At 29.5% G+C, this 144179-nt stretch overlaps 4 protein-coding genes across 7 annotated transcripts; 2 read left to right on the plus strand and 2 right to left on the minus strand.

Annotated features, from left to right (window-relative positions):
• The first annotated feature begins 579 nt into the window (after nt 1-579).
• On the plus strand, nt 580-65114 carry LOC129958362 (uncharacterized). Of its 2 annotated transcripts, none has more exons than XM_056070794.1 (12): nt 580-790; nt 27766-27825; nt 30798-30986; nt 43660-43866; nt 49433-49618; nt 51088-51177; nt 52423-52617; nt 55711-57441; nt 60073-60255; nt 60341-60451; nt 62665-63021; nt 64702-65114. In XM_056070794.1, the coding sequence occupies exons 1-12, from the start codon at nt 595-597 to the stop codon at nt 64815-64817; spliced, it is 3621 nt and encodes a 1206-aa protein (XP_055926769.1). In that variant the 5' UTR covers nt 580-594; the 3' UTR covers nt 64818-65114. The 2 variants fall into 2 exon arrangements, with proteins under 2 accessions (XP_055926769.1, XP_055926771.1); XM_056070796.1 differs by having other exon boundaries at nt 62680-63021.
• A 2519-nt stretch (nt 65115-67633) lies between these two features.
• LOC129959448 (DNA oxidative demethylase ALKBH2-like) lies at nt 67634-81350 on the minus strand. Its single transcript, XM_056072279.1, has 3 exons — nt 80786-81350; nt 73604-73748; nt 67634-69259 (listed from the first exon to the last, which is right to left on the minus strand). Exons 1-3 carry the CDS (start codon nt 81222-81224, stop codon nt 68959-68961), a joined length of 885 nt encoding a protein of 294 aa, XP_055928254.1. The 5' UTR covers nt 81225-81350; the 3' UTR covers nt 67634-68958.
• A 3414-nt stretch (nt 81351-84764) lies between these two features.
• Nucleotides 84765-100353, plus strand: LOC129958886 (uncharacterized). The gene is made up of 3 exons (XM_056071609.1): nt 84765-84871; nt 93133-93238; nt 99627-100353. Exons 1-3 carry the CDS (start codon nt 84768-84770, stop codon nt 99774-99776), a joined length of 360 nt encoding a protein of 119 aa, XP_055927584.1. The 5' UTR covers nt 84765-84767; the 3' UTR covers nt 99777-100353.
• A 27691-nt stretch (nt 100354-128044) lies between these two features.
• On the minus strand, nt 128045-135612 carry LOC129959484 (cytokine-like nuclear factor N-PAC). Of its 3 annotated transcripts, none has more exons than XM_056072337.1 (3): nt 135361-135612; nt 130090-130152; nt 128045-129547 (listed from the first exon to the last, which is right to left on the minus strand). In XM_056072337.1, exon 3 carries the CDS (start codon nt 129517-129519, stop codon nt 128092-128094), a length of 1428 nt encoding a protein of 475 aa, XP_055928312.1. In that variant the 5' UTR covers nt 129520-129547; nt 130090-130152; nt 135361-135612; the 3' UTR covers nt 128045-128091. The 3 variants fall into 3 exon arrangements, with proteins under 3 accessions (XP_055928312.1, XP_055928311.1, XP_055928313.1); XM_056072336.1 differs by lacking the exon at nt 135361-135612 and adding an exon at nt 132603-132979; XM_056072338.1 differs by lacking the exon at nt 135361-135612 and adding an exon at nt 132011-132078.
• Nucleotides 135613-144179: the final 8567 nt, after the last annotated feature.

The following is a 144179-nucleotide window of genomic DNA, read 5'->3' on the forward strand; positions in this document are numbered from 1 at the left end:
CTATATTGAAATGTATAGTAATTAATATGCAATTCAACAGTATAAACAATAAAATATTTTTCTAATACACTATTTCTTATTGCTGAATAAAAATTAATATTATGTTTTTCATTTTTCTAAGTTTCAAAATTTCATCAAAAAGGATTCTTTAAGGTTCATTCATCAAACGTGTTTTTTTGCATGTTTTCATATTATCGGTATTTCTCTTAATATCTAGAAAAAAGTGAAGTTAGAAGGAAAATTTATAGCGATTACGTATTCATTCAACTTAACAGGAAGAACTGCAGGAAAAATAACTTGCAATTCCCCATAAATTTCTTATTGCATATTTTAGAATGCATTCACATAGCGAACGAATCATTCGGTTACGTAATTGACAAATTCCATCATGAACTCTCAATGTTACATTCACACCAGAAATAATAATAGTCCTCGAGAAAAAAAAAATGTAGGAGAGACATTTGAGTCCCCTCTTGTTTCTTCACCTTTGAAAGAGGACTATCACCTCTATCGACAAGTGATAGAATTCTCTCATTCTTTTTCGTAAAATCATCTTTTATTGACAGGAAGCAGAGTGCTGCCCTCCAAAGAAATATGACCTCGCGGTTAGAAAGTGGAAGAAAAACTTTTTCCAAAACTTTGGCAAAAGGTTTACCTGGGACGCAATCGAAGCGCCCTCTGGACCACACTTATCCGGTGACTCTTCATTTCGGCAGAAGATTGCCACCAAGCATGCATCGACTCACATTGCTCTTCCTCATCTTGGGATTCCTACCTACAATATATGCCGGTAAGTCTTCATCATCTTCCATTTCATTTCTCCCCTCATCATGATTCTTCTTTCATTAGGATGAAGAATTTCATAGATAAATCGTCTACTTTTCTAATAATATAAAATATATTATTTAAGTTGCATAATTCTTTTTCAATATTTTTTTTTAATTTTCAACGGATACTTTTTTTAATTTATTATTGTAAGTTTCTCAAAGAAATCGATGATTTTTTTTATAAAATTCCTCTCGAAAATTGATTTTATTTAAAACTTTGTTACATTTTTGTTACAACCGCCAAATTTTGACAATACAATTCTTCTCTAAAAAGACATGTGACATAACAGTGTCATAACATATTTTAGTTTACAGTTGCAATTTAAAAGGTATCAGACCTGATTCTCTCATAAGAATATAAATATTTTTATAACAACTGGTATTTTTTTATAAATATAAAACATTTCAACGTAAGAAGTTGCAAAAGTATGTTAAGCATTGGAAATTTTTCTTTGTCTTTTTGTCTCTTGAATTTTTACTTTTCCAAAGCCTATCAGAACTTGACAACTTTAACCCAAATATAATAATCTGAATTTTCTTTTAAACTTTTTAATGCACTTATCAGTGCGTAAGCAGATTTTTTTGAGTAGAGATCTTCATTTTTTGTGTGTGTGTGTCAAAATAGATTGTTTTTTTTTTTTTTTAGACAAGGCATTAATTTTTGCATTCTAGAATTTTTATTTGCACCACTTCATTAGGGCAATAATTCATTACAACAGAGTACATTATTTATAACCCTCTATTCAACAACAACAAAAAAATAATTAATGCAGCCTTGTAACATATTTTCTTTTCCATATCTTTCAACTTTTCAGAAAAATGCTGCTTTTTCTTTTCTCTAATTATAATGATTTATTAAATTCATGTTTGTTTTCTATTTTTTAGAAATAAATATAAATTTTTTTGAAGTCGTAGTTTGTTTATAACCGAGTTTTCTAGTTAAATTTGTTTGATGTTAACTCGTGATCTACATATCTGCCAGAAAAAACAAAAACAGAACTATTCTTTATCTATACATTTACTCCATTACTGCATCAAACTCCGATTCTTCATTATCAAATTTGTCACGTTTCAATAAGCACTCAGCCAGCAAAACGAAAAAAGTTCCGATATATTTTCATCTCCTTTATCGGTTTTTGATTGCATAGCATAGTGATGTTGGTCGAATGCATACGAAGCAAGCACATCTATTGATCAACCAGTCTAGACAAAGCTGTAACACAAGTCAATTATGAGCATTCGAAGTTTTTCCTCTTGAACGAACGAGCACGTGTATTTTTTGTCTTTTCAATACTACGTTTATTTTATCAATGGCTGTATGAGCAGTAAAACTTTTCCGTTAAAGAAACGTACACAGTTGGTTCGTAATGCATCATAGAGCATTTTAATAATTTGACTGCCCCTGTTCGGATGACTACAATGTGTTTTATGAATACAATAAATTTATCTTGTTGTTGTAACGGGTTGTTGTAATCGGAAAGTCGATTATTTTTATTTGGTATGTGAATACAAATCTATTTTTGCTATTCTTTTCAATCGTATTAAAGGAAGAAGTGTTTTAACGGAAGAGTGAATGTATAGCTTCAATTTACTTTTTGTAAAAGATTTACTCGATACATTTTCAAAGAAGAAAAATTTTAAAATCTTGTGAAGTTTTTTAAAGGCCAAACATTCTTCAATAATAATCCTAATTACAAATTTCGTAAAGCACTAGCATCGCTTTCTGGATCTTCAAGGAGTATATTTTAAAGAACCATTTGTGATATTGGAATAAAAGTACATATTCTATGCGCAGCCAAACGCCATAACACATGTGACCATGGCAGTTTTTGTTCTGCATTCTTACAGATATATAAAGCAGCTGTCAAGGATAACTGTTGTGGGATTTTTTTCTCTTTGCCGCAATTAAAATACACAAAACTTAACGTCATCCTGTGCCTATAACACTGAGTTATCTAACAATTGGATGAGCGCGAGATGGAAGGAAAAGATGACGAAAAAAACTGAAAAAAGGTCAGAATTGATAATTAATATTAGGATATTACAGTTACGATGGAAAAATTTAAACTGAAGTTAATTTATACAGTGGAATTGAAATTCATCGTGAGATGAATATTTTTTTTTTTTAATTTCCAATTTATATTTTAATTTACCATGGGAGTTATATAGAAGATTTTAAAAATTCTGAGTAGCTCAAAAGGGAAAAGAAGATCACAATACTTTAAGTATCCTTCTCATTGAATAGGCGAGAAAGATTGCTTGAATTAAGTAGCATACGAAAGACATAGAGTAATGTTGCAAATTGTTTACTAACTATTCGAATTCGTGGTTAGTTGTTGATAAAGAAAACAAAATAAACAAGATATATATTGTAGTTATTACCAAAAATTTCAGAAGATAGGCAATTTTCTCAGTCTTGCACAAGTGTTATAAGCGCAAAAGAAATCAATAGTAACTATTCAATATGAAATTGAACCATTATTTTTAAAAGAATAGCATGGTTCATTAATATGGCAAAACAGCAAGTAATATAATTTCTTCAAACAAATCATGTAATTTTATGGTGTCACTGTAACTAACGAGTAGTATTTGAATACCTACATTGGAACCGAAGAATACCAGTTATCCTGTATTTAATATCTAGACTATTTCTATTTTGAAATACATTTTATAATTTGTGAAAAACGAAAGAGCACTGAAAAAGGAATTTCTATAGAGTTTCCGAACTCATCTGCGCTAATTATTAGAAATCGCATCGAAAACAACATTTGAGACAAATAATTGGTGAAAAACATCTGCTCCACTCGTCACAGCTGCTCCAAAGTTCTTCTCGTATTCTCCATCTATTATCACTGAAAAGTTTTGGCTATATTCTGATACTGAAACCACTGAAAAACACGCAGGTTACCATCTTCATAGTTTTATATCTTTTCAACCGTAGATGGAAAATGATTAATTTGTTTGGTTATCCAATCCATATAGACACTTTATTTAACTAATAATAATGCTAATAATCAATCTAACTATTAATAAAATACTAATAATGCTTATTACTTCATTAAAAATATTTAGCTGTAAATGTGATAATGAAATGCAGAAAAAAATCTACAGCAAACTATAATCTTTTTATATTCAGTTTTGGCACTATGTTTTAATTCCAATGGGCCTCAATTATTCCGACGTTGTTTATTGATTTCTTATTATTTGCATTTAAGTTAATGTGATTTGCAGAAGATTTTATTCTGATATGATTTAAGAAATAAACCATGCAGTTTATTTTAAAACAACAGTATTGTCAAACTGTAAAACAATGGGGGGGAGAAATGATAAAAGAAGGAAAAATTATTTTAAACATGGGCAATATCTAAATGTCTTTATTATTTTTTTTACTCGAATTTATTCGTTTGATTTTTTTTTCTTTTTCTTTTTGCTATGATTTTATCTCTCTGTTTGGCGCAGCAAAGTCAACATTTTAACTTTTGCGCCATAAAAAAACCAAACCAAACCAAGTCGATTTATAACATAATAGACTTCTAGGTCAAGAGCCGGCTATGCCAGGATTCAAATGTGTAGACTGGTGCTTTAAATATTTCAATCAATCATCAACATGAAGCCCACTAAACCAATTCTTCAAATTTATTTCTTAATATTTTCCTCTTTTTCAACAGAAAAATAATTGTAGTGTTGTAACAGAACAAGGCATTATCAATATAATTCATGTGTTTAAATTGTGGAATACAGAAAATCACACCCTTTATTTAGCGAAAAATGAGCCGATAATTTGGAGATATGGCTGGGAACAATATATTTTAAGCATTAAGTTTGTTCGGTGAACCCACAGAACAGCATTTTCTTATTCAAATTTCAAGCTTTATAGTTTTTGAAACTGATTTCAAAGAAATTTTGTTTATCGGAAAAGATTGCAATAAAAAATTTTTTTAAACCCGACTAAATCTTAATTTTAAAAGTTTTTATCATGGTATGTCTTCCTGTAAACATTACAGGAAGAACTGATATTAACATAGGTAAATAAAAAGCAAAACTTTTCATTGTGATGAGAATACACTATGAATACTTAAAACATTATAAAGAATATCTGCTACAACATCACAGAAAGCTTAAAGATATATTTTTCCTTAAGGAAAAAGAAACTCCTTAATGCAGATAGCTGCACGTCGTCTATAAGTATAGCTAAAAATTAAAATTCAGCAATTTCTTGGTATTTAAAAAGAATTCTATGTATTATCAACTTCACTTTTTCTAGGAATATTGCAATGCTTTATTCTTGTTTACTATAAAAGTAGAACATTATTGTTCTTTGTAACTAATGCTTATTAACATTTAAAAATAATTATACAGGTTCACTGTTTATCCTATTGTCTCTGAAATGCAGAGACGGAATTTCGTATTTAAATACTTCTAAAACTTTCTTTTAAATTATACTCATATTGAATCTATATTAGCATTGATAAAGGATTACAAAGTATTTATAAAACAATTAGAACGTTTATTCCTGATAATTTTTCCATCATTTAATGCTTTATGTTATCTTGATGCTCTTAATTTGGTTTTTTGGCACACTCACTAAAAAGTTCTGACTAAAATTGTATTTAAAAAAATACTTAAAAGGAGAAAATGAGTGAAAGAGTGACAGACATTAACTTGGTCACATTGACTAATTCAGTAATGTATTAACATTATTGATTCCTCTCATTTTGAAAGAACTATGCTGATTGATACAGAATTTTGTTTTGGTTGTGACTGATTTTTCTCTAGATATGTAGATTCCGTAAACACGCTTTATTCATTTTTTTATTTTATTTATTTATTTATTTTGCACTTTAATTTACTTTTTTCAATTTCACTTTTATTATTTACTTTTGTACTTCACTGTACTAAGCGCAATAATCCTGGAAAAATCGCTGGAAGATATTTTCCATTTCAGAGACAAGCACATTAAATCTAAAACTATAAAATGACAAATAAAATTTTTAATTTGATACATTTCGTAATCTAGACCACAATACGAAATATTTTGCTCAATGAAAATGTACTCTTGCCTTTTTAATTTTCGTAGAACTTGAGCAAGAAATTTTTTGAGTAATTTTAAGAAATGATGCTTACCACATTCTAATATACATACGGTCAATTCTTCTTGAACCAAACTCATAGAATACGACTTCTGGCTCAAATAACATCTTTTTAATTTAAAAATTTCAAAAAAATGCTTCTGAAAACTCAGGAAATACGAAGGGCATATTATTTTCTTCTGTAGACTTTTGAAATTTTTTTCGTTTGAAATGTAATGACAAATATGCAGCTTTCAACTTAACGCATGAATAAATTCGGCGTTCTGTTACTTGATAACCTATTCATCTAAAAGTCATTAATGTGTAATAGTATGCAAAGTAACTCAAATAGTAAGTCTGTCAAAGTCATCATAATTGTCGCAATTTTTTCAAGCACAAAAATAAAACTGTCGTTTCTTGTGACCTTATGTCTGATGATAAGTAAAAAAAGAACCAGAGCAAATAATCTGTCTTAACTAATAACTTTATTTCATGCATGACCTTCCATTTTCTCACATTTTTTTAACATAATCATAAGTTCTTGGGTTAATAGCGGAGTTATTATACTATTGCATATGTGCAAATATAAAATTTACTTGCAGTAGTTTTCCTTTTAACACATTCATCGCTGCAGATGAGGTATCTCGTCTATTAGGAATATTCATTAAGAGCTTGGAACAAATTATGTTTTTTTCTTTGTTATAGCATCATTATTTTCATTTATATTCATAACCTTCTTATTATAACTTTTTATACTATGCGGCGCATAAATAATAATAATATGCTAAGTGCATATAATGAAACAACGGACAGCCAAATGATGCGACATAGCTGCAATTAATGTGCTCAATATTTGTCTGTGCATAATTAAACTAATTTTAATTTTCCAGTTTAAAACTAATATATATATCATGAATTGAACATATTAATCTACTAAAGGTGAAACATATTAGTACTTGCCAATGGAATTGCCAATTCGTGGAACCAATGAAATCGATTTACTTGATGTCACAGTCACATAACAAAAGTGTTTTCATCTATCATCTAATAACTAACAGTAAAATCTTTGGCTTTTCTTTCTGGAAAGAGCTTGATGAAATTCAAAATATAATTTATGGTATTCATTTGACGTGTCTAGCATAAATATGAATGCAGACTTGTTATAAGAATTCGAATAGGAACGTTAAGATTAAAATAAAAAAAAATCCAAACAAAACTCCAATAATTTCATATGAAAATTAGTCTAACCACTTTTGTTGGCTTTTTGAAGAAAGAAAAAAATATGAAATGAAGAAGTGTTTTCGTGTAGTCAAGATGGTTTTCCATTTGATTCTTGCCCAAATGACTTTCTAATGCATAACTTATCTATTCTAATTTTCAAATATTCCCCAAATAATTACTAATTTATTCTCAAACTGACAGAAGAAAAAAAATATATTCACAAAAGAAAAATCCTGATTAAAGGCTCAGTTCGAGATTGAAAAAAGCCCTCGTTGAATAAATGCGCGAGTATCGACCACATGTCTTATCATCAAATGATGCTAATAAGATTTCTTCGCGTGTAGTCTTTCGCTTAACTACCGGATATCATGCGGTTATGTATATATTCAAAATCCTTTGAACTATGCTTTCCGTTAGATTAAACGATGTGTGTAACCGCCTATCACGAAGAACTTTTACTCTCCTCGGAGCTGTTTATTGTAAGTGATTCTCTATTATCAAAGTTCAGTGAAAAAGAAATTCTTAAAGCGTCTTTCAGTTCATTATGGAAATAAATATAAATAATTAGTTTAGTTATAGTTTACCAACATGCGTAAAAGAATCTAAATAAATAATTTTTTCACTTAAATTTTACTAATTAATTTAAGAACTGTGAAACTTTACGATGCAACTTATCCCCCTTGTTGTTTTCAGATTGTCTATTTATATGGATATTTCTGCTTTTGTCGAAGATAAAAAAAGGATTGTTAAATTTGGAGGCATATCTCACTTTTTTTTATTTCATATTTTGTTCCTATGAATATTGATATGCTTTCGGTATTGTAATCGCATCTGAATATTTAAATTTTTTATGAAAGAAGGATTTATTTTCGACCATTAAGATAAATTCTTCATTATAGGTTATATTTTTACTGGCCCAACATTTCATCCTATGTTAATACTGCACTTTCGAAATTTCACTGACTTTCGTATTCATTTGGAATAGCAAAGACAGACTGATGTCTGTCTGCTAAGATAAAGAAAATACTTTTAGAAGGTGAAGGACAAAGGGTCATTAAAGGTAATAACGTCGAGATAATAAAGATCAAGCAAGATCAAATAAAGTAAGCGATTATAACCAACCAACTTGTGAGCCTAAAAAAGCTTCATTTCAAGGTCGCAAACCTATCTTTATTTTTTTAAAAAAAATGACTGATATTTGATGAACTGAAATTGTTTACGCATCATGTTTTGATGAATTAACTTTAGTGATATTGGAATTCTACGAATATGCTTTTTACGATGAATTTAAAGTAAAGTTTCTGGAGGAAGAAAGAATTTAAAGAGAAGTTAGTTTCGCTGAAAAAGCTTATAATTTCAGAGATTCGTAAAATTCAATGCAAGTGTTTTTCTTATTTCGATTTCTTTCTGATTCTGATAATTCGAAGTCATTAGATTTATTCTACTTATTTCTAAGAGATAATGTGTTTATGTCAATTTATCTACCCATTGAAAATGGTGATGGTGATCTGAAAAGAAATAAATAGATTATTTATTCAATATAAATTTCGATATTCTTTCAAACACTATCTTAATTTTGACGACTGATAAACTGGTTAGCATTGATCACTAATTGGAACACAAAACGTAAATTAAAAAAAAAGAAGGAAAAAAAAGGTGAATATATTGCATTGATCACTAATTGGAACACAAAGCGTAAATAAAATTTAAAAAAATGGTGAATTCATTGCATTGATCACTAATTGGAACACAAAGCGTAAATAAAATAGTTCGGTGAATCTATTTTGTATGCAGTTTGATTCTGAACACATTAATTTATCTGAAGGTTCTGGAATGTTATAACATAATAACAACGTTATAAATGACAATCTCACTCTCGATGTTAAAGCCTTTCGTTTTCTTATATATGTATTATTGAAAATTTTAGAAAATGCTGTAAATGGAGAAGAATTCATAGAATTAAATAATAAGCATCTTTATAATTCAATAAAAACCTAAACTTACTTAATTATTATTTTAATATATAATTGAGCATATCAGATTCTTAATTCTTTTTCCTGAATTTTTAAAAATAAATTAATTTGTTTGCCTTATCTTTCAAAACGAAAGTTATCGACGCAGTTAGAAATAAAAGCATTTTTTTTCCAAGTTAAACTTTAAGAACAATGAAATAATTGCTGAGATTATAGTTTAAGTAAGCTTAACTATTTTTAAAAGCATAATATTATGATTAAAGATTTTAAACAGTTTTAAGATTCGAATTTTTAATTGGTAAAACTCAAAAAAAATATTTATATTATATAACATATCTTTTAGAAAAGAACCAACTGCAAAACTTGTTAGCAAAATCAAATGCTTTCCTATTCAAGCCGCGAACTTGACCTTTGGAAGTGGCATACCCGCTAGACCAAGAGTAGCGTCTCGTCCACCTTCAAGGTGAATAGTGGAGTGAAACTATTTTACTCAATCTAACCCAGCCACTCTTTTGTTATTGCTGAACTTGATTTTCCGCTAAAAATTGAAGCGGCGAATCATTTTCTTTTCATTTGCATATCGAACACTCGACCTCTGCGAGTTACCGATGACAGCTGATGCCCTGATGCTTCTTTCACTATAATCTTTTTGTTCTGAACATATTTGCGTTGCTTCTGAAGATTCCTGCGTCCTTTTGAACCTTGCTAATCCTCTCTGGACCTTATTTTTATCACGATCTTTCATGCTTTGTGAGGGAACTTTTCAATCACAATTGAAATTAAATATAGTTCATTCTCCCTTTAATCATTTTTTGGAATTAATTTTTTATTAGAATTTTTTACAGTATGTGCCTAAAAACCAAATTAAAAACATCTAAATAACATCAAGCATTAAATGATGGAAAAATTATTTCATGAATAAACGTTCTAATATAGAAATTTTCTTGCATCTTTCATAGTTTATAAAGCATGAATGTAAGAGTTAATATTTTTGGATTAAAATTTGTGAAAAAAAATTCATTGTTTCTTGAAAATTCATTGTTGCAATGGTTCTCAAATTAATATTAAAAGGAAATAGTAAATTATTAAATTAGTAATATATAATTATCAAATTATCCTTAAATGAATTACTAAAGAGGCTAAAGAGGGTGAAGGGAACTTAAAGCCAGTGGCATTTAAACAAGGAATAGTGGGGCTATAAATGATCCAGGAGCCAATCTTAGAGGCTCTGTTAAGACAAATTATGTGCATTATGTGATTTTTTAAAATTTAATATGATCAGGGAAGAGCAAAAAATAATTATGTGTTTTAGGCACCACTTATTAAAACATAAAAACAGGACAAAAACAATTTAAATTAAAGTAAAAAAAAATGTGCACTTAATAAGACAAAAGAATTATCAAATTCAATTATAAGTTGTAGTCAGTTCTTAAATACATGTAGGAAACATGAAAATAATTTATGTTAATTAATCAAAAACTCGAAATTCAATTAAGAAAGACAAAATACAATAAAAATATTTCCAAGGAATGGGTTGTTAAAATTCCATCAGAAAATTTATTCAAAACATTCAGAACCGCTGTCTGGAAGGGAACATTTAGCGAAGAATTGATTCCTGCTTTTGAATTTTCTTCTGAAATTTATCACAAAAAAGATATTAAAGATAGAATTTGGTAAACCTATTTCTTTTCATGATGAAAATTTATTTGAGAAATATTTATTTGAGCTACTTGTTTAATATTTTAAAGAGTAATTACAAATTATTTTTGCAACTTTATAATTGTTATAGAAATCATTTGAGGTATCAATTTTTGGTTCATGATTACTCGCAAAAAGCAATATTAGACCATACTTTTGAGAAGGTTAGAAATTTTAAAGTATCATACATTATCAATGCCATAATACTACATGTTAAATTCAATAACTTTTAAAATGAATTCAGTCCCTTGTCTTAAAAAAATCTCTTAAAATTTGACCGAAAACTGTAAAGACATTTTAATTTTTTAAAGTATTTCTGAAGCTTTATATATTAAACCATTCATTTCTATTGTGAATTGTGTCTAAGACCAGCTATCCATTCTAAAAAAATAATAATAATAAATAAATAAAACTAACTAACAATTTGCTGTTGGTCTCATATTTAAATGTTAGTCTGCCACTATGATTTTTGTGATTATGCGAATGCTTTATATTTAGCGATGATGTCCTTTGTATTTAATCATCATCATTCCCAGCCTCTGATATAACAACAATGAGTAACTCAAAATTAGCTCTGACTGATATACGTATATGAATACGAAAAGAGTATTTTCAGTTCTTTGTCAGAATTTTGAGACGAAAGAAAAAACAAGACTTAAGACGACAGAATAATAATAATAATAAAAAACAGCAATAAAAGAAAAAAAAATTATGAAACTGACAAGGACCATAGTTCCTGCTCGACCGTTTTATAGCTCTTTCCGGGTGCCACTTTCTATTTTCAAGGTCACTTCCCATACCTACCAGTTCGCATTTTTCCCCCTTTCTCCCTCTACAGACAGAAAGTGATTTTTCCTGTTGTTACCGCTTAACATGCTGAAAAAAGAAATAATAAAGAAAATAAAAACATAATAATAATAAACCCATATTATTTCGTTTCAACATTTGAGAAGGTAACAGAGGTGAGACAGAGACTGGACTTGATTCACATTTAATGCATATATCATAACAATTCGCGATTTTTTCTTTATGTTTTTTTCTGTGGAAATTGGACTGTATTTTGCGGAGAAACTTTGTGAGGAGTGAGACCGAGGTCCTTGCTCGAGTGAATTGTTCTTATTAGGGTGTTAAGCCCCCTGGGGGAATTTTCCCCCTCCTTTTCCCCTGCTTGGTGCAAAGACCTCGTGAGGCCTGACTGGTTTCGTGTACCACCCTGCTGACTTCTTCAACATCTAATGTGCCTCCATACCGGACGCCTCACAAAAAATGCACTCAACTGTGTAATCGAGCAACTACAGTTTAAACCGCAAATTTAATAGTTGCACGCGCTCACGCATTTAACTGCCGTTGCTCTGGGAAGGTGTCTAGCGGTATGATGGACTTTGAAGAAATGCTGGACTTGGACTTGGCATTATTAGAGATTTATCTGAAAGATTAATGGCAGGTGAACAGAAAACGGCTCACAAATTCATTAAATTATGCGCTTATTTACATTTCTCATTAAGGAAGAGAATTTGCTTGATGAAAGATCTATTTAATGCATGCTGTTAAGCATGGGAAATATACGAATGACGGAAATGCATGTTTAGCATCATAGAATACATGCTGAGGCATGCTTTCATTCGACTTAAATGATATGTTTATCCCAGCTTCAGAATTCATGCTAATTACAGTATCTTTTTCCTCTTTCATTCCTCTTCTCTTTTTTAAATGAAAATTAATTAACTATTTGATTAAGCAAATTTTTAAGTAAGGGTCTACAATATTAAACTTCAAGGATGTTTTCTTTTTATTTATTTCATAGTCGAAAACAGAGGACAAAAAATAATTTCATGTTAATATAATAATAATTTTTTTAATTAAATCCTATACAGTGCTGTTTAAGATTGAATGCAAATTAGAATTAACATATAAGCATTTCGCTTTAAAGTCTTCAGTGTCCGTTTTCGCTTTTCTTCCAGTAAGGGGAATATATTTTATGATAAATATATTATAATTTGTTGTTTCTTACTGAAAATTACAACTCTTACAGAAATACGAAATTCGTTCGTATAAATTTATAAATATAAATAGAATGTATTGATTTAAAGTAAAATGAAACCACTTGAAAGGCGTGAAGCTGTAAAACAATTCAAAAGCAATGCTACTTTATACGTTCTTCAATTTAATGTCAAACAACATTATCTCATTTTATTATTGTGAACAAAGCTGCTTGTCATTTAGCCGACGACGTATGCATAAACAGTGAAAGGATTTTCATTTATACTTATTTTTGTTGCATGAATCTATCAGCATTAATAATAGTAATAAGAAAATTAAAATTAAATGCAAATAATAAATTAATCTGTATAATCCAATTTAATATCTGTTTCCTCTTTATAACGAAGTTCAAAAATTTATGCCTTGAAAGTTAATCCTTTCTTCAATAAAACTTTAAGCCAATGTTTTATTTCATTCCTCTAATCCTCAGTTTAATTCCTTTCATCCTCAAGTTGTCATTCCTTTCATCCTCAAGTTTTTAGTTTGTTCGATTTATTATGAACGGAGAAATAAAAGTTGGAATGACGAAAATATAGTATTTATTATTCAATAGTTAGTGGTTGTGCGAAGTCTAATTAGAAAAGGCAGGTTTTTTTATGGACCTTCTAATAAGAGATAAAGAATGAATTGACAAAATAAAATTTTATTCAAATCCTACATACAATGCCTAACAATACTAAAAGAAATTTTTCACTTGCACTATATAATTTTTCACTATAATTTAAATTTCGTTGAGATGAAAATTCTATTTAATGTGTCATTGGCTTTCAAAGGACAGGAAGTGTTTACGTTTTAAACGACTTTGAAACCAGTTTTTTGAGAATTCTCGGTCATGTCATTTTCATTGAAGATATTTAATGAACCAAGTATCAAGAAAACTAGGGGGAGGGGCGAAAAAAAGTATGTGTTATAAAAAACATAGTGAAATGTAAGTTATTTCCTTTCTTAGGTAGATTTTCACCTCAAGAAATTTGTATTTTATTGCGGTTGCTGAACTTCATTAAACTATCGTTATTTTCTTCATTTAATCCAAAATATATCAAGGAACTAAATATTCGTATAATTGTTTAAATTTATTCCTTGTTTGTTGAGTTTCTAGCACTATATTGCGAAGGCTCTTATTTTTTTAAGAGAATTATTTAAAAAATATAATAAATTGACCAAAATAATAGTATTCATCTTTTCATTTATGCAAATGAGGTAATTTGAATAAAAAGTATAATAAGAAATGCATTAAATGAAGTGAATAATAAGTAGTAATAAAAAACCAAAATATAGAAAAAATCTTTTTTGTTTTTGTTTTATGAAATTTAACTCTTATTTATTTCTTTACATAACCTTCAAGTACAAATATTTCGTCTGACTTTCGATATTACCGATGAAGATTTCTATAAATCATAAACTACAGTTGAACCACATTATGTCGTCAATCAAGAAGTCCAAAATTTTTGACAACTTAAGTGAAGACCAAAATTTTCATGAACTGCTGAAGGATTCGGTGACAAAAGCAAAATTTTTAGAAATCGATACATGTAAATGAATGAATGGTAAATAATAATAATAATAATAATAAAAATTTAAAACGCTTTACAGTTGTTGCATTTTAATTTCTTTGGCACAGTAAAATAATCCAACAGCGTTGATTGAAAAAGGCGCAGATACTGTAATTAACTTTTTTTTATAATATACTTTAGATTTAAAATTCTTCATCTGTTGAACCTTGAAAGGATATTAAGTACTGTCGAGCTTTCTCCAGTGTTTCGATTGTTTCCATTCTTCATTCTCAACATCGCTATCCTCACTTGAACTGCTTTGTCTTACTTCCAAAAGTTCAGATGTCAAAGCTTTTACAGTCGCTTGTGAGCAGATTGTGATGTCGTTATCAATGTTGACAAACGCATCAACGTCATTGACGCTGCACCCTTTTTCATTTGCGATTTCAGCTAAGTCTCTAATGGTTCTGAGTCGACGATGAGTATTTCTTCTAATTCTGCGCTTGCTATAAACCCTACATGTCAAAAATAATTCGAAACAGTTTCTGACTGAATGGAAATCCAATCTTTGTGAGCTTAGTTAATCACATCTAAAACCGAAACCGTCGTTTCTATCCAATACTTTTATCAGATCCTTCGCAAGCATTTTTTTTTTTTTTTGTATTTTTTTAAAAATTCATGAATTATCCCTTGATCTAAATATTGAAGGAATGAACATTGGACAATTTACATGAAGAAAGACAATTCCTATTGTTTTTGAAGTTTCGGAATTGTGGGCGGTACAGTTATCGACAATCATGTCGACATTTCTTTTCTGATGCAAAAACTGAGAATCTAATTTACGAATATGTAGTTTTAAAATCGTTGTAGTCATCCATGCATTTGAATTTGCTTCATATTCAACTAGAAGGGATTTAGAATTTGTAAAGCAGTATGGATTTTTTTGCTTTTGCATATCATAAGCGGTTTTAGTTTCTCATTTCCACTCATATCAACACCAAGCAGAAGTGTGAGACATTATTGCTTACTTTCCCAGAAATGCACTTTTCAAACGCACATGATAGAGCTTTAACCGGAAAAAGATAATAAAATAATCCAGTTTTATCAAGATTAAAACATTTGATCATTAAATCTAGATAAAATTCTTTGAAAACACTGTTCTCCCAGTCTTTTGTAACACCACCGCCAACAACTGCTGCTTCTAGGATTAGAGATATTAGAATAATATAATCAGAAATATTAGAATAATGTTCCAATATTTAAACAATACATGATTTTTATTTAAATCAGCTCAAGTATTCGGCCCTTGTAGAATATGAAAGCACAAAATTAATGTATTCAGAAAATATCATGAAAAGTATGTTGAAATTTCTGAGGATCTTAGGCAGTTGTCTTCTTTGTTTATTTGATAACACGGCCTTGAAGACAACTGAAGAAGAAAATAATATTTGTCTTCAATATAAAAACAGAATTATACTGCTCTCGATTCAGCTGCTTGATTATTCAGCGAAGGTAACGGATGCAGGTGGAAATCAGAGTTCAAAACCGAAGCTTTCCACTGTTTCAGAACCTTTAAATTAAAACGAATTATGCATTCCTTTTTCTATGATCTATAATTTATTCTGGTATATAGATGAAAGAGGGAATGAAGAAAACTGTATTTTACATGCAAAAGATTTTATGCCTTTAATAATGTGTATAAACGTATTGTAGCATTTTTTTATAATATATTCTGAGATATTCTTATTGAAATTATATTCCTTCAGTTTCACGCATTTTCTTTTAATTGAATAATGTATTTTTTACAATGCCTCTTAGAAAAATGTGTTGAAAATAGGCAATTGCCATTTTTCTATCACCCTAAAAATACTACCTACAAATTTTTTTCTGAGAAGCGCTTTACAATCTATTTAAAACTTCAAAACCTACACTTTGTGCCATTATGATAATATAGGAAAGTCATTTGAAATATATAAATAAAGAAGCTCCATAGTTCAATTCAGGATTCAAAAAATAGCTAAAAAATCAAATCAAATGTTCTTATCTCTACCTTGACATTTCATTTCGCAGAAAGATAACTGATTTTACTTTCATACTCGTCCAGAAGACACAAAAAGTCAAATATCACTAATTTTTCGCATTGATCATATTATTCATATGGGTTATCTTATGGGTTCATATTATGTTATATTTGTCTATTATTTTCCAGTAAAATAACTTCGGAAAAATTCTCTTCGGTCAAAAGTTCGAGTCTAAATGTAGTCTGCTAATCCTATAATTTAAGCTCTTGTTATTTTCAACAAGATAATCAGGAGTTGCTTGTCGTCTTTTTGATGAGATTTGCAAATCAAATTGGCACAACTGTACCAAATTGTGCCTTTTACTGAATTCTGGATGTTTATCTAAAAGTGTTTTGAAATGCAAAGATAACAATAGTGTTGAATAAATGTGAGATAAATTTATATGATATTTTTCACCAAAAATGCTTTTTCTATCTCTAGGTATGAGAAATCAAAGAAGTGGTAATGAGTTTTTTTGAATTCTGACTGTTTATCTAAAAATGTTTTGAAATGAAAAATCAGTAATAGCAGTACTGAACAGATATATATGAGGTAAATCTGTATAATATTTTTCTCCAAAAATGTTTTTTTCCACCTCGAGGAATGTGAAAGCAAAGAAATTGGGATGAGTTTTATGTCTTTTATAAATATAAATAGATGCTCATACATGGGAAACAGATAAACATTTTCATGTAACTAACAACAAAAGACATTAAATAAATTTTCTTGGAAAATGTTTTTGAGATTATAAGAATATAGAAGCTAATCTAAATGTTAAAAGAATCAACAAAAACTCAAAATAATATTTCTTTCGTCGGAAACATTAAAACTATCTCTTCTATTTATCTCTCGTTATTTTTAGTTTGTATTATTAACCACACGAACTATTCTCTTATCTCTTTAAATCTAAATAGCTTTCTTATAGCTATATTTATTACAAAGAGTGCATTCTCTGTTATTTTGAGTATTTGTTATTTCTCAGGTTTTAAGCGAATAATATCTTCTTTTGAATCTGATTTATCAACACATCACATTTGCCACAGTAAATATTTTTGCAGCTTTATATTTTTAATCGGAAAATATTCGATTCCATATAAAATGGTGACGTTTATATGATGTAAATCTATATTAACTAGTTGCTGGAATTTTTTGAAAACATTCGTAACTATTGGGAAACCAGGCATTAAATTGTGAAATTAAATATTAATGTACCTTTCAAAGAGATCAACTATTAAGAATGGATTGTATTTTTAGTAATAATACTATTATTTTAACGCTCTTTGGTTTTTTAAATTTTACAGGAATACATAAAATCGTTTTTGAATATCAGCTGTGTTACAGAAACAATAAACAAACAGCCATGTGATTACATTTTTACAAGTCACATTTCGATTTTTTTTCCTTTTGCTTAATATTTTATATTTGACGGCTCATTTATTGAACGCAAACCATCTATACAAAAAGATACTTTTAAAATAACCACATTTTCTTGTTTTTCCTTTTAACATCAATCTTAGACCAACACCTTCTATTTGTGCATTTTTTAAAAATATTTTATAGGAAAATGAAGAATGAAAAAAAATTTCGTTAATGATAAGTCTTCATTTATTTTATAATTAGCACAATACTGAAAATTCATCGTAACTTTCTACTTGGTAGATGCTCGTTATTTTGAACGTAACAATAACATGATACAAAAAGCAAATCGAAACAAAGATTATCAAACAGTATTATTCAAAATGATACATCATTTCATTTATGTGAAAAATATACAAATGCAATAAAATTAATAGCAACATTAACAACATGTTTCTTAATTCTAAAAGCCAAAGTTTAAATAGATGATCTTTAATAAGAATTCTATGAAAGATTAACGAAAAGTAATAAAAGGTTCCTTTTTTCATTAAAACTTCTTCAAGTGAATCAAACCATATCGGATTTATTCGAAGCAGAAAATTTTCTATAATGACCCAATCACGACTTTTAGAATTAATCCTTCATTCTTTTTTTATTGTTGTCACTTAATTTCTTTATGTCAGAAAGGGATTTCTCTCCCAAGAAGCTTTTCAAGAAAAATATCCACTTCTTTACTTTCGATTTCTCTCTTACATCCTTGTCCGGCCCCTTGTTTTCCACTCCTAAAGCCGGTTTTATCACGATCACGTTTGTAGCATAGATAGAAAAATGTAACTACATGTTATCGTGGATGCTTCGGGGTTTTTAAAAAAAAGTAATTTGCCGTTCCTGGACCATTTTGACTAATCTTACGGTATGCGAGTTCTATGCTAAAAATATAAAAACATGGTCTGATGTTTTTAACATTAGTATTCAAAGCAAATTATGAAATATAATTAAGCTGATTAATAAGAAATATAACGTTATGTCAATTGCACTCCTATATTTATAGATTACTTTAGTATACTAAATTCATTATAGACATTCATAGATTTTATCTAATATTTTATCATCAGTATGAATGTTTCATCTTTCTTAATTATAGGTTATTACAATAAAAAACAGTGATGAACTGTAATAAACTTATTCATGAAACCAGTTTTTACGACTGGAGACCGAACTTAAACGGTAAATACAAAATAATAAGTAAGCAGTTTTCACGAAGAGAATCATCAAGGACGTTTCAAAGACATCTACGTATAACTGTTATTTAATCGTTACACAAAGACTCATGTAATAATATACATATGAAATTTGTTGAAATTATTTGTTCGTGTTGAATTTTAAAATTCTGTTGCAAGAGCCCTTGGAAGTCTAAACAGGTCATTTTTCAGTAATATATTTTATTCTGACCATATCATTTCTGTTCATTATTCGTTGAATTTATAAACTTTATATAAACATAATAATTTGTATTTTTAGTAATTTTTTTCCTTTTTATGTCTTCGTAGTCTTTTTAGGTGCATGGTCTCAGTGTAATAATAATTAAAGCCATGCAAAGAAGAAAAAAAAGACAATGAAATTTATAGAGAATTTTTGAAAAGAATAAAGAATATCAGTTTCTTTAACCGTCTTTCCTAAAGTATTTACTGAAAACTGAAAACCCATAGAGAATAAATCTTTTAAAATTAATTTTTAACTCTCTTGTTGGTGTGCTAGAGATTTGAAATTCTGTGCACATATTTATTGTCAATAACAATGCAATATTTTATTATTTTCATCCATTCAATTTTGATTCCGTTTTAACGACTTCACCTGTTAGTGAGTTTGAGAAACATTAGATCTTTCTTTTCAAAAAAAATTAGAAAATAGAATGAAGAAATTTCCACTGTTTAGTACACTAGCAAAATTGTGCTTCTAAAAACTTCTTTTAATTAAATTTTTCTAATGTACTACCTCTGTACTATTTTGTTTTCTGATACATTCATACTATTCTTAAAAATTGCCATGTATATTTTACTCCAAAATTCCTTTAGAAGGAATTCTAAAACATTTCACAGGTTTTTCCTGTTCAATTTATTACAAATTCATAATAAATCTATTCAATTCATTACGCCTAATGCCATTCTCTAACGATTGACTCATATTTCTTTGCGAGTTTAAAAATAAGAGTATTTTTCCTGAATGATACGATTACAACATACAGACTTCGACCGTCGAGTCAGCATAAATTGTGCGCCACTTTTTCTAGCTCTGGACCTATATTGTGCAAGCTTTAGCAGTGGTATCGCGAGCAAAATAATAAACTTCGCTTTACTGCCGATATTTCAAAAAATTTCAAGTTAATCATCTAATTTCTGAAAACTGATTTCAAATTGATATGTGATCAGTTTTGAAACATATACTTTTTTTTCTCTAATATATCAATCTCAAAGTGCCTGGCAGCAAAATTTTTATGGATTTAAAAAAAGTAATTTTTCAAATGATTATATCTGCCCTGCTACAAATGTAGTAAACCTCCATGAAATATTATTTGAACAAACGAATACCGATGTAAACCTGTAGAAAAAAATACAAATAGCAATACAAATAAAAATTTAAAAATTAACGCATGTTATATGGGTGCCAAATAAAAAGGAAAGTAAATTTCACCTATTTCTTATTTCATACTATGAATTTGCACACTTCGTCTTCTAGGATCTAACAAGTTTAAATGAAATGAAACAAAAATGTGCCATTTACCATTTTTAATCCCGTACGATATTTTATCTTCTATCGTATTTTAAATATACATTACATCGAAAAAACACTTGCGTACCTTGATCCTATATAGGTTTAAGCATATGTATCAATATATTATAGTTAAAGCGGAGAGTCACAATAATTTTGCACAAGACGCCAAACGTCTCTTTGAAAAAAAATATCAGACAGTAAAAATACTATATTTAAAGATTTTCAATTTTCAAAATGATTTATGCCTACTCTGCTACAAATAAAGTAATACTTTGAAAATTTTCAATTGATTCTCAACCCTAAAGAAAATCTAGAAATAGTGAAAAATATTTTCTGGCTTTAATTATTTTATAACGTTTTTTTTTTATATATATATTTTTTTATTATCGAAAAGCGAATTCCTAACTGACACAACAAAAATTTCTTCAAAATGATGTATATGATTAGTTTTGCCTTCTAATACATTGGTATTGAAGTGTCAGACAAGAAGATTTTTACAAATTTAAAACCTTACAATTTCCGAAATCATTTACGCCTACTCTTCTACAAAGGGGATAATCCTCCACGATACTTCTGATTAAATCAACCCCGAGGCAGATCTGGAAATCGTGGAAATAAAATGACGAGACGTCAATTATTTAATATCTTTCTTTAGCAAGAAAACGGATCTTCGTTGTCACCATAACCATGGATTTTTGACACATGATTGAACAGTTACGCACTGATTACTATCCATTCTTAGGCAACGAAAAATGCTTCTTCAACAAGTCTAGCGGTAGAAAGAGAATTCCGATAACTCTCTACAATTTTGCAGGAATTCTAATTCAAGCAAAACATCTGAGGAGCAGAAAATTACACCCAACGGAAGCACTTTTTTCCGACATATTGTATTCGAGACACGATAAAACATCATCATTGTCGAATGAAGGTCAACAGCATTGACACCTTCCTCAAGATCGCATGTAAAATCAGTTCTGTCAATGATTTAGATCTAGATTACCATTCTTTCCGGTAGGAGATGAAATAAAAGGTTTCAAAAACAGAAGGCTTAAGGCGTTGTAAGCAGCTAACCATGTGATTACATTTCCGATTTATGATCATGCACTGATGATTTCGGTTGATAAATGATGCGAACTTAAGAACTCTTTAACTAATGTCTGGAAGGAGAATTTTAAGTGTTTCTTTGCTCGAATAATTTTAAAAGAAATTGAACGAAGATTCACAGATTATGAACATTGTTAGTTGAACTTGAATGGTGTATTTTTTTCCTTTTAAAATCAGTAGTTTTAAATAGAAATAATAGAGGATTAATTTAGCAACTGACGAGGCTTAATCCCTTTCACTTTCAAAAGCTTATATCTTAGTTTATAATTATTTATAAAAGTACCTTGAAAAATAGTTTTAGTTTTCGAAGTAATGCAGTAATTTCACAAATTAAATAAAGGAAAGCAACGCGTGCAACTATTTTTTTTTCCTAATTAGAGCATTATTAAAAAACGTATTGAAGAATGCTTATTTTAGAATAAATAGTATAACATAATTGAATTACGATAGTATGCCAGATTGGAGGAGTCATTTGTGATTAAAATTTTGAACTTTCCGTGACTTGAAAAAGGATTCGTTTTAAAAAATTGAAAAAGTATTCTCCTCTATATGATGAGTTCTATTTATTTGTAATATTGCTTACTTCGTTCTTAAATTTCACTTCATTTTTGCTTAACTCGGAAAAACTGTATAACACCGAAGTGTATGTTTCTCAATTTAGAATTAACCCTTTTTCAAGTCATGGAAAGTTCATAATTTTAATCGTAAATAATTTCGCCACTTTTACAGATAATTCTATGAAACTTTTTCTTGTGTTTTTATTATGGTATAGCATGTATTTTTCTAATTGGATTTTTTGGTCGATCGCCTTCATTTTTTTAATTATTCTTCGTTTTTTCCTTGTTTTGCCGCAAGGGGCACTGTAACCTGTCTCAATAAAATCAGTTATAGCCGCTTTAATATAGGTACACATTGCTTCTTTGTCTATTGGATTCGCTGTTCTGAATTTAAAGGGTTTAAAAGGATTTTACTAATCACCTTGTATAACCATTCATTGTTTCGTAACTAAGCGTAGACCAGGAGAATGTATAATGCGTCAACGCTTTCCGCTCTGTATTAGTAAAATTTTTATAAATCCTGTCGTTATATCTTCATAAACAGGTCTCCGTAATGTTGTGTCTTAGCTATTTTAGAAAACGATGATGGAAGACATTTTTTAAAATATCAGTCTAAAGTGGGTTTATTCCTAGATGTTGATGCATCATATTTCAGTCACTTTAGTTGTGATAGTAAAAATGTTGTGATAGTAAAAATGTTGTGTAAAATTATTTCATTAATTGAAATCATTGTTAATAAAAATCAATAATTATCATTATTAAGTTAATGTAGCGCTAATTGCCTATGCAGTTAGCTTTACATAAATATTTTTAATGGATTTCCCATTTGAATACCACACTTCTTTCTCTAGAATTTTTATTTATAAATTTTATATTTATCTTATTTTGAAAAGTTTGTGCTGCATTTTTTTTTTTTTACTTTAGTGGGTGTAATTTGAGTTCTAGATTAAATAAATCATGTTTTCTTGTTCTTAAAGACAACAAAAGATATACTAAGGCAAAGAAATGTAAGGTTGAAAGAAAAACCTTGCAATGATTCTAACACCCTTTTCATTCTTCTATTTAACTTAGCTTTTACCAAGGTCATAATCAAAAAATATCTTTATTGTAAAGTTTTCTGTGTAATCTATTTACTTTTCACGATTTGGCTCTAAAACCTTTAGAGTAGGAAATCAGGAGTCTTTCCCACGGTTTTATTGCATGCTTGTAAACATGTAGTAAACCACGGAAATCACTTTTTTTTTTTTTTTTTTTTTTTTTTTTTTGCTGCTCTTTTCGTATGCTTTTGTTTCTCTGAAGGCATTTTTCGATTTATAAAATAGCGTAAACTAAAAGAAAGTTTATTCAAATACAAAAACAAACAAACAATTTACTTATTTAATATATTATTCAATGAAAGTATGATGAAAAATAAATTTAATAAACCATCTGTAGATTTCATAAGTAGATACTTATTTAAGCTCTAATTTCTTTGTGTTATTTCTTCATATAAAATGCTGAATTCTTGCATTAATACTTTTTCAAAAAAAAAAAAAATGCTAATGGTTTCTGAGTTCTTAAAATCTTATTTCATTTTTCGCCCTTTCCACCTTTTCTCCACTGTAGAACATTTCTCTAAAATATTTACATTAGTAAGAATCTAAAGTTGTAATTTTGTAACGATTTTGTTCTATTTTTGTAATTTTATCCATGTGTGTATCATTTTTTTTTCTTTCCCTTTAGAATCTTTCCTAATGCACTTTTTGAATGCACAAGCAGAATCGTAAAATTTCACTTGCTGAAATTAAATGTTTTACTTTTACATTTATAGATAAAAAATATTCAATACCATATTACGATAAGAACGAAGCCCACGATAAAAACAAGTGGTTCAATTGCTTGTTTGCCAGCTTACTTACCAGTGGATCCCACATATATGTCACGTATATTAAATACGTGATATACATATTAAATGTTAAGTGTTAAAAAATGCCAAAATGCTAAAAGAAAGAGAGAGACTGTCTTTTAAGTAAACAGAAAGAAAGAATCATTTTCTTCTTTATATATAATGAAAGAAAAGGGTCCTGTATAATAAAATCAACTATATATGTTCCTTACTTTCCTTTTCATAAGAAAAAAGGATTATAAAATTATGGAACTAAAGAACTACAATTGAACATTGCTTCATCAACCAAATTAACTTTTCATTGAAAAGAAGCTTAAAAAATCATAATATCCTGCATTTTCAAAGAGTATCTATTTTGTCTCATCGAAGGTCTATTATTTTGTTGATTAAAGAATGTAATTAAATAAAATAGTGTGATACATGTCTAAAAAAGATATTATTGATTAAATACAGTTATGCTACAGCTTGAGTCCACCAAAAAAGTATTATATTTAATTGTTTATTAGAAAGTGTTTATATGTCGGAAAGCGTAATTTACGTTATCTCTCGGAGTCAGAAAGCAACAATTTTGGATTTATGTTTATTTGTCCTTGTATATGTGGAGACAAATGCTCAAAATCATTATGAAACAAATGAATGAAATTAGGCATGAGATTTTATCATCATAATTGCAGAATTATATTAAATTATGAATCGAATCCGTCAAATAGTCTACAGTCTGTTGGTCTATCTATGTGCGTGTAAATGAACACGATAATTCTAAAGTGCAACAAGTTGCACAAATGAAATTCAGTTTGCTATCGAACTTGGATATCTGTATAAAATTTTGGTCAAGATCAATCCAAAGGAAGAAATTTAAAATTCAGAGTTGTTTTTCTTTTTTATATAACGAAGCGTAATATTTCATACTGCGAAAGTATATGAGAGAACATTCTCGCCGGGCAATGGAAGCTTTAGATGCAGTCATCATCGTTCTTCAGTAACTACATATTTAGTGATTTGTGATTGCAGTTGTTTGGAGTTGAAATCTGTAATAAATTCCAAACGAAATCTAATTATCAAAATCTGTAAGTGTGTGTGTGTGTGTGTGTGTGTGCGTGCGTGCGTGCGTGCGTGCGTGCGTGCGTGCGTGCGTGCGTGCGTGCGTGCGTGCGTATGTATGTATGTATGTATGTATGTATGTAAACATAATATTTGAATCATTGTCGTGGCCGGAGGCAGAGATGATACTTTGAATTTTTAACTTCGTTTTATTTCATCCCGTGCCGATTTTGATAAGGGAAACATAGGGATCTTTTAAAAGAATGTGCTTGCTAGACAGTTTTTTTTATCGCTTCACTCGGCGCGTGTAAAAGCGTAAATTTAAGCATTTTTACAAAGCTTCTCAATTTTATTAAATATAAAAAGTGGAATGGGATCAGGAAATAAGAAAATATTTTAGAATGAAGTTAATATGGGCTAAATTAAGACAAATTCTTTGGAAATTAATTAAATTTAAGTTAGATTTTAAAACACTTATATATATATATAATATGTGTGTGTATCGTGTTGGAGAGTAAAAAAGTTTTATTTTTTTATTGATTCAGTGCCTATTTAGATAAATGTTTCATTGCAATAAAGCAAAAGCGTATCCAGTCCTTTGAGATAATGTGTCTTTTCACAATGTGAATCCAGCCCACTGTGATAAATACATCATTTAAAAAAAACTATAATGGAACAAAGACATATTTTTTGAAATATTATGGTTCTGAAGCTTTTCAAAATTATTTGTTTAACATTAAAATTATATCATATAAGTGAAAAAAAAGGCTCGAGCTACGTTTTACTTACCTATTTTAAGAATTATTGGCGCAGTCAGTCTGTATTTTGATTTATATATGTTACATGTTTTACTTTCATTACTCGGGATAAAATCTCTAATAAAAAAAATTTCTACTAAAATCTTCTTGTGTCAATCGATAAAGAAAATTTTTGCCATGCATATCGAAGAAATTCAAGCGTATTAAAAGTCTACATTTTAGATCTTCGATAGATATTTATAATCCGAAAACCAATTCAGTCAGTTTTGGGAGCATTGTTCTAAATTCATTCTCAAAAGCCTAGAAACACAGTAGCAAGAACATTTAAGAACGCAATATTTTTTTTTCTATTAATTCTATTTCTATTTGTATTGTAAGAATTAATTTATATGGATGTTTGCTCCACCATAAAATGGGAAGAAGATTTCAATCTTTTCATCTTATACCTGTTCATAAATATTTAACATCACTTTAATAAAGTAATCATGGAAAAGAGAAATATTTCTCAAAGTAAGTTTACGGGAAAGTCTTTGCCTGGATGGGCTGAAATGTTGTTGACTTCTCTGTGAAATTTTTTCAGCAAAAAAAACATTATTTTCCAGTCATTCCTTATTCTTTACATCACCATCTTCTTACCTTCTGAAAAATTTCGTCAACCTCTTCGTTATCCGTAACGCGTCTAGCGCGTTCAAGTGACACTTCTGCAGGGCGGCTGTAATGCGTTTCAAGCGTTCTTCTACATTATAAAACTTTTAAACGTTTAAAACGCTTTGTAAATGTTTACTTGTATGAGTTTTTATTCTTGTTTGTTCTAATGCGGCGAAAGGCAGAGGAAAAACAGAAATTTTCGTGGACAATAGAGGACGGCGAGAGGGTAAAGTTAGGAATCATAATAATTGGCAGCAAAAATTTTAAATACTGACAATTTTTTTCTTCATTTTCAGACAATTTATGAAGACTTAGGATAATTTTGTTTAACCATATATTTGAATAGTTTGTAATGCTAATGAATTCATATATTTCATCCTAAGTTTTCATGAAGTTTACCTCAAGAAGATGATATTTCAGAACATATATGATGCTGCATCATATTCATGATAATATAAAATGAATATCATAGAATGCTATATTATCTCTAAGTCTTACGTCAAATTTGCTAAAACATTTTATTAATACAACACACTTTTATAGGGTAGCAATGCCTAGTTTAAAATCGTTGTATGTTGGTATAAAATAGCATATTAACTAATGGTTCCAGCTGTTACGTCAAAATTTTTCATGCTTTTTTACGTGTGGGTTTTTTATGTATGACATTTTGATTAACGGCTTATGAATGTTACATCTGTTTATGAATATAACATCTGGTATGAATATAATGCTGCTTATGAATATAACATCTGGTATGAATATAATGCTGCTTATGAATATAACATCTGGTACTATTTGAGCCCAGACAAATAGAAATTTTCTTTAAAAATTCCATATTCATTTGATCAATTGGAGATTTCGAAAAGGAAATGCTCACCATTTTTTTTTTTTTTTTTTTTTTTGTATTATCAACTTTTAAAATCAAAAAATTTCTATATATTATTTTTATCATGTAAAGAATTTATCCGTTTGGTTAGATATATTTATTTTTTAACCTTTTAAAGATATCGTTAACAATCCAAAACTATCAATCATTCCAATAACTAATCTCAGCCTTCATGGGAAAAAAATAACAATTGTTTAACAGGCTTCTTATCTTACAAATTCAATACAAAAAATAATATCTGTTAGTGAAGGTCCTTATGATTTTCCTTTCAAGTATTTAAGGCCAATTTGCACGTTTTTTTATTATTATTATTATTATATAAAACATGTATTCGTTCCACTCGGTATTTCATAGTAATATGTAACCTTCCCTTGCAGCGGCCGTCTTCGAGTTTCCCGACCTTACCCGTCGCCTTCCAGAAAGAACGACGACACCCGGTAAGTGTGCTTTCTTTTTCTTTCTTTTTTTTCTTACACAATGGTCTACATTGAAGTATGTTCCAGGCCACAGAGCCGCAACCTTTCCGTTCAAACAAAAGCGCAGAAACAAAAGCCAACTAAAAAAACATAACGGAGCAACAGTGGATCCATTAGTAAAAGTATAACGACATAGAAAAGACTTTTCATTGCTGCGGAAAACGAATTATCTAACCTTTAACTGCCCTTTTTTGTCAACTCAAGCTCGATTTCACCTTATTTTACAGTTTCTGAATTTCTTTCTTCACTATAAAGAAAATTAGAAGCAAAGGAATAGCCCAATCTGGGGAAAGGTATAACCCTTTTGTTACGACACTAAATCTGCTTCAAAATTCGAACATCTTACAGAAATGATAGTTAAGGGTAAAGATAATATTCAGTACTAAAATTATGTTTGACGGCTTCCATCGGTCGAAACTTCAAATATGAAAATCTAAATCTTGTCCCTGTGGAAGTGTCCCTTCTGATCCTTTCCTCAATTTTCCAATAATCTCAAGATATATACAGCGTTTCCATAAAATCTACTCCTAAAAATGATACAACAGAACCAAGGAATAAGAGTCACTCTCGACCTTCACAGATTAAAAAAAATTCGAAGGTCTCAAGAACCATAGCTGAGGGCCGCAGTGGCCTTGTGGCAAAATTTCAGATTCTAGACCATAGTTTCGACACCTGATTCTGTTGAAGACGCCCCTCAAAATTAGGCCTCGACTATGTTACATCTCTCCAAGTGAAATATCCGCTTTCTGACCCTGTGTGGAAATTTGGGGAAGAAAGGTGATGTCCTAAATACCATAAATAATTCATTATTATCCTTAGCATTTATCCAAAGGTGAATATAATGAGTTGGTCTCAAAAAAAACCCTTCGTAATTACTTTAAAATAGAGTGTTAAATTAAAATAATCAAATTCAAACAGATAAACCACTCACTTTCAATACCACTCAAGAGAGTGGTGAGATTCACCACTCAATATTCCTTCTCTATTGCACTTTTTAAGGGACGAAGTATATTTGTGCAAGATGGGAGAAGATGTGAATTGTAAGAAATCATTTACAATAATCGTCATTTAAACTTAAATTAAGAAATTAGTATTTTGCATAGAGTTATTATTTTGCATAGAATCATTATTATTTTTTAAGAATTATTATTTTGCATAGAATCATTATTATTTTTTAAGAATTATTATTTTACCTAGAATCATTATTATTTTTTAAGAATTATTATTTTGCATAGAATCATTATTATTTTTTAAGAATTATTATTTTGCATAGAATCATTATTATTTTTTAAGAATTATTATTTTGCATAGTGGGAACGTAAATGCTGTGTAATAGTTCTCTGAGACTGTAAAGTCTATCAGTAAAACACCACAATATAAAAACTAAAATAACATGAAAATTTAAAGGCTAAGTTGCATATACTTTTATTTTATTTTAGCACTGTTTTATTTTAGTTCCTCCTTTTGTTTTTATTGATTTATTTATTTTCTAAAGCCATTAATTGAAACATTTATGCAACAGAAGAATTGTTTTGATATAAATTCACTAGGAATATAAAATTGTACAAAAAAAACAGCGTTACAGTGAGAAATAGCAAGACTATTGCCAAACATATAATACTAAAATTGTTGCATAAAAAATGCTTTAAAAAAAACTCACGACTTTTATCAGACCACTTTAAACTCTTTTGCTTAACTCCAAGTTCTTCATATTCGTTAGGAAGGAATCTTATAACCGAATTTTCCCTTATTCCCTAAAGTTTTGAAATTTTACACCGTCATTAGTTCTCAAGACAATCGAGTATTTTAATAATTTTAGAGCTCTTAATTAGGAATTAATACATCAATTTAAATAAATAGTGATTTCATGGATATAGTGTTAACCATTTACCATGGTGTTATTAAATTGAAAATACTTAATTTTTAAATTCTATAATATTTATAATAACAAATTATGAAATATACCAGAATTCGTGTTTACTACAAGAGGAAAATTATAAAAATAAAAAATTTTAAACACCCTTTTATAAGTGAAGTGAAAAGAAAGATTTTTAAAAAATATATTAATATTATGAACTAATATTTTAATAAAATTAATAATAAAAATAAAAATAATTACTCATTATCATATTTTAAATCAGATTAAAATATTTAATCACATTTTTAATAAGTAATTAAGGGCACTTAGATTACTTCTATCAGAATTTCACTCTTCTACGGGGTTTTTTTTTCACATTTTGGATAAAAATATTAATTAAAAGATTAATTGAGAATATTACATGAAGCTATAAAGATTGAAATGTTATTCTTAAAATAAGATGGTTACGAATGCGAATTAAAATATTTAATATTCTAACAGAATATGAAATGCAGAAAACGCGTACGAATTAGAAAATTTATTCTTGGATAATAATTTTCTTCAAGACAAAATTTTATATAATTGTTGAGAAAACGAATGCAAATGTCCGAAAAAAGTGTCTTCCCGGTTCGATAAACTCGGATAGCGCAAGAGTTTTGAGCGTCGGGGTAATTGGGTTCGAATGCCAGCTAAGGTGTAAGTGCTCCCTAAACATCCAAATTCTGCCATTAGGCAGCTCGAAAAAGGAAAGTAGCCTCCAATTTGGTGAATATATTAAATGACTTAGAAAACAAAAAAATAACCTTTATATGTGTAGTACTTTATACCTTTATGCACTGATATAAAAATTTATATTTTAAAAACGTTTGTACATTAATTAATTCCATCATAATTTCCTTTAAGGAATGTATCTTATTTCATACATTACCTAAAATTGAAATATCACCTTACATTGGGGTATGTCTTATATTTCACGCTTATATTCATATTTTAAGAAATTCCATCGCCATATGCTGACTAAAAGAAGCATCTACGAAAGTAACATAATGAATAAATAAAAACGTTCCTTTTATAGGCTGTGCATATAAAGGCGAGCGTTATGCCCACGGCGAACAGGTGGCAACGACAGAGCCTTGTTTGAACTGTACTTGCATCCGTGCTGTAGTCGTCTGCTATTTGAGAGTGTGCCCTTCAGCATCAGCCCCACCCCCAGGATGTTTCTTAGCCAGGGAGCCTGGACAGTGCTGTCCAACCCTGGTGTGTGGTAAGTGCCATTTTTACCACTTTGGGATGTAAACACCATACAAAAAATTTTTCACTGATAAGGAACCGCATAAATCAACGGGATTTGACGGTCATTGAACTTTCAACTGGGGTCAAGATAAGTTTAACGGGATGATTAAGAGTTATGAGCGGAAGAACGCAGTGAAAAGTGTCTAATCCGTGCTGAGATGGATCCGCAGGTGACTGGGTTTTACCTGAAGAGAGCGACTTTAAATACTTTTCGCTTTCGGATAGAAAGTAAAAGAGTTTATGGACCAAGATACCACACAATTTAAAGTTAATAGGGAATTCCTGAAATGTCAGCATTTCAAGGATTTTAAGTAAATATTGGTATTCTATAAAAATGTAATAAATTATAAATATTTTGTTCAATAAACTCTATACGAATTTAAAATAAATATAAACACTTTTTTTAAGTGAATTGTGCAAGACTTTAAAATATAAAGTAAGTATATGTTTTTAAAGGGAGTTAGTTCTAAAAAGATTCAAGTATGGTGTTCCTTTAAAATGAATTCTATGAGAATTCCCAAATTAGTCCTATTATTTGCTTCAAAATGCAGCGTTAATATAACTGTATAATAATAAAAAAAAAATGTGAGTATTCTTTAATATGAATTTGATTTAGATTGGTATCAAATATTGATTTGTTATAACTTCAGGAAAATTAAAAGATATTATGATTTGCTTCAAAATATTATTTTTTTAAATTGCTAAGTAAATATGATTTTTCGTCTACTGTTTCAAAATTTTTCTTTAGTGTTTCAGGGAACTTCCTCGAAAAATACTTTCGCAGAATATTTACAAATTATTTTAATTCTTAAATCGATAATTGAATATAATGTGAATTTTAATTGCGATCAATCATCAAAATGATGGTTTGTAAAACTGCAAAATTTACATTCTTTTTTCTTATTCTTATTTCATATCACGATTCCTTTACCACCATGTTCAATCTACACTCTTTAAAACTAAAAAATGATAGACTCAACGATACTGATCGACTACACGTGTTTATTTCTTATCTTTAAACGATGATAAACAAATTTAATGATGACAGCTTTTTTAGAAGTATATTCGGTATATTTATTATATATAAGTATATTTATTATTACCAATAAAATTAATAATTATATTATTATAGTTATAAATATTAAAATTTTTAACTTTACAAATGTTTACTTCAGGATTCAAATAGAAATAATCGTATATTTAAACTATTGTGAATGTGAATATTTAAAACTTTTATCAGTTTAAAACCCAAATACATACGATTTGAATATTATAAACTATTAGCCTTCATGCTCCCAAAAATTGTTTTCATTAGCAATTATTAATATGATTGTTATTAACAATTATTTTTATAACACATAAATAATATTACATTTAGTGCACCTCATCATTATTTTAAATCTGGTAATAAGTAAATGCTCAAACAAAATAAATGGAATGCTCCTTTATTAAAGCTACCAATAAAATTAATAATTATATTATTATAGTTATAAATATTAAAATTTTAACAATATATTAATTATCCGAAGTAATTATAAACGCCTTTGGATTGATTTAATTTTTTTTAAAAAATGAGAACCAAGCACTATTATTTCAAGACAAAATACCAATTGCTTGAAGAAATAGTTCTTTAGTAGATGAAGTTGTATTATGTGGACTCGCATATATATTAATGCATGAAAAAAAAAAGACTTTAAATAACATAAAAATTACTTCAAACGAAAGCTATTATCTAAATATCTATAAATGCAAAGCTTTTAAATTACAGTTAATTTTTTTAAATTAATTATTACTGACTCTTTCAAGAACCTGCAGGAGGCACCATTAAGTTAATTTGACAAACGGAAAAATACGATTCAGTGCTTTCATATATTAGTAGAAATCTAGTGTTCACATTTCCACTTTTATGCTGCTTAATCTAGAATTCAATAAATTTTCATTTTGTATTTTAAGAGAGAAATGTTGAAGATGGCTATTTTTGGACATTAGATCGAAGTTGCGACAAAGAGTCTAAAAAGTGAAAAAAGTGAATTTATACTTTCAATTCTATTAAAATAAAAAATTAAAACCATTCATAGAAATGTCAAAAATTCTTTATATATATTTCATAACATATAAAACATATATTTTTGAGCAGTTTCGTGGCCAAAGAGAGAGAAGACAATTTGAATTTTTAAAATTCGCTTTATTCCATCCCGGGAGGCATAATTTATGTACAAGAAAATTTTTATCCCTTCACTTGGAGCTTGTGAAAGAGTTGATTAAAGCAACTTTACATAGCTCCTGTAACATTAATTAAATAAAGTAGAATTGTATCAGGAAATACGAAAATATTTTAGAATTAATTTAATATGGGTTAAATTAAGATAAAAATAAGAAAATTAATTAAGATTTAATATATATATATATATATATATATAGAGAGAGAGAGAGAGAGAGAGAGCGAGAGAACTTTATCAGTATTTAAATTCAGTGTTTAATTCTATATGCCGACATATAGAATTATTGATTTCTTTTAATATATCAAATAATATTTTGGCACATTGCCTTACAGTTTACGCTCTCAAATCTTTGAAATTAGCCGGTGTTGAGCTCAAACATTTGTTCACAGCTCTAAATTAAAAATTAAAGTATTGTCGAAATTATTAAAGTTTAAGGAACGACTATAGTAAAATTAATTCGAATTTTCTGGAAAACTGCAGCACTGCTTTCGATTTAACCACATAAAGAGACTCTCAGAAATTATTAATAGGCTTATCAAAACATTTCACGTATGAGTAAATGACTTAAGTAATCATTTAAGTGAGAAAAATATTTCGAAAATGAATTTAATTTTAAAAGAAATTTTTCCTGTTACTAGTTCAAGTAAAGTGAAGAAGCCTATTAAGCCAACAGTAAGGTATTAGTTTGAGAATAGTTTCATTACAAATATACAGGTGAAAAATCATTTGTAAATTTCTGTATTGAAAAATACATCTTTAAATACACATGAACACAGAGAAAGGTATTTAAAATCTTTTCAAAAAACTTAACAAAATCAAATGAGCCAACCTCATCCATGAAGGGAGCCTGTTTCTACTTGTAACGATAAAACAATCAAAAGAAAAATATCTCCATTTAGATTGTTCATTCATTTGATCATATTAATTGAAGATTATATATAAATTTCAGCGTTGTTATCGTATTTCACGATGAAATTCTTGAATTTATCAACAACTTCTTTAAATTACTCCTGAGTACAAATAACATCAATGGGTAAGTAATTTTAAATCAAATATAGGGATTTTATCAATAGTGATCATTCAATGCAAAGATTCTAGATTATTTTAATGTACATTTATGAAGCATTAAAAAATAACTGAAAGCTAATACTTATACCAACAAAGATAATTTTATTATCTTGCATTCATTTTATCCAAACTTTCTTTACATTCATATTCTTTACTGGTTTCATGTAATTATATCAATCTCCGTTAAGAAAATTTTGTTTTGTTTATCTAGATAAAAATATATGTTCAAGATAAATCAGCCGTAATTTCTTTAAAAAATAATTTTATTAAATTCATTTAATTTTTATATGAACTGCATAAAGACAAATAATTATTCTAAATCTGATAAACTAATAAATAAAAAGTGCATATGAAAAAGAATTCAAACACTATTGACATTCGATCATCCGTAAAATCCCTCTTGATAACACGTGAATTGAATGGACATTGAAAAGAAAACATCAAAGACTTTATTACACACATATTTTGACAAGATGTCCAGACTTTTTTAAATTGATCGTGTTCGGTTCACTTCTGTCGTTTTTTCTTCAATTCTTACTGTCACGCTGAAATATTTCAATCAGTGTCAAAAAAAAACCCCGGCTCTGTTTATTTTGCTGTCTGTTTATAACCCAAATTTCGATTCAATTTAGATGAGCTATTAAAAAAAACTTTTTTTTTGTCCATCCAATAGAGGTAAGGACGTCTGTCCGACAACCTTCAAAAGGTGGAATGAGGTCAAATGAGATTTAGCAAAAAAAAGATCATAGAAAGAAAGTGGACTCCTAACCTTGCCTAGCATATAGTTTGCGTGCAGCTGATTATGTAATGACTGACAAGTTAAATAAGTTGGGTTCACGATAACCAAGTGCGAGGTCAAGCTAATGTGGATCATTTCCCAAGACATCTTAATTATATAGTTTGCGAGTCTCCTTAAAAAAATTATTTTTCCAGTTCTATCAATTTACTTTCTTTTTTCCTTCTCGTGTGTGTGTGTTTTCACTTGTTTTTCTCTAACATGAACTTGTACTGCAAGGATGATTTCTCAGTTGATAAAGCAATTAATAGGATAGATTGTATAGCTTTTATTTCATTAAATCAAAGATGATCCATCCAAGTCAGCGCTGTTCTCGGACGAAGTGTCAGAGTCTTGAATGGATATTGTATAGTAATTTATGTAAATCAAAGTAGCGCGTTGTTTGCTCATTCTTTTTGTAACTATCAAAATTATACAGCCTCAGAATGTTTCACATACTAGTGAGATTTATTTTCAACTTTAGTACAGCAGATAGAACCGAATGTACGAGGAAGAATTCTTCCCTTTGACCGATTAGATAAAAAAAAATGATTTAGAGCTACTATTATTACTACTATTAACTATTTTCAATTCAGCTTTTCAGTATACAGCCTTTTGAAAGGGTAGTTCTAATAAAACACGGTTATAAAGTGATTGATTTCTACAGAATTTTCTACATATCATTGATCGAATAATCCTACAAAAATGTGACATTTTGACAGCATGATTTACACATAGTACTGCTTAGCACATTTAGACATTTCTCATACGGCGCATGTTTTTCCGCCACATAGATCTAAATGCTCCAACGTTTAATTTCACCGATGGTGATTCTGATATATCACGAGCGAATTACTATGTTATAGGAGTGCAATATGTAATAATATGATGATATTTATATTAAAATTTAAAATTATAGTTTGGGATGTGATTCCTTCGTATTATATTAATAAAACCAATTTTAGAGGGCTCATTTGAGAATATTAAAGATAATTATGATTTATGATACTACAATCATCAAAAGAGACTACTATCATTCTCTGAAAAAGGGAAAAAAGACGAACATTTATGCATGATATTTCAGATCTATGGGAACCTTTCAGTAGAATCTGGGAATGATTCCCTGATATAAATTGGAAACATGCCTCTCTTTTTGTAGATATATTTAAACAAGTGTGCTAACTGTCGCAGCTGACCGGTCATTCAACTCAATTCGCATGTCATAAGGCGAATCGCGATTTTAGAATGTGGTGACCTTCGTTGGGGGTAACACATTCTTTATATTCTTTAGCGGTCTTCAAGGACAGCACTAAAGCGAAACGTGATACTAAATGTCAATATCTGTAGCATAACAACGGAACGCGGTTTTTAACACGTTTCGGCAGCAACGTCAGCACCTGGAATTATACCTGTTTACGTTTGTTACCCAGTATAGGTTAAAATTATACCTTGAATAATATGATGCGTATGAACTTGGAATGATTGGATCGGTTGTGCTGATACCTACCGAAATGAGATATCTGAGGAAATTAATTATAATTTGCTAAATAACAGATGTTGTTTTATTTTTATTTTTGAAGTGAATTTAACTTTTCCTTTTAATTTCTATTTATAAGCTTCAACAATTCTGTTTAAACTCCTATACCATCATATTACAACTTTTTCATCCTATTCAGAAGATATTAGAAACAGTTTTATAATTCGATATTGTTAATTCGTCATTTCATCGATGTTAGTATGTATTGATCATATTCTTTGATAAAATTGAATTTTGGCTGTTACACAGGATGCATAGTAGAACCGGCTTACAATGCGTTAACAAAAATTGCCAGTTTAATTAGTCTTGGCTTTAGAATCTGCACAAAAGGCATTTTATATTCATGGGCAATTTCTAATTAAAATCCCTTATGTATAAGAGAAAAAAAATTAAGAATAATATTTTAAATAAAAATATTCAACCTCGGTAAATCTGAAAGAAATTTATATATTTTTTTCGAATATAATATATTTTATTCGAAAAGAAATAATGTTACTGTTCTGTCTGGTTATAAATAAAAGCTACTGATGATCAAACAAATTATAAAATATTGATATGTTTATTCGATTAAGATTAACTCATAATTTTTAATGGATGATAAAATTAAATATTGAAAAAAAATAAGAAATGTTGAATATTTTTTAATTTAATCTGTCATTTCTGTTTTAAAAACCAACAAACTTGAAGCATTTGGAAAAAAAAAATCTGCAATTGTGAATAATACATGTTTTGATGAAAGAAATCATATTTTTAATCAGAATCTTTATGCTGGGTACTTTAAATGAATACAATGTCGTTTAAAACAAAATCCATTGATAATCAGTCAAAGTATTAAACTGTGTTCGGCTAAGTGAATTAAGATTAAATAATCATTTTTAACAGTAAAGAAAATAAATTTACAGTGAGAATTCAAAGAAAAAATGAGATGTTGGATATTTTTCAGCTGGATGTCATTTCCTTTTTGTTTGTTGGTTTTGTTATGAACTGCTAATTCATGAAAATGCTTGAATCATGTCGCATATCCAAAAAGTTAAATAAAATAGATTTTAAAAAAACCGGTGATACATAAAATACACTAGTGAAAATGACGCCTCAAGATTTAGTTCTAACATAAAAAATGGAAGATATTTTTTTTTTCTTAGGCTAAAAGACATTTTTTTTTAAAGTTCCTTGAAATTAGAGTTTTAAACTTGATCTCCTATATATTAACAAAACAGACAAAATGTAGTTTTGAACTTTAATGAACACTGGAGATTTTGCCAATTTATAATTCTTATAAGCCATCAATTGAATTTTTTTGATTCATTCTGGTAAACTATTTATTTATTTTTAAATAATCTTTTACTTTTTGTTTATTCCCATTGCAACAATGCTGTAGCACAATTCATCGTATATTAATATATATATATATATATATTCCTACTCACAAAAATACTTATTTCATTATTCAACAGTAAAAACAACCTTACATCTTTCATCGTATTTTTATGACAAGATGCAACCATCACTTAATGCCACAATCTAGAAAAAAAAAATAATAATAATCTTTCAATCCAGCTGCACTACCAAAACACAATAATTAAAGTGTAATTAAAAATACATCAAGCTCATAAAAGTGAAAGCGCTCTCGTAAAAACATTGGAAGCTTACAAAAACACTACAATCAAAATCAAAATTGAAGTCGCATTCCATAAAAAATAAAAGCAGCAATTCCTAATTGCTTAAAAAAAATGATGATAGTTTCAAATTTACCACACGCGGTTTCCACACATTTTAATGGAGTATTCTATCCATTTCACTGACTTTCTAAAAAACACTATCATTCTAGTGACCGACAAATAACAAGAATAATAGCGATTATACAACCGTAAATTATACAACCCTAGCGATACTTTTTGAAGCGTAAATGCAAGCATGTTATCCCCGCTACATCCTCAATTTAATTTGAAATCGGCCAACCAGCCATTTGAACGCATTCGTGCAGATAGAATAAAAAGTAAACAAGGTTAAAAAAAAATTCTCCTGTATGAAACTATATGTACGTGATGACTGCAGTATGTCTTCGTGTATTGTTTAAGAAAAGGAAAATACGATCATCTTTCATTATTGCCTTAAGTGAGCCGCGTTATCGTCCTTTCAATCCTTATGTTTTACAAAACTTAACTTCCATAAAAGTACTCTCTATGAGCGAAAATAATAGCATTTAGAATACTTTAAGAATTGTTTTCGCAGCGGTATTTGATGGTTTGCCTATTCTGTACTACTGTTTTATATCTTTATTTTTTGTCTTTTTTGGAGGGTGGGGGAGCTCTATGGTGCATTTCAAATGATTTATAGGATTGCAAATTGGTAAAATCTCCAATATCAATTCAAATTCCAAACTACATTTTGCCTTTTCTATCGATATTTGGGAGAATAAAACGTTTTTTGTCTCAGGAAACTCGTCTTTCAGCTTAAGAAATTAGCCTTTTATATTAGAATTCAACCATGTGGTGTATAAGGCCGTAGGCCTTAAGGACATTTAATGTCCTACTAGTTTTTTTTCTCTGTTTTATTTGATTTGTTAGAACAGGAACATGTTTCAAGCGTTTTCATAAATGTAACAATAAGTAACAATAAAAAAAGGAAAAAAATGATGAGTTAAATTTGAAAACATTCAATATTTCCGGGTTTTTTTTAGATAAATTTGTTTCCTTATCTATTAAAAATGGCCATTATCTCCGCTTAGTCCACCATACATAGCCTATTCCAGAACTCAGGCTTTATGATAAAATAAAAGTGTATAACTTTTCATAGGTCAAACAAACTGAGATATATAGATTGAACTAAAGTGCAAATTTAATTTAGATCCTTAGTACAGGGATAAATTGACTTCCTGAAGAACTTTCACAGGAAACTGTCTCACATTTACGTTTTATTCGGAGGTAAACGAGGAAGAACTCCAACTCCAGGTACACAGTTGCTAAAATGTAAATAAGTCATTTAGTATTTGAATAAAGCTGGTTGACCAGGCCAAAGGATGCAATGCATAACCTTCTTCCTCCAATTGCTGCTCCTCGGCCATAACATTCCTTAGTCCGTTTGGACACTGCTGTGCATCGAAGTTTTGGTACTTTTTAAATATTCATTTTTGAATTAAAATCATGCTGCTTCAAAATAATTTTTTTTTTTTTTTTGAATTTTGTACATAAAGAGGATTAATTTTGTCTTATTTTAAGATGCATTCGAATGAAATTTTGAATGAATGATAATATACATAAATATTTTACATCTTATAGATAATTAAATCTTGCTATATTTTGAATACCTAGTCTTAATTATATATGAAGAGAATATATATGGCAGAATTATCATAGTATATATGCGTTTATACTTTTAATTGTCTCATACAAGTAAAGCGATGAATCTTACGAAGGTGCCATCCAAATTATAATATAATTTTCAGATTTTTAACATTTAAAATATAAACCAGCTTGAGTGGCCTCCTCAAAATTTTCGAGCATACTCTCTAACAAACATAATATTTCCTCTCCCCTTGCACATAAAATTATAGATTTTCGTCAAGGCTTATAAGCAACACAAGAATTCAGACTTTTATTTTCAGGTTTCCAGACACGAGAATTATTCCCTTCTTGACGTAATAAAGAAAACTGGTATTTGCGCATTATTTACCACCTTTAACGTCCAATCCTTAGCGATTCTTTTTTTTTTATGCGATTAATCACTGGGATGCCGTTAATATATAAGTACTAGAAAACCAAATATATACTTTGGACGTCTTTTCTTCTATCGATTAAAACCAAAATTTGACACAGATTTATATCTGAAGTTACAAAATCACATAGCAATTTTTATTTATTAAAATTCCTGCGTTTTTGAGTTATTGCATGTGAAGATACAGGCAGACAGATGATTGAGCCTTAAACGAATATGTTTTAAAATTTTATATGTAATTTTTTAATGTAAAATTTTATATTTAATTTTATATGTATACAAAATTTTATCTGAGATTATACATTTTTGAATTATCCCATGCATGCAAAATTACAGGCTGACAGACTGTAAACCCCTTGATGGATTTGGCTCTAAATTTGATACAAATGTACACTTTAGATGTTAAATTTTTACATGAAATTTTATCAAGCTAACTCTTTTCATTTTGTAATGATGTTAACGCCTATTTGGACTTCAAACAGAATTTCTAAGTGGATTTCTTTCGAAATTTGATAATAATCAACAAATTTGGAAACTATGAATTTCACCCGTCTAGTTCAAAGCTCTTTTTGAGTTGTCGTGTTCACAGTCAGACTAACGGATGGACAAGCAAACAGATATAATTTCAAAGATGTGTTTTACGAACTCGGGAAGTTCTGAAAACGTAAGTTTCATCAAAATATCGATTTTTTTTTATGATGATGATGATTACAATGCTCCCTCCCTAAAAACTACATCTCTTCTCTGAAATTTAAAACACATTTTTGACGTTTTGCTTTTAAATTTATGCTTTTACAGCAATTTACAAAAAGTTGTAGCTCAAACATTTATTGGTTTATTTGATTCTGTTAAAGAGAATAAAAATTGATTTTCAGCTTCTGAATATTCTTTGATGACTAAGTAAGGATCTCACTTTGCTTCAATCAGAAGAATATTTCTTTAGTAATCAAAAAAGGAAATGGATCAAATTCTCAAGTAAATTTCATTTTACATGAAATTCAAATACTATCCATAGAACTTTCCATTTGGGAATCTTGTAAAATACCAACACGCCAATCTAAACAAACTCCCTCAAAGTGGAATAAATTAGCAGTTTTTTACGTATCTGTTGCAAAATCATATACAAACATCTCAAATAGATTAATGTTGCACATTTTTTACTTTTTCTTGTAAAAAAATATCACATGAATATCCGCTTAGACGATGTCAGTACTGAAAGTAGGGTATCAGAAATGACTTTTGATCAAAAGATAAGCTCATCTATCACGATTGAAGTTTTCATTTATTGGGAAATCCTGGCATGCAGCATATTAAATATATTATGAATCCTCAGGTATTATGTAGAAATCTGGAGAAAAGAATGACGATTATGATTTTGTCTTCGCTATATAAATTTTGAGATCTATGCTCCACGGCCTTCATTCAGCCTCAAAATGGAAAACCAATAAAACAACGCATTTCTTTAAGACGAAAAGAAGCAAGCACTAATTATTAGCGAATATAATATTAGTACTGAATCCGCAATCAACTTCTGAATACTCTTGTAATTATTTCTACCATAATTATATAAATTATTTTCTAATTCAACGCATTAGTAAAATTTTTGTTTCTGTCCCAGTCATAAATTTATGCCCTCTTTCTGTTATTTTATTTTACTATCATTATTTTATACGATTTTAAAAAATTTCATAAGCTCCCTAGAGAAAGATCTGTCAATCAATGTGCAGCGTTTCCTCCAGAATGCCATTGATTGACATATAAAAATGAAATTCGAAGCTTTATTACTCTATCAATTTTGATCTCGGAAATGTAGATTTGACTGATAGGACCAGGGAACTGAGTAAATATTTAGATTGGCCATTGGAGATGGATAGATATATATATATATAATATGCGTATATCCAGCGGTTTAGAAATTATTTACTAGGCTATGAATGGAGGGGATACCTTGGCTATATATGCACTGAGTGACCAAATTATTATGACAACTTTACTCTTATACACAAATCGGCTATACATGTTGTTGCCGCTAGAGGATGAGATAGCTTTAAAAAGGGAATTCAGGACAAGTGAAGCATCGATTGCAATAAGTTGTTTATAAAGAAATGGTGGTTGGGGTAACTAAGTTTGAACACAGGATGTTGTATACCCTCGAAGCGCCGGAACTATAGTCTGTGTATTTTCTGTAGGCGGTTCAAGGTCACATTTTCTACCGCGTTACTGGTACCAGACAACCAATAACGAGATAGAAAATGTGACCTTGAACCGCCTATTGAAAATACGCAGACTATAGTATCAACAAAAGGGCTGCACTTGTGAAGTGGTTGAAAGCAGAAGTTATTAATGTTTACCGACAGTGAATTACCGATAAAAAAATCGGGTCTTAATGTCAGGCTAGTAATTGTTACAGGCTACTGAATGCTCGATATGAAAGGAAACTTACCAGAGTTGTCCAATCCAACAGAAGAGTTACGTACGTCAAATTGTAAGGAATCTTAATAAAGGAACAACTACGAAGGTCTCTGAACAAACTATTAACCGCACATTACATCTTGTAGGCATGGAAGACGACGACCTGTTTGAAAGTATCTTCTGTCTCAGAATCTTGAACAAAAGCAGACGTCTCCAGTTCGCAAAAGAGCACAAGGATTGGGCAGTAGATGACTAGAAAATGCTCATGTAGTTCGACGAATCACGTTTTGTTGCACCATGCATATGGCAGAGTATGAATATGGAGAAATCAACACGAAATTTTAGACCTCAATTGCATTGTTACAGCATTTCAAGCTGATGGAGGCAATATTGTGTTTGGGGGGGGGGTGCTTTCTTAATATTGTATGGGTCTTTTTATTATTGCAGAACCACGTTTGAATGTCCATGAGTATTTAAGTGCTATCACGGATATTAAAATCCTGTTATGTTAACATACACCCTGTCATGTATGGATAATTCTAGCAGGATAGTGCTCACTGTCATAAAGCTGCCATTGCCCACAGATGGTCTGACGAGATTTTATCTGACTTAGTTGATCGGCACAATCACCAGATCACAATTCAATTAAGAATATGTGGGATGATATCAAATGGGCCATCAGGCAGCTGGATCCAGTACCTTCAAATCTTAAACAAGTAGAAAGTAGTTCATCGGATATGGTAACAAATTCCTTATACTACCTATCAGAATCTCATAGTCCATTCCAAAAAGAATTCATGTAGTATTAAGTGATAAAAGGGTCCGAAATTGTATTTAGGGAGTATTCATAATAATTTGGACACTCAATTATATGCTGAAGTGCTTGTAGAAATATATTCATGTTATTTCTTTACAGGTGGTGATGAAAAGCCAAAACCAAATGAAGGAAGCTCTGCTCCTGATCTTAGACCTACATTCCAACCAGAATCTGCAAAAGACGAGGAAACGACTTCAGAATCGACAACAACAACTTCCAGGACGACAACGGAAGAGAATAGTTTGATGTTTGTCTCTTCGACCCAACCAGACGATGATATCCCATTTCTCAATGACATTCCTGGGGGTAATTTTTATCACTTTACACTTTTTAGATTATTCGCATAATGATCTCAAAATTTTCCTTGTTATCACTTAATTGGACTTATATTTATTATGCTTTGAAGATTTTTCAAGCCCCTGCCAATGCTGGTCATCTAACAAATTTATTAAATATACTTATTTCTCTTAGATGGCTTAGAAATATGCAAGTTCTGAATTTAAATCGTTAGCGAATAAATGGCTATCATTTTTAACACATTGAACTGTCGAGTGACTCACTTGTGACTCCCAACTACTACCTAATCATACCGAGTTTTCTATCTAGATATATGGGCTATAGTTTAAAGATAACAAAGAAAGGTCATTTAATTAATTAGATGGCCCGAATAGTAGGCATGAGTCATGTAGGCGAACATATTAAATGAATGAAATGAAGTGAATCCATGTGGTTTCGAATTTTTTACTTCGTCACTTATTGCATTGAAGAAAATTCCCGATTTTCAATTATATGAAAGAGTAAAAGTCAATAATAAACATTAGTAAAAAGTAAATCATCGCAACGTTGAACGGTATAGTATACTTGATTTGAATTAAAATTATATTCAAGTCTCAAAATTTTATTTGGTGATTTCTTTTAACTTGTAAATTGTTATGAATAATATCCAAAATTACATTATATTATTGTTTACATCCGAAAATATAATTCTTCTTTGTGTCGATAGTTCGAATTTCATTTCCATCAAAGATTTATGACATATATCTTCCACTTTTATGAATTTAAAATTAAGTGGTCTTTGAGTCAATTAAAAATGTATATTTATTTTAATTTTACGAAAAAGGCATCTAAACTGTAGAGCTATTTGATGGAACCTGGCAGAAAGTACAAATAAAAGTATATACCTGATGCAATATAAATTGTTAATAAATCCTTCATTTTATATTTTAATTACCTGTTTAATACTAATAATAAAATCAGATTTATATCTTTAAAATATTGTAAGGATTTATAAATACAGGATGTCTAGAAACGCAGTAACGGTTCTTAAACTGAAATAATAAATAAACTTTGACAATAATTAAAATTATTCTTGCCAGAGTTTAATGGGTGGGATTAGAAATTTTGTAACAGCGTCTTGACGTCAGATTCAAAATTCACCGACAAATGGTACTCTAATTTCAAAGAATGTCAATAAACAGAAAACGGGTAGATACCGCCAGATAATTATTTTACACAGAAAAATTTATTACGCGAGTTATTTATCCAATATTGACATTATTAGACCCATTTCTGCTAGGAATAATGTTAATTTAAATAGATAAGTTTCAGTTTTGCATGAGTTTGAGTTTATCCTTGGCATATTTATGCGAACAGTAAGTAATCAATAGTCTGGTCAAGTTTTTACTTTCTTGAAGGAATATCTTGATTATCTCGCGATGGTATTGAATTATATTTTCGCCGCTTGTATTTATTGACCATCGTATTCACTGAATCTTATTCTACATGATTCTTCTTAGACCATCTGAAAGATGCAGTATGCTGACAAATTCCAAAAGTCATTGGTGGAATAATGTAAATCCATTAGTCTTACAAGAATAAATGGCACGCAGGCCAACATATTATTCCCCCTCCCCACGCCAGTCATGTTTGGCTTCTAAAAAATAAAATGAATGTTGTATCACATTGTCTTTGAGAAGTTCCTCAAGATTGATAACTATACCCTCTACTCCAATCGTAGCACTGTCGCTTACAAATTCGTAAATTTGATGCAAAGAGAAACAATAAAATTCTTGAATTGAAGTATTATTTTCTATAAATTTAAATGATATTGATAGGTAAATCATAAATGTTATAAGAAAAGACAGTCCATCGCACTGTGATAAGTGGCAAGTCAGTTGCGCATTAAGTATGGATGAAACCAAATCAGAGAAGTGGCGAAAATTTCCCTTGAGGACCAGGGAGGGGATAAAACAGTAACAATGCCAACTCCAGTAATGAATGCTGCTGACTTAAAAGAAAAATATTTCCATGGTGTCTAATTTACAAATGTGCTTGCGTACTGTGTGGTATAATATCCTTTTTGATTAACTTTATTTCTAATTAAAAATTGGAATATTATATAACATAAAAAGACTATTGCTATAATCTATATAATTAAAATAATATTGAGAGTGATGAGAGAGAAGTGGTATGAAAAGTTTGAAAGGTATTCAGAAAAATTAATAACTTGAAAATAAAAAAACATTGAATAATAATCAATGCAAAAAATTCTATCAGGATATGAATTATATTTTATGAATAATAATAGTTCCTGTGGATTACTTCTTTAAAGCAGAAATTGGTTTACGGCTTTACTTTAAAGAATTTTAACTGATACCATTTTTTAAAAAACAACAAAAATGACAAATCTATCACTATACCTTTTTTAAAAAGACCGCGTTAATTAATCGAAATGTTTAAGTTCGTTTGAATATGGTTGATGACCAATTGCCGTCTACTAATTTATCTTTCATAAGTTTATAATTCTATAGCTGAAATTAGAAAAATAGGAAGAAACAGTCGCAAGTTAATTTTGTAACATCTACAAAATCTATGTATTTTTATATTATTTTGAAGCATTTTTAATTTCACAGGTAAATATACTTATTTCTATGTTTTTCTAGATGCATTACTTTAAAAATATTAATTAAATATCAATGAATTTCCTGAACACAACATTTCTCAGAGGTATTTACTCTAGTGGAGAAAAAAATAAAAAATAACTATTATAATTATATTCGTTGAACTTTTCGTGACATTCCTTTGTTTAAGAAATTTTTGAATTGCCTTTATACTTAGCCTCAAACAGATTAATTTCAATATTTAATTAAGCCACAGAATGATGTTTAATATCTATTATATAATGTTTTATAATCTTCAGTACGTTTTTAAAAAATTCCACTATTTTGTATGTTATTTTAAATTTTTTTTAATCAAAGCCTACATGTTTTTTAACATGTTGCCAATGAAACTTACCGAGGCCATAAGGGCAAAATTTCTCCACAAAAGTAGCTGAAAAGTCGTAACAAAAATCATTTATATTATTTTCAAAGATTGCCAAGAATTCCGGAGGTTTTATCATGGCCTTGCTGATCTAATGGCAAAATTCTTAACTGTAAAGTAGGAGGATCACGGTTTCAAACCCCTCCACAGAAATCTTTCATGAATATTTATGATGCCCAATTTGTCGTTGTGGTTCCCTCTGTGTCTTCTTAGTGCAGTGGGAAAGTGTAAAAAGAGTAGAATATATGCTATTCTCATCTGATAATGACTAAGAAATTACAAAACTAGTTCCAACAATCATCGTAAAGGGAAAGTGAATCTAACAATTAAAATAAATTTTAAAGGCTTTATATATCAAGATACTTTTGGAGAAGCACATCGTATTCAGACGTTTCTATATGCAATTTCTTATTATTATTCAATAATAAAATGTACCGTTAGGACATATTAGGGGGTGGTTATGTTCGCTACCATGCATCCCTCTACGAAGTCTTCAAATATATGGTGGATAAAGAATATAAAAATTATCAAACTAATACACTATAATCATCAGTTTTTCTTGTGAATTATCTGCTGATGCGCTCATTCAGTAGAAAAGTCAGTTTAACTTCATTTCTAATGTTAACTATAGCCAATATCAACATTGTGATCCATTGAGACAAAATTTGGTTATAGCTGGCGACAATCTAAAAACATTGAAATAAAATAAATGATATTCTTTCTAGGGTCTTTACCGTAAAATAATGTAATCTAATCACAAGTTGCCACCATAATTAGATCGAACTCCGTTTTTTCTTCATAATGAATCCCATAATTGAGCATCCAATATAGAAAGCCCTTCTTAATCGGAAACTACAACTGTCATCTTAATTAGCCATTATCTAGGCCTTTCTCTCTGTGTTGAAAATGAATCGATAATTCAGTTACTCAGTATTTTGATTTTCCATCCTTATTTGTGTGCCTTTGCTTCTGAATATAGGGTATTGTGAATTAGTAATAGAGTGTTAGCTTGATGGCACGAGGTCCAACAGGTTTCTTACCTCATTCAATCAAATTATACCATGAAGTAATCATTATTTCTTTTGGTATCAAATATCGTTTTGATCATGTCTTGTGGAAGTTTTGAAAAAGGGTACTGGCTTGGATCTCTTCCTCGTCATCTAATTATGGCGTACCGGTTATAACAGCAAAAATTTAATTAGATACTCTATGTATATTATATTTTCTCGATATAAGACTCCTAGAATAACAGGAATTATTCTAGAAAAGATAGGTTTCACAAGACGTTTTAACGTTATGGTCCCAAATATTCAGTATATAAATAAGATACATCGATATACGTCATATATCTTTAGATATTTGAGATGGATAAATAATGTATTATTGAAATACTTAAGAACTTTTTCCCTAGCTTCTAGCAATTGAAACCTACCTTTAAAACTTTCGTATATATAGAATAAAATTGAATTAACGTTTTAAAAAAGACTGAAAGTAGCATTTTGAAAATTTTAATTTAAAGCCTCGTCAATCTAATAAAAGATTAAAAACTAACTATTATAATACAAGCGAAAGAAAATTCAAATCAAAGCTTTTCACAAGGCTCGTATTCATCACCATATCCATAAGCGATAATAGAAAAACATCTTTAACCTCTTAACTATTTCATTTTCTTTGTTATCTAATTAGATAACTTCTTTTTTTAAAAAAGAAGGTATTGCCGTTTTGATTAATTGGGAAAAAATAGATCATTTAGACATTTATGGATTGCACTTAATTTTTAATCGAATGATAATGTCTAAAATGATTAATTCTAGTTAAAGATCTTGAAAATATGATTATTCGAAGCACTTATGACGAACATTCAAGTGATTAATCATGGACTGAAAATAAATAAGTAAATGTAGATAAGGAAAATTAATGTCCCATTTAAAAATAGAAACCAAAAATTCAAAATAACTTATTAAACGTTTTAATTAAACTACTTAATGTGTCGTAATTTAAAGAAACGTAACTAGACTCACTTATCCTATCTAACATAATTTAACATATTCGACAAAAAATTCTCTTCTTAACTAATTCACTTTTTGGGTCTTCTAAATCGTATGAATCGGAAGCCAAAAGCTGCATTTTAAAACTTGGTGCAGGCAATTATACGATTTGCAAATCCGTGATAGAATTAGGCTTTAGTTTAGCTATGAAACTTGTAAATTATTAGATATGAATGAAAATTTCTGTAACAAGCAAAATATTGCCTATCATGATTTGCTACATAACATCAGGCATAGATACCTACAATATTTAAGGAAATTGAACGCAATTTTCAAATTGATACTTCAAACAGATTCCTTCAATTAATGTCAATCTTTTATCTTCGCTATGCTCTCCGAGATTATTGCTATACATTTTTATTTAAATAGAAACTTTCATGCATATTTTTGATTTTATATAACACTTTTAAAAAAATTTATTAATAACATATATGACAAAGGTCCAGGTACATCTTGCAGAATATTTAAGTATTTCAATATGCATTTTTTTTTTCTTTTTTCAGGTTGCTTAGTGAATGGGACATTATACGGCGATGGATCAGCAATGCTGTCCAGTTCATTCTGCGAATATTGTTTTTGCATTAGAGGAAAATCTACATGTCTGAAGCCAAAATGTGATCTAGTCATTGAAGGATGCACTCCTCACTATGATTCGCACTTTTCCTGTTGTCCTTCCAGATATGACTGTTGTAAGTTTTTCAATGCATTAAATATTAAATGAAGTGATAAAGGGAATCAAGTTTATTTGAAAAGAACCAATCTGAAACATAGATTGCTCTGACTGTCATCAAGGGTACCGATTTACATGTTTTTGTAATTATGCCATAGGTCGACAGGAAGTCACAGAATTTAACATCCACCAGTGCCATTTCTAGCTTTCGTGTCGATTGCCTTGGCAGGACTGATTCTGAATAAATGACAGCCTTATATCGTAACTGAGTAATAAAATAGACCACATCTTCATGAATCTTATGATGAGAGCACAATAGTTAAGCGAGCACAAAGTCATACAGGATACCCATTATTTATTATTATCTTCTTATGTCGCTTATTGCATTGCTGAATTCTTTACTGAATGGTTGATATTCGATTTACTTATTCTTGGGTGTACCCAATGAAAAATGATTAAAAACCATCATGAAAATCATGTCATGATATAGTTTATGTTTCCATTTTCGGTGGTACTATGTCATCAGAAAGACATCCGATAACTAAGCCAAATAACTGAAAGCCAACACTGAACTTCTCATCAATATATTTAAGGCTGGTATTAGGCGGAAAATTAAATGGAGATAAGCAAGAGTTACATGCAATAAATCTCAGTGCGGAAGCCTTGAGTATTTGGTGGAGATGAAAATGCTATTTCTTAAGAAGTTCTATGAGAATATAGTAAGTAGCTCATAAAGTTTATTGCTGAATACGAATTATTAAAAATTTCGAGCAGAAATCTTTTTGTTGCAAAAATGCAATATGCTGTCGTAAAAGTAATCTGGGATAACTATAATCAGTCACTTCAACAGATAACCCAATTACTTACTCACCGATTTCCAACTCGCCAAGTTGAATCCTCACTAAATCGGGACTTTTTAAGAAACAAGACCGCCTATGCAAGTTTGACAAGATTTTTCAAACGTGAAAATAGTTCTACGACTTGGAAATGTGGATATAATGTTTCAGGTTACAAGTATTACATTTCCAAAACAATGCACACTTTGAGATGTTCCGTTTCGTTACAGTTTGTTCATCTTATTCTGGACTTTTAGTCGTATGGAGCATTTTTATCGCTTCAGAACTATTTATTAAAGCATTTCGGGCAAGTAAAATAAACTTTTGCTATCCAATCAAGTTTATATATACGAAACGCCACATTCAGTAATCACATCCCTTTTTCACTTGGAACAATTACGCATTTTAATTTTATCTATTTTGATATTGATAACAATTACAATTTTCATGGTTCCATTATTTATTAATTGTCGAACGTAAATATTCATAAAAACACACAGCATGCTTGTTATTCAGTGATTGTATATATGGAAGACCCTGAAAAAAAAATACAAGTAATGCAATTGTACAGAAAAAATACATCAAGAAGTTAAATTGTAGTAAAATGTATATAATTATTTTTTTTATGTTCATATATTTTTTTCCTTTACAGATCAAAAAACTACGGACAAGGACCTTAATGAAATTACTGAAGCAACATCTACAACAACGACTACTACTCTGGAAGTCACAAAATTTTCAGGTGTGTAGGATAGTTTCTACATTTTCGAATATAATAGACAAAATTTTGGAAATAACACAAAATATTTTGCTAGAAATTTTTGTAAATTTATCAATATTCATGATTACCATTTTGCATATAATTTTGAAAGCATTTTCTCTTCTAGCATCACACATGAAATCTCATGAGGCAATATAAGCATTTTAAAAATCAACACTTATCATACATTCTAACTTAAAAATAAATAAGTGTATAGAACAGACCATGGTAACTATGTACCTGCATCTTACATTTTTAAAGAATTATAATATTAAAAAGCAAATAATTTTTCTATAGCGCTGTTGTTAGATTACTAAAAATCACCATGTTTTGAAAATTCATATGAGTTAAAAAGCTAACAGAAAAATAGCGGTTATATTCTAAAAATAAACCTATGTGCATTGTTTCATTTCTATAATTAACAGAAATATATTTATTTGAAAAAATTTCACTAAAGATATAAAGTATTAAAATAAATAATTTCCTTCGTCCCTCTTTTTACCACTACAAGAGTGGATTTTTTTATACCTTTCACCCTCTAGACATTCCTCGTCGTTAGTTTGCTTTTGTATTTTCTTTTAATTAAAAAAAAAAAATCTACTGAGTTACTTCGCCTGCTTATAGCTGAAAGATCGAAATAAATTTCATTCCATAATGATAAACACTAGCGGAATTTTTTGAAAATTTGTGCTTCTTTGTGTGGAAGAATCCTTATTTGGGAAACGTATCTCCAATTATTCGGCTAAGTATAGAACTTTCTTAGAGCCATTTTATACATGTTTATTTAACATTAGTTAATGTTTTTACAGGTGGAGTGTTGAAACCGGGTTTTCACTCACTTGCTAATGTTCCAGAGTTTTGAATTTCGTACATCAATATGTTCTCTATGAAAAGGCGTGATTTTAATGCTTTTAGAATTTAATAATCAGAAAACTGATCAATTTTGATTCCAAACGAATGTCACTTCGAAGTAGAGAATTTGATTAAAGATAAAGAATTTGATAAAATATTACTTAAATATTTCATAATAATGAATTATAGATTTAAGATTAAAAATTTGAAGATAATTTTTAAAAATTACTTTTTAGTAGACTCCCAAACTGTTTCCATCCAATTTATATGAGTAAAATATAGAGTAAATTTATAATGAATTATTATAGCTTGTAGGTATACTTGAAATAACATTTTTGTATAAACAGTTCATTAACTTCAGATTTCATTATTTAGGTGATTATGGAACCTGTATAGTGGATGGACTCATTTATAATCAAGGTCAAGTTGTACCAAACTATCGATTGTGTCACAACTGTTACTGTTCGGATGGAGCAACCATTTGTGATAAAATTAAATGCGCTCCTGCATTAGCTGGCTGCCAACCCATTATACCAGAGGGTCATTGTTGCCCGGTTTCTTACAAATGTGGCAAGTATTCATACGCACAATACGAAAAGATTTCCTTTTCATCTAAAACTGTTATTTTAATTGTTATTTTATTTTATTTAATTTAACTTGTTTCAGGTTTGTAAAAAAAAAAATGTAATTCCTTTTATACTAAGATTTGTTAGGGCTTTGATATTTTATACATCTGTGTTTTTTTAATGAAAATACATTATTTTAATGCTTTAAAAATTTAATCATCAATCAAAAAATTAATTTTTTTCCATACCTTAAGGACCATTTAGTTGAGATTTTGAAAAATAATTTTTTTCAAGTTTCCATTACATTTAAAATGAGTTAATAGTCTTTAATCCATAATGAATTATAGATTAAAGACTATAAAAAAACAATTTAAATAAAAAAAAACTGTCTGCTTTTAATAGGCTTTCAAAAAAAATCTATTCTTATTTTGAATAAGAATATCCTCTTTAAAGAAAAAGTACTGCTTTGTTTTAAATCAGTATTGTAAATAATAAAGTTTAAATATGAACTGCATCAGTATAAATGCAAATTAATGTTAAAAATATAAATATTTTGAATGAAAATGGGCTAAATTCATATATAAAAAAGTTACTTATTTAGTTTTATTTTCCATACTAAAGATATCAGATATTAAAATTAATAAGAAATGTAAACAAAATGTTACATCATTACTGTCCTGAAACCATGCAACACGTTTGAAGGGTGGACTGGCGAAACGAAGTAACCAAAATAAAAATAATTATGTTGCATCAGTTTTGTGAATTTGAAATATGGTACAGATGATTTGTAAACAGAGAATATGTATGATGCGTAGGTAATTACGTAACATTTTCAGTTTATATGAAAATGTTTACCAAGATAACAACTTATTCGAAGAGGTTTAATATATTTGCTGAATTTTTCGAAAACATGGAAGAAAACATATCTTTTTCATAAAATATTTTTTCTATAATGTGAAATAAAGTTGGACGTTAGTTTAAAATTTCTTTTTTGATGATTTAAAGCTATTATGCATGCAGTTTTTTCAAAATATAAGAAATTGATAAAAACTTAAGAGCGGCAAGGTACACATGCAGTATCAATGAATGTACAGGATTTTTGAAGTTTGTAAATTAAAAACCACAGGTCAAAATGACGTAAATATACTTGAAACACTTAAGGGTATAAAATTATTTCAAGAATGGTAAAATGAAGATTTTCTGGGAAAAGTGTGGGTGTTTTTCTTTTGGGGGGGACGTTCTTTTTATGATGATATCCTGCATGTTAATGCTTTTCCATGTTGTAATGTTTCTTCTTAAAAATTATCAATTTCCTCAAGTATATTGTTTTCCTTCGGATAACTATATCCCATGTTTGGCGAGCTCAAATCAGCAAAATTCCCCCAAAATGATTTATTTTATTAACTTTCTTTATTAAGACTTAATTATCAGTAAATTTTTGAGATAGGTTAATTCCTTGAACAAAAAAAATTTCCATTGCTTCAAGCGTATTTGGAACAAATTTCAGGTCATTCTGATTAGAGATTCTTAATTTGTCACATCTTAAATTACAATTCTTATTCACACTGCATTTGACAACTTTTCAAATGGTTGAAAGAAGGCATAAATATTTCTATGATTTCAATCTTTACAAAGCATTGAACTTGTAGTAGTATTACTTATTGAAATGTCATAATCATGTAATTCACAATCATAAATCTGTATTTTTATCCAAATGCCTAAAAAATGTTGACATTTCATTAAAAAAAGTAGATCTGACTATTAACCCTTTGTACTCGAATGTCTTCTCTCAATCACTACTCAAAATGGTGCATCATTTTGATGTCTTATCTACTTTTTTAAATTTTGATTGTTAAAAATACCAGCAGAGTAGTAAGAAGATGTAGATTAACTTTTGGGGAAATGCAACTTAAAATAATCATATATTTATTTTTCGGGGCAATAAACGAGTCCTTGACTTAGGTGAATAATTATGTATCGTATTATTTTTCTAGTGCAAAGAGTTAAGAAAAAGGAGTGCTTAATTTATCAAATGAAATTGCGCTACTCTCTAGAGGATATAAACTTATTTAACTGTTAACTAATCAGCTATAAAAAAAGTAAATAACTGCCATTCGTTCAAATCCTAAAACCTATCCATGCATTAATCCTGCAGCTTCACGGATTTTTACTTCAATTCACGAAAACCGGTATTTATTAGCAATTAAATTTATACACATGTTTCTTTTTCTCATAATTTCCTTTAGATAGTTTTTCTTAGTCAACATTCATCTTCAAAATTGAAATTCCTGCATTTTGGCAATCTCTAAGAATAAGTTTACTTCTGTCAAAGAGGGATAGTTTTCTTTGTACTTAACAATGTGACAGATCACCACTCTCTTGATATGGCATAAACTGAATTATTAAATTCTCTAAAGTCAGCTCATATGAAATGAATTTAATTATAACTTTAGAAAACCTACTCCTCAAACTCTTACACATTGTTATGATATGTAATTGCAATCCAATCAGTCAGTGTAAATTTCTAAACGAAAGCAACTAATAATAAAATTCAAAAAGCAAGCAAGAGGAATGTTCATTTACAAATGATATAATTTCAAATAAGAAAAATAAACTTTATAAGCTTTCATTTCACTTTTTAAAAAAATTGGATTGAGTATACTCAAACATGTTGATTGCAATACTAAACATACATTTTAACATAATATTAATATATTCTAAACATAATGTTTATATATAAATAATTTCAGCTGATTAAATGCTATTTGAAAATTTAAAAATATATATAAAATTTCATTTTTCTTATTTTGTTTTAAATACTCACCTAAAAAATTATTTTATAAAAGCTGCTTACTCATTTTACTCAATTTGTATTCAAATGAAGCATAAAAGATCACATTATTATTTTATTTATTATTCTTAATCATAATAGCAAAATATATGAAAAGGAGACAATTTTATGCCTTCTAATTTTAAAAAAATAACATTTTGTCATGCATTTTGAGAATAAAAATTACTGAGACAAAAGAAATCAATGAATAATTAAATAGACAGCAAAGACTTTAATAAACAACATATGATTATTTTCTGCTTTCAGATTTCCAAGCGGATACAGGAAATTACAACATAAAAGTAGCAAAATTAAATGATAGTCATGCTGAAGTTGAGCCGAAAAAAACAGTAAAACAATCAGATTATTTTAAGAACAATCATGGTCCAAATCTAGAACCGAGACCAAAAAATCCACATCTTATCAACGATTTAACAGATTTCTTCCATAATTTTGTACCTGTGCATAGAAGATTAGAAGATGTTGCAGAACTGTACCATTCTCCAGAAGGAAGCTTTAATTCAACCGATATTTTTTCAAAGAACAACACAGAATATCAAATCGCAATAGGGGAAACTGCAACTTCATCTCCGAGGGAAAATGATAAAACATTAGTATTGGACATATTAAAATCGGAAACAGAAACGCCACTGAATGTTCAAAATGAAAATGATCTGAAAAACACTTCCATTTCATCTTCATCTCCCAGAGAAAATGATAAAACATTAGTATTGGACATATTAAAATCAGAAATAGAAACAACTCCACTGGATGCTCAGAATGAAAATGATCTGAAAAACACTTCCATTTCATCAACAGTAAGTAATACTGTATCAGTTGGTCCACCTGAAGTGCAAACCATATCAATTCAAGAACTATTTGAACATCGACTTTCAAGCATCGCCAATATTTCAAAGCAAACAACTGATTCTGATCTTGAACCACAAAGAAATAATTCCAAGCAATCAATAAGCATAGTTGATATATCAGATACTGAAACAACTCTAACACACTTTTATAATACAAAAGAAACAACTGATACGGCAATTAGAAATTTAGCCACAAATGCGACTGAAAATATGCCAGAATCTACCACACTAGCACCTCAAGACGCAGTTATACATCAAGAAACTACGGGAAATATTGCCGCGGTTACTTCTCCAGCGTATAAAAATTTAGATTCTACGCTGATACACACAACGCTTAATTTTGCCGAAGATGAAGAAATTTCTGATAAATACGGTTCTACGCCATTTATCATAACAGGAACAAAAAGAAATCGAACTTATACAAAAGCATCAAGTACTGATAGTCTTGACTGGTTTTCCTCAGACTATCACTCAACTAACTATGATAGTACTTTTTCTGAAGGAAATACTTTTTCCCAGACCAGCACAAGACAAACCACAAAATTACCTAGTCGCATCAACAGCAAGTTACCGTCTTCTTACAATGGCAATGATTCGGTCTTACATTCCAATACTCCTTTGGTTGAAGACTCACTAATTAATCTGTATCTACCAGCTGAAGGAAGAGATGGAGATTTGAATGATTTTACTAACGTTGGAACTATACATTTAGGAGCTCCTTTATCAGTTGAAGCTACGGAGTTACGAAGAGACTCCTCAAGTTTGAGAAATAAATTAACTGAAAGTGGAGGAGTAATTTTCATGGATCCAAAATATACAGATATTAATCCTAACTTACCTACAGAAATTCCCTCGAAATCTACAGAAATAAACTCAAAACAAGATGAATCCTCTTCCACATCCATTGAAAGAAGCCCTATAACACCAATCGAGAAATCAGATAATCATGTTAATGATCGAAAGAAGGGTCCAAGGATACAAGATGCATTTAATCAAACAAACCCAGGCCAAGATTACAAAATAATTCCTTTCGTAGCAGAAGATGCTATTCGTGGAAAATTTGGCAAAATTAATAATACATTCCATGTGCTTTCCGATACAACTCAATCAGCTCCAGATATGGTATCGGGTAAGTAAAAGAATAGTTTTTTTATATAGCAAATAAGTTTTCATTTTCTCTTTACAACATAATTGAAAAACCGAAGTTGAAATAAAATAAAAAACAACAGGATTCCTTTCAAAATGTTTTTACCTTCAACCAAATAAAACTAATGTAATTTGTAATAATTATAAAGCAGTATACTGTGCTTCAAATATTAAGGCACTTTTTTGTTCTGTTTCCCCCCCCCCCTTCTTATTTGACGTTCATCGTTATTTGAAGTCTCTCTCATTGTTGTTTCCGAGTCTTAAGTTTTTGATATCAAAATGTTGTTGGATACATTAAAATAATTTATTTTATTCGAATTGCTGGTGGACAACTGGATGCACCGAAATTTTTCTTTGTGACATCTGAAGTTGTTAGATAATATTTCTTGCAGTGTGGCATAAAAATTTTGGTACCTTCCGTTTTCTTTCTTTTTTTTAAAGGAAATTGTCCCAGATTTATCCCGAGTTATATCCCTTCTGAGGGCTGTTTTACCGATTTCTTTCGGGAGAGGAAGGAAATATTTTTACTTCTAGTTCATTACTGACGCTTCTGCCGTAACAGGTACTAGATTACCTGTAATTACGGTATGTATACATCTTCATAATGAAGGGCTATATTTAAGCAGTCTATTTTTTCTCCATAGAACATATACCAAAGAATTGCACTGCTTTGCTTACTAGAGAGTCCTCCACTGTGAACAATGAGGTTCTATACTCACAGAAGAGATGCGGTTGAGTTTCGAAAGTGTCAAGCCGAACTTTCACCGAATTCTGACAGCTGAAACATATCTACTATCATAATTGATAAATTCGTTTTAATGAAGAATGACATTGCCAACCCTCAACTAACTAGGTTTGTCGATAAATACCTTGAGATCAAGCTATAAAATGAAAGGACTGAGCACCTCAATTCCAATTCTTAATCCTATCAAACATCGTTAGAATTACTAAAGAAAATAGGTCACTCCAAGGAGAAACAAAAGTTGCTCCTTGTATGGTTCTTTGCTCCTCTTCTGATGTCCAATAACCTAATTTCCAGACAACCAATTTTATTTTATCCCGAATATTTTGAGCATATTAACTGATAAACTTATGCACAAAGAACTACTTGTTTTAATGAAAAAGACACCGGCCTAAAATAATAAATCATTCATTAATTTTAAACTGTACTAATTTATATATTTTTAAACTATAGAAATACATTTTGCTTTTTTATATAGAAGTATATATTCAGCTTTTGAAACTTAAAAACACTTAAATTAACTTCGAAAAAATTTTAAAATATTTTTAAGGTTATCAATTGAAATAAAAACGAACAATGTGCAACAACTTATTTCTTTCTTTAACAATGGGAAACCTATTAGGTTACTAAACGATGAGCTAAGTCCAAAAATTCGTAAGGATTCAAAAGAACTAAAATATGTGAGTTTTTAAAATGTTTGATTACTAGAAAAATTTAATGATTTTCTATGGAAATAAAAAAGCATCAAAAAGCTAGAGGACCAGGATTCAATTGCGTTTAAGACATTGAAAATCCAGTGAGGTCCTCTAATAAAAATAATAATAAATGATACGTAGGAACAACATTATTAGGTATAATCAAAATATCATATGTTCAAATTTTTAATAATCATTCCATGGTCATTGCTGAATCAAAATGTCGCATGTCAAATTAGTCAAAACATTTTATTTGTACAAAACGTGTAGAATAGCCACATCTGCTCTTAAATTGCTGCATATGATATGTGATTTTCGTATGCATCACAAAGTGTATTGCGTTGTTAGTAATTCTATCTCTCACATCAAAATTTTCATGTTTTACAGTATGTAGTTTTTAGAATACAACACTTCGACATAACAGAGATGGTATATATATCAGGGTTCTCATTACATGCTTATATCTATAGGTAGTATATCTGACCTAAACTTGCTTTTAGTTTCAAAAATTAAAGAATGTGCTACGATTTTGCCAAAAATAAATAATTCAAACATCGATAGCAAATTTAAATGAAAGGAAAATATAATTGTGGAAATTGGTTTTTGTCTTCCTGTTAATAATTGTTACATCCCTTTGTCTTTTCAATAACTGGAACCGAGTTCAGATAACAAATTTCGACTAATTTACATTCTTTAGAATCCTCTGTTTTTCTTTCCAAGAATTCCATGAGGTTTAAACTCATACAGACGGTAGGTAAGTAAATAGGGGGCTATCCGCATATCCGCTATGGATTTGTTGGGTTTCTTTACCTTGGTTTAATGTTTGGTTAATTATTGCTTTATTTTGCTCATATGTTGTTTAGTTTTCATTATATACTCCAGAACTAAATTGACATTTTTCAACAACATAAAAAGTACAACTGTATGTATAAATGATAATAGATGCCATTTCAAATCACTTTTGCTCACTTAGGATAATTAATACTAATTCAGAGTATTATTGTTAACCTCATATCACTTAAAGCAATAAAATTTCAATCCTTCAAGGTTACATTATTGCAAAAGTATGATTTTTGTGACAAACAGAAACTATTGTTGGAAACGTTTCCCTTTGCAATAACTTCTAGCGAAAAAAAAAAAAAAAAACTATATTACAGTTAAATTTATATGTTTTCAGACTTTTGCTTCATCAAAGGACGTATTTTCATGAATGGTGAAATGATTCCAAAAGTAGATCCTTGTGAGTTGTGCCGTTGCTTTTATGGTCAAGAGCTTTGTCAGTTACAAAGATGTCCAACGCCACCTCCTAACTGCGTGCCTGAAAAGTTACCAGCTTTTTGCTGTCCTCGTTATACTTGTGGTAAATCAGGTTCATTTTTTCTTAGTTCAAATAGCATCTCTAGATCAATATAGATAAAAGCTATAAATTTCTTAAATTTTTTCAGCTGGAAATAGTTCAACATTTAAAGAGCAATCTCCTCCGTCTCAAAGGATAACAATTAATGGACCAGGAAGTTCACAGTTTCTTCATCCACTTATAAACCGTGAGGCAATTGGCAAGTATCATTTTCCATTTATTAATATTAGAAATTATAATTTCAAACTGTCTATATTAACATTCTAAGTGATACATAGTTACAAGAATAAATATTGTAAAGGACCTGTGCATCAGCATAAAAATAAAAAGACAGGAAAAATGAAAAAAATGTTTATTAACTTATTCTCTGGAACTATTGAATATGATTCGTCTTAATTTGTGGAATTTTTCCTAGCAATATCCAGAGCACAATGGATACTTGCTAAAGTGTCAGTGTCTCAGGATAGTAATATAAAAATTTGCAAGCAGTAATTGCATAGTTTTAAAGGGTGTAAAGAGTGGAATTGTGGTCGGTGCAATCTGTTGGACTCTTGAATGCCTTATAAGACATTGATTAATACGATAATGTCTGCCCAGTGAAAATTAACATGCTTTAAGTGTAAAACAAATGTTTAATTCCATATATGTGGCAGAGCATTTCACGATCTCTTTCGTAACAGATTCAAAGGTACATTCAGAAGCCATTACTTTTCACCAGCTATTAAGCAAATGTCATTCATGGTTGCTGAAATATCGGGACTAGCGACGACTGTGCAGAAGAGCTCGGATCAGATGAATGACACTGCACCAACAGATTATCACATTCTATGAAGGGTGAACTAGATTGTTTCTGAGGTCCACGTTCAGAGGTGTAGCGACGAAAAAGAGTATACATATCCTGGGCGCCATGATGACAAAAAGTTAAGAGCATTTAAATCATCTTTTGAAGTTAAATACGATGCTGGGGCTAAAAATAATACTATAACCTGGGTGCCATTTACCCTTTTTAAACCACTGATGATGGTAGAGGGGGGATTTATCCTATAATGTCCCGGACGCAATTGTTAATGCAGTGGTACTTATCATTGAGATATAGAAGCAATAGAACGACTACAGTGCCTTTTCTCTGAGCAGATCATTGACGTCAATACCCCTCAGACCTGGCTAGTGATCACTTGCATTGAACCTTTGATGATTAGAAAAAGTTTAGTGAGCCATGCATGTTTCATGTTGCTACGAACTTAAAATGGAGTTCGTGAGCGGCACAACCTCAAGAATTTGTCAACAAGGCAATGTGCACGCTGCTGTGAAAAGGGATTTCTTAATTTGAGTCTGGATTATCTGATAAGATTGAACCAATCATTGACAAGAATATTTGTGGACCATTTGTTTCTCTTGATAGTTGGATCAAAGTTAAGATGGGAAGTTTCAGGGTGAAAATACTCTGTGTCAGAGAATGGTTTGCGAAGTGTAACTTCATCATATGATTGGGCCAATTAGATCATCAGGCGTGAAACGTGTAATATATCCAGAATAAAATCGAAAGAACAGTTTTTGAAAATATTAAAAAGGTGCCATATGACTTTTGGCATCTCACTCTACAGTTTAAGCCTCAAAAGTGGGAACATCCATTAATGGATAACTCATGATGACCGCATTGACATTTAAAAACATTTAAATTTATGCTTTGATTAAAGAAGTAATAAAAAAAAAGTCATTACATTGGGCTGGATTATTATTTCCTCTCTGTTACACCAAAATTTATCATGAAGTATGATAATACCTGTCTTATGAAGTGTACATAAAATATTTCTTTCATGTTTAACTTCGGTTCACTTGTTTTAAAAAGTTATTAATTTGTTAATTTTAAAATTAAGAATAGGTAAAGCATTTCAGAATGAAACATTGAACTCGCAAATTTTATTTTTATGCCATTAAATTTTTATTATAAAAAATTATTGCCGAAAAACACAAATAAAAATCATCCCAAACTGCAAATCATATCTTCTTTAAACATTAAATATTTTTTTAAAAATCATTTATATCCACTTCCAGCTTTCGTTACTTACATATCACATTTACTATTGACTCAACATGAAAGAGAAAAAGAGAGAGAGAGAAAAAAAAAAGAGTCGGTTTTGAAAATACCCGAGTTTTATAGCATATAATAAAAACATGTTTTATAGTACTTCAAATAATAAGATGCCTTATATTTGTCCATTTTAGTTTTATAAATTCTTTATAATGCTTCCTAATGTAAGATACATAAATAGTGGCTTTTTCATTTTATAAACTGCATTAAAAGTCTTCTCGCACATCCATAATTTTTTAAACAACTGCCAAGTTCGTTTCAGGCTGCATGTGCTTCTACTATGCTTATTCATTAAGTTTCACTTGTTTTATATATAATAGGAATTCTACCTTCAGACAAACCTAAAATGACCAGTCAAAAGACTGAGGAGACCAAATTTGGAATTCGTGTCCGTCTACGACCAACCACGCCGATTCCAATTGCATCGACCCATGAACCAACAGCAGCAACACAGCAGTCTACAACTCCAACTAAAAAGCCAGAGTTGATACGAACACCAACAAAACCTACAAGTGAAGTCAAAATAATTACAACAAGCAAGAGACCAGACCTTATAAGAACTCCTGCAGCCATTCAGCATAGCAGAATATCCACTACGAAAGAACCAGGAATAACTCAGTCAACACAAAAAGTTCCTAATGCTCCTTTTGACCCTTGGGGTTTATTAAAAGTTTCAGGTAATACTAGAAATCTTCTTAAAAATCTTCCTAATCCTTTAATTATTAAAATATTCTTACTTCTAATGACTTTATTAAGCATTTTATTATTATAGTAACTATGTACACTCAAAAGCACAACTAAAAGAAGAAAGGGAAAATTTTTTTTTATTCATTTGATTGAGTGTTACAATTTAAAAAGGCAAAACCGTAAAAATACTACAGGAAATAATAATAATAATAGATTTGTTACACATTAAAATACACATGTTTTTTTTTTTTAATGTTTGTTCAACACAATGTTTGATGCAACTATTCATGAATTACTGGCTAGAGGTGAGAAATATACAAAACCCTGAGCAGAATGTGGAAAGGAATATCATATATATTTCTATACAGAACAAATATTAATAAAGTTTTATTTTAAAAATATCATTATTCATACAACAAATGTCTCTGACTTCCATACAAATTATATCTTTGATATTTTAACGGCCTTAAGCAATAAATCTTTATTTACAAAATCCTCAAAAGATAGATAGTTTTCAAATCACTATATAGCTGTTAGAAGATATCCGAACACTATTTTTGAATCTAGCATCATTAACAAAAATATTTTTTCATTCTTTAACATATGCAAAAGCAAAAAAGTGCCTTTCAAAACTTTACTTAACCATATAAGCGTTCTATTATTTTAATTTAGTTTGTAAGGAAGTAAATATAATTTTTTGCATGTAAAGAGATCTCCGAAATTTAAGTATTTTAAAAAATTATACATATTAACATGAAGCATGGAACAAGTCAGTACGACTGCTGTAATATCTTTGCGATGCCTTAATGTAAATAGCGTTTTAAAAAGTCTATAAAATCAAACGTAATTTATATATACAGTTCTTCTTATTTACATTCTCTTGAATAATATAGGAACACTAGGCGTGCGCATTCCATTATTATCAAGGAAATCATTCTCAATGCCATCGACTTCGGAACCGGAGGTTTCCAAATTCAAGACCAGATTCTACCGACGGACCGTCAAGTAGTGGTGGGTTTGGTACACGTTAAATCCAAAAAATCACTGGTGTGGTGCGGAAGTGTGGAGAGGGAGTGCCAGTTTAGATGTAATCCTCGTCATCCGACCACGGTTCAAAATTACGAAAGCCCTTCCAGAGTAGCCCTGGTTTTGCTTTAAAACGGAACAGCAACATAACAAACTAAACTAAATTCAATGTCATTGAACCCTGCTTTTCCTCGATTTTTTTTTGGGGGGGGAGGAGGGGTTCATTTCACTCACCTTCTGTCCTCAAAGTCAGCATCCTTCTCTTATATTTCTTTTGTTTCACGAAGAAACATTGGGGGTGACCGAAAATTCATTTTCTCTGGCCAGCCACTTAAGAGAGAGTATTTTTTCATTATCTTATCCTTATAACAAGGCTATTTTTCGGTAACAGAAACAAGTATTGCATTGTTTTACAAATTATTTTAATAAATAAAGCTTTCAATTACAAAATACTTAAATTGAGACATGAAGAACAAAAAATAAGTTTTTAAAAAATATTAATTGCACACTGTTTTATTTTATAATTACATAACATCCTTCCAGATATAAGATGGATTACTGATTATATACTATTAAATGAAAATACTTTTGAAAATTTCCTTTAAAACTACAGGAATGAACTAATTTATACTTTTCTTTTGAAGGTTGTAACATTTATGGAAAGTTCTTCAACATCAATGATCAAGTTGAAATTTTGAGCGGCCCATGCAGCCACTGCATTTGTACTACTAATGGAGTGGAATGTAATGATATCTGTTGACTTTTCTGAAAATGAAGCAAGGCGGGGGGCAAACTATTGTTTGAACTGAACAATCATTACTCCTCAAAATGTTTAACTCGGACGATTATTGATAATGTCTACTCTCATTTGTAAATTCTTATCACTTTTTCTTATCACATAATATCACAAAATAGACAAAGAATTTACACTGGGTAATGATAATTTCATGCAGCTCTTTCATTTATATGAGATGAGCATAACTTATTCATCTTATAAATCATTGTGAATATTTTTATGTATTTTCACACATTTTATGTCCTCATATTGTATATAATTTAAAATGATATAATGGTAACAGAGAATAAAAAAATTACAAAACAAAATAGTTTTTTTTTTTTTTTTGTACACACATACTTATCAGTACCAATATATAATTTTAAAATTCGAATAATTTCTTGATAAAAATTTTCAATACACAGCATGAAACTACATATAAATGTGAACTATCAACATAGCAATACTTAAAAAAAAAAAAAAAAATCCAAATTCGTTACATAAATTTGCAAAAATAATCATCTACTTAATTCAGATAAGCAATCCACTATAGTCCGGGAAAGAGCAGGATGGCAATAAGCAGAACGTGACAGTATCCCTAGTAAAAATGTCTACACATCATAAGACTATAGAATGAATTCTACATAATGAAGAAACTTTCGTTTTAGAGATACAACATTCTATAGAAAGTAGTTAATAGAAGTTAAAGTGCTTTTTTTTTCAAGTTTACCAACTATTTATATTAGTATTATAATAGTAACAGAATAATTTTCCCTGCTCTGTAAACTTTAGTTGTCACTGACTACTACTGCATCTGCAGTATTTTTTGTTATTCATCCATAACATCAACATTTTAAGTGTATGAAAGACATGGGAAAAGAATTTTGTCACAGAAAAACTGATGGATCGGAGGTCATTTCAACCATCTTATTTCACAATAGACAAATAACTTTGAATTTATCAATGATTAACGAGCATGACAATGTTATACTGAGGCCTCGAAGATAACTTACATCGTTTGCTGGACTTCTAAGTAGCTCTCAGTAAGAATTTCAGCAGTAATTAACAATGCAAGCACCACAAAAATGTAAATCAATTCACGAGATAAAGTTTCTTGACTGATCAATATGTTATCCAATATGAACCAATTTGTAGTAAAAATTTTGTGGTACCATGCATCATAAATTATATGACTAAAAATCCGATAGAAAAAATGCTGTTCTGTAATCGAATTTAGATGTCTATTGTATGAAATCGAGCTCCAAATCATGAAAAATGGTTTCTTCGATGGAAATTTGTATTTATGATTTAATCAACAAAAACAAGATAATAAAACATTTTTATATTTATTTTACTTTTATAAATTCTTACCTAAACCTTTGAAACAGTCTTAACCATGTTTTGTTACCAAATAAATAGTTACCTGATAATCATTCTTTTTTTCTTGCTATAGATATAAAGAAAAGCATATGCAGAACACATAACACTGAAGGAGTGTTAGGGAAACTAATTAAATATACAACAAAATCAATATGAATTTGTTTTTATACTTAATTTTCTTCATCACAGTGTATCACATTTTGAACACATCACATTCACACTATAGTGAATCATTTTGTAGACGCACTTTTGGTCTTTTGAATTTGAATGAAGTAATTTTTTCAGAAAGGTTTGACTGCATGCGATTAAATATTTCTAAGCCAATACAATAGTTGAATTCTTATTTCTGATTCACTCATAAATTGATGCTTCTAATAATTTCTGTTCAGTGCATCAAACTGAATTTATAAATTTTGTCTTTGCATTTCAAAAACTCTTAAATCTATCATAATATAAATAAGTACAATTGCACCCTTTATGAAAGGAAGTTATTGCAAAAATACTCGTAAGATGCCTTAATAAAACAGTTTTTAGAAATCAAGTTTCACAAGATTTTCTACACTTCTTCGTTTATATATACATGTAGTGATATCTCTTAATCTAATTTAAATTATAATTAATTTCCTAATTTTTATCTTAATTTAGCTCATATTAACTTCACTCTAAAATGTTCTTATTTCCTAATCCAATTCCTACTTTTTATTTAAATTCTGCATGTGCTCTATAAAACAGCTAATCTTGGCATTTTCTCACTCTCCAAGTGAAGAGATAAAAATCCTTAAAGCTTACAACATTTTTTTCAAAGATACTTAAGATTTCCTAAATCTACTCGTGTCAAAGAAATCCCTATCAAAATCTCATAATAAAATCATCAAAGGGAAAAATTTTGGTATCTTCTACTTTTGGGTCGAAATGTAGACTGACATATTGATGCATTGTTTATTTGTATGAAAATTATGTCTCTCGTGATGAAACAAATCGAAATACAATTTCAATAGTTTCTTCTATTCAGCCACACAACTACTAAATTATGTTTACATACATATATATTCTGTAAATAAATGATAATTGTAAAATATTTTATATGTATTTTGCAACTGAATGACACTGAATTGGTTAACCAATAATCAATGTTATCACATTGAAAAACAATGTAGTAAATTTTCATTTCAACACTATAATTAATTTTTACCTTTACCATCTTAACTAGAAAAAAGAGGTTAATAGATATTTATGGAACATAGACTGTGTTCTTCATGAATATTTCAACATTTTACATGGAAAAGGAAATTAATAAAATAATTACTTTTTGATTTATTAAATCAAAAATATTACATACAAAAGAGGAAATTAAAATCAAAAACACTCGCTGGTTTTCATTATTTTCGATGTAAATAAGAAATAATTGCAAAAGGAAAACGAACTTTTCAAAAATCAATTTAATTAAAGCAAAAGTATGATTAGCAGAAAATGTTTCATGTACTTAGAACAACCAGAAACTAATAATAACTGTGATAAATGAATTTTAAACAACTTGATGAACCTTGGTTGTTAATATTACTTATAATTTGTAATAAAAAATATTGAGTATACAGTTTAAGCTCATTTTTGAATATATCTATTTTGAAAAATTTCAAATTCACTTTTTGAAGTTTAAAGTAAGAGGTGCAAAAATGTTTAATGCATTTTTAACTTAAAACTTATTACCACATCATTTGTAAATATATCATTAACCAATCTTTTCAACGACTTTAACATCATGAAGGGAAAAAAAAAAAAGATCCACTACATTGTTAAAAACCTTAACTAGAAAGATTCTTCATAAATTTGCAAATCTGTAGAATAAAGTTTTTCAAAAATCAAAACTCTAAAACAAGAAATTCACATGAATGTCAAATTTGAAAAGAGGAGGGGTAATGCTTACAATTTCTAAAAAGACTTGAGTAAGTTTGCAATAAGTCTGCAAAATAAAAAATATATAAAAATACAAACAATTTCAAATTAATTTAAATGGCAATCGTATTAATAATTATAAAAAATCTTTTAAAAAATTTAAAAACAGTTCTGAGTTTCCAGTAAACACTGCAAAACCTTAAAGTTCTAATGAAAAGAACAAGCACTTCCAAATGCTCTAAATTTACTGTTCTTTACAATAAAAGCTCTTTTTTATATTAGATATGTAAATTTTAGCACAATACTTTAAATTCAAAATTCTGATACATATCAAATTGCATTCTACAAAATAATGTTTCTGATTAATAATGATTTTAAAATCATGCACATTTATTAGATGATCTATATTTCTACTAGGCATGAGAAATTTTAAAAAACGCTTAGTAGTACAACAGTTTTAGAACCTTTGTTTTAACTTTAAAGAAAACATTTTTATTAGATCTCAATTTTTCACGGCTTGAAAAAAAGTTTGTGATCTGCAGTTGCCCAGAATTGCCACAATTTACTAAATCTATAAGACATATCACAAACACATTCAATTTATACAAAGTTTAATTAAATCATTAGTAAAAATATGAAAAAATAAAAATAAAAAATAACGAAATAAAAATAAAAGCACATTCAATTTCTTTCTCATTTTATAAAAACTTCCTTTACTTCATATAACAACCAATCTAATTTAATTATTTTTTGATAACTACAGATAAACATTTCAATCTCTCAACAGCTTCGCATAAAATGATTTTCTTGCAAAAATATATTGCCTCCAGTTTAAAAGTACATTTAATAATCACTATGATTTAATCATCTTTCTGAAAGTTAAATTGACACGCACACCAAACACATTTTTTCTAGATGGAAGACTGTGATACCAAAACCGATTAGTAGGGAATTCCATCAACAACAAGCTACCAGGGTGCAAATCTATTTTCTTTTTTTGAATATTCGATTTAGCGTTTTTTCCTCGGGTATCCATATGCCTAAAGATAAATTCTCTAACTGCTCCAAATGATAACGATGCAATTGGTGTATGAGGATCAAGTTCCTTCTCATCATCTCGATGCTCACCCATATGATCAGAACCATCTTTATACCTAAAATTATGCATAAATTTTTATGTAATAAATATTCATATAGGTTACAAAACTGAAAGAAAGCAATATTCAAAAATCAAATAAAAAATATTTAAATATAACATATTAAATTTCACTTCACGATTTTATATTTAATCACTTGCAAAAAGATTGAATACACAGAACATCAATTAAATGACTTCAATGTTGCATGCAGAAAATAGCTGCAGGAGATAGTTTTCAGATTGTTACTAACCCAAAAAAATCAGAACAAATGCTAAATTATAAAGAAATTTTATAAAACTAAGCATTCTGAATTCTGAATGTCCTGTAAACATTAACATTTTCATAGTGGAATTTTGAAGAAAAATAAACTTTCCTGGTTCTTATATATTATTTCATAAAAGCATTATGCAATATAACACTGCAAAGAAATACACAATTATTCATTTTATTTTTATTTAATTCATTTGAATACTCCCCACTAGACAAAAACAGTTATCAAGTGAAAAAAATACAAGTGTAAATTTTTGAAATACAAAAATTTTACTAAAAACATTTTCAAATTAAATGTAACAAATTATTAAAAAATGTATATATGTAAATAATATTTTCAATATTAAAAAAATTAAAATAATCTATTTCCCCATTGAAGAAGAAAAATTACGAGTTAAAAAAAGTACATGATTTTTAAAGTCTGTGCATTGGTATATAAGTCGAAAAACATTCCAAAATAGTTAAATGAACATAAAATATCAGTTTTTGCAAGAGGTTGGTTATATTCAGAGCTAAGTTATGTTAACTGCTAACAATAAACTGAAATAAATTAGATTGTAATATTTGAATATATACATTAGATGTTCTCTGATTGTGGAGAAGGTAATTTCAATAATGTATATACTCAAAAAACCCAACCAATTGCATAACTTCTTTTAACCTGAATAAATATGTACATTTCATAAATATCAATACAAGAATAATTATGGAAAAAAGGTAATTAAGACTACATTCCTTTTTACTAAATATGATAATCTGAAACATAAATGCAAATGAATAAAATGAAGTATCAAAAATAATGCAAACTTGTTTAAATATAATTTTGAGTAAATGAAAAATCAAATATAAGTTTCATACTTTGAAACTATGTATACCTGATACAGTTGAATGTGCTAAAAAGGAGTGCTTGTTTTAAAAATATTGAAAAAATGGAAGAAATGTTGTATAGAAAAAAGAAAACCTTAAAGAATATAAATGCTTTTATTCACTTTGGTTTGGACTGGTTTCAAATTAAAATAGTAGCAATGCAACAGGTGAAAAATTCATTTTATGTGCCCATATTATGTTAATAAACATAACCTCTTATATCCAGAATTTTTCCACATTTCTCTAATTTTAATTATTTAGTAATTTACAAGATGCAAAAAGTCTACAAAAATATCAGAGCTAAGCAAAGCATATAAGAATACTGAAGAATTTTTTTTAACTTCACTTTAATAAATATTAAATATTCAAAAAAAAAAAAAATCTGGAAGACAAAACAAGAAATACCATTTCCTATATTCCATCTAATATCTTATATAAAAATTCAAACAAAGAATTCTTTGAAAACTGATCATGATTTATTTACATGTTAATTATGCATGAACTTTACAATTATTTAAAACACTGACTACGTCAAAGTAATAGTAAATAGCTTTAAGGTGGAGCAAGCTTTTATTTATTTTTATTTTTTTATGTTTTTTTACTTCCTTCCAGTTACATTCTATTTTTATTAGCTCAAGTATATTTATTGCATTCAAAAACCTGCATATGAACAAAAAACAGTGTTTCAAGTTTCCTACTTAATTATAAATCGTCTCTTCATTTCCAGACTAATTTAACAAAATATATTATTGAGCTATCCTAAATCAATTCCACATTACAATCAAACAAGGTGAAATCATAGTCCTTTTTGCAATATATTTAGACATTCTAACATCACCAATCAAAAAGTTTTCTTTCCTCTTTGAATGTGTTGAAGAAAGATAATTCTCCAAAACAATGGTGATCAGCAAAGAAAGAAAATTCTTATGAAGCAAAAACGAAGGAAGTTCTAGATTTTGAAATATGTTGTAACAACTGATCCACTTTGACTGATCTGAGTGAGTCATGTCCGACTCATGACAGAATCCTTTATTTTCTTGAAAATTCTACACATGCATGTCTGCATAATCTTCCCCAACAATTGTAAAAAAACTTTACTTTTTATTTTTACTTCTTTCCTTGCAAGTGATTTTTTTTTATTTTTAAATTATTGATTACATGAGCTGAAAGAGAACTGCTAATTCCCTGAAATAACAATCACTCACTTTTAATAGGGTTGAATTACTCATTATTTTAATCAAGCAAAAGAACTATTTAAAAACTTTAAGCCCTTTTTGCAGAGTAGACCAAAAAAATTCTGAGATGTTCATGGTATCATGTAAGAAACTTAGATTTTCGTAATTTTCTGTAAAAAAAAAAAAAAAAGACAGAGCAATAATTTGATATAAAAAATTTGAACAATAGCCTGAAAAATAAAGCATGCATATTACTTTGATAGGTTAACTGAAGAACACCATGGAAGTTACTAATTTATTTTTCATATTACGTTAAATACTTCCATATTATGTTAATAGTTTCCATACTTTCAACTAAAACCTACATTACGGGAAAAATCCACACATCATCATAAAAAAACAATCGAAGATTTGAAATATAGCTTTATTCATAAACAACAAAATAAACAGTAAAAAGTAGGTTTAGAGAATCTTGTTTATTTTTGATGAACATATTGTGCTGTTACGGGGGAAAAAGGAGCCAGCCAACTTTAAACTGGCATCATTCATTATAATCATTAAAAATAATCATAAAAAAGGTGTCATTTGAAAAAGTTTAGAGTACTCTAAACGATTCTAAATTAAAAATTTCGTTAGGGGCCGTGTATATATTGAAATAGGTGCAAACTTCAGAATTTCCAATGGCATCATCAATTTTTCTCATCAGATTTTAAAACGATATCAAAACTTATTCCCAGAAACCAAGTTTTATTGTAGGCCAATTCATCTCGAAATTGTGAGCTAACAAAATTTTGACTTTCAAACATTAAAATTAAATTTTGAACTTTTATCCATATCTTAACAACTTATAAAGTTAATGACCTGAACTCTTTATTATGAAAATATAAGGTATTCTACACATTCAGAATACATATTTAACACAAAAAGTGATTTTTAATATAAGAAAAAAATTCCAAAATTAGAGTTAAAATTTTTTTAATTGCAACATACTTAAATTTTAGCATAAATTGAAGGACAAGACTATTTTATGGAGTCATGCAAAATTTTGGCTTGTTCCTAAGAATAGTTTACCTGTTATATTAAGTTTTCTCTATTGCTCCAAAAAGATGCATTTAGGGGCGCAATCACAAATTTCAAAATACCGACAGCTTTTTATTTGGCACTGAAATGCTGCTGATGATACATTCCTTGAAACAAACGTCATTTTCTGCATTGTTGTAATATAAAAATGTATTTAAAAAATCATCAGTGGCAAAAAAAAAAATATGAAATCAAAGTTTTAAAAAAATCCATTGCCATATTATTTTATAGACAGTCACCACTTTTAAAGGTGCAGAATAGTCTCTGTCCTTGTAGTAAGCAATAATGTTTACTCGTCCGCTCAAATAATGTGACTTACAGAATATAACAAATTCCAGAAAACTGAGAATTTTATTTTGTAATTATTACTTTGCATGATTTAACTATTTAATTTTACAAACATTTTATTATTATTTATTATTAACAATTATTTCTCATAAACTCCATATCTTCTAACAAGAAAAGGGCCATTAGTGTACAATTATTAAAGAACGTAATTTTATGGAAATTACAATTACAATTTTATGGAAAGATTCTGAATTTTCATAAGAATATTGATAAATGCTTTAAAGTCATTTGAGTAAATTCAAAAGAATATAAAAACGCCGAATTAGTTTTAATAACAACAAAATAATTTACACATTTACAGATATAACTGAAAATGCGATTTTTTTAATTCCTAAAAACAGAATAAATATTTCAGTTCAAGATACTTTAATTTAAAACTTTCAGAAGATGCCTATTAACTTTAAACAGTAAATTCTAACAAGATGAAATAGATTATTCAAATTAAATACAAATCAAAATTTTAAAGTTCAAAACTATTACATTTCTAACACCATGCAGAATATTTTTTTTAATTTTTAATTACGGCATCTTAAAGCAGAAAAATGAGAATATTTACAAATAATAATTTTATTTTTATTTTTAGAGGTAAAGTGAAAAAAGCATTTGAAATAAAACATACCTATTTACAAGCACAAAATTAAATGAATAACCAACAACAGATTCCACACATTTTTTTAATTCAAAAATAATGGGACAAGTTTCCCATGGTTTAGATGGAAGGCAATTGCCAGAAAATTTGTATGATAAACCATCATCTCCAAAAGCTACCTGAAAGAAGAAATTGGAAGATTTAATTAAAATCTGACAGAAGATAATACTAAAGGGACAAAAGTCATGGGACTTCCTTTTCCTAGGTTAAATGCAGCAACTACCTGTGGCATGGTCTCTAAAAGTCGTCTGGAAGTCCCCCTGCATAAATATTGAGCCATACTGCCTCTATAGTCCAGAATTGAGAAAGTACTGCTGGAGCAGAATTTTGTGCACGAACTGACCTCTCGATTATGTCCCATAAATGTACAATGAGATTCATGTCGGGCGATCTAGGTGACCAAATCATTCGTTGGAACTTTCCAGAATTTTCTTCACATCAATTACGAACTGTTGTGGCAAGGTGATATGATGCACTGTCCTCCGTAAAAATATCATCGTTGTTTGGGTACATAAAGTCCAGGAATGGCTGCAAGTGGTCTCCAAGTAACTGAGCATAACTATTTTCAACCAAAGATCGGTTGGGCTATTCCCAGTCCATTCTATGTAAAAACATTCCACACCATTGTGAGGCCAACATCAGCTTGCAAATTGCCTTGTTAACGACTTGGGTCCGTGGCTTCGTGGGACTGCGCCACGTGCCTGTTAACAATGACAATTCTACGCACATGTCGCTGGTCTCGTCATTAAGTGCAGGCAGTCGGCCACTGCATTGTCCATGGTGAGAGGTATGGCTAAAATTAGGTATTATCTGCACACTCTAAACACTGTAGATCTCAGAATGTTGAATTCCCTAATAATTTCCGAAATGGAATGCCCTCTACATTTAGCTTCAGCAAGCATTTCGCATTCAAGTCTGTTAATTCGTTGTGTGGCCATAATAACGTCAGAAACCTTTTCATATGAATACAAATGAAAGCCCTGCCAATGCACTGCCCATTTATACATTTTGTACGGGAAACTACTGCTATCTGTATATATACATATTGCTATCCCATGACTTTTGTCCCCTCAGTGTATAAATATAAATTAAGCTACATATTTACAAACACAAATAATGACATAGTTTTATTTCCTTTAAAGAAATTACTCACTAAAAATAGAAATAAATAGATTTCTGAAGTTTCATTTTCATACAGAAAATGAATTTTCATTTCTAGCACATCTGTTTGCACAGTACTTGTTAGTAGGGTAGCTCATGAAGTTTTGAAATTTAAACATAAATAATATACATATATATAAAAAAAAATAAACAGTGCTATTTGCATAATATCCCATGCTATAATATAAAGATGCTTTTGGAAGAATATATAAAAACTATTTCAAAGAAATAACAATAGAGTTTAAAATCTAATTATAACTCTGCATTTCAATAAAATTAAAAATCAGAAAACCCAATAAAATCATGCAAAATGTTTTTAAAAAGAAAATTCTCGTTATAGACATTATTCTCTACTTCTGTTTATATATGGGTATCTAAGTTTAACAGATAACCAGAATATAATTTATAATTTTATATGCAGATCATCTAATCTTGTCATCTATGGATAAAGTCTGTTCAGTAACAAACAAAAGATAAATAGTTGCTATGACACATTTGAAATTTTATTTATTTTATGTATCAGTATAAGTCTAGCAGATGAAGCAGAATGAAACATTTAAAAAAATACTTAAATTGAAAACTTAGACTTTTAAAAGGGAATTTCACAAATCGTATTTCACTCAAATTTGAATGATTTATATAATTATTTTACAATGCATAGCCAATAACAGAAATAAATAGACTTGTTGCAATCCAATTTTAAATTATGTTAATTTACAAAAGTCATTTAGAATTCATTATAATCATTAAGGAAAGGATAACAGGAACTCTACTGGTATAGAATAAATATTATAACTGTGACATAATGAGACATTTATTAATAATATATTGAATTCTCAATACAAGGAAAATGCTGTACTTATACAAGTAACCTGACAATGACAATACACTGGAAAGTAGATTTCATCTAAGCAGCACAAATTTAAAGCAGCTATTTTTATTTTAACTAAGTAATTTTAAGCAATGAGAAACGAGGTATTAAAATATAAGAAACTATACTATTAAATTATGTTATTGAAACTTTGAAATCTAAATAACATTTCACAACATAAGGTTTGAACTTAAGGTATAGAAATAAATATAAGCTATTATGCCATCCACGTTAGCTTTTTTCCTTAACTTGGTGTGCGCAATGTTTTAACAGCCCAAGCTATAAAAAATTTATCTGCACTCTTCTCCCCATAACCATTGTTAGGTCCATCAGTGGCTACCTTTAAATCATATTCTATATGCCAGGTATGAAAATGGCAAATTTTATATTTGAATATTTTTGTCATTTGTAGAACAGTTTGGGATATGCTGACACCCCACACATACTCTAGTGTATCATTATATCTCAAACTTATTTTTCAGTGTGAACCCTGATGTATTTACACTAGCCAGTCTCTTCCTCTTTATGGTATGATGAAGAAATGAAAAGACTTTAAAAATTGTTAGAGGAAGTTTTATTAGACAAAGATTCTATAGCAGAAGAATTAGGAGATTCAGATAATGAATATATATTTAGTGATCACCAATCTGAAGAGTGCACTTCATCAAAATATGACACATGACAGTTTTCACTTTCAAATATTACTGTTATACATTCAAGGATCTTATTATTGACAAACCCTCACCAGAGATGTTCAGGAAGAAGTATTTCTTGAAGGATTTGGCCTTTTTATTTTTAGATCCTCATTTGAAATCGCAACAGGAACAGATGTTATAAAATGAATATACTCTTGATAAGTCGCCAACAAAGAAAAGAACATTATGCTATTGGAGATCATACATGTGCCCAAAAGAAAAGGAGACTATATCAAACACTATATACATGAATTTTGAAATAAACTTATGCCATGTTTTATATGACATAAACTGTAAAATGTCAAATGCTCTTTAAATATATCCTTGTATACCCAAATTATTTTCAAAATTAGTTACATAATTCATTTCTCATTTTAAAAAATGCATAATTAGAATTATAATTGCATTTATAAATAAAAATAAGCAATTCTTTTAGAAATCAATGATTCCATGCCTTCTTAAATAAAGCGAGTACTTTTAATTTATTTATTATTAATCATTAATAAGGAAGAACTGGGAGGAAGAGGACAGATTTCACACACAAATAAAAAATTAATTTACTAGTTTAGCGAATTAAAGAATGTAGTTTACAAAAAATCTAACAGTATATTCTTTAATTTAATTTTTTAAAAATAAAAGAACAGCAGAATACAATTAGCTTTTATTTGCATAGTAAAAAATTGTAATATCACCCCTCACCTCCTTTATATGGGGAAAGTATGGGACACATGTAAGGGAGGAATGGTACAAAGTTTGAAAAAATAAAATTAATAAATATTGTATTTTGATGTTCTTTTCATTTAAAAATTTATGATTTTGGATATGCCAAACAAGAGCTGATTTTGAAATCTTCATTGGTACTAGCACATCTAGAAAACTTTTCTTTTACAATTATTTACACTGATTGCAATATATTATTTAATATATTTTTCTCTTCATGGATACTTACTTTATTCTTCCCTATTCGTAGTGTTTTTGTATAAAAAATATAAAATTACTAATTATTTTTAATTTAGAGTGAAAAAAGCTTTAATAAATATCTCATAATTTTGCTTCATTTTTTTCATTGATTGATATTTATTATATTGCTTATTAATTTATTATATTTACAGTAGAATTTCCCTTAACTGAAATTAAGTGGTAATGTATACTAATATATTTTAATAAATTTAAAATCATCAACTTTCTATTGATGATCAACTTACTATTAAAATGATCAACTTACAATTACTACATCCCAACAACAAATTTTATTAAACAACATTAAGAAATTTTTTTTAAAAAACTTCAATCATTAGCATGTTCAGTTATTTAGAAAATGTATTGAAATATAATCGAACATGTCCCATTCCTCCCACTGTAGAATTTTCTTTTTAAATGCATATCACATAAAGCTTGCTACGTCTGTAAACGCTTCTTTGAGTTTATAATGCATCAAAAAAAAATTTTTTATTTTAAAAATAATAAAATTGAAAAAATTATTGAAAAATAAAAATTTGAACTTACTTCTGAGGCATAAAAATCAGGTTTTATGCTTTAAACTCAAATAATATTATAGCTAGTGCAACAATTATAACGAAACAAAGAGCTATAGCCAGAATCTAGAAATAGATCCTAATTTTATTTAGGCATAAATACATCTGTTCCATTCCTCCTAGCTCTCCTCTAATTATTTTTAAGTTACTTCACACAATAAATATGGCAATTGTATGCTGAGATATAATTGTAAAAATGTTTCTGTTTTATTTCATTAAATTGTTTTGGGTGTGCTGACACTCCATGTGCATTCTCATATCACACTGCATCCTCTTGGGTTAATTTAATTTTTGGAACTTATATCAGCAATTTTTTAAGTAATTTTAAATTGTATGCTGAGATATAATTGTAAAAATGTTTCTGTTTTATTTCATTAAATTGTTTTGGGTGTGCTGACACTCCATGTGCATTCTCATATCACACTGCATCCTCTTGGGTTAATTTAATTTTGGAACTTATATCAGCAATTTTTTAAGTAATTTTAAATTAAATCGTTTACATATTTTAAATAGTTAAGGAAAACCCATAATTAAATTCATATTTACCTCAACAATTTCACTTATTTTCAACAGCAGAATTTTTTAAATAATGAATCAAAATATATCCCGATACTGAATTTATAATTTCTTGAAATGTTGTAAATATTATCCATGAAATATTTTTGACAGAGGAAAATTACTCAACTAAAACAATGGAATAATATCAACTACATTATACAATACATCTGGTAATGAATTATATCCTTAATGATATTGCCATTGATATTTAAATGCACAACATAATGGTTATTTAATTTTATTAAAAAAGTGGAGTCACTCAACATTTTCCCTGTATTCTTATTAATTTAAATGACAGTTTAGCTACATTAAAATCAATTATCATATGAAGAACTTCATATCATCCTGTCAGATCAGTTTTATATTTGAAACAATGTATATAAATTTCATAGAATTTCTCAATTCATGATGGTTTTTTTAAGCTTCTTGCTAGTGCTCAATCTGCAGAGGAATAGAAAAAAAGTTGGAATCTGAAGCAAAATTCTAAACTTAATGAATAAAATAACCAAATGAGAAAAAAAAATTAGTAAAAAAAAAACATTCTGCGAGTAAAATCTTCCAATAATCTTGAATTCATTAATTTTACATCTGTTTATTGATTTTCAAGTTCCTTTTTACTACAACAATACAATGATAAATATTTTGATGGCTTAAATATTACAAGATAATGAAAGGAATGCATGATCAGAAAATAATTTAAAGTAAACATAAATATGAAGAAACAGAATTATAAAGTGAAAAGAATCATGCAATTAAAAATAATTATAATCATGAAATTATAAGCAAGAAATCTCAGCTCTTTACACAACTTGCACTCAATTCTATATAATATATGTAACACACAAAATTGCATATTTAAAAAAAAAAAAAAAAATAGTATGACTTATAAAAATAATTCTTCCAAGAATATTTATTTAATGCAATAAGATATAATCATTTTTACTTCTTAAATTTAATTTTCCTGCAAGATATTCAAAAAAAATAATAATAACTTATTTCAAAAGAATTTATAAATGTGCTATCCATTATCCAGTTCAAACTGAAATCGCTACCAGCTATTAGAAAAGAAGAATAATGAATAAATATAAGATGTATTTGCTATACCAGCGATTAGTGATGCAGTCATTCACAATTTTCTATATATACTACCCAAATTTAAAGCTGCCCATCATTGAAATATTTACTAAATTTCATTATTTTAAAAATATTCAAAAAGAAAAAGATACATTTCATTAACAATAATTAAATTTGTATAACTGCAAAACAATGCTTTAAGTGGATCGATTATTTCCGATTCATGTTATAATCTTAAAATTATTTAAATTAATTTTTGATATAAAATTAACATTCATTAATTTGCTTAGCCAAATTTGACTTATGTTCTTTACTTTCCACTTGACTGAATAAGAGCCAAGACAAGAATAACTTTCTCAGTTCAAGATTTTACAGCAAAAAACTTAATTATACTTTGCACTATTAAAAGTACTTCTTTATTATTAAATTACTGAATAAAATAATGATTAAATATGTTATGAGCATAATTATGAAACAAGATGCTTTCAACCTAAAGCTGGAACTTTAAGCATTATTAGAATAAATTATTGTGGTTAATGTAATGAAATCATAACATGAATGACAATTAAAAAAAAAGAAGAGATTGGAATTCCTTATAACAAATACACATGAACTATTAACGTATCAACATTTTATAAAATTTCAAATACCATGAATAAAACAATTCAATTTAATCAAATCGTGATTAACAAAATCATTAAAATCTCTCCTTCTCTCTTTATATATATACAAATTAAGAGCATATGATGTCCAGCCATGACCTGATATCCATCTTTCTTCAAAGATAAGTTTTAGCTCTTCAGAAAAATAAATCAGACAAATTACTTGAGACAAATCATGGTTTTTTTGTCTTGCATCTTGGCAAAATATAAATGATATATAATAGCACCTATTTATTATTGTCAGCTATTTTGTTTTATAATAATACTTTTTTTTTCTATACAGGAAGACATAACTAAAACAAGCAAGGTTAGTTAAAGAAATTGAGTGAGAATATGGCGAAAATTAAGACATGTTTTAGTTTTGCAATGATTTTTAAAAAGTATTTCAACAATGATTTTAGTAGGATAAAAAAAACTATACCAATTTAAATTAAATCAATCATAAAATATTAATTAAAGCTATATATATGATAAAAGTAAAAAGCATTCACAATACTAATTATGTTCTCACACATACAGTTTAGACCTTATACTTTAAATTACAATACTATAAACTTTTAAATTGTAATGCTTATAGTAAAGTTTTTGATTTATACCTACTTGCTTGCGTGGAATTTCATGCCACTTCCCATAAACCCTAACCTTTAACAAATCTCCGCTATAATATTCTACTTCTTTTTCAAGTCTAGTCATTATATGTTTTGATGACGATCTAGAAAAAATTTCTGCATACCTTAACTTCAAGTTTTCACCAGTTATAATTCGCCAATTGAAATTGATTATTTCTAGTCTTTGGTTTTCACAGGAATCGCTATTTTCATCTTTAGTAGTTATATTTTTGGAATCAAAAGATAAAGCGTTTGAGTAATTGGAAGAATTCCGGTTCAAATTTTCCAATTTTTCAGAGTTTTCGCAATTCTTTTCATTTTTGATAGGATTTGTTTCAGAACATGAAAGATCATAATTTTTTTTAAACTTCTTTGCAAGATGTGTATTGAAATCAGAACTAGTTTCAGGTTTCAAAACTGAACTCATTGTATTTTATTCAACTGTTATTTCAAAAATAATATTTCTATGTAGAGTAGCTTTACTCCAACAAAATAAAGTGTGAGATAACAAGTTGAAGAAATGTAGCAATAAAGAACGTTATCTCCAATTCAATTATAGTGATGAAACGATTGATCTATTGATTGATTGATTGAAATGTCATGAAAATGGGATTTTTGACAGCAAAGACTGTTATCCCCTAAAGTCAAATAGGGCTAAAGTCAAATATCGAATATTTTGCGAACTATTATTATGTAATCAATATCAAAAATTCACTAATATCAGTGATCAATACTTTTCAAAGAGAGGTTTGATTCAGATCCTTGATAGGATTTTACTGGTGATATTTTGATTACAGGTCCTGGATCAAGAAACCGTTTTAGCGGAATATTTTGAATTTTAGTGTGCTTGATTTTCCGTGATTTTAGAGTGATTTTTTTAATGAACTGCTTTCCATAACGACATGGTTGATCTTCCAAACAAATAAGTATGCATCAATATATATATATTAGGCTTTATAGATTGATCATAGAAGAGAATTTTTTCGATGTTTAGATGTGATGCATATTTGCTGAATATCAAAATGATTTCTATCAACAATTTCAATTGTTAATTCCTAATAAATTTAAGAATAATAAATTGATGTTTTAAGAAAAGTATACGATTAATTTTAAGTTGTTTGTAAAATGATTTTCTCTCCAATAGAAACTGAATGTTTCCCAGACAAATTTTAATACACATTATATGACTCTCGCAAGCAAATATCATCTAACCATCTTTATTAATCTCTCAAATATTTCGATATCTATTAACTGTAACCTGTTCGCATCTAGAGGATCGTCATTATAACAAGCGTCTGAACCACAAGCACGTATCTAAGCATCTCAACTTTCATTGGCTTTCTAAATCACGTCGGACGAAGCATGAGGTTTACTTATCTTGGCAAATTACTGCCTTTTTGGCAGACAAACTAATTCGCTATACTTTAAAGGGGGGGGAGTTTTCTTTTCTTTTTTTTTTTTCTTTTTTTTAATATTTGTTCAAAAATAATATTATCGCACAGTAAATGGATACCAGGAATTTTTTTGTTTTTTTTAAGTTATCGTAAAGCTCAGTGAATTACTAATGTAACATATGTGTAGGGCTAATTATATTTTTACTTAAAAAATGGTATCATTTATTAACTACTTTTTTTTTTTTTAATATGTCGATTTTTATTTCTGCAAAGGCTTTATTTGTTCAATAAATAGAATATGCTTATTTTACTATATATATTTATGTATGTTACAAATATATATAAGTATAATATATATTATAAATATAAGTTACAAATAAATACCACCCAACCTGTTAATTAATCTCTAAATTGTGTTTTGAATGCACTTGATTTTAATATTGCTATGTGCAGTGATGTAAAATAACTTAGTATCTATTTTTAGCACATTTAAAATGTTTAAAATGCAGGCATTTCTGTGATTTATTATATTTTTATATAATATAAATATGTATAGAACACATATTTAGAATAACAACAAGTTAATAAAAAGAAAACTAGTAATATAAAAATCTTTTAAATTCTATAACAATCAAAAACACGAACCAGAAAGAATAAAAATGCAATTTTATTGCATGGATCCTACATAAAATATGTGTTCCAAAAATATTTACCCTTTTTGAAAGGAAATTAAAAAAGAAAATGTCGAGTTTGGTTTTAAAATTACAGTCAGCCGAGAACAGAAACTAAAATCTGATATAATTGTTCATAATTGTTTATGCATTAATAAATCAAATTACCAGATAGTTTTTATAAATTCAAAAAGAAATTTTTTTATAATCGAGTATAAAAATTTTTAACCTGCCACAAGCTATGAACTTTGCTTCAGGAGCATAAGTTTGAGAAAAACTCTTCACCCTCCATATTACCAAATATTGCTGATAAGATCTAAGTTTTTAAATGTTAATTAATCCGAAAGTATATTCATTCATATTATTTTCAACAAAAGTATTTTTGTAACAAGATTTCAATAGCAATAATTGTAAATTATTTTGTAGCTGAATCTGTTATATGTAATTGACCCTATAATAGACACACACTCCCTCTTTTTGTGGTTTCTTTGATAGACAGGATTCGTCTGGATCATGAATTGTAATATACAATTTTGCTTCTAAATTTAATGTTAATGTCATGTTTGAAATCTAAATATAAGAAAACTTATTTGCAATTTTAGGGGAGAAAAACTTTCCTGTAAAGAAATAAGAGTTAAAATCTTTACTAGTTTCATATTATTATAATATCTTCTTCATTTTTTTTTTTTTTTTTTTTTTTTTTTTTTTACAAAATGCATTGCTATCACAAATACTAGTTACTAAACACTAGGGAGCAGGCATTATGAATAACACTTTTTAAGGCCAGATAAGATTCTTCTGGTGATTTTTAAAGCTAAGGAATTTGATTGCTTAAGAATGTTACTTTAAATAAAAACTCAAATAATAAAGAAGATTTTTTTAATCTACAATTCTTCTATTGAAACCACGTATCAAATCTTAACTCTATAACTCAGTCAGCTTTTAAGTAATTGTGTTCCCAGATAGACATAATTCCAAAGATGTGTTTTCTGGATACCAGAAAGTGTAAAACATAAAATTCTTAACTATACAATTTTGATTCTGCTTTCGTACATTTGAAATGAACAAGTTTAAAATATTTAATGTTTATTTTTAAAAATGGAAATGAAAAAAGTCAAAGAATAGAAATGTATTTTCTTTATTTACAAACCAAATTGTGAAGACAATGTTACAAAATATTAATTAAAAAAATAAAGAGAATACTATACATATACTTTATTTACATAACAAACAATTCATTTTTGTTTGTATTCATTAAAAAAAAAATTAGCAACTAAATATATTATCTTCAAGATGCATACAAGTTTAAAGGTATAAGTGGTCAAAATTTCCTTTATTGGTTGAAAGCCCTTCTTTTAAAAGAATATATATATATATTCTTTTAAAAGAATATATATCTTTTACACAATTTCCACAGGGATGGGTACCAGAAATGTAGTCTTAAATGGGAAATATCTTTAAATGCAATTTTGTTTTTGGCACTGAACAGGCAAGTTAATTTCATTACGATTATTATGACTAATAACTTGGTGTTTGGACAACGTGTTTTTTGAAGAAAATTTAATCTCGCAATAAATACACGAAAAGTTTTTATATCGTTCTTCCACAGATTGCTTATGGACGCGGGACAAATGGGCATTTAAATATTGTTTATTGTGTTATTAAATGTTTCATTACATGCACGTGTAATCCATTTCACATTAGATACCTAAAAGACAAAGAGAGAAATGGTCAATTGCTACCTTTTTATTAAGCCAATATAGATAGCTTGCCAACCTTCTATGGTTACCAAGTTTCTGGTGACGTCATATAAGCATCCAATCAGCGTTAGGATGCAGTAATTCCAAGCTTCTGATATAGGCGCTTCGTAACAGCTTCGTCATTATATCCTCCCTGATTATTTTCATGCTAATTTGTTTTGTATTTGCAGTTCCAATGATTTTAATAAAAATGGTTATAAATTTAGAAATTAAACATCTCAAACGTCTTCTCCAAGAGCACTTTTTATGGTAAGTTATCGTTTTCATTTGTAATGATTGTTGTATTTAAATTTTTTTAATGTAATACTTAATGTTAATGTTTTATGTTGTAATTAAATTATATTAATCACAAGGCTAAAAATTTTATTTAATGTGTTTAAATCATTATATTGTAGAAAGAATTTCTGGATAGATATGTTATTTAAAATCTAAGGTAAATGATTTTCTCGGAGATTATTTAAGAATATTTTGTGGTATTATAGCTCGTTAAAATCTTGCTAGTGTTACGTTAGTCGCAATGGAATGATCTTACTTAATTATCGCCTGAGTAATTAAATAGTCTGTAATCTATCAATATACTTAACTAAAATCTGAAAGCAATGAATAGAAAATACAAATAGCGAAAAATGGAGAGAGATTGCCAAAATTTTAAAAATGTATTTTAAAATATATCTTGCATTATTATTGTATGTAATGAGTGTCAAGATCCAAGGATTAATTTGATTATTATTATGCTTATTTTCAATTTTCCATGATATAAAAAATCGTATTAATTTCCTTGTAGCAGAAAACTAGAATCTTTTACCCATTGATTTGAATTCAAGCGTAAATAATATTTTATTTCAAATATTTATGAGGGCTGTTTTGTTTTACTTTTTAAAATGTTTATTTTATTCATAACTAACATGTGGAGAGAAAAGGAAGGAAGGAAGGAATGGAGGTTTGTTTTCCGGCGTATGCTCCTGAACGAGTTCTTAGCTTTTGCCGGGTTAACAAAATCAAAACACGAATATCACAAAAATAGAGATGCATAATCCACGATTTTTTGAATAACAAATAATATTGCTATTGTTATTTTTAAATATGCGTTCCAAATATCTGTTATTTCAATCATATTATTAATTAAAAATTATTACTTAATATTAAATATAAAATTTATTAATTGTAATTAATACTTAATTTACTAATTTAAGTAACGTGTGATTGAATTAATTTATCTGTTTCAGCTTACTTCTTAAATTTTTTTTTCTCAAAACTATATATTTAATTTATTTATTAAAGTGAACCATTTTCTGGAAAAGGTGAGTTAAAAATATATGTCATTTCTTAAAATGTTTACTTTAGTCCTATATTCTACCAATAGATGGCGCCAGCAGTAAACAGAATACATGTAATCAAAGTCAATCATGTCACGAGTAATTAAAAATGATCTGTATGGAATAGTGCATCATCAAATACGAATATCGGTCACTCCTGTAAAGTGGAGCGGTGACTTCGCACTTTCCAGTGAAGCCTCGCACTTTCAGGTGGAATCACCGCTCCGATAAATTTCAGTGATATGCAATTCAATGATACGATAATTCCAATAACCGGTCCGTTCACTTTTCAATCCAATCACAGATTTCTTTCGAGAACTTCCATTGGACAGATCGTATCGATTGTTACTTTCCAGTGAAGTCACCGCTCCGCCAAATTTCAGTGATATCGTATCGATTGTTAGTTTCTATCGTGATCCAAAACCTGTAATCGAAATATCATCAGTAAGATCGTATCAAGGATTTGAATCACACCCCTCTTTGAAAAGTATTGATCACTTGTATTTGTGACTTTTTGATATTGGTTACGTAATAACCACTCTTAAAATATTCGTCATCCCTACACAAAAATTAAAAATCTGTCAGAATCAACAAAGAAAGCTAAAATAGCCTTCACTTTATGACAACCCGGAACGGAGAAATCACAAATCCAATCTAAAGACACTGGAACAAACCCAACTTGGCATGGAGAGAATCTCTAGCTCTCTCATATTTACGGCAAGAGAGAAAATGTTCACAAGTTTCTGGAATCTGGCAATGGACACAATTTGGTGATTCAATGAGCCTACATTTATGAAGAACTGTATTGACTGGAAAAGTCCTAGATATTAATCGAAAAATTAAGATCTCATTACGTCTAGATAAATTGAGTTTTTTTTTAAAAATTGAAAGCATCAAGCCATTTGTATTTTTCATAGTATTTAGAATTGTCCCATTCTAAGTTTTGTTTGTCGTACAATTTTAGCGCATACCGAACAGGTGTCTTCGGGCGAGACCCAGTCGCAGATATTAGAAGTTAAAGCTCGCTTAGCTAAATCATCAGCTCGTTCATTTTCCCACGTTTGCAGGAGTGTATATCAGCTCTAATGAGGAACATATCTTTAAGGTATCAAATATAACTCGGGCCACAAAAAGAACACTTCTGGGAGAATGGAAGTTTAGGCATCTCAGGGCTGTCAAGTTGGATAAACTGTCAGTCAATAAGATATAATCTTTATGTTCTTTGACAAATTTCATTACAGCCAGAGCTATAGCAAAGCCCTCCCCTGAAAACACAGAATTAATGCTGTGAACCGTTCCCTTAATGACAACATTCGAGGAGCAGTTGATAGCCGCCACCGCAGTAGAATTCTCATTCTTAGATCCATCTGTGGCCAGGATAATTTGATTTGGAGGGAGCTGTGATTTGAACTCGGCGAACAAATGTTTAATGGTAGTCTGATCCAAGCTTCTTTGTTGGAAGCTGAAGTCATGGGTCTTGATAGCGAAATGCTCACAATCATCCCAATTTACCGGAACCATAATCGGAATTATTTGGTCTAGGGACAGGTTTTTTTGACGGCAATATTCTTTTAATGTGCCTCCGCAAGGGAGTCTTTAGAAAATGACGTTAGAGATTACAGATTTCACCTCGGATATTGATCTCGATACTTCTGTGTATTCGCTGGCTGAAAACTGATTAACAAAGAAAATCACGTTTTTCTTTTCGAACCTAAGTTTCATATTGATTTCATTGGAGAGTTGTCCACTGTGGGAGATCAAGTGCAAATCGAAGGATGTTGTTCTGTATCGTTTGCAAAGCTGCAAAGACAGCTTTATTAGTCATACCATCCGTATGAGCTCCAAATTCAATGGATTGTGTGATGCAAGCATTACAAATTTTTCTCAAATTAGATGCGTTCGCACCCCATCTGGGAGCGGCCAAATCTTTGATCACATTTAACTTTTTAAAGGCTTTAGTTTTGAGCTGGTCAATATGTGAACGAAAGGATAAGGTTGAAGCAAACTGGATGCCAAGATAGCGAACATTATTGGACCAAGGGATACTACAACCACGAAAAAGGACTACAAACCCAACTGGCGATTTTCAGATGAAAGGTTTATAATATTACTTTTCTGAGGAGCAATATCCATATGCCATTCGTCGCACCAGCTTTCCAGTTTGGAAACACAGAACCGCATCTTATTTTTTTATCGCATCGATATTATTTTCCTCTACTAATAAAAATGTCATCCGCATATATAAAGTAATAAATATCATTGGGTAAAATACTATATATATCATTCAAAAAAATTGTGAAGAGCAACGGGGAAAGGACACTTCCTTGCGGTAAGCCCCTTTCGTGCTTAAAAAGTGAATAAAACTCTCCTCTCCATGATACAAATGCTTTCCTATCTTATAAAAATATGAGATCCACAGAGCAAGATTACCCTTAATCCCCGATTGTAATATTTTAAGCATTAAGCCGTCATGCCATACATTATCATACGCAGCCTTTATATCAAAAGAAATACCATACACGAGCTTCTTATGAGTTCTGGCTGTTAAAATTTTATTGAGTAGGGCTGCAGGTAGGATGTCACAGCCTTTGAACGGGAGGAAACCAGCATGAAAAGGAGAGAAAAATCTTTTTTTCCAAATAATGGCGCAGAAGCCTGTCCAGAATAATCCGTTCGAAAATCTTTCCCAATACTGATGTTAACGCGATAGGTCTGTAGGGTGTGATCTCTGTTGCATTTTTCTTAGGTTTTAAGATAGGAATAATCTTCGCTATTCTCCAGCTTTCTGGTACAATAGTGTTAGCCCATAAGTTATTGAATAAGTCTAAAATTTTATATTCATCGGAAAGACAAGACAGCATTTTCTTGTTTATCTGATCAATCTCAGGGGATTTGTTTTTCGTTCTTTTTAATGCATTTTGAAATTCCCTATAAGAAAACGGGCGGTTCAAACTCATTTCATTATAATTTTCAGGATCATCTGCTGAAAAATCTAAAGGAATACGTACATTTGGTGCACTCTTAATTAAGCTAGCTGCTATTGCATTTGCTTGAGCAATGGGCGCTATCAGAGCAGTACCCGAAGAGAGAACAAGATTGGATTTACAGGGAGACTCATCTTTGTTAAGTAAGGCTTTAACGATGCTGAAAGCCTGATGGGAAGAAGCTACCTTCTGACAGGTTTTCTCCCAAAAGCTGCGTTTTTTACTCTTGACGTACTTTCTGAGAACTGCCGCCATTTCTTTATATGCAGTCCAGTTGAAAATGGAGGAATATGATTTCGCCTTTCTTAATAATTTCCTTTTAATAGCCTTAAGGTCATTACATTTAGCATCCCACCAAGGACAGTGAGAGTGCGCTGATTTAGAGAACGAGTAAGATGATGAGTTTGCGCTTTCCTGGAAGATTTTAATAAGTCGATCGAGGGAAGAGACAACCCCTTGACCTTGGAAAAAAGCATTGACCTTCTTTGAGAATTGGCCCCAATTAATGTATTTTCGAGTATAAAGAGACTTTGCATCTAAATAGCAAATGGAAATAAAAATGGGGCAGTGATCGCTATCATACATGTCATGAGAGATCTCTATACTAATCTTGCATATTATATCTGCGGAGCAGATGGACAAATCTAATGATGAAGGGGCTCGAGACCCCTGGTATCTGGTGTATTCTTTCATACTAAGAACTAAGCAAGCACATATGTTTGGTGCTAATCCAATCCAGGACCAGGTTTACATCGGAAGATGAATAATCGCTCCCAAGTGCTGGATGGTATATATTAAAATCCCCCAGTAATACGAAAGGAGAAGAGATTTGTGAGTATAATGATTCCAACCAGTTGTCACCAAATTTACCTCCAGGAGAGTAAAGATTGATAACCGTGAGTGGGAATTCAGAATTTGAACCAATCCATATTTTAACCGCAAAGACCTCCACTGCTGACGGAGGAAGTGTGAGTGAAATCACTTGAGCTGGAATATTCTGTTCTACTGCAATTAACAGTCCACCTCTAGCAGAGTTTTGTCTTTCAGCTCGAAAGATTTTTTTGTTTTTGAGAGAAAAAGAAGCAGAAGCATTGAGCCAAGTTTCCTGCAAAATTAAATACTGGGCAGACGAAAAAGGGGGAGCCTGCAGCCAAGGGATCTTATTTTTGATCCCCCTGACGTTCCACTGAACAAACCGCATGGGGGAAAAAAGGGGAATTTTTTTTTAATTTAACTGATACCTGAGAAATCCTCCGCAACACTGAAATGATTTATTTCAACAAGGGACCGTTGATCGTGCGCAACACCTGTTCTCAGTACCTGGCTATATTCAAGATGGGATTCCAGAAGGGCAATTTTAGATTGTAGCGAGTCAATCGTTGATCTTTGAGTCTCGATTTGTTTCCGGAGAGTAATATTCTCTTCAACTTGTTTCTCTGAGTTTCCCCAATACGTGCAATGCACTGTCTGTTGACTTCTTGGAGTTTTAATAGTTTATTTCCTTGGGGTAGTAGAGCAGAAATTAGTTTTGTTAAGTCCTGTAAAGCCGAGTAGAGGTCCGTTATTTTCTTTTTTTGGATTTCAGTACACTGAACCGGCGGATCACTCTTTATCTTTTGCGCAAAAGATTGCGATTTTGCTATCCTCCTTGCTTCGAGAAATGATATATCTTTTCTCTTACCAGATTTATAATCTCTTTTTCAAGACAGTATAAACTGCACTTTTTGTCGAGTGCATCGTGGGTCTCTTCGCATCTAAAACATTTAGTGGGTAACTTACAATCATCGGCATGTGAGCCCCCACAATTTTTACATCTTTTATCGTGTTGACACCGGAGATTTGTATGACCTGAGTCTACCTATCTTTATTTCAGAGCGATTTGTTTTCCCAATTTCTTCAATTAGAACAATTGGGATAGGGCCTGACGTCCCCTTCTTTTTAAATCTAACAACTTTTGTTGCGATAATATCCTGTGAAGATAGATCTTCGTTAATTTCCACTATGCAGAAATCCGTGTCAACATCACGGATGATGTATTTTGTTACAATGTTAATGTCAGTGATTCAAATCCTTGCTTGCGGAACACTATTTACAAAATTAGTTACTTTTTCCACTGATCCTAAGTGCCGAGTAACTAGAACCAGTTTTTTGTATTTATTTAGGGAAAAGGTGTCTTCTTTATGGGTAAGTCGTTTGAACGTGGCATTGGTTGTTGTGGGTTTAATCCATGGGGACGGACCATTATTACTATCAATGAACAATTTTATTTTGGGCAACCCCTTTGAATTGCAATGTTGGCTTTATCATACACCAAAAACTCATTTGCTAAAATATAATTAATCTTCCTGTCAATATATTTCCCCTCAGACTCTGTCTTCTGGTTTCCTCTTCGTCATCACTGACGAAGAACCTAATTGGATGCAGCCAGAATCAAAAATTGCAGCAACCGAAACAATTAAAAGAATAACCAGAAAAATCCTACCTTGATTTTTCAGAAAACCAGTGCCAGCCTCCTTGGCACCCCAAAAATAAAGAGAAAAACGGTTTGAAGTCAACGCAAAAGCTGGAAACAAAACCTGAAAAACAAACTAGGGAACCTCCCCCAACAATATCACCATTACACTTTGTTTCGAGAAAACGAAAGGCAAAATGACTGCAAACAAACCAATGGCAGAAACAACTACAAGAAAAAGCACAGCCTTCACTTCAAGCCGCCTTCCTTCCAACCTCGATACACCACACTTCACAAATAACAGCCAATTTCTGTTGACATATCGATCTCTAGATTGTGTTTCGTTCGAAAAACCCCTTTTCGAGGAACGGAACACCTGGAGAGAAAAAAATTGCAGAACTTTCCAAACATGAATATTGCAAAATATGTTGCAAACAGTATTAACTGAAGTTGAAATCGAAGTATTTTTTTTTTTTCAAAATCTTTTTATAGATAATGAAAATAAATAACAAGACATAACAAAAATGTTCAACATTGATTTAAATTAAATCTCGGGAGTCATATCTTTATCTAAATATTTATTTTTAAAAATACAAATTACATACAACAATGACTATGCTTAAGAATAAAAGTTGAATTCTTTTTTCTAAGTAAGTAAACATGAACATGAGGAATTAAAGAAAAATGATTGTGATCAATTAAGGAGTGTAAAGCTGTTTGAAATATACATATAAAATTTGGAAGAACATGTCATTCATTAGAGGTATTTTCTATGCTATTATTTTTAACATGTTCTTATTAATATTTCTTTATATAAATGCTATTTTTTGCATTTCTTTTTGTTGGACACCCATTACATTTTTTTAAAATTCATTTTTATGGCAATATCGATAATTCTGAAATATTAAAAAAATATCATTCATTCATAACAAATAATGTGTTTGCAGGATGAATGAAAATGATCATTTAAAATTCAAATTTTATTTGCTTTTGTTGAAAAATTGTCTATGTTTCATCAGGTGAAATTTATTTATTGTTTATGCATTCCTTTGTTGAAATACTGTGGAGAGAAAAAAGTGTTTCATTTACAAATTCTAGAAAATTATTCGATTGTAATTTAATTTTATTGAGATAAAGAAAGGGATTTTTATGGTGTAATTTAATTTAGAGGTAAAAAAAACAATGGGATCTTTTATATTTCTTTATTGAAAGGATTTTAAAGAACAATGTCTTTATATCATGTATGCAAGAATGTATTGCTATCTGTTTGTAGCATGTCTGTTTTCTAAATTCTTTTGTGTTCCTTTTATAATAATTATAAAAAATAATTTTTAACAGTAGATTTTTCTTATTTATTTAATAAACCTAGAAGTGACAATCTGACGTTACCTTTAAGCATTAATTAAAATATTTTTTTACTTATAATATAGAGTAATTATTTATATAACCTTTTTTTTCATAATTCTGTTTAATTCTTTGGAATAAGATATTGCACTTTATTTTAGATGGAAGCAGGAAATCCAGATATTTAATAATATTAATATGTGTGTGTGTGTGTGTGAGAACATGCTAAAGTAAAAAAAAAAAAAAAATTGTAACTGTAGAAAAATATTAACAATGGGAAGGTGAAAGTACTATCATACTGTATATGGCATTCTAAGTTGGAGAATATATATTTTAATTTTCATATTATGCTTGTATAATTATGTTATTTGCATATCTTTACTTGAAAACTTCTATTTATTCTTACTTTTCCAGGCATTTTATGAAACTTGACTTGGATAGTTTATTCTTTTGGTATGATGGTACTTATACCATAATAAAGACAACTTATAAAAAAAGACAAAACTTGTTACAGGAAAAGGTAAAGTTCACTTAAAATACTCTATTTTAATTATTTTCTAGCTTAACATGACATTTTCAATTATGTTGCAGAAATCCAATTCGAAATATTTTTGAGATGATAAACATTTTGAAAATATTTTTTATTCTAATTATAATATTTTATTTTTAATGTAAAATTTCAACTTAATGATTTTAGATTTTTTTATTTAAAAAGTTTAATATTTTAATTCAGGTATTTTTACACAGGAAATATCAGAATGTATTATTTTTCAAAAGAAATATACTTTGTGGATTTACCATTTTATTATATTCAATTACTGAGTTATTTGCATTAAGTGAATGAAAATAATTCAGTAATCTATTATCACAATAATTACTTTAAGAACACATGAAATAGTACAGAAAATTTTTAAAAAATAAAAATTATCTTTTGAATTAAAATAATTTTAAGTGTTTTGGCTATTGAATAATTTCTTTACGTTGCTCCTGATGAGTCTATGTTTAATGTTTTATATGCTATTAAAATAGAATATGCTAGTTTGTCCAATCAAAAGAAAATAGGAATACCTCAGAATGAATTTTGAACGTGAAAGAGGTGCATCGAACATTGGAGAAATTGCTCTAAAGACATCTACCGTGAAGTCTCTTTATAGTATGATGATTAAATTCGTAACATTCTTATTAATATGTCATTTTGGAGCAATCTTTTGAAAGAACTATGAAAGAAATTGACTGTGTTTATAATTGAAATTAATTGCAATTTGTAATTACATTAGTAGATTGCTTAAAATATAGTATGATGAGATTTTGATTCAAAGCCATAAATTGTCAATGATTGTGATTTCTTTTGTGTTTTATGAATATCCCGATCCATTTGTAAATTATTTGCTGGAAAAATCTTTCCAAATTTTAAATTTTATTTTTTACTTTGGAGGGAAGAGGAAGCTGGATCTTATGGTTAAAATTTGTTATAAAAGTATGTAAGAAAAATAGTTCATCTAAACTTTTATTTTTTCAGATTTAGATTTCATAACGATATACAGGGTCATTATAATTAAAGTTTCAAAACGCTATAAAAATAGAACCACTGATGAGAATGACGTCAAATTTGACCGGCATGTTATTGAAGAAGGCGGAAAGCGTACTTCAGAAGAAAAAAATTAGTTTCAAATTTTAGCAATAGATGGCGCTGTAAGCGACAGAATCACGACGAGAAATGAGAAATGATTAGTAAAACAACGGCTGGGGTTTAAGTTACACATTAAAACGCATTAACAAATTAGAATTGTTGTGTTGTTTTATTTGCATGACTGTACATATCACATCGAAAGGAACAAATCGGTTTCAAGAGTTTTATGGCGACATGCCGCATAAGAACCATTCATCAAAGAAGTTCGGAAATATCGCGAGACTGGCGCAAAACAATGTCAGTATGGTGTCCGCCGTTGTGTGCAACAAGTTGAAAGCGACAAACAACATGTTCCACAACGGATCACAGTGTCTCCGAGGTTATGTTTAGACTGTGTTGCTAAATGCATGCTTTTAATACCTCTAAATTTGCAATTGGAGCGCGGAACACAACATCTTTCAGATAACTATACAGCCAGAAGTCACACAGAGCAAGATCAGATGATCGGGATGGTCAGGCTGTAGGGAAATGACGGCTGATAATTCGAGCATTTCCGAAATGGCGCCTCAGCAGCTGTTTTACGGGATGTGCAATGTGCGGAGGAGCGCCATCTTGCATAAAAATGATTCCATCCACACATCCACGCTGCTGCAGAACTGGAATGACGTGGTTGCGCAAAAGATAAGCATAGCGATGACCAGTGACGGTAGCAGTAACAGGACCTGAAGCACCCGTCTACTCGAAAAAATATGACTGTAGGATGAATGATGCCGTAAAGCCGCACCACACCGTGACCTTTTCAAGATGAAGTGGTACGGGGTGCGTTGCCAGTGGATTTTCTGTTTGCCCATATTCGACAATTCTGGGTATTGACGAACCCTGTCAGATGGAAAGGGTTTCATCTGTCCACAAAATTTTCCACGGCCATTCATTATCCACTTGTATGCGAGCAAGAAATTCTAACGCAAACGTCTCCCTTGCTGGCAGGTCAGACGGAAGCAACTCCTGCACATGGCCAATTTTGTACGGATAGCATTGCAGGATGTTTCGTACAATTTTCAGCACCGTGCTCGTAGGCCTCCGACCCCTCCTGTAATGCTGTGGCCACTTCTTCAATTACCGTCGAATGCACTCGTTTTCTCCCTCTACCCTACTCCATATCTCCTCGTTTCTCCTCCCATATCGTTTTCTCCCTCTACTCCATATCAAACGAACCTGTCGTTTCGAATTTTTGCATCATTTTCTTCAGGCCCACGACACTCATTGGACCAACGTCTTCTTTTATACCCTTCAGTGTCCTGAATTTTTGCAGAGCTACTCTTGCACAATCATCGTTCTTGTAATACAGCTTTATCAGCAGAGCGCAGGTCCTACAGTGAGACACACATGGCGAACGTCAGAGGCGCGAAATGAGGAACAGCCGTATACCTGGCGGTTTTATAACAAATAACTGAAATGTGTCGTGCGAATGACAGGTATTTTAATTTACATCTTCTGCCGCTTACACCGCCATCTGTTGCTAAAATTTGAAACTAAATTTTTTCTTCTGCTATACGCTTTCCGCCTTCTTCAATAACATGCCTTTCAAATTTGACGTCATTCTCATCAGTGGTTCTTTTTTTATAGCGTTTTGAAACTTAAACTTTAATTATAATCACCCTGTATGTATATATATATATATATATATATATATATATATATATATATATTTGCCTAGTGAAATGTTTCTGCATGTAAATATTTGTCCGGATAAACATGCAGCATAAATCATTGAATTTTGGGAAGTTATTTTTGAGGTGATAAAGGCCTATTAAGAATGGATTTTTCAAAATTTTAATTTGAAATCTAATTAAGAAATTGAAATGCATTTTTTTCCCTTTAGTTTTAGTAATATTTGAAAAATAATTTTTTTGACACATTTCATTACAATGATTTTTATTATAATGAAATTGAAAACAATATCCTTACTTCCTCAAATCATTGAGTTTACATTATTTTATCACTGTTAAAGTGGTGATAAAAAATGATTTTCTTTGCTTAAATTTAAACTTAAAAATTTTAAAGTAATTCATTGAGTAAGATTCTTTATTTGATGAGTTTTGTTGAATTTTGAAGCAATGTCATATATTGTCTGGTGCTGGCTTCAAAAAATACTTTTGAAAACTGGCATATTTTTAATTTTAATTTCGCTTCTATCTACAGAGCTGTTTTTGCTTCCAAAATTTATGAAAACTATGACTTGTTAAAGCATTTCCATTTCTTCGTTAAAAATATATGATCACATTATTTTTATAAGACTACAAATAAAATTACTAAATATAGTGAATTAACGCAGGAGGAAATTTACAGTTTCCATTCCAGCTGTGTTGAAACTTATTTGCTATCGCATATATAAAAATCAAATAAAAAATTTCTGGTCATGCTATAGGCCGCGGTGGCCTGGTGGTAAGGTCTCGGCTTGTGAGCCGTAGGGTTTCAGGTTCGAGACCCGATTCCATTGAAGAACCGTCGTGTAAGGGGGTCTGTTGCACGTTAAATCCGTCATGCCAAACGTCCTCCCTCTGGTGTGGTGTGGAGAGGGGGTGCCATCTCAGGTGTCGTCCTCGTCATCTGACCGCGGTTCAAAATTACGAGGTCCGTCCCAAAATAGCCCTAGTGTTGCTTTACAACGGGACGTTAATATAACTAAACTAAACTCTGGTCATGCTATGCTTCAACATTAATATCGACATTTTCAGAATTGGTGTATCCATCTAAATGATTTGTTAATTTTAAGAAATGTTGAAAGCGATATTTATTGTTAATCTTATAAAAGTAGGCTTACTGTTTTGCTATTGATAGTTCCCCCCCCCCCCCCCTTCATTTGTGTGATCATTTTTATGTTTTTGTCAAAACTAAAAAGGCATAATTTGTTTTACAATGAGAAACATTGTGCAAATACAAAAATAATTATTAAAATTTAATGCATGCACTTTTAAAATAAATTTTAATTTATTTTTCAATAAAAACTGTATTATAAAAAATTCTAAGCTGTCAGGATAGTTTTATTTCAAACGCATTTGAATGGCCAAATTGTTGATGAGGGGATTAAAAATTATAAATAATTAATGAAAACATTTAGCCTTTGGTTGGTATAAAAATCATTTGCCATTGTCTGTAATTTTTCATTGGAAATCATTGGTAATTTTCTTGAAGGATCTCTGGTGAATTATTACTAATAAAACATTTCACAGAATTCAACTTTCTTCATAGAGAAACAGCCACGGTTCTTGCTTTCTCTGGAATCTTCATTTTTGTTGCCAAAGTCGAGAGTCATTGATCTGAGAATCTCTCTAAATTTCTCTTCTCTACCATAAGATTAGCATGGCAAGTGGATGGTATTACAGATTTATAACAATATTATCAGAAGTATGAAATACCAAAAATAGATTTTATCATTGATACTAGAAAAGCATTTGATGGGTATATAACATACTATTATGTTGAGAAATTTTTAAAAAAATCAAAAATCTATGAATTTTTTATACTTTTAAAACAAAATTTTCATAAAAGATTTCTAATTTAAAAATGCAGATACATATATATAATACACAATCTTCTGAACAAAGAAAATAATACAAAAATCAACTGAATAATATTATACTATGATAGCAATGCAAAAACCAGAAGCAAACAATTAATGAATTTCTTTTACAGAATTAGAAGAAAGGTTTATGAAATTAAGGATTTGACTTAATAGAAAAAGATAATTAAATCACTTAATATATGCTGCTATATCACAAAAATTGTTTACAAAATCTTTGAAAACAATTTATTTGCTTTCTTATATACGAAATATATGGTGAAAAAGTACTATAATCATCAAAAAATTCAAACTTGAAGTTTTGACAAATTTCCTTTTGGAATTAGGTATGTCTGTAAATGCATTGACACAAAAATACTTCGAGCTAGACGGGAGGAGGGGGGGGGTAATTTGATATGTGGTTTTCACACTAAATATGTTGATTTCTATCAAATTTGAAAAAGATCCTTTCAGAGGAAGTCTGTGTGATTGTCCAAATGGTCACGATGACTATAAAACGAAGTGAGCGAGATTGATAAAATTTGATGCACAGATTTATAATCTGAAGTATAGATTCATATTAAATTTCGAACCAAATCCATCAAGAAGTTGACTTTTTGACTAAACTTTCATAAGCATGTTAACGTGATAACTCAAAACTTAATATATGAGATATATGTTCGGTTGTTTGAGTATCGAGTTTGGGCACAATATCTGAAAGAGCTGTGTAGATAAAATTTTGTACATGTTTGGCATCTAAAATATAGATATATGCAAAATCTGGAATAAAATCCATCAAAGCAGTTGAAAGTCTGTACTTTTGCATAAATGTAAATCTCGTAGCTCAAAAAATGCAGTAACTTGAATTAAATTTAGTGTTTGATGCAGTTACTTATACTATAGTTAGTTCTCTACCAAATTTTGGTTTTAGTTTATCCCCCCCCAAAAAAAAAACAATGCAAAATGAATTCAGTTTTCTTTATTATACTATAAAACACATAACTCTCAAGTGTGAGACTGAAAATAAAATTCTGAGCACTTTTGCTATTCACGGCTTTGCTTAATGTCCACAATCTTGTGCAGGAAGAGTGTGGATAACTCCTTTATTAGAGAATATGCAAAAATATTTTGAGGAGATTGTTACCTTTTATTTTTACTTTCTCAAGAGAGGCCAGCTTTATTAAGGAGTACCAGAAAAGAAAAATAGAAATTCTGAGTGAAAGAAGAAAAGCAAATATAATAGTCAAATTATGCAAAAACCACTTCAAACAGAATTGGGACTAATTGCTAAATTAATTCTAAGTAAAAAAGATTTAACATGAGAGGATTTTTCTATTTTATGTGAAAAAAAAAATCTAATGAGATAACCTAAATCCTTTTATAACTTGTATTAAAAAACCGATTGAATGGGTGCATAATCAACTCGGAATAACATACTATAGTAGAAAGAAAAATTATGTAATCCATCAGTTTGTAGCACAGAATAATTTTAAATACAGTGTAAATAATTTAGAAATATACATAACAAAATTTAGGCTAAAATAGAAAATTGTTTTTTCAGACAATCTGGTTTTTGTTGCTGTATTGGATTTTTTTAACTAATTAAATATTTAGTCAAAGATTTTAAATTAAATAACTTTATTTTTTATAAAATTGTAAGAATTTTATGTTTGTAAAAAATATTCCAGTTCTTAAAAAAGTTTTCTTTCATTCTAGCTGTTATCTATTTATGGTGCTGCTGTCCATAATTGCCATTCTAAATACGTTAGCTTTGGTGGGGTATGGTTATTCCTGCACATCAAAGACAGAAGCAGAACGTATAAATTTCGGCGTGAAACTGCAGCACGCCCTCCTGGAATTCTCTGATTCTTTTTTTGCCACATATGAAAGAAGAAGAAGAGGTAGCAGCATTTTCATTTGTAAAAACTGATTTTTAAGCCTGTGAATATGCATGCTGAGAAAATTGTCTTTTTACTTTTAGACTAGCTTTCTCCAATGCTCTTAAACATTTTTACTTACATTTGCTGTTATACACATATTTTGGTTGATTCAATATCAGTAAATCTTATTCAATTAATAAATGTTGTTGTTAATAAATGAGCATATTAACTTATGTATCCATATTCCGTCCCAAAATTATTAGATTATTATTCTTTGTTTATTAATATATTTCTCACCTCTCTAGAAATTGTTAAACATTTTTATTTGAAATAATTTTTAAAATTGTATGTCTTTATCTGAAAAGTATTGTCTCTTGAGTGATATATAGAAAAGAAATAATTGAAATGATTAACCATTTGCACCCCCTTTTTTCGTTGTTGTGGTTTTACCTTTATTGGAATTTATTTAGTATTCTTTGCCCTAAAGGGTGCACAGTTTATCTGGGGAACAACTAATTAGCATTGAACCACCTGATCGAAATAAATACTAACATTATTTATAACATAGGACAATGTATTTTCATTCATTTTTTCTCTTATAAAATAATTATTTTTAATTTTGGATGCTGAACTAGAGTATGACAATGAAAATTTTGAATTCGGTTTTCATTCTTAATATATTTGTAACAAATTATTTTTAAAATGAAGCAATTTGTTTCTATATGTATATACATGTTTACTGCATATTACAATGTCATTTAGATTGGCCATTTTATGGTTGTTCAGAATTATTCTTAGAAAATGTCCTACAATAGTGTGCCAGTCATCTTATCTGGCATTTTCCCTCATATTTTTCTTGTATTCAGATAGAAAAATTATCTCTGTAATTTATTATTGGCTTTTGTTGTTATATTTCTTAAGAAATTTCTTGACATTTGAAAAACGCTTCAATTTTTTTTTCTGGTCTTATTGTGTGTATGTCTAAAATTTGAATCCTTAAAAGGCTCACTGAGCTCAATGGAACTTCATCTTGGACCTTCCTGAGGTAGCATTTAATTATGTCAATACTTCTTGAGATAGTATATATGAATAGATATAGCAGTATAGTCATGTTCATTATTAGAGGTAGAAAGACTATGGTGCATAACATGAGATGGATTCTTCATCTTCGTCTGAATGAATGAAAAATTCATCTGTTTCCAGAATCAGAATTTCTTCCTCTTGGAGAAATAGTTACATAACAGATGGTATATTCAGATATATGCTGTCAATTTTTTTTTCTTCGTGACTCATTTTTTAAGAATCTGGACCTTTCAGATGTAGAATTTATTTATGTACACATTTATTACTTTTTCCCCTCCAAACCCAGGTAATTTCTTTCCCATTCTCCCCCCCCCCCATAGCTTCATGGAAAAGTTCTATGAACAAGAATTACAGCCTGTGTTCACAAGGCCTTTTTTCTGTAGTTTTGCATTTAACTTCAAATAACTTTTCTGCGTATATATTAGCAAAATTAATGTACTTACAAAGCATCATACCTCTAAGAAACATATTGTATTAAATGATCCTTCCATTTGAAAAGTATTATTGGTTGCACCAATCTCACCAAATTTTAGTTTATACTAAGAAAAACGAAACAAACAAACAAACGAAATAAATGCTGATTTTGTACTTAATTTTTAAAGAAATAAAAAAAAAATTAACATTTATGCTTCAGGATTTAGATTTTATCATTTTATTACAATTCCCCCCCCCCTTTTTTTTTCATAGCTTTTATAGAATTTTTCCCCCAATGAAATCTCTTTACATATAAAGGTTTGTCCTGATTGAGAGACCAATGCACAGCATAAACCATTGAAGTTAGGAGAATGAAACAATTAAAGTTATGAGAAATTACTTCTTGGTTGTTTTAGGTCCACTAAGAACAGATATTGGAAAATTATAGTCAGAATTTTAATTTAAAAAAATGAAAGCTGAATTCTAACTTGTTGCTACAACATCAGAGCATCATTGCTCAAATATTATTTTTACACCATTTTGAAAGTTAAAAAAACAGCTTTCCTGTTGTACCCGTTTTCAAAAAAAAAAAAAAAAAAAAAAAAAACTTTTAGTAACAATTTTTTATTTTCATTTTGCTTCTAACGACAGAATAAAAAAAAACATACTCGAATTTGTTTCAGTTTATTATGGAAACTAAAAATTGTTAAAGCATTTTCATTACTTCATAAAATATATCATAACATTTTTCTGTAATTTTTTGAACTTAAACTAAGAATTTAAAAAAAAAAAAAATTATATATGAGCAATCTTTTATATATTTTTTATATACTAAGCAAGTTTTTAGTAAATTTTCGGAATGCTATATGTTAAAAAATTAACTATAAACACATTTAGAATATGACTTTGTTTTGTCGTCATTTTTATGGTAATTTGGCAATTTTATGATGGTAGCCTTTCTGGAATACTTAGTTTTTAGTTTTATAAAATTGCAACTAATATTTCTAAAAATAACGTATTAGAGCAAGCAGAAATTTACACTTCCCATCCCATCCTAGCTATGTCGCATCTTATTTATTGTTGCATATCAAATACAAACTGTTTGGTTGTGCTGCTTCTACATAAAAATCAATATTTTCAAAAATGATGTATCTATCTAAATGAACTGGTAGTTTGTTAATTTTAAGAAATATTGAAAAGGCTCAAAGATTTTTATTTTTAATTTTATAAAAATTAACTTTATTTTTTGGCATGGATAGTTTTTTCATGTTTATAATCTTTTTGTTTGTTTCTGTCAAAATCAAAAAGATTTTATTTGTTTTGCAATAGAGGACATTGTACAAGTATAGAAATAAATATTAAAATTTTAAGAATGCACTTTTAATCTCAGCTTTTGGTGTCATCTGAGATGGTTCGTCTTGCATCACCCGCGATCTTTTCCGATTAACGTTATTAACTATCCACCTTTCGTCGCCAGTAATTAAGCGTTTCGGAAATTAATCAATTTTGTTGTGCAATTCGCAGATGCTAATACATTGCATCAAATAAATTTCTTTAAGTTGATGATTGAACCATAAATAAAGTTTCTTGATACAGTCAAGGTGTTTTAATTTTTTTCAAAATTACATGTATGCGATACATTGGACTTCTCTGAAATCTCGCATGTATTGCTATGACGATCTGAACCGATAATGACCTTGAGCTTCAAACGAACGACCAGATCCTTGCGCCTTTTTCAGTAAACATTCACCACAACGAAAGTTGGCAAACCAATTTTGACACTGCCTTTCTTTTAAGGCTTCATTCCTATATACGGCACATAACTTCTTGTGTGCTTGCGATGCGTTCTTGCCTTTTCCGAAAAAAATACAATATGTCTGAACTGCAAGTGTTGTTCTTCCAATTTTAATTTGGGATAAAAATGAAACTAAATAACTAATCGATATATATTTTTTTCTAAATTAAGGGTGGAAGTCCAAACAACAAGAAAACAATATAGTTTAGGTGCTTTGAACACACTGACAAAAAACCTCATAGTTGTCTCTCTCTCTTAGTAGTGAAGAATATACTAAGTCATCTGTTGACGCAATCTCTTAGTTACCACCCAATATAATAATTGGAGAAAATTGTCAACTGGAATTCGAGGTCATGAGCATTCTATTTGTTACTGGAATTCATTTTAATATTTTGTTCGACTATTGATAAAACAAAAAAAGTTAGTATAAATAAGGAAATAAGGCAACTTTAAACTACAATTTCAAAAAACTGATGTGATTCTGTTTTTTTTTTTTGTTTTTTGTTTTTTTTTTTTTTTTTGCATTTAATAATTTTTCACTTCGAGGAACCTGTAAAATAAAAGGAACGCCTAATAATGATTACTTTTTAAAGTTTAATTGAATTTTAAATAAGATGTGCTAATGGATAAATATAAACAAAATAAAAAAATTCGGAAAATAGAATTGTGCATTATTTAATGCATAGATCATAAGGACAAATTATTACTGTGTTAGGGAATGAAGTCCTTAACAAAATTAAAAATGATATAAATGCAGCCTTGTACTACAAAATCCAAAAGGATTATACTCCTGATATTTCCCATACAGAACCAACTTCAGGCATTTTTAGGTGTTTAAATTTTGAAGAGAAAATATAAACGATAAATGAGTCATTTATCTCTTTAACATCCAAGCACTTTTCAAGCGGCACTCAGTTTAACATCCAGACTTTCTCAGCGTGTCTCTGGAAGACATGAACGCTTCCAAGCTGAGGGGCAGTTACCCCTCCCCCGCACTCCGAAGTAATAAATCTATCGACGCTCTACCTTGAATAATTGCCTTGTGGTTTTCGACAGCGAGATTCATTTTCCCTCAGCTTAAGAGTTATATTCTAATGTATTTATAATTTTTTAGTATGAAGTGTTTCTTTCATCATCTTTGTGGGGTAATTTTTTTTTACAAAAAAAATTGACATTTATTCTGTAATTTAAAAATAGTTTTTGTAAGTTTTATGTTAGGTTTCCAAACCATTTAAATGAAAACTGGCTTTACTAGCAATTTCATCTTTGTTTAATCTAATTTTCAATAGGGTTTTACATTTTTTTTTTTTTTTTTTGCCAAAATTAAATAATATGTCATATTACCATGTAAAAAAAATTTTACATAGTAATGTAGAACATACATTGTGCATATATCAATGAAATTATTACATTTTTTTTTTACATAGTATAGATGTCAATGCAATTCAGTGATAGACGAGATAATGTTTTAAATCTTCATTTAATACCGAAATAACAACAATCTTTGAATAAAAAAATAAAAAAATGTTATTGCACTTTTTGAAAGATGTTTTGAAAATAATACGCTCTTTCAACACTCAGCTAAGATTTTTTTTTTTATTGTCTTTAGCATTCTTTTTTTTTTAGTATAAACAGTTATCTTCATCGAATTTTTAAATATAAAATATTATTTTGCATTTTCGATAGTGATACAAAGAGAAAATTTTTAGAAATTTAATTAAATTTTTAAAGGAGTTTTTACATTATGTTTCCACAACCTTATGCATTCTTGCTTTTACATTAAATAATCGAAAAAGAATGTGGGGTAAATATATATTCCAAAAATATCTTTATTCTGCCACACATTTTTACTAATCTTTTAAAATGTAACTTTTAAAATTTTTGTCTAACCAAGGGAATATATTACGTCAAACGTTATAAATCTCATCTATCGAAACAATTGGATAGATGAAATAACATATTTTAAAAACATTTAATACTGAAATACAAAAATTTATGAAATAAAATTCTGGGAAAAATTGACTCGGCGAAATATATTTCGAAAATACGTTCCTTCATTTTTCAGCCTGAACATTTTACAAAAACATTCATCACTATTACATTCTTCATAAACTAAATATGAAGATTTAACACATTTATAATGACATTCATCATAAATATTACTTTTTGAGTATAAACTGTCATGCTGAATTTTTCAAGCTGAATTTCTGATTTTAAAATGTTATGTGAAGTTTTCTATAGTATTGTTAAGACAAGATAAATTTTTGAACGAAAGCTTCATATTAAATTTCCACAAATTTACGCATGAGGGAATCATTTGCAAATTTTTGATAATATGTAAATTATATAACATTATTTGACTCCTCATCTCTATCTCTTTCGTTCATCTGATCCTCGTTAGTTTCATATTCTGCTTCTTTGCTTAGAATAAGCGAGAGATCAGTTAAAGTATCATTTTTTGGCCAACCATCATCTTCGCTGATAGTTCACTGTCACTTTCATCAGAAGCAAGTAAAATTGCTTTAATTTCTTCTTCAGTGAGTTCACGATTTCTTTTACTCATAATGAAAAAATAATAAGCGTTTCAATACAAAAATTACTCTGATAATCCAAAAACCCGATTCACAGTACTTAAAATAAAGAGCAGAAATTCACAACTGAAGAGAAATTTCCAGAATGGCATTCGAAAAAGGAACTCAGTATTTATATAACTTATCTCACTCTGTGAGGACGGCGATAAAGAATATTCCCAATATTTTTTTTTGGGGGGGGGGTGTCTTTTAATGCTATTTTGAAAGCGGTAGTTTGCACTCGGCCTCAAATTCCGGCAGTCTTTTGATGACAGAATAAGACGCTTGGCGTGTAAAACGACTTTCATCTACAGTAACAAGAGTCGCTACACATTTTGTGAGAAAACTGGGACGTGAATAGGCCACAGTGACAATGCAATAGTTTGTCTTTATATCATTACAATAGTCTTAATGCTGAAAAGAGCTTCTGATGCTTATCCAAAAAAATAAACAACTTGTCGGTATCTTTATATATCATTCATCGTTAGCAGAGCCCTTTAGTGGAAAATTTTTTATAAATGGCCATAAATCTTTCCAATTTTAAGCTAACAACACATGAAAATAGAAACTAAAACCCTTTCAAAATACAAAATATACGCCAAAAACCTATTTAGTGAATTCCTCCTCAACCCCTATCGTCCTAAGGTACAGGGGAAGCTACTGTGAAAAAGCCGCGATCGAAGATAACGAAGACCTCCTGGAGTGTTTAGTAGAGTGGCCGCTTTTAATACCCATCTCCCTTAAAACGGCAGCAGACGCCACAAACCGACCCTATAGGAAGTTATAAGGTAATTTCTCAAATCGCCCGGCTGGAATTGAGAGGGTTATTGGGTTTATTGATGTTATTGGAGAAGTGCTTGCAAAAACTACTGAAACGATTAAGACAGCTTGATTTAGATATTGTGAATTGTAGAAGAGAGGCATACGACAACGGTACCCATATGAAAGGGATATATAATGGTTTACAATCTAGAATAATTGTTCTAAACCCTTATGCAATTTATGTGCCTTGCCTATCACTCTTTTTTAATTTATTAATTTGTGATCTCAGTTCAAGCAATATGTGTTGTAAACATTTTTTTTTTAATTTTATTATTTATTTTTGATATTTCAACATTTATGTTACTTATTTTCTACATCTACAAAAAGATGAGAAATTCTACAAAAGCATTTAAGTGTTACTCTTAAATCAATTTGCGACAATATGGAAAGTCAAAATAGATTCGGTTAAAGTTGTGTATGCACAGTTTGAACAAACTTGTAATGCCCTAGAATTTATTGATGTAAATAATGATTGTATCAGTGTAAAGCTAAAAGTCGATTAGATTCAATACAAGAAATACCATTTATTTTATGTTTACTAGTATTATTTGCAATATTGTTCAAAATTGCCACCATCAATGAACTATTTCAAACAAAAGCAATTGTTCTTGACTCAGCTTTTAATTTAGTCAATAAAATTAAAGCTGAAATCGAAAATTTAAGAACAAAATTTAACACATTTTTAGACAAAGCAAAAGCGCTACGTAATTCGAATATTTTAGGATATTTTCCTCAAAAATGAATTTGAAAAGGAAATAATTATATTCAGAAACAGCAGAAGATGAAGTTCTAGAAAACCTGGTTGATGAATTTAGATGTTATTTTTTAACATTGTACTTAATACTTTATTATACAGGCAGAAGAAAGTTTAACAGTTTTTTCAAATTAATCACTGATATAAAATCTTAAGAAGATCATGAATTAAAAAATGTTCCAAAAACTTCGTAAACAAAGATGTAGATGGAAAAGCTGATCGAATTGCTACAGAGTTTAAGTTTGAATGATAGGTATGTAAATTATGGACGTCATATTGCAATGCATATTAAATAATAATTATAGTTATTTATTTCTAAATGTATTAACTGTGTTAAAGCTTTTCTTTATATTGCCAATTACTATAGCAAGTGCTGAGAGCTTTTTTAGCAACAAATTTAAATTAATAAAGAATTATGTTCTGTCAAACATGTGTACAGAACACTTAAATGCACTTGCTATACTAAGCATCGAAAAAGAAATGCCGAAAAATTGTAATTTTCCTGAAGTAATTAATAGCAGAAACAAAATCACGCATTAAGTGAACGTACCATAGTAATATATGTCCATGTTTGCACATTTTTTCCCCACGTTTACAAAAACATTTAGGGTTTCACTATGGTTTTTTTGCACCCGAACCCTTTGTAGAAAAGGGCTTCTCTAGAAAGAACTAGTAAACTTAATACATTTGTTCATATTTTTAGTTAATTAGAATTTTAGACGAATCATAAAAATTACAGATATTAAAAAGTTAATAAAAAGAAATATCAGTAATCTTATCTTTTTGACTCGCTTCTGAAATATAAATTTTAAAACTCTGACAAGTGCAATTTATAGACAGACTATTCATTTTAGGCGGCCAGCTGGTCATTAGAAATATTGATTATATTTGATTTCAAATAAATCGTTCGTGACCATGATTCTTTCAAATTGTCTGAATAAAGCTGTATTATATTACTTGTCTTAAATAAGTTCTGTTTGTTATGTCCATGATTCTTTTTAATGGAGAGAATTCCATAACATCGTAGCACTATTACAAACATAAATATCTGGTTCATCTATCTTTTAAATTATTCTCATTATTGAAACTTCCCTTCTTTTGCTTGCCTTCAAAATTACACAGATATTAAACAGAATCCTTATTTTTTAAATATGAAAAACGGAAGAAAATGTCACTGTTATATATTTGATGAAACAATGAAAATGGTTTGAATTTCAGGGCAAACAATGTAATCTGTTGTTGGAAATCGGGTAAAAGGAATATTTTAAAAAAAAATTGCCGAAATTCAGCGAAAACTTGCATCATTGTTAAATTTGTATCATTAAAAAGGCAATTTTTGAAGCAGTTAAAAATTCGTTTTTGTGCAGTAATATTTTCCGAAATTATTGCGAGAAATTTCCAAAATGCAACTTGATTTTTAATTAAAATTTGACAAAAATCGCTCCAAGATGCATTTTTCCGCTCTCCATGGTATATATGTGTCGAATTTCATAGCTGTAAGTCAAACGGTCTGATCTGTATAGCGGCCAATACACACAATCATCTTTATTATTAATTTTTAAGTGATATTATATGGTATTGTAACGAACTTTCAAAAGAAGAGATTGAAAATAAAAAAAACTGATTGAAGTTTCCTTCATAGTCTTTACTGGGAATTTATTTTTTGCTTATAATTTTTTTATTTTTCAGTGTGTATTATTATGCAATTATGTATTTTTATAGACCATTAATTAACATTGTCTTTTCTGTATTTTCAGAAAACAGGAGACGTTAGTAGAATTGGTGAAAATACATTCCTTCATCATTTTCCTGTAACAAGACAGAAGCACCATGAATTTGATCTCGCAATGTAGTATGGAAACTGGAAATGTTAATGTAGAGGTGGATTGATTATAAAGATAGTCCATCTTTTCATTACCATTTCGAAGGTTTTCATACACACCTACAGTCATCATCAGGAATTATCTTCATCAACTATAGTCATTAGCTAGTTCTTCAACTCTAATTGATGAATTTAAAATATTTATTGTATGTGGAATTGTATTCTAAAGTGTTTACTTTGTGTTATAAAGTTGTAAAATTTTTTCTCTATTTTTACCAAAACTGAAATGTCTCAGTGGCATAGCAGTGTTAACCCTGTACATATAATTTGAATTTTTCACGTCTTGTCGGTATTAAGGTTTTTTTTTTTTTTTTTTTAAGTGTAAGCTTCATTTGAGTACAATGTAGTTTTCTTGGCTGCCATTACTTAGGGGCACTGTAATTGTGAGGCATGATATTTTTTTCTGATCATATTTTCCTTTAAAAGGACATAAAATTTTGTCTCCATAGCATGCCCCTAAGACTGGTGCCTCAGGTATTTATAGCCTGTTCTCTACGACTCTGAATTAGGATGTTTTACGTAATTTTTTCAGGGCTGTCTGAAGAATGTATTATTTATTTTATTTTAATATTGGCTACAGAATTTCAATTTTCTAATTTTAACCTTAATTTTTTTAATATGATCTATCTATGTATCTGAGTGCAATTCAGAACTTAATTTCTTAATAACATTATTCATCTCTCTCTCTCTCTGTCTCTCTCTCTCTCTCTCTCTCTCTCTCTCTCTGTGTGTGTGTGTGTGTGCGTGTGCGTGTGCGTGTGTGTGTGTGTGTATGTAAACACAATATTGATTTTAATAATATAATATTATTGTTGTAAAATGAAGTAAATATTTTGTTGTGCTTTTGACAAATTTTTAAAACATTGTTTTTCCATGGCATCAGATTACTGTAAGAATCCAATTCAATATATCTGGAAACAGATATATGTTGTGCTTTTTGAAAGGAAAAAAAAAAAATACTGCTTTATGAAGCGAATTTTATTAAAAGAATTTGTGGATTTTTCTTATATATGATATTGTATTTAACTGTATGCTGTTAATCAATGTTTTCTACACTCATGTCCCTAAATTAAGGATAATTCAGAGTCACGCGGAAATCGAACTCTAAAATACATATATCACCCGTAAAATGACTACACAAATTCTCAAAAATCATATGCAAATTGTAGGAAGCCACCAGATGACACCAATAGTACGTCACAATGACGAGAGTGTAAGAGAGTGATGTATAAAGAATACAGGCAAAGAAGTAAAATTGTTCGCAAGCGCTTTATAAGCCTTTCAGTGCAATAACCGCAAAGTTATGAGACAAAGAACGCATTTGGCTGATTTGATGATTTTTTACGTGGTAGAATTATCGGCCATCTGGAATGTTGGTGTACCCAGCTGGAAGTGTCCGAGGAACTTGGAATCGCCCAGAGTTTCAACCACCTCTTTACCTTTGTTTAATAAATAGGTTTTACAAATAAATCACATTTGTTTTGCTTCTGACTCTTTCTTTTCCTGAACTTGCAATATCCCTAATTTATGGACATGAGTGTAGTTTTGAAAGAAATATATATTATGTAATTATCTGTACATGTAAAAGTAATAGGGAACATTCATTAATACATTTTTATAATACATTGAAGAGCCAGAAAAACTGGTATAGCAGGTCGTATGCAAAAAAAAATGGAGGTGTTCAACCAATCAGTATAACACGAGAAGGCCGACAGTACGTATCTAAGACCACAGGTGTCTCAGGTCACTATTACATCGATTTTTACTGTTACAATGGCAGGTTATCAAGATTTAAGTGATTTTCATCAAGGACTAATCGTCTTCGCACGAGAGATGGACCACATCATTTCCGAAGTAGCGGTGAAATTAGGATCTGCGTACGACCTTTTCAAGGGTGTCCAGCGAATATCCGGTTTCCAGTAAAACTTGACGGCTGAAAAGAATCATTACACAAGATAGACGTTCAACACTTCCTCAAGTTGCTGCGGATTTCAATGCAATCCCATCAACAAGTGTAAGCATACGCACTGTGCAACGTACCCTAATTGACATGGGCTTTCACAGCCGCAGACCATCTAGTGTACCATTGTTGACTTAGCGGAACAAAGCTCTACACCTTGCATGGGCTCGCCAACACCGTCATCTGAAAACATAGTCTGGTCTTACGAGTCACGTTTCCAATTGTATCCGGATGATGGCTGTGTTCGGGTGTGGAGAAAATCCATGGATCCCTTATGCCTACAAGGAACTGTTCAAACTGGTGGAGGCTCTGTGATAGCATGGGGCGTGTACAGTTGGCATGAAATGGAACCGTCGGTACGTCTAGACTTGATCATGACAGGTCAGTGGTACGTTAACATCCATTCTAACCATCTGCATCCATTCATGTCCTGTGTGCATTTGGACGGACATAGACAATTCCAACAGGATAATGCGTCACTTCACAGGTCTACAATAGTTATCGAAAGGCTTCAAGAGCACTTTCTGAATTTTGTTCCCTCTCTTGGCCACCTAATTCCCCTACCATGAACATTATCGAGCATATATGGGATGTTTTGCAAGATGCTGTTTTTAGGAGATTTCAACCACCTCGCATTCCCATGGCTTTGTGGACTGCCCTGCAGGAATCATGGTATGAACTTGTCTGCAGAATATCTTCACAAATTAGTTGAATTCATGCCGCGCCGTGTTGCGGCACTTCTGCGTGCTCGTAGGGACTCTACACCATATTAGATTGGTGTACCAGCTTTTCTAGCACTTCAATGTATATGTATTCAATTTCACATTATAGTCAAGTGTTTGAAAAGTGAAATAAATACTTTGTCATTTATTATTGTTTTAATTTTTTGCTTTAAAATTGATTGATCGGTTTTCACATCTAGTCACCATCAAAGGCTTTTTAAGTGTAAACTTCATTTGAGTATAATGTGATTTTCTTTGGCGTCGTTACTCATGGGCACTGTAATTCTGAACTCCATATGGGGTATGATATTTGTTTTCTAAGCATATTTTCCTTTAGAAGGATATAAAATTTTGTCTCCATGACATGTCCCTAAGTTATGGCCCTAAGCGCTACGCCTCTGAATTATGATGTTTTACAGAATTTTTTCGGACCTCTCTGAAGAATGTATTATTTGATTTGATTTTAATAATGGCTGTAGAATTTCGATTTTCTAATTTTAACTTTAATTTTTTATTATTATTATCTATTTATGCACCTGAATGCAATTCAGAACCTAATTTCTTAATATTATTCATCTCCCTCCCTCTCTCTCTCTCTCTCATATATATATATAATCTAATAATACAATATTGTTGTTGTAAAGTGAAATAAATATTTTGTTATGCTTTTGACAAATTTTTAAGATTGTTTTTCCATGGCGTCAAATTAATGTAAGAACCCAATTTTATATTTCTGGGAACAGACATCAGTTGTGCTTTCTGAAAGAAAAAAAAATATTGCTTTAAGAAGCGAATTTTATTAAAAAAATTTGTAGCTGCTTTATGTATATGATGTTGTATTTAGCTGTGTAGTTGTTAATCAGTGTTTATCAATGTTTCCTAGGTTTGAAAGAAATATATATTATGTCATTATCTTATCTGTTTGTGTTAATATAATAGGGAACATTCATTATTTAATATATATTTATAACTTATGTATTCAGCTTAACAATATTGTCAAGTTTTTGAAATGTGAAATAAATATTTTACCATGTATTATTGTTTTAATTTATTTCTTTGAAATTTGTAGTTTTTGTAATTTAAGTAAGAAATTAGATCAGATGAAAATGATATTAGTGCCTTGTATTTCCATCATTGTTTTCTACTACATTTTACATTCTGACAACCGGCTGTTGCTTATTAATTGGAAAAACACGAAAGAAATGCTTTAGATTGAATTAGCATTTTGATCATTTCCAAGATATTTTTATTTTCAATATTTTAAAATGAGCATTTTGTGTGTGCGTGTGCGTGGCTTGCTACTTTTAGCATTCTACACACACTCATGCCCATAGATTAAGTATAATGCCTTCTCAGACAAATAAAAAAAGTTTTGAAACTAAACAAACGTGATTTATTCATTCCACTTATTCAGCAAAAGATAAACAACGAAATAGTTGGTGTGTATATGATACCATTCACATAAACTACGATGTTTGCTCCACTCCAAACCAGCAAAAACTTAACTATGTATGTCTCCCAGACGTTGAAATACAGTCCATTCAACACTAAGCATCTTTGGGAAAGATTACTCCACTCAGCAAGCAATGCTCTCTGAAGTTCCGGTACACATGTAGGAGGTGGTGGACGGTTTGCAACTCGTCGGCCAAGCATGTTCCATACATTCTCTATCGGATTCAAGTCAGGTGAAAATTGTATCCATTCTATATCCTCAGATTAAAGTCATCCGCTTATAATGCGGGCGTTGTCATGCATAAACAAATTCAGCACCCATGGCTCCCTTAAACAATAGTACATGTGTTTCCAGAATGATGTCTGGATAAATGCTTTGAAAAAACAAATTTATTCTGTAACCCAGTATGATTCCACTCCAAACCAGCAATCCTGCATCACCAAAATGGTGTCGTTCAATGATGTTCTCCTGGTGATAAGGGTACCTGATGGTCTCCATTTGAAAGTCCGACCCGAATCAAACTGCAATCTAAACCTGGACTCTTCGAAACGCATCACACAAACCTATTGTGACAATGTCCACGTTGCATATTCTCAAATCCAGGCTAACAGTTGACGACAGTGAGTTGCCGGTAGCGGAACACATCTGTCTCAAACTCAAACGTCTCTACATGGTTTGCCTTTAAACTGTCGTACCCGTGGCTGAAAATAGCTGACGAGACAGGTCTAATGTGTGCTCCATCTGCTTCTTTTGGCAGTTACTGCCTAATATTGGTCGTTTGTACTCAGGGACGACTTGTACTGTAACGTTTACGGACATTTCCATCATCTTGGAATCGTTGCCAAAGCCTAGAGATGATACTTTGGAGGATTCCAAGTTCTTCGGATACCGCTCTCTTACACTCTCGTCAGTGTGACCTACTATCGGCGACGTCTGGGGTTATGCTGTAATTTGCATATTACTCTTGAAGATGTGTGTAATAATTCTACAGGTGAAATTCTTACTTTAGAGTTCAATTTCTGTGTGATTCTGAATTATCTTTAATTTATGCACTAGAGTGTAAATACAAGGATTTGAATGGAAATGGTTGGTTATCTACAAGTCGCAATAATATGCAAATATTGAATTTATTCATGGGAAGTTTTAATTTCCTTTTGAAACTATCAGCCTTTTTTAACCAGAAATGTTTCTTTCAGAATTTCAACATTATAATTTTTTTGTAGTGTAAAAACTATTCTTAAAATGTATTGAACCGAGAGGAAAAATCGGGTTTTTCTGTGTGTCATTTCACAACGTGAGCTTGAGTGCGAATTATTCAACTAGATATTTTCCAGGCGAGCCTTACCATAACAAAATTTTAGTCATGGCATTGGTTTCATACAGAATATTTAATTTCCATTTACATCTTTTCTTTGTTTTTGTTTTTACTATTATTTTTGATCAATACTGATTTAAGATTTGTTCATTAAATTATCATGCGTTTGATGCAGCTTGGTCAGTAGTGGCACTCAGTCAATCCTTTTTAACAACATTGTTCTTCTTAGATTAGATTTTAAAAATACACTTCTTTATCCACCTGAAAAAAAAGTTGTTTTTTTTTTCAGTATTTTTATTAAAGTTATATTTTCTAAACCTCTTTACCTTCCTAATTATTCTGGTGTAAAAATATAGAAAATATGTAGTGTAACTCCAATTCTTCTCCAACTTTGTGAAGACAGTAACAAAGAAATGTAAATTCAGAAGCACTCTCGTATACTTCAAATGGTAGGTGTTTTTTCCTCTTATTTTGTCCAGACCTCCATGACTTAAATTTTACTTGGAGTTTAGCAAGTTAATTGTAAGGCTTTTAAATCTATTTTAGACCTACCCAAAGCAGCACATCCTAGAGGCGGCGTTAGCAGGGGAGCAAATGACCCCCTACCCCTTTCCGATGGAGAGGAAATTGAGAGTTTCATCTTCAAAAAATCTTCACCTTTTCATAATGATTATGAAGAGTTCCACATTACCGAATATGATGTTTTAAAAGCCAGTTTAAAGTTAATATTTTGTAAGCATTCGAAATATCCAGTTAACGGTTAAAGCAGTTTGATTATATTTGGCAAACTAATCGATAGGGTTGCAGGTCAATAAGATGCGCATTTTGCCAACAGTTTTTGATCGAGTGACTAAAAACTGAATGCGATATATGTCGAAGATGTGAAGTCCACGGAATTTCAGACATGTGATTCAAATGTCCATTCATTTTATAATTTGCACTACTTTAGGTAATACAACCGACAAGATGACAGGCACGTTTTGTTGGCAATTCTTGGTCTGCCGAATATGAAAATAAAGCGGTGGATGTGAAAGACGTTCGGCCGTATTCACCAACTGTTGTTAAACATCAGCTGATGATTAAACGCTGATCAACAGTCAAATCGGTATTCACCAGACCAAACTGATTGTCAGTTTCACCCTGTTTTGCCCCATTTTTTGATTCACGGACTTCCGATAATCAAATTTGATCAACGGTTTTCCGCATGCGCAGTTCTCAAGAAGGACAACTATTACATTAGTTTTCAAACAAACATGGAGGATTTAGATACATTGGAATTATTGTAATTGATATCAGATAGGAGGTGAATAATTTACACTGACAGAGTATCTGATTTGGATTTGTTAGATGAATATGATTTTGTTTCGAACTACAGACTTCCCCGTAATTCTGCTGAATGCATTTTATCTTTGAGAAGGAGAAATTAAGCACCAATATTTTACGAAACAGTGCTGTAACTACTGAAGAGAAATTGTGTATTGCCTTACGTTTTTTTGCTTCAGGAAGTCATCAACAAATAATTGGCGATTTCTATCAAACTAGCCAGTCATCATGCTGCCGGGCTATAAATGAAGTATCTAGATGTATAGCTGAAATGAGGCCAAGATTCATTTACCTACCAAATAATGAATCTGAGCGACTTGAGGTATGTTTACATTAATCTCTTTTATATCCATCATATGGGAATCCCTTTTTATTATTATTATATCCGAGTCGATTTTTGATTATCATTTTCTAGAATTAAAACTAGAATCTGTCATTTGTATAATTCCTTGAACATTCAATTTTTTTAAGCAAATGAATTATAATTAAAAGAATTTGCTAAACTTATTAATACCTTTTAGATAACTCATCAAGTTTAGTATGATTATACTGTTTTGTTCAAATGATTGTTCCTTAAAATGCTTCCATTAAAAACATTTTATTGCATATTTTCTATCTGGTTAATACAATGACTTGCTAGTAAAATAAGTTGTTTTGTATCTATACATATTCATATCATTTATGTAGTCTTATAGTTTTTTTTAATTATGTTATTATGGCGATATAAGTTATTAAAAATTGATAATGTATGTATGCAATATTTTTTCAAATCATTTTTAATTAACTTTTAATATTACCTTTATAACTAGAGTTCATCTTGAACAGTTTTTTGCATTTGTCATGCTATAAGAAAATTTTTCCATTCTTTACTAAGGTAATGTTACATGTTAATCAATTTTAACCTTGTTCCTTTTATTGTTCAATTTTGTAAATCTGTAAAAATATAATAAAGAATTCAAGTATTAAAGTATATTTGCAATATAAACTCAAAATTTTCATTATGCTTTATTCCATATTGAAAAATTCTTATTTCTCCACCCCTACCGTTATACAGCTGTATATCAAAGATTATGGCAGATTTTTGTATGAATATTTAAAGCAAGAAGGGTTTTTGAAAAACAACCACCTAAATAATAAATGTTTTCGTTGAACTAATAATATTTTAAGATTAGGTAAAAAAAATATTCTTTCTGTAGAATATTTTCCAAAGTTATCTGAAGTCACTTACACATTTTTTAGAATGCACATTTCTAATGATTGAGAATAGAATATCTTATGTCTTTTTTCTTTATAATAGGTGTACTGTATAAATGAATTCTAAATATTTATTTTAAATTTAGATTCAAAAAATGGTATTTTTGAATTATATCAAATATTTGTGTTTATACTAGCAATTTTTAAGTATGTCATGTAAGTATTATTGTTAAATTAGCAATTTTTTTTCATTACAGTTATTTATAATATTATAATTAATTCTTATTTCACATTTCTCAGATTAAATACTTGCCAAGATATGGAAGAAATAAGAAACAGCCTTTTCTTTTTTAGGGAAAAAAAAAGAAGAAAAGCAACAAACAAAGAAATCTTTTTCATCTGTCTGGTGATCATTATACAGGATTGCTTTTTGTATTTTTGAAACTTTCCTGTATGACTCATTTCCATGACTGTACACTGTTTTCACATGGATATAAGTTTTTTTTGTAAATTGATTTTTTATGTTATTATTTATATTATAAAAAAAAGAATTATTGCAGTTTTTATGATGATTAATAATAAGAAATTTAAAGAAATTACTTTTGTTACTTATAAATTGTGTGATATAATAATGTGCTTAGTCGCTCAATATAGCTAATCTCTTTTACAATATCGGTTTACTTCAGATTTAATCTTCAACAATGTGTATAAAATTAACATTTTTTAAAGAGATGAAATCATGACCTTCGTATCTGCTGAAAATGATTCCCAATTTTTATTAATGTTTTCCTTCTCATTACACAACAAATTTTAACATTACTTCTAATGACTCTACCTAACTATTTTTTGAAAGATGTTATTTTATAATTTATCTGTATAGAAATGACTAAATAATTCCTTATTCAAATCTTTGAAAATCAAATATATTTTTAATTTGATGTTGTTCTTTTTATGATTTATAGAAAATGACATAAATTTATAGCTCATATCAGTGTAGTTCTTTCCTAGTGGTTTTATGTGGTCATTATGTTATTACAATATGTATATGTATTAGAGAAATAAAAAGACACATATAGAAGAATTTTGTATTAAGAATCAGCATTAATTGTGCATGTTAAAGCACCTTTATTGACACTTCCTTGTAATTCTTGTAGAAGAATTTTGAATTAATAATCAGCATCAATATTACATTTTAAAGTGCCTTTAATGGCACTTTGTTTTAATGCTTGTAGAAGCTGTAACTTCTTTTTTAATTCATATAATATGTTACTTTTCGAGTCAGATTTGAATAAAACAGATTTTTGTATACAGAAGTCCTTTTTTAATTTTGCATATTTTAAGATATTCTGAGAAATGTGTAAAAAACAAAGAAAACAGATTAATTGAGATTTGAAAATTTTCGAATTTTAAAAACAAGTGTAGATAATAACTTATCCGAGTTAATTCAAACTTCTACAAATTAGGATGCAAATATAAAATTAAAAAAAAGAAGTTTTTATTTAAAAAATTCATTAACTTAACTGACAGTTTAATGTAACCTATTAGAATAATATTTAAGATTATTTCAAGAAAAAAAATTTTGTGAAAAATTCTTTTACTTTCTTCAAACATTTCAATTCGGATCATCTTTCATCATATTATAAATATAGAAAGAGATTCCTTGTTTAAATACACAAGATTCTGAGTTGAAAAATTTGACAAATAAACAAAGGAAATTATGCTGACTTAACAGTATTTAGTTAGATAGTTGTGCTCATAGGTTTACGATTTCAGGAAGTAACGATTTTCATGAAGATATGAATAATTAAAAACATCATTGGAAATTAATATAATAAAGTGACAGATATTATTCAAGTATTAGTAGAAATGTAACAATAAAATATCAAAAAATTAATAACTTATTTGGTACAAAATTCTGGGAGGGGAAGGCAAGAGCTTGTTGAAACAAATGGGAAATATCACATTTTCCTGAAAGAATTAAAATATCATTATTAGTTTCTGACAGGCTAATCAAGTTAACATGTGTTGTTTTTTGATTAAGTTTGAATCCTCAAGCAGAAAGTGCTAAAAAATTTATTGTTAATTGTAGATGTTTTGCCACTCAATTTATTTGAACAAAAGTGAATGCTTATGATGTGCAAATTAATCATTTATTTTATTCAGGGTATCAATTCTACAATAAGTATGATTTTCATCAATATTTACATTATTTTTATACTGATTTGTAATGTCAAGTACATGTTGTCAAGCTAAGAATTAGCCCATTCAAATTTAAAGAGTTGTTAAATTCATTGTTTATAAAAAGTTTTAGATATGAGGTATAAATGAGCTTCTTCACTTCCACAATAACAATATACTATACAAATTTATTGCATGAATATTTACATATTTGATGTATGAAAGATGAATTTATGATTTGGCCACACAATCCATTTTGAGATATTCAGATGGTTGTCATTGAAATTAAACTTCGCTGTTGTTTTAGTAATGCTGTTCTCAATGACATTAACATATATGATAGGTTAGCCATTCTTAAAGTTTATTAATGTGAATCAGCCATTTTGCAGAAGGAGTTGGGCACCTAACAAATTTATTACATTGGATGTTGGACATACTTTTTGCTTTATTTTAGAAAATAAATTTCTTTTCTTTGTATCTGAAGTAAAATTCAATTGATATGATATGTATAAATACTTACTGTGATTTTGAATTAAATATATTTTGTTAAATATATTGTTAAGTTTTAGATCTTAAATTTCCTTTTAATTTAAATGCACAACATGAAGAATACTGACATCCCTTGGAATGAAATTCAAACCCAAGCTAGTTGAAACCATATATGCATTGAACAGATAGGATAACAAATAAATAAAGAAAAAAAAAAAAACACTTTTTTGTTTATTAGAATTCAACTTCAGATGTAAAGCAATTGTTTAAGTATCTTTTAGCTCAGTTTAGTAAATATTATTTGTACAGAAGAACAATTTTTAAATCATGTTATTAAATTACTGTTTAATCATGATGAGGAAACAAAATGCTTACTGAAATTTTGACTGATGAAGAAAGAAAGCAATAACGAAGAATTAGCACATGAGGAAGTCTATGCTTTGGTCATGAATAATAGTAAAATCATCTTTTTTAGTAATGACAAAATGGTCAAAAGCTTTAAATAAATAAAAGAGTTTCAACCTAGAATATAATGTTATCATTAACGTGGAAAACCAAATTATCTCAGGATGTATCAAGTCCTTCACATACATGGTCATTTTTTTTGTGATGCTATATTTAAAATAAACAAATATGTTTATTGCAAGAAATAGAAATTTTAGAAGAGAATGAGTTGCTAAGAACATGAGAGTGATGTTCTTAGCAAGACTTTTATGTGCTTTCTGTACTTACGTGGAATTTAGAAAGCATCTAAAGTAAATGTGAGGCAATCAATGGGTTATTGATGATACGGCCTGGATTATTTCATTAAATGATAGCCACATCTGTTTTCTTTTTCTGGTAAGATGTCTCGGATTTAAAAATATGTGAAGTATTAAAATTGTGTAAAGTGAAGCCTATTTGAAAATTCTTAAAAAACTCGTAGAAACTTATCTACTTTCTCAAAACCTATTGAAGGAAAACTTTAAAGTTGAGAGAACTATTCAGAAAAACAAGTGAATTACCTAATGAATTTATTCATTCAAAAGAAAAAGGTCCACACATCTTTGTATTAGAATGTTAAAAAGATACAAATGTTCTACATACAACTATGAGAAAGAGAAGCTTCATTACATTGCTCATGTTGCACAATAATAAGAAGAATGTAGAAGATTTCAGGAAGCCAAAAATAATATCTTTTACAATCTGACTAAAGGTACAGTTGGCAGCAATGATGGCATAAGAGCCGTGTATTTCAATCTAGAAATTGAAATGGAGGGCCTGAGGTGGTATTTTTCTTCATTTTCAAATAATGCTGTCATTTATTCGTCTAAGTTCCTTTATTGTATACCCCCCCCCCTCTGAAATTTGAAAACAAAACAATTAAAAATTTAGCCTTTGATCTAATCTGAGCTTAAACCAATCACAGAAAGAAGGCTGCTGAAGATCATAAAAAAAAGTTTAAAAGAAAATTTCGAAAAGCCAACTGAAAAGAAACTAAAGATATTAAGCAAACATTGTTATCTATGAAACCACATTAACAGCCAATATATATATTCAGTAAAAAAACGTGCATAAGGAATCTTCTTTTCCAGTGCATTCAAACTGCTCTAAATTATATAATGAATTATTAAATCTTACTTACAAATTTTTCATTCAAAAATTTGTTCACATATAATTTAAATTATGTATTTTGATCATTTTGTACAGATGCGATTTAAAAATATTGCCTGCTTTGCTTAAGCAAAAAATCGAAACACTGCTTTTTTTGTTATAGAGCTTTGAGTTCGATGAAATAAATTAAGTTGGATATTGACTAAGTAAATACTGTACTTCACAAACACTAAAACTAAATTATTTCAAATAAATTTTTATGAAAGTTTCTTTTGAGAAATCTAATTAAAAGACTTTCATCGCGACAGTACTGTGATTACATAAGGAATACAGAAAAAAAAAAAAAAAAAAGAGTTTATTTTGCTACTTTATAAACATCTCAATTCCTCGAAAAAAGGATTAAGGTAAACAAATATAGCAATATAAAAAAATCATGTTATTTTTTATTAAATATGTAAACAAAAAGGTGTTTCGTTTTTAAAGATTTTTTTTCCAAACACTTTCAATTCGTTCAAATTTTTCACTAATAACTTTTCGAACTCATTAGATTTTATTAGTAGTGAAAATTTTCTTGCTAGCCGAACAAGTGCAATAGCTTTATATTCAATTTCAGCAATTTCTTTTCCCATAAAGAGATCAAGAAATTAAACTTTCTTTGTCATTGAAAATTATTTCTTCATCTGTTTCCCCCAAAATAGCCAATATTTTGAATGGGCTGATGCTACTAACATTTCACTTCTTTAGTAATGCTTACTCTATAATTAAGGCTGTAATCATAGACTACATGTTGTCAAACATGTGATATTTTCCATTCCATATTTTAACTAACGTTGAATCCTCATTTAACAAATGCTAGTTCATAATTTTCAAAACTCTCCACAATTTTTTAAAATTTATGGTTTTCAAATAAATAAAACTCATCCAACTCATTTTCCTGACATGAAAATTATAGAAATCGAGTAAAGATGATCTGCCTTAGGAAACCTATACACTCCATGAGAATAGCAACTTCATAACATCTATTTATCTTTTCTGGTGAGAGTGCAAAAAAAAAGAACATGTTTTCTCTTGTTTGTTTGTTCACACTAACTAGTTCTTTGTCAGAAACAATATTTTTTATTGATGATCAATTCATTATGCATTCTAGTATTTTAAAAATAAGCTACTGAAAATTATGCTTCAAAAACATAGTTTTATCGGATGTTGTCCCTCCTTTGTCCTTCTGTTTTCACTTTATCCATTGCAGAACAAAGTACACTGGTAGAAACATCATAATGGCATTAGCAATTTACCGAAATAATTTCAACTGAGAAATTCTTTCAAAACTTTAAAAAAATAATAATAAAATAATTGTTTTACAAATTTATGAATAGCAGATGCATAAGAAGGGGGGGGTCGATGTTTGTTCCGATACATTTGAAGAAATGGTTCATTACACTCTGCAACACACGTGAAGGAGCTGAAAAAGTTTCTTCAATATTTCATAACATACTCTAATTTTTCACCCCTCACTCTGGCATAATAATTAGGTGCTTTGGGCAAAGCAGTGAATGAACAAATACACAGATTTTTATTTTTCGAGTCCCGATATAATAAGGGGGGAAAATCAATTATGCTCCGAAACTTTTTGATCGGTCAATTGAATAATTTATGACAGTGCCAATTTTTAAAAACAGGTCACCTTACCAAATTTCATTTATCTTAGTTGCTGCTTTTTTTTTTTAACATTGTTTATATGCATGTGAACATACAGACCAACAAATGATGAATTCGTCGACAGATTTGGTTTCAAATTTTGATACTGATCTATACTTTAGATGGTAAAATTCTGTGTTAAATTTAACCCTTGTAGGGGTATGTGTTTTGAAGTTATCCCGTTTACTAGTCCACGGACAAACCAACCAACATCAGGAGAGAGGAAGCAAAAAAAAAAAAAAAAAAAATTAGTAAAAATTGATTTTATTTAAAATTTGGTAGAAATCTGCAAATTTAGTGTTAAGCATTTTTTCAGCAATCATGTTCAAAAACAGACAATTTCAAAAATATGATCTTCAAAGGTTTGAATCATGGAAAACCAAGGGCAAAATCTCGACTTCCAATTTTTTGGCATCAAAATTCTTTCTCTTTGAATAATTCGTACAAAAAAGCAATTTTATAGTCATTAATTTATTTTTGGGATATTTGGGCAAGAGTAACAAATGATTCAGAAGTAGCTTTGGAGCACCAAACATTTTGCTATACTTTTATGTTTGGAAGCCGTGAATCATTCAGTGTATTCACTTATGAAAGTTCATAATAAATAAATTCTCAAAAAAAAAAAAAAAAAAAAAAAATCCCCAACTCCCTAAGGTTTTAATGACACTACGAACCCTGACTGCTAAATTAAGATATTTTGTGAAATATAAAATACAGAACTAGATTATATAAACGTGTGAAATTCTTGTGTGCTGAAGTTACAAATTATTTCTGAAGATATATCGTTGAAAGTTCGCAAAATGCATAAATTTGAAATACAAACATAGATTTTTTTTATTTGCTTTCATTAAAAAACGGCAATTTTAAACTTTTTTTTTAAAAATCTTGTACAGAGGGAAATGGTCATAATTCTGTCCATCACAAAGGTTATATTAAAAAAAAATACTGTTGAATAATATTTGAAAGTAAGCATTTCATCAGACAGCTTTTTCACAATTAATAAACTTACTTTGCCCCAGAAAGAAAAATGTATATATTTTATAAAAGTCTGACACTGTACTCATAGTTTAATCAAACAAAATGCAGCAACTCTGTCAAAAAATATTTTTAAATTGATATTCTAATTTATTTAAAGATTTTAATACTAATGTATAAAAGTATTTAAACTGAAACAATACTTCACTAAATTTTATATATATATCATCTACAAAAATTAAATATTCAGCATATACATTTTTTAAGAATGTTATTTAAAATGACGATATGAAATCTTCAACATAATTTTAAAATAAAAAGTACAAAAATCAGTTAAAATTTTCATATTTCCATTAACATACAATATTTGATGAAAATATATTTTGAATTAATTATTACATACACAGATGGATTTTTGTTTTTTTAGCCCTTTATATTTCTAAAAATAAAACTAATTGAGAAATATCTTTAAAAATTAAATACTTAATAATTTGTATTTTACTTCGAAAACATTTTATCCTTGGTAGCATTTAAAGTAAATTTCCAAAAAAATGATTAAACATGTTCTTTTAATGTCAAATGTATTCTTTTATTCTTATTTTAATTTAATGACAAATATAACAAAGGTTATATATATATTTTTTAAATATTTTGCTAATGAATAATATTTCTCAGTAAATATTTCATCAGATGGACTTTTTGGTTACAAAGATTTTAACATTAATATATATAAAAACATTAAATCTAAACAATACTTGAGCTCTTAGTTTTCAAAAATTAAGCTAATAATGAAAAATGTTAAAAAAATTAAACATTTAATAATTTGTATTTACTTATCTATAAGCATTTTAACATTTGCTGCATTTAAAGTAAATGGCCGAAAATGGATAAACATGCAAATAAAGGCATGTTTATCCAGGCATGCTTTTACTAAAAAATAAAATATTCTTTCATTTTATTTTTATTGATTGGCACATATTTTATATGATTGACATGATATTTATGCATTGAATATCCTATCAAAAAATATTCTGGACTTAATTATATGTCTTTAATACTACAAAGATAGATTAATGCTGTCTTGAAAAGAGAAGAAACCATTAAAAAATTGCACTTTCAGAAGGCAAATTAAATATTGTCGAAGTGCTAATAAACAGAGAATGTTTAATTAATACTGATACATCCAAATTAACGTAAGAATTTTCAAAAGAAAAAACATGGACATTAAAAATTTTTTTTTTTATGATTATAAATAGTTTATAAACAACATGAGGCACTGAGCATGCATGTTACATCACTAAATTTTATGATTTTCCATGGCCTTGAAAAAAAAAACCCCATCATTTCATTTCAGAAACTGAAAAGTAATTGCTGATTGTTCCAAATTATTTAATTCATGCCTCTAAATAATAAAAAAAAAAAAAAAAAAAAAAAAAAAAAAAACAGATCAATGAGAGGCAAGATAAAAGTGTGTTCTTTCAAGTAGACAGAAGACAAACATAAAACAAGTGAATAAAATTTATCAATGTTAATATTTAATATCACAGTTTTTATGTTTGCCATTCATTTTTTATTATATTCTAATATTTAGAATATAAAAATTTGTACAACCTTAATAAGTACAGTTATGATTTGAAGGAAGAAAAATAAAATAATTTCAAAGCATAGTGCCAAGCAAGTAGATTTGCTTTGATGCCCTTCAAGAACATTAACACAAGTGTCCCCAACAAAGTAATTATGTCCGATTATTAGTTATATTAACAGAAAAGTCAGAATGAATACAATTTAACAATAAAAAAAATGAAATATTGCATTTTCAATTCCCAAGTTTCTATGAACAAAATTATTATTTAAAAAATCTATTCTTCTACAGATGATTGGTAATTATGAATCATTTAACAATAGTTAAGTGCATAGTTTCATATCAAAAATGCTTAAGAGATATGCTATAAGGAGATGTCACATTACAGCACCTTTGATTCCATTGCTTGTTGTATATTATGAATTTGATTAATTTTCTTCATGGCTGGAAAATCATTTAACATTGTATCAAATTAGATATTAATAGTTAAAAAAATTAATAAAACCTTTCACAGATAAATGCGTATAAAAAATTAAATTTGCATAATATTATCAAAAAATATTTTGGAATATTAAGCATTATTTCAGTCATTAAAAATAAATGTTTATAGATACCTCAAATAGATATCGGCTGCAAATAAAACAATTTTTACATAGTGAGAATCAATTACTTTACTATTCTAATGGTAAAAATGTACAGGTGGATGTTGTATTCTTTGAAAAAAAAAAGAGGTACTTTTTATGGTATTGATAAGAAAAGTTTTTCTTGCACAGAAAGGAAGAGTACACAAAGCTTCACAACTTAACATGTTTTATCAAATTTGTAAAGTCAGCTGATTACAAGATATCAGTTTGGCATCACGATTTTCAGAAATTTAAAATTTAACTAACATATATATATGCAGGAAAACCTGCAAAAAAAAAAAAAAAAAAAAAAAAAACATGCATCTAATTTCTATTTTTTTCAAAATATTATCTCATATATACCTTTTTATTCCTGTAAATACATTAATATGCATAAGTGACAAAACTAACAATCTACATGAGATCAATAATGCATTAAAATACAAATGAACCAAAAATAAGAGTCCAAACATTACTTTGGGTTTAAAAAAATTCATCTGAGAAATGAATTAACTTAATAGACAAACATTTAAGATAACCACAAGATATTTTAAAATGCAGCATTAGCATAAAAAGAAATGCAAACAAAAATAAATGTCAATTATCTACAGCAGCAATAAACAAGCATACTTTTCAATGAGTGTTCATGAGTTTTTCAATGAACAATTTTCCTTCCTTCTGCACTATTGAGAGCCTGATAGCAATTGTCAACTAAAGTATTTTGGGACATTTTTTATGTGGGTTTAATCCATTTGATAAATACCTTAAATGTCTACAAATTCTGACGTGCACAAAAAAGCATTACTGTAAACAAATAAGTTTGGTCCAACTGCTTCTCAAAAAATTCATGTTTAATACTACAAACATTTCCTACCAAAAAAAAAAAAAAATCATAACATCGATGAATGGGAATTTATAACTTATGAGATTTTCAGTAAAGAAATTTACTTGCATTGATCCTATGTTTTCAGTTTCTCTTCAATCAAAAACTCACTTCATTAGATGCATCTCGAATTGCCTGTAAAGAGATTACCAGCCCATTCATCATGACTCAAGTGTTGATGACCGAATCTCAAATAAGCTAGATAACATTAAAACAGGACAAAAAGGCCAATCAAATATCTTATATGAGCCAATATACTAAGCCTTCAATATACAATTTCAGATATTATATTTTAATCAGAAACTATACTGCAAGATGATTGCAGATATTTAGTCTTTCGTAAATTTTGAATAGAAAGATCAATCATAGTAACAGCAGATATTAAATAGCCATTAGAATCACAGACAATCTAAATGAATACATTATCAAATTCAATTACAATTCTGACAAGTCTAGAAAATCTTTTAAGTCTTTACATATTGGTTTTGCAACTATATAGCTCTCAAACTGCATGCAGCATCAAAATTCTTGCATTTCATAAGGAAAATACACAAACAAAAACGTCCATAATTCATTAATAGCAATAGTTTATGAACAATATAAGCAAATTTTGTACTGCAATTTTATTCTTTCTTTACTTGCATGAATAGAGGGGAGGAGGGACATTTATATGCAAAAAATAATTTATTATTTGAGAATTAAAAATATTTTCCTAAGCTCAGAAAAACATGTGGACAAATTTTGGAAACCATTTAATAAATTCTCAATCAAAATGCAATAAAAATTAAATTGTAATAAATAAGGTGCTTTATTATTATTATTCAATATATTTAATAATTAAGCTGCTCAGGTTTCAGAATATAAAACCAGCAATGATGATAAAATGATAATATAAAAGTATAAGAATAAACATTAAAAAAAAAAAAAAAAAACTAAATAGAAAATAAAATTGTATGAATGATAGCTTTAATGGATTATGAAATCTTTTATAAAATTTTACGATGAATTGGAATAAAAAGCATATACATCAGAATAAAGGAGAGAGTTAGCACATTTGAAGACTTCATTTGCTGCTGTCGTGACTAACATTGGCTGTTTATAGTCAGTACCCAGTGAAAGAGCCAATTCCAAATCTTTTTGCAGATGCTCAAGAGAATTATCAGTTGGAAAGGAACCTGACAGCAGAACCCGTCCTTTTTCTTCAATAAAACGTGAATATAAATGTCCATGTTCTAGGATTTCCATGAAGTTCACCTGATTAAGATTGCAACGCTTAACAAGAGCCATGGCTTCTGCGAAGGCGGCCTGTAATATACCAATTAACATACTTAATATCAGCTTCATTTTAGACCCACTTCCGACGTCACAGCTAAGATGATACACATTGTGTGAAAAGGCAAAAAAGCAACTCTCACAATTAGAAAAAAGTTTCCGATCACCTACACTCAAAATTAACATAGCTCTATCTTCAGCCTTTTCCAATGTTCCATTGATTGTAGCTTCAAGATATCTTCCACCTTTATGGGTGATAGCTTCTGCAATTTCTGTTGATGTAGTTGGATCCATAGTAGTCATTTCAACATAACCTTTTGATCCATGTGGTGACCTTTCAAGACCTGACAGAATGCCATGCTTTCCAAAAACCACATTTTTTGAGGCCTTAGAATCAGAAACACAGCAGAAAATTATGTCACATATTCTAACCATATCACACGGTGACTCAGCAAGCACAACTCCAGCTTGAGCAAAATCTATGCACTTTTCCAAACTGCGGTTCCAAACTGTGACTTTGTGATTTGTAGTGAGCAGGTTTTTAACAAGCCTCTGACCCATCATTCCGAGACCAATAAATCCTATCTTCTTATTTGATGGTCTGACATTTTTTGCTCTTGCAGCTTCATTGGGTTCATGCAAATGAATTATAGGACCTAGCTGAGGTTCAATGTAATCATTCTCGGTAACAGTAGAAATTCGTTTATTTGCATTTTCATCCATAATACATCTTTTGAGTACAACCTTCTTTCGAACTCTCGGCCTTTCAGTTTTCTGTTTCATTCTTTGTACTTTAGCAGTTTTCCTTTTAGTACCACTTGTCGATACTTCAGGAGATTCCTTTTCTTTGACTAGCAATTTAGCCTTTTGGGGAGCTTCTTCGGTGATTTGTTTTATTGCTAATTTTAAACTATTTGAATTTTTTTTACTGGAAGCAGCCTGTAACATTTCTTCAGAATGCTGCACAATATTTTGATCCAGTATCCAGGCATAATTTTCACTTCCAAAAAAGAATACATAATGCCGTGCCTTTTTAAGAGCAGAAGATTTTGTATCTGCAGGAGGTTTTACTATCTTGGCTGGCCAGAAAGGAAAAGATTTCATCTTTGCCCAAACTAAATCTCCAATATCAAAATATTTTTTGGCAACCATCTTCGTTAGAAGCCTGCTGCCTTTATACCTATGATTGAACAAATAAAACAAGCCAAAGTCAGTAATTTTGTACATCATTAAGTGAATAAGTTTAAAACATACTTCCAATTTAAAGAACTTGCAACTTCGAAACATAGTTTATAATCTGAACTTCTGCATGGGTAAATTCATTTATGTTAAAATATAAACTGCTAGCATTTGGGAAATAAGAGAAACTGACATTCATGAGAGCCAATGCGAACAAGAAGCAATGAATTTGAAATTAACCATCCTATAAATTATGCTTATTCCTTTTAGAATAAAATATAAATTTCTTTTCCATAAAACTGAACAATTTACATAAAAAAAAATTAGATACATTCCACATCTACCAATTATAATTTAAATGCATATGTAGATTATACAATTGCAAAATAATGAATTGCCCCTGTTATTTCATTGGGAGACAGTCTAAATTTTAGAAGAAGAAAATGCTTCATATAAGAAAAGAAATTGCTTCATATAAGTTTTAACTTATATGAAGGCTCATTCCCTTTAATTGCAAGTACGCCAAATGAAAAATCAATTTACCTTTTGTAAATATCAGTCTATATCTTCTAATTCTTAAGTTTCTTTTCAAGACAATAGGCTTCCCTGAAAAGAGAAACTTATTGAGTATATTGACATTTTCAGTGTTTATTAAAAACTATTAACAAAGCAACTATTAAAGATGATATATTTATAAAAAGCATTAGCAACATTTAACATAAAGCAATAACATAAGCAACAAATAACATAAAAAGCATTTTTAAAAATTTATTGGACACTATGAATTCAGCTAAAGTAAAATATTTACAAGGCATTTTAATTTTATAAAATGCCAGAATTTATACAAATTGTGACATAATATGACATGGATGAATTCAGTTTGATATACTTGTAGTAATATGGAGCCACAACACATAAATGCAGAAAACCATTTAATTTGAAATTATAAAATCCAATAATAGCCCAAATAATCCAATACTTTCATAGATCAACAGATAAAATATGCTACTGGTAAAGTATGAAATACAAGAACTCTAAAACAGCAAAAGTCAAATTATGCAATTTTTAAAGCTTGCCTTCAACTGGCACTCTGAACACTTCAATTACTCTTACTACTGCCATTTTCATTCTGTAATTGTGGCAGAAATTAAATATTTTGCTATGAGAAATAAAAAGAAAAAAATGGAAGAATGTCAGAATGAAGTATTTCTGATTTAAAGATATGACTCTGAAAAATTAAAATTCAGTTTATGATATCACAAATCAAATAAATTCAGATGCAAAAAACTAATGAAAAATACTCTAGAAACTAAATTCAAAAGAAAAGTTTGGTAATATTCTAGCAAATGCCAAAACTAAGAATAATCCATGAAAAACTTCAATCTCATGAACCTGATAAAATATACAATATTGAAAAATGTAAGAAAAATCCCTATTAGTTTACTTATTAAGAATGGAGTATTTTTACATTTTTATTTTAAAAGAATTCATTTTGAAGCTTTTATTTAATTCCAAAGCTTTAATAGATTTTCTCGTTATTGTATCACTGAAAAGTTTGGTAAAACATAAAGGTAGCAGCAAATAGGAAAAAAATTGAAAAAATTTAAGCAAAAAACTGTGATGGGACTAGGAAAAATATTACTGCATATTATATAAACAAAACAAGATTTAACGAAAAAAGTTAGTATCAATTCATAATGTTTAAAATATAGTTATTCATTATAATTCCTGATTCATCTATTAAAAGTAAGACAAATGCTGTAAGTACAGATGTGGCCATGTAATAACTACAATTTTTAAATATAAAAACCAAGACAAAGAAAATAAAAGAATGTAATATTATTATTGCATAATTTTTATGTAAGATAATACACTTCTTCGCATCATCACGTGAAACCATTGCTATGACAGCATTTGACAGATTCACGAGTGCTTAGTCATCATTTTCCAATTACATGGCTTCCTTGTTTGCTGGATTTCACCCCATGCGACTTCTGGTTGTGAAGTTTCCTAAAAGACCATGGTGGACCAAAAGATGCTAGTCTGGGAAAGACCAGCATCTGTGCTAGATCTAATGGACAAAATTTAGCACCATGCTCTTGAAATTCTAACAGACTTATTCCAGTCAGATAACGCAAATTTAGTTCTGTGAGTAGAGCACATGGTTGAACATAGAGGACATATTGAGTAGTTTTAATGCTACATTTTTTTGTATTATTTAACATTTATAAAGTATATTAAATATTTTAAGGTGTATTAACATTGCCACTTATTGGCATTTTCATGTTAAATTTTTTGTTTAATAAATATTAAGCGCATCATTTGAATAATCCGTAGCTCAAATTTTATATCATTTGGACTAATGTAATGCATTCTAGAGCCTTCCAAAGTGGGAAAGCTATTTCTTGCTCGGTAAGTAAGACAGCAAGCATTAGGAAAAGCCAGTGAATTATTATAAACATACCTCATTAGCATATTTAAACAAATATTTCTTTAATGCTAATGGAATTTTGTGGCATATTTCAGACACATTGTTCACAGGTTTTTCATTGGTATGACTATTGACATTTCATAGTTTGCTTTTTAACATATTTACATTGCTACAATAAGCATTTTAATTTTATGTACTAAGAGTCAGATGAGGAAGAAATTTGAGACATGGGCCCTCATTTTTTTCAGAGAAATATTTATCTACAATTTAACAGTTTTGCCAGATAAAGTGTGGAATGATCTGCAGCAAGAAAGAACTTCTATTTTCACTCCACAAAGGTAAATTCCCGCCATCTGATAAATTACAAAAAATCTTATTTTTCAAGCTAGTGTAGAATAAAGGACTTTCATGCTGCTTTCCTGTTTTGTGCCAACAATAATCGAAATTTTCAATGCGCCAGATATTAAAAAAAAACCTTACCCACGGCGTTCTTTTACTTTCTTCATAATACCTGGATGTTTTTAAAAAAATAATGTTCAAACTTAAAAGAATGCAAAAACATTTGATGATATCAAATAAATTTACTTTTCAAAAATGAAAAATTAAAAAAAAAAAAAAAACTTACGGTCTTTTAACATATTGACGTTTGACACTTAGGCATGGCCTTGATGGGATTCGGTGTTTTAAAGTTGTTTTTGAATTAAGGTTCTGGGTTTTTTAATCATCTTTGATTATAGTTGGATAAAAATAACGATAGCTCATGAACAGATTTCCCGCTATGCTGAGCTTTCACGGCCCATGGGAATCAAATCATTGTAAACTGCATCTTGTTGGGTTAGAATAATAATTTGTAGTTTCTATTCAAATAGGAATATACGCTAAAATCGAAAAAAGTGATGAGGTATGTAAATCTACTTCTTAACTGATACTGTACTGATGGAAATTGTTTGAAAACGTCTGAGCAAGCTCCTTGCCATATTTTCATCCAGGAAATTTACTCTGAAAGGCATGTATCGGAGGAGGCTAAAATACTACAGGTTAACTTCATTTAGAAAGTGAGAGAATTTCTTGCGCACTCATTTCTCAGACCAATGATCAATACTTGCTTCAAAATTTTGAAATTTGTAATCAGAAATAAGGTCAGTGGATTAAAAAAAATCAAAAAATTATGTGCTTCAGGCTGGGTTCAAACTCTCAATAAAAGATTCAAAGACATTAGAAAATAAAGACAATATTATGCTACCAACTCTTATTTTTCCCAACCTTGACTATTTTGAACGTATTTACAAATCTTTTATTTTAAGAACATGATTGTACGTTTCGGAGGATCTTATTTGAACATTTTACATGTTCTTCCTTAATGCCGACTTTACACTCGGCCAATTATAAGACGACCAGGAGGTAGCGCAAGCATAAAAAGTATTGTATTTTTCTTTCACTGCGCATGTGTTTGTAGAATTTGGCATGTATTTTTATTTATTTATTTGTTTTTTGCATGGAAAAAGTTTATCACTTATCGTAGACATTTTTTTACTCTTTGTTCTTTCTGATGCTAGTTTTTTTTTTTTTTTTTTCATTTTATTTGACATTTTTTTTTCATAGTTTTCCAGATTTGGCATGATGACCTTTCTTTATCATGCTTTTTTTTTTGTGTAAATATCCATCATTTTAATAGGAGATACAGTGAAAAAGAAAAATTCAGGTATGATAAAACGGCAATTTATAGCCAAGCATGGAATACCTATCTGAATGAATCTATCTTTTGAAATTGTGGCAAACATAAATCAGTCCCTTTCTGAGCATGCACTGCCTATTGACCGTTTTATAACTGGCCCAGTGTAAATAATTTTTTCCCCCGATTTTAGTGATTACTTGTTTCAAGCAATGTCGGAAATGAAAGAAGTCAGCAAGTGAAAAATGAAATCTACAGAAGTAGGTGATGCTATTATTTCCTTCTCCGTTGAGTTTTAATCCAAACTAAAAGAAAATGATGAAAAGATACAGCGCTTCATAGAAAAATCATTTTTGCTTAATTATTACAGACTCTTATTTTTGTGCAGACGTTTTAAAGAACAGACATTCTGAAATGATGTTCATGAGTGGCTACTACTATAAGTAGATAATGCTCATTGCAATTAAAGCATTTTTGGTGTAATTGAAATAATATACATTTTATTATCTTTTTGAGTGACAAAAGATGTGATCGGTCTTTTTCAATTTTGCAATTAATCTCTTAACTGTTTTTTAATTATCATTATTATCTAATTAGAAGACACCTTCCCTTTAGAGAACGTGTCGTTGTACTGATTTAATTAAGAATCCACCGAAACCTTGATGTTGTGGATTAATCTTATATTTTGCAACAAATTATAGCTCCTTTGAATGATTTAATTTAGCTTATGACTCGGAAGCGATAGTTCGATGCCAGTATAAAGCACGGGTACAAAGATTAATAGTACTCGCTACTCAGAGTTTGGACACGAATTAACCACCCATTGGATTTTGAATGTTATGCATAGTATGAAAAACTTTATGTAGTTGTTCATTGTATGAAAAATACTTTTAAAGGAGTCTCATTATATGTGTTGGTAACTAAGATATATATTTAAAGCCTTTCGATTGATTCAGTGAAAAAAAAGATTAAACCCGTGAAATCAATTCAATGTAACAATTTAATTTCTTCAGCCTTTTAAAGTACGTAGCCATTAATTTTTAAGCACTTTAATTAGTAGAATACCATTCTATTTTTTTAATGTAATGAAAGTTAATAAATGTTATGTTTTAGCAAAGGAAAGATAGAATTTCAACCGCTTGAAATTAAGCATGTTATATCCTTTGAGAGTAAATTTTATTGACCACAGTTTAGTACATATTATAGTATAATTTTATTCAAATACTTTAAAGATAAGGTTAGGTTATTCTTTTTTTTGGGGGGGGGGAGGGGGAGGTCCTCCAGAAAGGGCTTAAATTGAAATTAAAATTATTTCCTGAATTTGAAGAGGTCTATCGTAGCTCTCAGAAAACAGTTATAAACATTATCATGAATTGAAATTGGAAAAGACTAAAGCAAAAAGATAATAATTAATATAAAAAGTCACCAATCAATAGAAAAATTAAGGCTGTATTCTTTTATATCTTAAGGAACAAACGAATAAAAAAGGAAATGATATCGTTCATAAAATATCAAACTTGAGTTCAGATTTTATATGCTGATATGAGCTTGAAAATAAAAACCTATTTTCCGTATTGAGCTTAAAAAAATTAGTGATGTAATTGAATTTGTCGATGATAAATTTATATTCCACCTCACTAAAAAAGGCATTGGGATTCATCTTAAAGGTTTCACAATCAGACTGAGCAGAAGTGACAAAACTGACTCTTACCTCGGCCGCTGTAGTTGAGGGAATCCAAGGAAAAGTCCTCTCGAATTTATCAGAAAACCAAACAGTAATGCACCGAAGCCCGCGAACTGTAAACAAGTTCGCAAGATCTGTCAAAAGTAGGTTTTAGTACGCCGGTGGAAGGAACAAAAATAACACTGGTCGAAACGAGAAAGTATTAGTAATCCAGGTGGCTGTGAGATGGCAGCACGCTATACTCCGACATGGGAGAAAGGAGAAAGCACGGCCTTCACGATGAAGAACCCAGAGGGGAAAGGGTCTCGGTAAATGAGAGGGGCCCAGCTTTGTGCGGGGGGTTCTCCTATTTCTGCAACTGCCAAATCCCTGGATACCCGGAATTTCTGGAGCGGCCATGTTTAGAATTGGTATTGATTTTTTGGACGCACGTGGCTGCTAGTTCTTAGGGCGGCCATGTTTAGAATTGGTATTGATTTTTTGGACGCACGTGGCTGCTAGTTCCTGGGGCGGCCATGTTTAGAATTGGTATTGATTTTTTGGGAGCACGTGGCTGCTAGTCTCTGAGAGCAGTTTTCAATTATGCTTAATTTTAAGTTTTTGAAACTGTTGCGATTTGGCTATCAGGTACGTTTTGGCTATCGTTCATCAAACTTGGGGAAGCCTAGCTCATTAATGGCCTGAGAAGTAATTTATAAAATCGTAGTTCGTTTCCTAATAAGAGTTGGGGATCTTACCTAGCAGGAACTATAGCTGGCTTTTCTTTTCTGCAGCATTGTGCGGGGGTGGTATGCATCTGTGGGTTCCTAGTTTTTTTTTCTTTCTGGGATACCCTGGGATTTCCTGTAAAGCGGCGGTCCAACGACCTGCCACCTCACGGATTTGGTCATAAATCTGACATCCAACCCACTGGGGGACCACACTGCCCCGTCGCCCGTGGTACGCCTGTAGTTTCCCGCAAAATGTCGGTAGATGGATAAACATCAAAGAACCGGAAAATTTGTTTGGGCTATGGGGGGAAGGGAGTCAAAGAAACTGAGGGTTTTGAGCGGTCGAAAGGGGAACGCGTGCCGTCTGAAGATTTCTCTGGTCGTGGGTCCGCTGCCACAGGCGGGGGTGGCACCACGAAAGAAGGGTGACAGTTTTATGACCACATCTGTGAAGATCCTCCGGTCATGGGACCGCGGCTTTAGGAAGCACTGTGTACTCTTTCTATCAGCCGATGCCCCCCACCCCCCGACATCTCAACATCTTATCTGGCCCTAAGAACTCGGATTCGCCACAAAACGAAAAAAATCCATAACCACTCGTGATTACGTTCTCTCTGGGATGCCGATGTATCTGACAATGATTGATGGGCTGTTTATTATGTCATTCTACCGGAGTCGAAAATAGAGGGAACGAACGAAAATAATTACGAACACGAAGCATTTAATTCCGTTAAAGAAATTTCTAAATTCTATCAAATATTACAATTTTCTTATACATTTTATTACGACTGCCATTAGCCGGCTCTTGAAGCATTTTCATGCGTAACATATTAAGAATTTCTAATTTCTTCAGGAAAAAAATTTTAAAGATCTTTCCTCTTTGTTTATTTTTATTCATACTGATTATCCGAAATCTTTTCGCTCGTATATGAGAGTAAAATCACGTACTAATCGAATTTGGCAAAATAAGTTAGAAATTATAAATTATCATTTTTTGTCAATCATTGTATTTTTTCCTCATTTTTTTACGATTTGCGAATTTTATTATATTTTATTGCCTCTATATTTTAGAGATTGTTAAACACAGTTAAAATCAATTGTGAATGTAATTTCGAAATAAAATAAAATATGATGTGTTCAATTTTAATTTTTCAAAAACGAATGTGTAAATAATTTATAAAATAACATTGTTCTTTATATAATAACATTGTTCTTACATTATTATGCAGCCTCTTCAAATAAAAATGCTTTCTTCCAACAAATATGTAATATATCATTGATAATATTTCATATAGTTTTGAACCGAAATAAAGAAGTTTGCACTTTATTTTAAATGCGAACTTTTAGAAATGCCTGTTTTTTAAAAATAAGATTTGTATAAATTTAAGAGTTATAAAATAATTTTTCTGAATATGTAAGAGAAAAAAATGATGAAAAAATAATTTCGTTTCCCCGATTAGGAAATGTAAAAACTAACAAATTAAATATAAACGCTTAATCTTGCACATTTTACTTTTCTAAAAATACAGAAAGCCCTTTTCCTTAAAGTTGTGAGCCACTATTTATATTTAAAATTCCTTAAAGTATGACATTCCTTTATGAGAAAAAAAGTAAATTAATGAAAACTATACAGCTATTTAATATGAATTGCCTGAAAAATAAAAACTGGAAGTAAAATTTGTGTTCTTATAAAAAGTATCAAAATGTTGACAAATAAAGTAATTACATTTTCATCATGTTGCAGACGACATTACTACGGACACACACACACACGGAAACGATTCATATTTTATGTCACTGTTTAAGTTTCATGTTATATATTTAAATAACATATATCGATGAATTTTTATGCATTACAGAAAATTAAAAAAAAAATAATGAGGAAAATTTGTCTGTCAAAATGAATTAGAAATAACTTTTTATTATTAAAAGTTTTTATACGTGATAAACAACTGATACATTTTTTGAGAAAAAAATTTAAAGGAGATTAGAACCTCTAGCTTGAAATATCGTAGATAATTATGTTTGATATTTAATTCGTCTGTTCTGATTTTTTAAAATTTCTCCTAATTATATTGCAGCGAAAAGCTATACACATATGAAAATAAATGGGAAAAGAATCTTTGAAATACAGGTGAGTGTAAATTTAGCAACCGATAACAAACTCTTCCCTCAAACTGCAAATTATTACCACAGGGTGTCCTATTAGTGCGGAAAAATGGAGGAGCATATCAATCACAGCTCAACAGGTTTCCCCCTCCTGTTATTACTCTGAAGGAAGGGACGATTTTATTCTGTTTACGTAGAACGAAAATCTGTCCCAGGTTATGAGGCACTAGAATTCTCATCGGATAAACCGTGACCTCTCGGAGGTCACGGATAAACCGGGCTCATAGAACCAGGCAGGCAGAGTTCAAGGCCATTTGCATTCTTCTCGGAGGCCTCGATGGGATGCACTTGCACCAAGCAACTTACCATGTGATTCATCGGTGCAATCGAGCTTTCCTTTAAGTTCCGAAGTCGTGTCTTTGCCACACAGGCTTTATAGATAAAATAACAAAAATTTGCAGAGCAGTCTCATAGTGAGCAATTTTTTTTTAAAATTATGAATTGAATTTTTGGGCCGTGAGAAAAATATGATGTTTCTAGGTTGATAATGGGAACTTAGATTAAATTTTAACTTAAAAGATTAGCCATTTTAAAGACAATCCGAAAACTTTTGTGGTCTGAGATCTTAACAGTCCTTTGATTTAATATTTGACTTAGTAGTACTTGTAGACGTTTTAATGCCAACTTATTAAAAACAATGATTGCAAAATTCAGATATTGCGTATACTAATAATTTTCATGGAATGAGCTGCACCGTACACTCAACAGAATGCCAAAGCGCATGAAAATAACCATATTTTTAAAAAATATTTTTGGTTGTGTTTATTTGATTTTATTTATTTATTTTTGAGGAAATATTTCTGGCTTCGTACAAATTTTGAAATAATGTATTCACATCTATACAATTTTAGGAGTCAGTCATTTGGATTCGGAGTCTTGATGATACGGCAAAAGTGTTTAAGAGAGAAAAAGAAAATACCTGCATTCTAGATACTGAGAAACTAAAATCTGAATTTAGAAACTGCAAAGCTATAAGAAAATGCCCATTGATAGGTACGTTTTAAAAAGCATAACTTTGGTGCAGGAAAATGTATAATAATTCAAATCAAATCACAAAACTTTTAAGGGCAATAAAATCTTATTCACTCAGCCCGAGCTAAAAACAAACAATTATTAAAAAAAAGTCATGATATCCAAAAGGTGCGCATTAAAAATTTGAAAACAGTGAAGTGTGAAACAAACTTTTCAGAGAAGGAAATGACAACAATTTTAAAATACAATATTTAAAGGTGAATTATTGCGCTAGCATATTAAAAGGTGTCTATTGACCAGCCGAATTGTCATGAAAAGTATCAAAATTAAGTAAAAATACATAACAGCAATTTTATTGGTTATAGTCGTTAGTACTTGTGCAAACAAATTGGCACCCGAATTAGTTACCAGATAAGAAGAGGGTGCTTGTGGGATATTAAAGGAAATTTTCATGTTAAAAAAAAACAAAAAAACGAAGAAGACAATTTTAAATTTAAAAGCTGTAGATATTAAAAAAAGATCTATAAAATTACTTATTTAAGCTATCATAATATTCTACAAGAGTTTAAAAAATTTTATTAAAAAGATTAAATATTAAAAAAAAGAAAAGCGCAAATTTGAAAAATATTCATTATTACTATTTTTTTTTAATTTGAGCAAAATTTTCGAAAATTTGCTTAACTACGTGTGTAAAAATTTCAGATCGATATCTGTATTATTATTATAAAAATTAGATTTCTTGAAAAAAAGTCCAGGGTCATCGAAAAAGGGATATAATTGTTTTTCTGTTCGTCAGAGTTCGCAAGAAACTCCTATCCAAAAAATATTATTCTATGATTTCAAATGTTATCATAATGGTTGATTTTTTTTTTAAAGTGATGAAACTTAAAGTTGAAATTAATACTATGTTATGAAATTATACTCAGTTATTAAGCCTGAATTCATGTGCTTATGACGGTACATTACTAATATTCGTTTTTCGAGAATCAACTACCACAAAGTAACACTTTTTTTCGAATTTAATTTCCGCCATTTCTTTTTGAAAATCGACTACTGGAAATCACAGAATAACATTCATAGTACAGGATATTTTTTTTTTTTTTTTTTTTTTTTTTTTTTGGCACGCGAATTCTGACTTACAGAAAACTAGACATTTTTCGACAAAAACTTTTTCAGAAAATAATGCATATAATGATCTGAAATTTTTATTAGTTATTAACATTCTTTGCAATACGCATTTAAGTGTTATTCCGAAAATTTTGCACAAATAAAAATTTTTAAAAAAATCCCAACTTTGCATTTTTTTAAAATTTACTCTTAATTAAATTATTATAACGTTCGACAACTCATTTTATAGATCTCTTTAATATCTACAACTTTTTAATTCCAAACTTTTCCTCTAAGATTAATATTTTCTTTTATTTATACTAGAAAAATCAGCGCCCCCACTTCCACCTTCTCTTCCCTTTACCCTTTAACCGATAACATATCCGGGTGTTAACTTAAGGACCTGTTTTGAATAGCCAACAACTCAATTTAAACCAATAAAATTGTTTAATACTTTTTACATGCCAAAATATTTTTCCCACTGGACTATTAAACTTAGAAAGTGAAAATGGGGGAAAAAAAATTAATAACATTAGCAAAACCACGCGAGTGAAAGATTTAATTAAACAATAAAATAGTTTTAATATTTCAAAGAGGGAAAAAATGCAGTTGTTACTAATTGTGTTTAAATCAATTTTGAAAAATTGATTAGTTGTCGGAATTAAAATTTATGTCACTGAAAAGTATCAATATCACTGAAAGTTAAATGATTGATTTGGTGTGAAAAGAGTTTTTGTGCGATGATGAATTCTGAAGTAAATGGCGGAAAAGCGAAATCTCTGTCCCCATTTCATTCTATTTACGGCAAACTAGGAATCTGGAAATCACAGGAACGGCGCGCACTCGTTTACGCAGAATATCCACCCTTCACCATAGCAACAAGTGCCTGGGAATTGACGCATCCGCTTCAAACAGGCTAGTTCTCTTATAAATCGATTTATCGATCTTCTCTTCGTGAAACGTTATCTTTTAACGGCCATTATTCTGCCGCTAAGAAGAGAAGAGAAGAGGAGAAATATTCCACCCACCTGTGGAAGAGACGCAATAGTATTGATTTTTCAATCGATAATTTTCACTATTCCTTAAAATGCAATCTTACGTGTGAAATGAGAGCAGTTTTTTTAAAAACCAATTTACTTTTTGTAAAATAATTTTCTGAAAAGTTTAATTGTATGGTGTTATGGGTAATTTTGCACATTGAGTGGAAAGTTCCTTTTTCCTTCCAAACTTTAAAAACCAATTATTTTTATAGACTTAAATTTCATCTTTATATAAATAATTTTAAGTAATAAATTTTGGAAAACTAAAATAGTAAAACGCTAATGGCAGATTACTTTTTAAAAAGTTGTTTCAATATATCGCGAATAAAAAATATACAACTGAAATTTAAAAGTAATTTTAAATCAAATAGTTAAAAAAAATTCTTATCATAATCTAAATACCATTTAATAATGGAAGCGGACATTTTTTTTTTTGAATTTATAAAGCTTTACAAATTTTTTTTAAAAATTCAAAATAACAAAACATGAGATAGGCAAATGGTAACTAATTAGGGATGCCACTAAAATAATGTTCCAAAATTTATTTAAGCAATACTTGATTTTGATTCGAATAAGCTCGACTGCAGGGCATTTATAAATTAAAGCATAAAATTAAATACATTTCAAAATACTAGAAAAAAATCTCGAGGGCTCGCCCTCTCCCTAAAATCATTGGGACCCTAGGTTATATTCTATTTTGCATATTTAATAATCCGGCCCTGGATTTTAGAGCCAAACGAATTGTTTGGAAACCGATCCAAATTCCGTCAGTATTTCGACTAACACAAAGGCGTTCTCAATTCTCATTTGAACGGTATCGCAAGTAGCTACTTGCAAGGTCAATCCAAAATTTGCATTATGATGTTTCATTTCATCGTTTTTATTTAATATCGAAAATGCTTCTAAACAATTTCTGTGTATTTTTAAACAATTTCTGTGTATTTTTATACAATTATTATGTATTTTAAAATAAAATTTTAGTTTTTTTTTTATTACTACTAATAATTTTTTACAATGCATTATACCCCTGTATAATATACCATCAAAAATAATTTTTTCTTAAATCGGCCGAGTTTATCACAAAGTTCAGTGTTTTTTTATTGTCTTACAGCCCCACTGCACCATCACTACATGTGAGACTGTCGTTAAATTCCGTTTTACAGAAATTATGATCAAATGTAATAGCATCAAGGGTTTCAGTATAAGCATGTAATAATCGAAGCATCATGGCAATTACTTTTAGCAATCAGTTTTTTAACGCAGTTAAAAATCATGTGAACATCAGATTTTTTTATACTTATTAAAGTAAGTTACAATAAAAATAATTTAAAGGTTCGTTTTGAACTTGAAATTATCAAATTACAATTTCTTTATCAGAAATCTTTTCTACTTGAAATTAAAAATAAAATTGTTAAAGTGTCTGATTATATTATGATCAAACTTTTCAAACTCAATTTAAATACGACAAAAATAGCAGGTAATGAAAATATGCATCTCTATTCAAAGCAGAATAAATGGAGTTCGAAAATTATTATTCTCTAGCTAAAAAGATGCCGTATAAGTAGTTCAAATAAGGATAAAAATATATTCAGGACAATTTATACCTCATAAAAAAAATATAATTGTTTTGAAAAAAAATGTAATAACGTTGAAAGAAGATTATTATTCATTGGGAATAAACCATAATAATGCGCTTGAAAAAGAAAAACTTTCACGCACTGTTCATTTAGGGATTCCGAAACCTGTCACTTAATGGACGATTCCGAATTAACAGGTGGGTGATAAAACTCCAGAAAATTACTTTCTCTCCTTCTTATGTTGTTTTCATTTTTTCGTTTAAGTATTCTTTGCAAAGTTGGTTTTTTATTTTCAATCGTATCGTTTTGTTTCAATTCAAAACCTGTTTGATGTCTCTATATATTTCCCATAAAATAAAATATAAATTTAAAAAGAAACTTTTCCTTCATCGTTTGCCTCACTCCCATCTTTGCGAAATCAAAATCGATCGGTGCCACGTGTCGAAGTAAAAAGGATCTCCGACATAGGTTTTATCTACGTCACGTTTCCATAGCAACAAGTGGGCGGAGGGTTCTTTTGGAACGGATTTCTCAGTTTTGAAGCGTATAAAATTAAGATCAAGTAGACAAGATGGCTTCGTTGACATGACAAAGACGCCATCTTGATCTGAATTTTATTCCGTAGAAAATAGACAGATATTGTCAGTTTTCCAGGTTTTTAAAACCGGAGAAGGGTATTTGTGATCTGTTACCTAGAATTTCAAATTAATATTTTCACAATTAAAGTGACATGCCGAATGTTATATTTTGATTAATTTTAATCTTTGTAGCAATTCGGATTCCATTTAAAATACATAAAAAATTTTATCTGTCATTTTAATAAGTTATTGAAAAATGAAATTGCATATTTTAATCTATGTATATAACATGCACTCTTTCAGTACTTAGTTGGAATTTTTATTTATTATTATTAATTATGGAAAATATATTTTCTCGATCAGAATGATTTGGATTATGTTTCGCGAAACTCTTGACAACATGAATTTCTTTATTCGATTTATTTTTAATGTTGCCTAAAAATAATAAATAAAAATCTATTACATTTTTGCGATATATATATACAAAAGATATTCAGACACAAGAGATTATCACGCGTCATTAGGAAATATTAGAACATTGGATTATTATTATTTTTTTCAATGTTTGTTTTTAAAATGTTTGCATGCACACTGAAACATGAAAATATTCTGACAGTATAGATAACAGAGGATAGCACAATTATAATCAGAGATGTAAAAAAATTTCTTCTGAGGTATTTACTACTATTTCTG

Source organism: Argiope bruennichi, chromosome X1, assembly GCF_947563725.1.
Source record: "Argiope bruennichi chromosome X1, qqArgBrue1.1, whole genome shotgun sequence".
Lineage (NCBI taxonomy): Eukaryota > Metazoa > Arthropoda > Arachnida > Araneae > Araneidae > Argiope > Argiope bruennichi.

What these genes read in the sequence shown, in the direction of transcription:
- LOC129958886 (XM_056071609.1), top strand. Translation starts at nt 84,768, where the DNA reads ATGCTAATTTGTTTTGTATTTGCAGTTCCAATGATTTTAATAAAAATG. An exon ending in CTCCAAGAGCACTTTTTATG is followed by an intron (nt 84,872 to 93,132) that starts GTAAGTTATCGT and finishes TTACTTTTCCAG; the next exon opens with GCATTTTATGAAACTTGACT. An exon ending in AAAACTTGTTACAGGAAAAG is followed by an intron (nt 93,239 to 99,626) that starts GTAAAGTTCACT and finishes CTTTCATTCTAG; the next exon opens with CTGTTATCTATTTATGGTGC.
- LOC129959484 (XM_056072337.1), bottom strand. Translation starts at nt 129,519, where the DNA reads ATGGTTGCCAAAAAATATTTTGATATTGGAGATTTAGTTTGGGCAAAG.
- LOC129958362 (XM_056070794.1), top strand. Translation starts at nt 595, where the DNA reads ATGACCTCGCGGTTAGAAAGTGGAAGAAAAACTTTTTCCAAAACTTTG. An exon ending in GGAAGTCACAAAATTTTCAG is followed by an intron (nt 51,178 to 52,422) that starts GTGTGTAGGATA and finishes TTCATTATTTAG; the next exon opens with GTGATTATGGAACCTGTATA. An exon ending in GGGTTTATTAAAAGTTTCAG is followed by an intron (nt 63,022 to 64,701) that starts GTAATACTAGAA and finishes TTTCTTTTGAAG; the next exon opens with GTTGTAACATTTATGGAAAG.
- LOC129959448 (XM_056072279.1), bottom strand. Translation starts at nt 81,224, where the DNA reads ATGAGTTCAGTTTTGAAACCTGAAACTAGTTCTGATTTCAATACACAT. An exon ending in AATTCCACGCAAGCAAGTAG is followed by an intron (nt 73,749 to 80,785) that starts GTATAAATCAAA and finishes TCTTTCAGGTAG; the next exon opens with CTTTTGGAGATGATGGTTTA. An exon ending in AATTTTGTGCTTGTAAATAG is followed by an intron (nt 69,260 to 73,603) that starts GTATGTTTTATT and finishes GCATAATTTTAG; the next exon opens with GTATAAAGATGGTTCTGATC.